We start from the raw sequence: 144,179 nt of genomic DNA, 5'->3' as shown, positions 1-144,179 counted from the left end.
ACTAAGAATAATACGAAGGAGAGGAGTAAGAACTATACTCGTGGTTCCGGATTGGGCAATAAGGGCTTGGTACCCAGAACTTCAAGAGATGCTCTCAGAGGACCCATGGCCTCTACCGCTAAGGCGGGACCTGCTGCAGCAGGGGCCCTGCCTGTTCCAAGACTTACCGCGGCTGCGTTTGACGGCATGGCGGTTGAACACCGGATCCTGAAGGATAAAGGCATTCCGGAGGAAGTCATCCCTACCCTGATCAAAGCCAGGAAGGATGTAACTGTAAAACATTATCACCGCATTTGGCGGAAATATGTTGCTTGGTGTGAGGCCAGGAAGGCCCCAACGGAGGAATTTCAACTGGGTCGATTCCTGCATTTCCTGCAAGCAGGGGTGATGATGGGCCTCAAATTGGGGTCCATTAAGGTCCAGATTTCGGCTCTGTCAATTTTCTTCCAGAAAGAACTGGCTTCACTGCCTGAAGTTCAGACATTTGTTAAGGGAGTTCTGCATATTCAGCCCCCTTTTGTGCCTCCAGTGGCACATTGGGATCTCAATGTGGTTTTGGGTTTCCTTTAATCACATTGGTTTGAGCCACTTAAAACTGTGGATTTAAAATATCTCACGTGGAAAGTGGTCATGCTGTTGGCTCTGGCTTCGGCCAGGCGTGTGTCAGAATTGGCGGCTTTGTCTTGTAAAAGCCCTTATCTGATTTTCCATATGGATAGGGCAGAGTTGAGGACTCGTCCTCAGTTTCTCCTGAAGGTGGTATCAGCTTTTTCACTTGAACCAACCTATTGTGGTGCCTGCGGCTACTAGGGACTTGGAGGATTCCAAGTTACTGGACGTAGTCAGGGCCCTGAAAAATTATGTTTCCAGGACGGCTAGAGTCAGGAAAACTGACTCGCTATTTATCCTGTACGCACCCAACAAGCTGGGTGCTCCTGCTTCTAAGCAGACTATTGCTCGTTGGATTTGTAGCACTATTCAGCTTGCGCATTCGGCGGCGGGACTGCCGCATCCTAAATCAGTGAAAGCCCATTCCACAAGGAAGGTGGGCTCATCTTGGGCGGCTGTCCGAGGGGTCTCGGCTTTACAACTTTGCAGAGCGGCTACTTGGTCAGGGTCTAACACTTTTGCAAAATTTTACAAATTTGATACCCTGGCTGAGGAGGACCTTGAGTTTGCTCATGCGGTGCTGCAGAGTCATCCGCACTCTCCCGCCCGTTTGGGAACTGTGGTATAATCCCCATGGTCCTTACGGAGTTCCCAGCATCCACTAGGACGTCAGAGAAAATAAGAATTTACTCACCGGTAATTCTATTTCTCGTAGTCCGTAGTGGATGCTGGGCGCCCATCCCAAGTGCGGATTGTCTGCAATACTTGTACATAGTTATTGTTAACAAAACGGGTTATTGTTGAGAGCCATCTGTTCAGAGGCTCCGTTGTTATCATACTGTTAACTGGGTTTAATATCACGAGTTGTACGGTGTGATTGGTGTGGCTGGTATGAGTCTTACCCGGGATTCAAAATCCTTCCTTATCGTGTCAGCTTTTCCGGGCACAGTATCTTAACTGAGGTCTGGAGGAGGGTCATAGGGGGAGGAGCCATTGCACACCAGGTAGTATTAAAGCTTTCTTTAATTGTGCCCAGTCTCCTGCGGAGCCGCTATTCCCCATGGTCCTTATGGAGTTCCCAGCATCCACTACGGACTACGAGAAATAGAATTACCGGTGAGTAAATTCTTATTTTTTTTACCGGCTGTATATACCCTGTGCGCTATAGAAGCCGGCCGTATATACCTTGTGCTCTATAGAGTCTGTCAGTATATACCCTGTGTACTATAGAGGCTGGCCGTATATACCTTGTACGCTATAGAGGCTGGTTGTGTGCTCTATAGAGGCTGTCCATATATACCCTGTGCGCTATAGAGGCTAACCGTATATACCCTGTGCGCTATAGAGGCTGGCCGTATATACCCTGTGCGCTATAGAGGCTGGCCGTATTTACCCTGTGTGCTTTAGAGGCTGGCCGTATATACCCTGTGCGCTATATTGGGAGGCCGTATATACCGTGCGCTATATTGGCTGGCCGTATATACCCTGTGCGCTATATTGGCTGGCCGTATATACCCTGTGCGCTATAGAGGCTGGCCGTATATACCCTGTGTGCTATAGAGGCTGGCCGTATATACCCTGTGTGCTACAGAGCAGGCCTGGCCAACCTGTGGCTCTCCAGCTGTTATAAAACTACAAGTCCCATCATGCCTTGCCACAGTTTTGCTATTAGGGAATGCTAAAACTGTGGCAGGGCATGCTGGGATTTTCACTACATCTGGAGAGCCACAGGTTGGCCAGGCCTGCTATAGAGGCTGGCTGTATATACCCTTTGCGCTATAGAGGCTGGATGTATATACCCTGTACACTACAGAGGCTGACTGTATATAACCTGTGCGCTACAGAGGCTGACTGTATAACCTGTGCGCTATAGAGGCTGGCTGTATATACCCTGTGCGCTATAGAGGCTGGCTGTATATACCCTGTGCGCTATAGAGGCTGGCCGTATATACTGTGTGTGCTATAGAAGCTGACTGTATATACCCTGTGCATTGTTGCGCCTATGGAGACTGTATAAGCATTACTGCTACACATCATACCTTGAGTGACTAATCCGTTCTCTAGGTGTTTTGTTCTATAGGCATCCCATACTATTCCTTTAAACCAGGACACTAGTGAACTATGCAGGTTGTGTAATTGGCGTTGGCATTTCACCTGATGTTAATCAGCCACAGAACCTGTGTAGTCCATAAGTGTTCTAGTTTGAAGAGATGGTATGGTAAGCTCAGTCATATATAACAGTGTACCATACTTTTCTGCCCTCCTGGAACAGCCGGCAGGCTCCTGAAAATTGGGTGCCACTCCCAGCCCCCTTGAAAGGAGGGAGAGTCTCCCCCACCCCGCCCCCCATCCCACTGCCTTCCTCAGCCACCTAGTTACAGAGCACAAATGGGCAATACGAGGGGACTGGATTACGCGATTTGTGCTGAATTGCGTCATTGTAGCTCCCATCCCCCGCTGTGCAATGTTTATAATAATAGGATTTTGATTCACCTACCGGTAAATCCTTTTCTTGAGTCCGTAGAGGATGCTGGGGTCCACATTAGTACCGTGGGGTATAGACGGATCCACCTGGAGCCATTGGCACGTTAAGAGTTTAAGAATGTGGGCTGGCTTCTCCCTCTATGCCCCTCCTACCAGACTCAGTCTAGAAACTGCACGAGGAGATGGACAGCTCTCACATACAAGGCACATCAAGCTAAGTTAGCTTGAAAACTCAGCAACCGCTGAAACAGTACTTACCAAGTAACAATGCAGTATGTAACTAAAACCAAAGTTGTACCGAACCAGATAACAATTGCAGGAAAATGAAGCGCTGGGCGGGCGCCCAGGATCCTCTACGTACTACAAGAAAAGGATTTACCAGTAGGTAACCAAAATGCTATTTTCTCTTACGTCCTAGAGGATGCTGGGGTCCACATTAGTACCATGGGGATGTACCAAAGCTCCCAGAACGGGACAGATAGCGCGGAGGCTCCTGCAGAACTGATTGACTGAACTTCAGGTCCTCAGAGGCCAAAGTATCGAACTTGCAGAACTTTGCAAACGTGTTCGACCCAGACCACGATGCTGCTCCGCAAAGTTGTAACGCCAAGACACCCCGGGCAGCCACCCAGGAAGACCCCACCTTACGAGTAGAGTAGGCCTTAACAGACATAGGACACGGCAAACCTGCCGTAGAATATGCATGCTGGAAAGTGAACCTGATCCAGCAAGAGATCGTCTGCTTAGAAGCACGACACCCAATTTTCTTGGGATCATACAGGACAAACAGTCCAATTTCCTGTGACGAGCAGGCCTCTTCACATAGATTTTCAGAGCCCTTACAACATCCAAGGACTTTGAAATTGAGGAGTCAGTAGCAACTAGCACCGCAATAGGTAGGTTGATATGAAATGCCGACACAACCTTCAGAAGAAACTGCTGACGTGTCCGAAGCTCAGCTCCTATCTTCATGGAAGATCAAGTATGGGCTTTTACATGACAAATCCCCCAACTCCGACACAGATCTAGCAGACTCTAAGGCCAACAAGTGACAGTCTTCCACGTGAGAAACTTGACCTCAACCTCCTGTAGAGGCTCAAACCAGTCTGACTGGAGGAACTGCAACACCACGTTAAGATCCCAGGGCGCCATAGGCAGTACAAAGGGAGGTTGGATGTGCAGAACTTCCTTCAAAAAAGTCTGAACCTCAGGGAGGGCAGCCAACTATTTCTGGAAGATAATGGATAGGGGCGAAATGTATTTATTATTTATTTATTAACAGTTTCATATATAGCGCAGCAAATTCCGTTGTGCTTTACAATTGGAAATAACAATAAACTGGATGATAACAAGCAGTCATAGATGTAGGAAGGCCCTGCTTGCAAGCTAACAATCTATAGGGAAATAGCCATGTATACACAAGGATATGTGTGGACTGTAAAGAGTGGATGCAATTTGATAGGAAGGCTTATGAAAGTTCTGTGGGCGGTTCTGGAATTTGATATGCTTGCCTAAAGAGGTGAGTTTTCAGGGAATGCTTAAAGGTTTGGAGACTAGAGGAGAGTCTCATTGTGCGTGGTAGGGCATTCCACAGAGTGGGTGCAGCCCGATGAAAGTCCTGTAATTGTGAGTGGGAGCAAGTAATGAGTGTGGATGAGACACGCAGGTCTTGCGAAGAGGTCGGGTTGGGAGATAGTTTGAGATAAGCGAAGTGATGTATGTTGGTGTAGTATGGTTAATGGCCTTGTGTGTGAGTAAAAGTATTTTATATTGAATGCGGTAGAGTACAGGTAACCAATGGAGGGACTGACAGAGTGGATCTGCAGACGGTGAACATCTAGCGAGGAAGATAAGCCTCGCCGCTCCATTCAGAATGGATTGTAGTGGTGAGAGTCTCGTTTTGGGAAGACCAGTTTGGAGACTATTGCAATAATCAATGCGGGAGATAATGAGAGCGTGAATTAGAGTTTTAGCAGTGTCTTATGTAAGGTATGGTCGTATTTTGGATTTGGAAATCTGGACCGTTATGGATCCCAACCTCAGGCCCATAACCACACCTGCTGGCAGGAAGAGGCGAAAACGTCCCAGTTGAAACTCCACCATAGGAAACTTCTTGGACTCACACCAAGATACATATGTTTTCCAAATACGATGGTAATGTTTAGACGTTACTCCTTTCCTAACCTGTATCAGGGTAGGAATAACCTTGTTCGGAATGCCTTTCCGAGCTAGTAACCAACCATCCTCCATGACGTCAAACGCAGCCGCGGTAAGTCTTGATAGGTGAACGGCCCCTGCTGCAGCAGGTCCTCCTGAAGAGGAAAAGGCCTCGGCTCTTCTAGCAGAAGATCTGCGTACCAAGACATTCTTTGCTAGTCTGGAGCAATGAGGATCACTTGAACCCTTGTTCTCCTTATGAGCTGTAGCACTCTCGGAATGAGTGGGAGTGGTGGAAACACATACACCGACTGGAAAACCCACAGAGTCACTAGGGCGTCCACCGCCACTGTTTGCGGGTCCCTCGACCTGGAACAATATCGCCAAAGCTTCTTGTTGAGACGAGAGGCCATCATGTCTATTCGAGGTACACCCCAAAGATCTGTTACCTCCTTGAACATCACCGGATGGAGACTTCACTCTCCCAGATGGAGATAATGTCTGCTGAGGAAGTCCGCTTCCCAGTTGTCCACTCCCGGAATGAAGATTGCTGATAGAGCCAATGCGTGTTTTTCTGCCTAGAGGATGATTCTTGTTATCTCTGACATTGCAGCTCTACTTTTCGTTATGCCCTGTCGGTTGATGTATGCCACCATCGTTACATTGTCCGACTGCACTTGAATGGCCCGATTTCTCAGAGGATGGCCGCTTGGAGAAGACCGTTCTCTTAGCTCTATAATGTTTAATCGGCAGGACGGCTTCCAGACTTGACCACCTTCCTTGGAAGGTCTCCCCGTGAGTGACTGCGCCCCAGCCCCAGAGACTTGCATCCGTGGTTAGAAGGATCCAGTCCTGAATCCCGAACCTGCGGCCCTCCAGAAGGTGAGGTAGTTGCAACCACCAGAGGAGTGAAATCCTGGCCTTGGAACAGACAGGGTACCTGTTGCAACAGGTCCTGCCTTAGAGGAAGAGGCCATGGATCTTCCGTGAGCATTTCCTGCAGATCTGGATACCAGGTCCGTCGTGGCCAATCTGGAACGAGGATTGTTCTCACTCTTTTTCTTCTTACTATTCTCAACAACTTGGGTATGAGAGGAAGAGGAGGAAATACATAGACGGACCGGAACACCCACGGTAGCACGAGGGCGTCTACCGCTACTGCCTGAGGGTCTCTGGACCTGGCGCAATACCTTTGTAGCTTTTTGTTGAGGCGGGACGCCATCATGTCTATCTGTGGCAATTCCCACTGACTCACAATCTGTGCGAAGACTTCTGGATGAAGTCCCCACTCTCCCGGGTGTAGGTCGTGTCTGCAGAGGAAGTCTGCTTCCCAGTTGTCCACTCCCGGAATGAACACTGCTGACAGTGCGCTTACATGATTCTCCGCCCAGCGAAGAATCCTGGTAGCTTCCGCCATTGCCGCTCTGCTCCTTGTGCCGCCTTGGCGGTTTACATGAGCCACTGCGGTGATGTTGTCTGACTGGATCAGAACTGGTTGGTCGCGAAGTAAGGCCTCCGCTTGACGTATGGCGTTGTATATGGCCCTTAGTTCCAGGATGTTGATGTGCAGACAAGTCTCTTGACTTGACGAAAGTCCCTGGAAATTTCTTCCCTGTGTGACTGCTCCCCAACCTCGGATGCTTGCGTCTGTGGTCACCAGGATCCAATCCTGAATGCCGAATCTGAATCGAGAAGGTGAGCACGCTGCAGCCACCTCAGGAGCGACACAGTTGCCTTGGGGGACAGGGTGATCAACCGATGCATCTGTAGATGTGATCCGGACCACTTGTCCAACAGATCCTATTGGAAAGTCCTCGCAAGGAACCTGCCAAAAGGGAATGGCCTCGTATGAGGCCACCATCTTTCCCAGGACTCGAGTGCAATGATGCACAGACACCTGTCTTGATTTCAAAAGGTTTCAAACCAGAGTCATAAGTTCCTGAGCTTTTTCTATCGGAAGATAAACCCTTTTCTGGGTCGTGTACAGAATCATGCCCAAGAAAGGCAGACGAGTCGTAGGAACCAACTGCGACTTTGGGATATTGAGAATCCAGCCGTGTTGTTGTAACACTTTCAGTGAAAGAGATACGCTGTTCAGCAACTGCTCTCTTGATCTCGCTTTTATGAGATGGTCCAAGTACGACATAATTGTGACACCCTGCTTGCGCAGCAGCACCATCATTTCCGCCATTACGTTGGTGAAAATCCACGGAGCCGTTGAGAGACCAAACGGCAACGTCTGAAATTGGTAATGACAGTCCTGTACCGCAAATCTTAGGTACGCCTGATGAGGTGGATAAATGGGGACATGAAGATACGCATCCTTTATGTCCAGTGACACTATGAAATCCCCCCCTTCCAGGCTGGCGATGACCGCTCTTAGCGATTCCATCTTGAACCTCTTCAAGTATAGGTTCAGAGATTTTAAATTCAATATGGGTCTGACCGAACCGTCCGGTTTCGTAACCACAAACACAAACCTGTCGAAGGAGGGGAACCTCGACCACCACCTGCTGAAGATACAATTTTTGTATTGCATTTAACACTATCTCCCTCTCTAGGGGGGGGGGGGGGGGAGACTGTAGGGCAGATTTGAAGAACCACACCTCTTCGAATTCCAGCTTGTAACCCTGAGACACAATTTCTGTGGCCCAGGGATCCACCTGGGAGTGAACCCACATGTGGCTGAAATTCCGAAGACGCGCCCCGACTCTGCCAGTGGAGCCCCAGCGTCATGCGGTGGATTTTGCAGAGGCCGGGGAGGACTTCTGTTCCTGGGAACTAGCTGTATTGTGCAGCTTTTTTCCTCTGCCCCTCACTCTGGCAAGAAAGGAAGCACCTCCGACTTTCTTGTTTCTTTGTGAACGAAAGGACTGAATTTGATAATGCGGTGCTCTCTTAGGCTGTGAGGGAACATAAGGCAAGAAAATAAGAATTTACTTACCGATAATTCTATTTCTCGTAGTCCGTAGTGGATGCTGGGGACTCCGTAAGGACCATGGGGAATAGCGGCTCCGCAGGAGACTGGGCACAAAAGTAAAGCTTTAGAACTACCTGGTGTGCACTGGCTCCTCCCCCTATGACCCTCCTCCAAGCCTCAGTTAGGATACTGTGCCCGGACGAGCGTACACAATAAGGAAGGATTTAAGAATCCCGGGTAAGACTCATACCAGCCACACCAATCACACCATATAACTTGTGATCTAAACCCAGTTAACAGCATGATAACAGAGGAGCCTCTAGAAAAGATGGCTCACTACAGCAATAACCCGATTTTTTGGTAACAATAACTATGTACCAGTATTGCAGACAATCCGCACTTGGGATGGGCGCCCAGCATCCACTACGGACTACGAGAAATAGAATTATCGGTAAGTAAATTCTTATTTTCTCTGACGTCCTAGTGGATGCTGGGGACTCCGTAAGGACCATGGGGATTATACCAAAGATCCCAAACGGGCGGGAGAGTGCGGATGACTCTGCAGCACCAAATGAGAGAACTCCAGGTCCTCCTCAGCCAGGGTATCAAATTTGTAGAATTTTACAAACGTATTTGCTCCTGACCAAGTAGCTGCTCGGCAAAGTTGTAAAGCCGAGACCCCTCGGGCAGCCGCCCAAGATGAGCCCACCTTCCTTGTGGAGTGGGCATTTACAGATTTTTGGCTGTGGCAGGCCTGCCACAGAATGTGCAAGCTGAATTGTACTACAAATCCAACGAGCAATAGTCTGCTTAGAAGCAGGAGCACCCTGCTTGTTGGGTGCATACAGAATAAACAACGAGTCAGATTTTCTGACTCCAGCAACGTCTAGCAACTTGGAGTCCTCCAAGTCCCTAGTAGCCGCAGGCACCACAATAGGTTGATTCAGGTGAAACGCTGAAAACCACCTTAGGGAGAAACTGAGGACGAGTCCTCAATTCCGCCCTGTCCGAATGGAAAATCAGATGAGGGCTTTTACAGGATAAAGCCGCCAATTCTGACACGCACCTGGCCCAGGCCAGGGCCAACAGCATGACCACTTTCCATGTGAGATATTTTAACTCCACATATTTAAGTGGTTCAAACCAATGTGACTTTTGGAACCCAAAAACTACATTGAGATCCCAAGGTGCCACTGGAGGCACAAAAGGAGGCTGTATATACAGTACCCCTTTTACAAACGTCTGAACTTCAGGGACTGAAGCTAGTTCTTTTTGGAAGAAAATTGACAGGGCCGAAATTTGAACCTTAATGGACCCCAATTTCAGGCCCATAGATACTCCTGTTTGCAGGAAATGTAGGAATCGACCTAGTTGAAAATTCCTCCGTCGGGGCCTTACTGGCCTCGCACCACGCAACATATTTTCGCCAAATGAGGTGATAATGTTTTGCGGTTATATCCTTCCTGGCTTTGATCAGGATAGGAATGATTTCATCCGGAATGCCTTTCTCCTTCAGGATCCGGCGTTAAACCGCCATGCCGTCAAACGCAGCCGCGGTAAGTCTTGGAACAGACAGGGTCCTTGCTGGAGCAGGTCCCTTCTTAGAGGTAGAGGCCACGGATCCTCCGTGAGTATCTCTTGAAGTTCCGGTTACCAAGTCCTTCTTGGCCAATCCGGAGCCACGAATATAGTGCTTACTCCTCTCCATCTTATAATTCTCAGTACCTTGGGTATGAGAGGTAGAGGAGGGAACACATACACTGACTGGTACACCCACTGTGTTACCAGAGCGTCTACAGCTATTGCCTGAGGGTCCCTTGACCTGGCGCAATACTTGTCGAGTTTTATAAACATGTGGAAGACTTCTGGGTGAAGTCCCCACTCTCCCGGGTGAAGGTCGTGTCCGCTGAGGAAGTCTGCTTCCCAGTTGTCCACTCCCGGAATGAATACTGCTGACAGTGCTATCACATGATTTTCCGCCCAGCGAAGAATCCTTGCAGCTTCTGCCATTGCCCTCCTGCTTCTTGTGCCACCCTGTCTGTTTACGTGGGTGACTGCCGTGATGTTGTCCGAATGGATCAACTCCGGGTGACCTTGAAGCAGAGGTCTTGCTGAGCTTAGAGCATTGTAAATGGCCCTTAGCTTCAGGATATTTATGTGAAGTGATGTCTCCAGGCTTGACCATAAGCCCTGGAAATTCCTTCCCTGTGTGACTGCTCCCCAGCCTCGCAGGCTGGCATCCATGGTCACCAGGACCCAGTCCTGAATGTCGAATCTGCGGCCCTCTAGAAGATGAGCACTCTGCAACCACCACAGGAGAGACACCCTTGTCCTTGGTGACAGGGTTATCCGCTGATGCATCTGAAGATGCGACCCGGCCCATTTGTCCAGCAGGTCCCACTGGAAAGTTCTTGCGTGGAATCTGCCGAATGGGATTGCTTCGTAGGAAGCCACCATTTTTCCCAGAACCCTTTCACTGATGTACTGAGACTTGGCTCGGTTATAGGAGGTTCCCGACTAGCTCGGATAACTCCCTGACTTTCTCCTCCGGGAGAAACACCTTTTTCTGGACTGTGTCCAGGATCATCCCTAGGAACAGAAGACGAGTCGTCGGAATCAGCTGCGATTTTGGAATATTGAGAATCCAATCGTGCTGCCGCAACACTACCTGAGATAGTGCTACACCGACCTCCAACTGTTCCCTGGATCTTACCCTTATCAGGGAATCGTCCAAGTAAGGGATAACTAAAATTCCCTTCCTTCGAAGGAGTATCATCATTTCGGCCATTACCTTGGTAAAGACCCGGGGTGCCGTGGACCATCCATACGGCAGCGTCTGAAACTGATAGTGACAGTTCTGTACCACAAACCTGAGGTACCCTTGGTGAGAAGGGTAAATTGGGACATGAAGGTAAGCATCCTTGATGTCCTGAGACATCATGTAGTCCCCTTCTTCCAGGTTCGCAATCACTGCTCTGAGTGACTCAATCTTGAATTTGAACCTCCGTATGTAAGTGTTCAAGATTTTAGATTTAGAATCGGTCTCACCGAGCCGTCCGGCTTCGGTACCACAACAGTGTGGAATAATACCCCGTTCCCTGTTGCAGGAGGGGTACCTTGATTATCACCTGCTGGGAATACAGCTTTGTGAATGGCTTCCAAAACTGCCTCCCTGTCAGAGGGAGACATCGGTAAAGCCGACTTTAGGAAACGGCGAGGGGGAGACGTCTCGAATTCCAATTTGTACCCCTGAGATATCACCTGAAGGATCCAGGGGTCTACTTGCGAGTGAGCCCACTGTGCGCTGAAATTTATTGAGACGGGCCCCCACCGTGCCTGATTCTGCTTGTAAAGCCCCAGCGTCATACTGAGGGCTTGGCAGAGGCGGGAGAGGGCTTCTGTTCCTGGGAACTGGCTGATTTCTGCAGCCTTTTTCCTCTCCCTCTGTCACGGGGCAGAAATGAGGAACCTTTTGCCCGCTTGCCCACGAAAGGACTGCGCCTGATAATACGGCGTCTTCTTTTGTTGAGAGGCGACCTGGGGTACAAACGTGGATTTCCCAGCTGTTGCCGTGGCCACCAGGTCTGAAAGACCGACCCCAAATAACTCCTCCCCTTAATAAGGCAATACTTCCAAATGCCGTTTGGAATCCGCATCACCTGACCACTGTCGTGTCCATAACCCTCTACTGGCAGAAATGGACAACGCACTTAGACTTGATGCCAGTCGGCAAATATTCCGCTGTGCATCACGCATATATAGAAATGCATCTTTTAAATGCTCTATAGGCAATAATATACTGTCCCTATCTAGGGTATCAATATTTTCAGTCAGGGAATCCGACCACGCCAACCCAGCACTGCACATCCAGGCTGAGGCGATTGCTGGTCGCAGTATAACACCAGTATGTGTGTAAATACATTTTAGGATACCCTCCTGCTTTCTATCAGCAGGATCCTTAAGGGCGGCCATCTCAGGAGAGGGTAGAGCCCTTGTTCTTACAAGCGTGTGAGCGCTTTATCCACCCTAGGGGGTGTTTCCCAACGCACCCTAAACCTCTGGCGGGAAAGGATATAATGCCAATAACATTTTAGAAATTATCAGTTGTTATCGGGGGAAACCCACGCATCATCACACACCTCATTTAATTTCTCAGATTCAGGAAAACTACAGGTAGTTTTTCCTCACCGAACATAATACCCCTTTTTGGTGGTACTCGTATTATCAGAAATGTGTAAAACATTTTCCATTGCCTCAATCATGTAACGTGTGGCCCTACTGGAAGTCACATTTGTCTCTTCACCGTCGACACTGGAGTCAGTATCCGTGTCGGCGTCTATATCTGCCATCTGAGGTAACGGGCGCTTTAGAGCCCCTGACGGCCTATGAGACGTCTGGACAAGCACAAGCTGAGTAGCCGGCTGTCTCATGTCAACCACTGTCTTTTATACAGAGCTGACACTGTCACGTAATTCCTTCTAACAGTTCATCCACTCAGGTGTCGACCCCCTAGGGGGTGACATCACTATTACAGGCAATCTGCTCCGTCTCCACATCATTTTTCTCCTCATACATGTCGACACAAACGTACCGACACACAGCACACACACAGGGAATGCTCTGATAGAGGACAGGACCCCACTAGCCCTTTGGGGAGACAGAGGGAGAGTTTGCCAGCACACACCAGAGCGCTATATATATACAGGGATAACCTTATATAAGTGTTTTTCCCCTTATAGCTGCTGTATTTTTAATACTGCGCGTAATTAGTGCCCCCCTCTCTTTTTTAACCCTTTCTGTAGTGTAGTGACTGCAGGGGAGAGCCAGGGAGCTTCCCTCCAACGGAGCTGTGAGGGAAAATGGCGCCAGTGTGCTGAGGAGATAGGCTCCGCCCCCTTCTCGGCGGCCTTATCTCCCGTTTTTCTGTGTATTCTGGCAGGGGTTAAATTTATCCATATAGCCCAGGAGCTATATGTGATGCATTTTTTTGCCATCCAAGGTGTTTCTATTGCGTCTCAGGGCGCCCCCCCCCCAGCGCCCTGCACCCTCAGTGACCGGAGTGTGAAGTGTGCTGAGAGCAATGGCGCACAGCTGCAGTGCTGTGCGCTACCTTGTTGAAGACAGGACGACTTCTGCCGCCGATTTTCCGGACCTCTTCTGTCTTCTGGCTCTGTAAGGGGGCCGGCGGCGCGGCTCTGGGACCGAGCTCCATGGCTGGGCCTGTGATCAGTCCCTCTGGAGCTAATGGTGTCCAGTAGCCTAAGAAGCCCAATCCACTCTGCACGCAGGTGAGTTCGCTTCTTCTCCACTTAGTCCCTCGATGCAGTGAGCCTGTTGCCAGCAGGTCTCACTGAACATAAAAAACCTAAAACTAAACTTTTCACTAAGCAGCTCAGGAGAGCCACCTAGTGTGCACCCTTCTCGTTCGGGCACAAAAATCTAACTGAGGCTTGGAGGAGGGTCATAGGGGGAGGAGCCAGTGCACACCAGGTAGTTCTAAAGCTTTACTTTTGTGCCCAGTCTCCTGCGGAGCCGCTATTCCCCATGGTCCTTACGGAGTCCCCAGCATCCACTAGGACGTCAGAGAAATAGGAATTTACTCACCGGTAAATCTATTTCTCGTAGTCCGTAGTGGATGCTGGGAACTCCGTAAGGACCATGGGGAATAGCGGCTCCGCAGGAGACAGGGCACAACTAAAGAAAGCTTTAGGACTACCTGGTGTGCACTGGCTCCTCCCACTATGACCCTCCTCCAAGCCTCAGTTAGGATACTGTGCCCGGAAGAGCTGACACAATAAGGAAGGATTTTGAATCCTGGGTAAGACTCATACCAGCCACACCAATCACACCGTACAACTCGTGATAAGAAACCCAGTTAACAGTATGATAACAATGGAGCCTCTGAACAGATGGCTCTCAACAATAACCCGATTTGTTAACAATAACTATTTACAAGTATTGCAGACAATCCGCACTTGGGATGGGCGCCCAGCATCCACTACGGACTACGAGAAATAGATTTACCGGTGAGTAAAATCTTATTTTCTCTGACGTCCTAGTGGATGCTGGGACTCCGTAAGGACCATGGGGATTATACCAAAGCTCCCAAACGGGCGGGAGAGTGCGGATGACTCTGCAGCACCGAATGAGAGAACTCAAGGTCCTCCTCAGCCAGGGTATCAAATTTGTAGTATTTTGCAAACGTGTTTGACCCTGACCAAGTAGCAGCTCGGCAAAGCTGTAGAGCCGAGACCCCTCGGGCAGCCGCCCAAGACGAGCCCACCTTCCTCGTGGAATGGGCTTTTACAGATTTAGGATGCAGCAGTCCCGCCGCAGAATGCGCAAGCTGAATTGTGCTACAAATCCAGCGAGCAATAGTCTGCTTAGAAGCAGGAGCACCCAGTTTGTTGGGTGCGTACAGGATAAATAGCGAGTCAGTTTTCCTGACTCTAGCCGTCTTGGAACATAAATTTTCAGGGCCCTGACTACGTCCAGTAACTTGGAATCCTCCAAGTCCCTAGTAGCCGCAGGCACCACAATAGGTTGGTTCAAGTGAAAAGCTGATACCACCTTCGGGAGAAACTGAGGACGAGTCCTCAACTCTGCCCTATCCATATGAAAAATCAGATAAGGGCTTTTACATGACAAAGCCGCCAACTCTGACACACGCCTGGCCGAAGCCAAGGCCAACAGCATGACCACTTTCCACGCGAAATATTTCAAATCCACGGTTTTAAGTGGCTCAAACCAATGTGACTTTAGGAAACTCAACACCACGTTGAGATCCCAAGGTGCCACTGGGGGCACAAAATGGGGCTGAATATGCAGCACTCCCTTAACAAAAGTCTGAACTTCAGGCAGCGAAGCCAGTTCTTTCTGGAAGAAAATCAACAGAGCCGAAATTTGGACCTTAATGGAACCTAATTTTAGGCCCATAGTCACCCGACTGTAGGAAGTGCAGGAAACGACCCAGCTGAAATTCCTCCGTTGGGGCCTTCCTGGCCTCACACCAAGCAACATATTTCCGCCATATGCGGTGATAGTGTTTTGCTGTAACATCCTTCCTAACTTTAATCAGCGTAGGAATGACTTCCTCCGGAATGCCCTTTTCCTCTAGGATCCGGTGTTCAACCGCCATGCCGTCAAACGCAGCCGCTGCAAGTCTTGGAACAGACAGGGCCCCTGCTGTAGCAGATCCTGTCTGAGCGGTAGAGGCCATGGGTACTCTAATACCATTTCTTGAAGTTCTGGGTACCCAGCTCTTCTTGGCCAATCCGGAACCACGAGTATCGTCCTTACTCCTCGTCTTCTTATTATTCTCAGTACCTTTGGTATGAGAGGCAGAGGAGGGAACACATAAACCGACTGGTACACCCACGGTGTCACTAGAGCGTCCACAGCTATTGCTTGAGGGTCCCTTGACCTGGCGCAATATCTCTCTAGCTTCTTGTTTAAGCGGTACGCCATCATGTCCACCTGTGGCCTTTCCCAACGGTTTACCAGCAGTTGGAAGACTTCTGGATGAAGTCCCCACTCTCCCGGGTGTAGGTCGTGTCTGCTGAGGAAGTCTGCTTCCCAGTTGTCCACTCCCGGAATGAACACTGCTGACAGTGCTAACACATGATTTTCTGCCCATCGGAGAATCCTTGTGGCTTCTGCCATCGCCATCCTGCTTCTTGTGCCGCCCTGTCTGTTTACATGGGCGACTGCCGTGATGTTGTCTGATTGGATCAGTACTGGCCGGTTTTGAAGCAGGGGCCTTGCCTGAGTTAGGGCATTGTAAATGGCCCTCAGTTACAGATTATATTTATGTGTAGAGAAGTCTCTTGACTTGACCAAAGTCCTTGGAAGTTTCTTCCCTGTGTGACTGCCCCCCAGCCTCGAAGGCTGGCATCCGTGGTCACCAGGACCCAGTCCTGAATGCCGAACCTGCGGCCCTCTTGAAGATGAGCACTCTGCAGCCACCACAGCAAAGATACCCTGGTCCTTGGAGACAGGGTTATCAGCCGATGCATCTGAAGATGCGAGCCGGACCACTTGTCCAACAGGTCCCACTGAAAAGTTCTTGCATGGAACCTGCCGAATGGGATTGCTTCGTAGGAAGCCACCATTTTTCCCAGGACTCGCGTGCAGTGATGCACCGATACCCGTTTTGGCTTCAGGAGGTCTCTGACTAGAGATGACAGCTCCTTGGCTTTCTCCTCCGGGAGAAACACTTTTTTTTTTTTTGGTCTGTGTCCAGAACCATCCCCAGGAACAGTAGATGTGTGGTAGGAACCAGCTGGGACTTTGGAATGTTTAGAATCCATCCGTGCTGTTGTAGCACTTCCTGAGATAATGCTACCCCGACCGACAACTGCTCCTTGGACCTCGCCTTTATAAGGAGATCATCCTAGTACGGGATAATTAAAACTCTCTTTTTTCGAAGGATTATCATCATTTCTGCCATTACCTTCGTAAACACCCTTGGCGCGGTGGACAGTCCAAACGGCAGTGTCTGGTATTGGTAATGGCAATCCTGTACCACAAATCTGAGGTACTCCTGGTGAGGATGGTAAATGGGAACATGCAGGTAAGCATCCTTGATGTCCAGGGATACCATGTAATCCCCCTCGTCCAGGCTTGCAATAACCGCCCTGAGCGATTCCATCTTGAACTTGAATTTCGTTATGTATGTGTTCAAGGATTTCAAATTTAAAATGGGTCTGACCGAACCATCCGGTTTCGGCACCAAAAATAGAGTGGAATAGTAACCCCGTCCTTGTTGAAGTAGGGGCACCTTGACTATCACCTGCTGGGAATACAGCTTGTGAATTGCCTCTAGCACAGCCTCCCAGCCTGTACCCCTGAGATACTATTTTAAGGATCCAGGGATCCACCTGTGAGCGAGCCCACTGATCGCTGAAATTTTTGAGGCGGCCCCCCACTGTACCTGGCTCCGCCTGTGGAGCCCCACCGTCATGCGGTGGACTTGGAAGAAGCGGGGGAGGACTTTTGTTCCTGAGAACCTGCTGCTTGTGGCAGTCTTTTGCCTCTACCTCTGCCCTTGGGCAGAAAGGACCCGCCTTACCCCCGCCTGCTTTTCTGGGGTCGAAAGGACTGTACCTGATAATACGGCGCTTTCTTAGGTTGTGAGGGAACATGGGGCAAAAAAGCTGACTTCCCAGCTGTTGCTGTGGAAACTAGGTCAGAGAGACCATCCCCGAACAACTCCTCACCCTTATAAGGCAAAACTTCCATGTGCCTTTTAGAATCTGCATCCCCTGTCCACTGCCGAGTCCATAAGCCTCTCCTAGCAGAAATGGACATTGCACTTATCTTAGATGCCAGCCGGCAGATCTCCCTCTGTGCATCTCTCATGTATAAGACAGAGTCTTTTATATGCTCTATGGTTAGCAGAATAGTGTCCCTGTCTAGGGTGTCAATATTTTCCGACAGGGAGTCTGACCACGCAGCAGCACTGCACATCCATGCTGACGCAATAGCTGGTCTCAATATAATGCCTGAGTGTGTATATACAGACTTCAGGATGGCCTCCTGCTTCCTATCAGCAGGGTCCTTGATGGCAGCCGTATCCGGGGACGGTAGTGCCACTTTTTTTGATAAGCGTGTGAGCGCTTTATCCACCCTAGGTGGTGTTTCCCAACGTGACCTATCCTCTGGCGGGAAAGGGTACGCCATTAGTAACTTTTTAGAGATTACCAATTTCTTATCGGGAAAAGCCCATGCTTCGTCACACACTTCATTTAATTCTTCAGATGGGGGAAAAACTACTGGAAGTTTTTTCTCTCCAAACATAATACCCTTTTTTGTGGTACCTGTGGTAATATCAGAAATGTGTAATACCTCTTTCATAGCCTCAATCACGTAACGAATGGCCCTACTGGACATTAAAGTAGTATCATCGTCGTCGACACTGGTATCTGAATCCGTGTCGACATCCGTGTCTGCCATCTGAGGTAGCGGGCGTTTTAGAGCCCCTGATGGCTTTTGAGGCGTCTGGGCAGGCACGAGCTGAGAAGCCGGCTGTCCCGCATTTGGCATGTCGTCAAATTTCTTATGTAAGGAGTCAACACTAGCTCGTAATTCCTTCCATAAATCCATCCATTCAGGTGTCTGCCCCGCAGGGGGTGACATCACATTTACAGGCAATTGCTCTGCCTCCACATAACTCTCCTCATCAACCATGTCGACACAGCCGTACCGACACACCGCACACACACAGGGAATGCTCTGATCAAAGACAGGACCCCACAAAAAGCCCTTTGGGGAGCCAGAGAGAGTATGCCAGCACACACCAGAGCGCTATATAATGCAGGGACTAACTGAATTATGACCCCTTATAGCTGCTTATTGTATTAAACTGCGCCTAAAATTAGTGCCCCCCCTCTCTTTTTTACCCTTTCTGTAGCGTAGACTGCAGGGGAGAGCCAGGGAGCTTCCTTCCAGCGGAGCTGTGAGGGAAAAATGGCGCCAGTGTGCTGAGGGAGATAGCTCCGCCCCTTTTTCACTGACTTTTCTCCCGCTTTTTTATGGATTCTGGCAGGGGTAATTATCACATATATAGTCTCTGGGGCTATATATTGTGATTGTTTAGCCAGCCAAGGTGTTTTTATTGCTGCTCAGGGCGCCCCCCCTAGCGCCCTGCACCCTCAGTGACCGGAGTGTGAAGTGTGTATGAGGAGCAATGGCGCACAGCTGCAGTGCTGTGCGCTACCTTGGTGAAGACAGAAGTCTTCATGCCGCCGATTTTCCGGACCTCTTCTTGCTTCTGGCTTTGTAAGGGGGACGGCGGTGCGGCTCTGGGACCGAACACCAAGGACGGGTCCTGCGGTCGATCCCTCTGGAGCTAATGGTGTCCAGTAGCCTAAGAAGCCCAAGCTAGCTGCAAGCAGGTAGGTTCGCTTCTTCTCCCCTTAGTCCCTCGGTGCAGTGAGCCTGTTGACAGCAGGTCTCACTGTAAAATAAAAAAAAACTAAAATATACTTTCTTTCTAGGAGCTCAGGAGAGCCCCTAGTGTGCCTCCAGCTCGGCCGGGCACAAAAATCTAACTGAGGCTTGGAGGAGGGTCATAGTGGGAGGAGCCAGTGCACACCAGGTAGTCCTAAAGCTTTCTTTAGTTGTGCCCAGTCTCCTGCGGAGCCGCTATTCCCCATGGTCCTTACGGAGTTCCCAGCATCCACTAGGACGTCAGAGAAATGGTGCTGGTAAGTGCTGAGGGAGAAGCCCCCCCTGCGCCCTGCACCCTAACAGTGACCGGAGTATGTGTAGGTGTGTGGAGCAATGGCGCACAGCTGCAGTGCTGTGCGTTACCTCCAGTGAAGATCACAGTCTTCTGCCGCCTGTGAAGTCTTCTTGCTTCTCATACTCACCCGGCTTCAGTCTTCCGGCTCTGCGAGGGGGACGGCGGCGCGGCTCTGGGACAGACGGCGAGGTTGAGATCCTGCGTACCGATCCCTCTGGAGCTAATGGTGTCCAGTAGCCTAAGAAGCAGGACCTAGCTTCAGAGAGTAGGGCTGCTTCTCTCCCCTCAGTCCCACGATGCAGGGAGTCTGTTGCCAGCAGAGCTCCCTGAAAATAAAAAAACTTTCTATCCGCAAACTCAGGAGAGCTCACTGAAAAGCACCCAGCTCCTCTGGGCACAGAATCAAACTGAGGTCTTGAGGAGGGGCAGAGACGGAGAAGCCAGTGCAAACCAGGAACTAAATTCTCTCTTAAAGTGCCCATGTCTCCTGCGGAGCCCGTCTCTTCCCCATGGTCCTTATGGAGTCCCCAGCATCCTCTAGGACGTTAGAGAAAATACATTTGCTGATTGCTAATAATAATAAATGATCTTCTGAGGACTTAATTATTACAGGTTGTCAGCATATGCAACCGTAAATCTCTCATACAGCCATGGCCAAACGTTTTGAGAATGACAAATATTAATTTTCACAAAGTCTGCTGCCTCAGTATTTATGATGGCAATCTGCACATACTCCAGAACGTTATGAAGAGTGATTAGATGAATTGCAATTAATTGCAAAGTCCCTCTTCGCCATGACAACTTAATCCCCAAATCAGTTCCACTGCATTTCAGCCCAGTCAGTTACAAAAGGACCAGCTGACATTAGATAAGTGATTCTCTTGTAAACAAAGGTGAGTGTGTTGACGAGGACAATGCATCACTCGGTCATGCTGATTGAGTTAGAATAATAGACTGGAAACTTTAAAAAAAGGAGGGTGGTGCTTGAAATTTCTCATCTGTTAACCATGGTTACCTGCAAGGAAACCCGTGCAGTCATCATTGCTTTGCACAAAAAGGGCTTAACAGGAAAAGGTAATGCTACTATTAAGATTGCACCTAAATCAACCATTTATCAGATCAAGAACTTAAAGGAGAGAGGTTCAATAGTTGAGAAGGCTTCAAGGCACCCAAGAACATCCAGCAAGCACCAGAACAGTCTCCTAAAGTTGATTCAGCAGCAGAATCGGGGCACCACCAGTGCAGAGCTTGCTCAGGAATGGCAGCAGGCAGGTGTGAGTGAATCTAAATGCACAGTGAAGCAAAGACTTTTGGAGTATGGCCTGGTATCAAGAAGGGCAACAAAAAAGCCACTTCGCTCCAGGAAAAACATCAGGGACAGACTTATATTCTGCAAAAGGTACAGGTATTGAACTGCCGAGTATTGGGGTAAAGTTATTTTATCTGATGAATCCCCTTTCAGATTGTTTGGGGCATCTGGAAAAATGCTTGTCCGGAGAAGGAAAGGTGAGCACTACCGTCAGTTCTGTGACATACCAACAGAGATCATTCTGAGATCATTCATTTGTGGTGTTCATGCTCAGCCAATGGAGTGGACCCATTCACCATCTTCCCTAAGACCACAGAAAACAAAACATCAAAATTTTGGGACCATGTCGAGGAAACTCACCAGACATTGGGGGCCATTCCGAGTTGATCGTAGCTGTGCTAAATTTAGCACAGCTACGATCATCTTCCCAGACATGCGGGGGGATGCCCAGCACAGGGCTAGTCCGCCCCGCATGTCAGTCCCCCATTAATACCTTTGAGAACTTGTGGTCAATCATCAAGAGGCGGGTGAACAAACAAAAGCCCACAAATTCTGACAAACTTGAAGCATTGATTAGGCAAGAATGGGCAGCCATCAGTCAGTATGTGGCCCAGAAGTTGACTGAGAGCATGCCAGGGTGAATTGTAGAGATCTTGAAAAAGAAGGGTCAACACTGCAAATATTGAATCTTTGCATAATCTTAATGTAATTGTCAATAAAAGCCTTTGATACTTGTGGAATGCTTGTCATTTTACTTCAGTATACCATAGTAACATCTGACAAAATGGTCTAACAAACACTGAAGCTGCAAACTTTGTGAAAACCAATACTTGCGTCATTCTCAAAACTTTTGGCCATGGCTGTAATTTTCTAAAATGTAGAATAATGCACCAAATTATTACTCGTTCCACATTCAAAAAGATTCGTTAGGATCAATTCTCAATCAACATCTAGAGCCGGATATAATGAAGTCCGAGTTGGCCTGAGGTGCAAGTTCCCAGCTGAACTCGGACGTTTCTTTTAAAGTGACAATCATGTACAAGGTAAAACAAAGCCTTGTAAATGTTTAGAGTTTTAAAAAATAAAATAAAAAATATGAGTTCGGATGGAAACACGCACCTCCAACCAACTCAGACTTCATTACATCTGGCCCAAAGTACTAGTAATTATTAGCAGTTTCTTATATAATGCAGCATATTCCGTTGCGCTTTACAATTAGAACAGTTACAAAACAAAACTGGGCAAAGACCCAGAGGGTAGGAAGGCCCTGCTCCCAAGCTTACAATCTATAGGGATAATATTCTCCTGTCTGGAGATGGATCACTATTAATGTGGTTAAAGGTATATAATATGCTCTGTTTGGGGCTTATTTAACAACATAATGTGAAAATCAAGGATGTGCTGTAACTCGGGGGGTCTTCAGTATGCCAGCTCTTGGGATCCTGGCGCACAGTATACTGGCGCCGGGATCCCGACAGCCGGCATACCGACCCTTATTCTCCCTCGTGGGGGTCCACAACCCCCCTGGAGGGAGAATAAAATAGCATGGCGCGCCACCGTGCCCGTAGCGTGGCGAGCGCAGCGAGCCCGCAAGGGGCTCATTTGCACTCGCCACACTGTCGGTAAGCCGGCGGTCGGACTCCCGGCGCCGGTATGCTGGTCGCCGGGAGCCCGACCGCCGGCAGATCGTAGTGAACCCCTGTAACCCATAGCAACCAGATATCGGCCATTAGCTGTCTGGTGTCAGCAAGCTAACAGATTTGATAATTTGGTTATTCTGGGATTGGGCAACCAGAATCAGTTACATCATCTTACAATATGGGCCTCATTCCGAGTTGATCGCTCGCTATTTTTTGCAGAGCAGCGATCAGATAGTCGCCACCCACGGGGGAGTGTATTTTCGCTATGCAAGTATGTGATCGCATGTGCAGCCGATCGGGACGAAAATGTTTTTTTACAGTTTCAGGATAGGTCTGAACTTACTCAGCCCTTGCGATCACTTCAGCCTGTCCGGTCCCGAAATTGATGTCAGACACCCGCCCTGCAAACGCCTGTGTTTTCCCTACCAATCCCAGAAAACGGTCAGTTGACACCCATAAAAGCCCTGTTTCTGTCAATCTCCTTGCGATTGGTTGTATGAATGGATTAGTTGCTAGACGCATTGCACAGCAAGGATGCTGTTTGTACCCGTATGACCTGCATGCGCAGTAGTAACCTGATCGCTGCGAAAAATGGCAGTGAGCGATCAACTCGCAATGAGGGCCATAGTGCACAGTACTGTGGTAAGGGCTGTAGGCATTCACCACCCTCTGCCGCTGAGGATCTCCTGGACCCAACACCAAGGTCCCCACCACCTAGTGTATTAAGTCAGTAGTAGCATCCTCTTATGCCATGATAGGAAAAGTTTATTTTACAAATAATCATGTCAGGTAATTTTGAGGGTATCTACACACACATTGTTTATTATGTGACACTAATGCAGAGGATAATTTATTTATTAACAATTTCTTATATAGTGAAGCAAATTCCATTGCACTTTACAGTTGGAAACAGTGATAAAACAAAACTGGGCGATTGATAACAGTCAAACAGGTAGGAAGGCCCTGCTCGCAAGCTTACGGTATGTACACACGGTGCAATATTCTTTATATGTTGACTATAAAGTCAGAATCGTAAGAAAATATAGTGCATATCGCACAGTGTGTATAGTCCTTGAGATGCCAATGTGTGTCCCATGGGATCAGTCTTGCAAGGAAAAATAGACTGTGCAGGCAGCCCAACATTGACTATATTGGCGGGGTCGGGCTCCGGCCACATCGAACAGTCAATGTCGTGTGTATGCGGCTTTACTATCTATAGGGGATAAACTTTAAATGCTTCTCTCCAGATTTAAACCTTAATTTACATAAAACAATTGTCACATTCAATAAAAACAAAGTCCTCACTTGTAACCATATTGAAGTGATAGAAGTTAACTTTCTTAATGCTAAATACATTTAGGGGTATATTTAAATTAGCAGGCGTTTACTCCAAGGCTAATTATCTGCGCTGACAGATTCAATCAGTAAAGCGCAGTATTCTTACTGTATTCCGAGCATTTGAATGGTTTCTCTTGGGTGCTTCTTCTGATGTGTATCAAGATAACACTTTTTTGTGTAACGCTTGCTACATACCAAGCATTTAAAAGGCTTCTCTCCTGTGTGACTCATCTTATGTCTATCAAGATGAAACTTTTTTATAAAACTCTTGCTACATTGAGAGCATTTAAATGGCTTCTCTCCTGTATGAATCATCTGATGATAGAAGATATTTGCCTTTTGGGAAAAACACTTGTAACATTCAGAGCATTTATATGGTTTCTCTCCTGTGTGGCTCCTCTGATGATTACCAAGTTGTTGCTTAGTTTTAAAACATTTACTACATTCACAACATTCAAATGGCTTCTCTCCTGTGTGATCTCTCTTATGAGTATCAAAGTGATGCTTGTTGGCAAAACACTTGCTGCATTCAGTGCATTTATATGGTTTCTCTCCTGTGTGAATCCTCTGATGTATAACAAGTGGTTTATTCCTGGCAAAACACTTGCCACATTCAGAGCATTTATAGGGCTTCTCTCCTGTATGATACATCTGATGTCTAACAAGTTGTTGCTTATCAGTAAAACACTTCTTGCATTCAGAGCAACTAAACGGTTTCTCTCCTGTGTGAATCCTCTGATGTGTTTTAAGGCGTGATTTGCATGTAAAGCGTTTGTCACACTCAGAGCACAGATGCGGTTTCTTTCTTGTAAGACTCATCATGTAATAAAATTAGAAACAAAAAATAGCTGTAGGTTTCTTCTATCGAGATAATGGAAAAAGAGTTTTTCTGAATCCTCCAGAGGTATAAGAAGAAATGATGTCTGTAGTTAGCCTGATCAGAGAACAATATCCCTTTCCGTATTGTCTTCTAATATCCATAGTATGACTCCTGCTCCTTATTTGTTCTATAAAGAAAAAGAAAAAAAAAGTTTAAATATAAACGCATAAAGGTTATCAGAGTTGATTGCCTTTTACAGTGTTATTTTATATAGAACATGATTTATATTTATAATAAGAATTTACTTACCGATAATTCTATTTCTCGTAGTCCGTAGTGGATGCTGGGCACTCCGTAAGGACCATGGGGAATAGCGGCTCCGCAGGAGACAGGGCACATCTAAAGAAAGCTTTAGGATCACCTGGTGTGCACTGGCTCCTCCCCCTATGACCCTCCTCCAAGCCTCAGTTAGGATACTGTGCCCGGACGAGCGTACACAATAAGGAAGGATTTTGAATCCCGGGTAAGACTCATACCAGCCACACCAATCACACTGTACAACCTGTGATCTGAACCCAGTTAACAGCATGATAATAGAGAAGCCTCTATAAAAGATGGCTCACTACAACAATAACCCGAATTTTTTGGTAACAATAATTATGTACCAGTATTGCAGACAATCCGCACTTGGGATGGGCGCCCAGCATCCACTACGGACTACGAGAAATAGAATTATCGGTAAGTAAATTCTTATTTTCTCTGACGTCCTAGTGGATGCTGGGAACTCCGTAAGGACCATGGGGATTATACCAAAGCTCCCAAACGGGCGGGAGAGTGCGGATGACTCTGCAGCACCGAATGAGAGAACTCCAGGTCCTCCTCAGCCAGGGTATCAAATTTGTAGAATTTTACAAACGTATTTGCTCCTGACCAAGTAACTGCTCGGCAAAGTTGTAAAGCCGAGACCCCTCGGGCAGCTGCCCAAGATGAGCCCACCTTCCTTGTGGAGTGGGCATTTTAAGATTTTTGGCTGTGGCAGGCCTGCCACAGAATGTGCAAGCTGAATTGTACTACAAATCCAACGAGCAATCGTCTGCTTAGAAGCAGGAGCACCCAGTTTGTTGGGTGCATACAGGATAAACAGCGAGTCAGATTTTCTGACTCCAGCCGTCCTGGAAACATATATTTACAGGGCCCTGACCACGTCAAGCAACTTGGAATCCTCCAAGTCCTTAGTAGCCGCAGGTACCACAATAGGTTGCTTCATGTGAAATGCAGAAACCACCTTAGGTAGAAATTGAGGACAAGTCCTCAATTCTGCCCTGTCAGAATGAAATATTAAATAAGGGCTTTTATATGATAAAGCCGCCAATTCTGACACACGCCTGGCTGAAGCCAGGGCTAACAGCATCGTCACCTTCCATGTGAGATATTTTAAGTCCACAGTGGTGAGTGGTTCAAACCAATGTGACTTTAGGAAACTCAACACAACATTGAGATCCCAAGGTGCCACTGGAGGCACAAAAGGAGGCTGTATATGCAGTACCCCTTTTACAAATGTCTGAACTTCAGGCACTGAAGCCAGTTCCTTTTGGAAGAAAATCGACAGGGCCGAAAATTGAACCTTAATGGACCCTAATTTTAGGCCCATAGACAGTCCTGTTTGCAGGAAATGGAGGAAACGACCCAGTTGAAATTCCTCTGTAGGGGCCTTCTTGGCCTCCCACCACGCAACATATTTTCGCCAAATGCGGTGATAATGTTTTGCGGTTACGTCCTTCCTGGCCTTGACCAGGGTAGGGATGACTTCATCTGGAATGCCTTTTTCCTTCAGGATCCGGCGTTCAACCACCAAGCCGTCAAACGCAGCCGCGGTAAGTCTTGGAACAAACAAGGCCCCTGCTGGAGCAGGTCCTTTCTTAGAGGTAGAGGCCACGGTTCGTCCGTGAGCATCTCTTGAAGTTCCGGATACCAAGTTCTTCTTGGCCAATCCGGAGCCACGAGTATCGTTCTTACTCCCCTTTGCCGTATAATTCTCAGTACTTTTGGTATGAGAGGCAGAGGAGGGAACACATACACTGACTGGAACACCCACGGTGTTACCAGAGCGTCCACAGCTATTGCCTGAGGGTCTCTTGACCTGGCACAATACCTGTCCAGTTTTTTGTTGAGACGGGACGCCATCATATCCACCTTTGGTTTTTCCCAACGGTTCACAATCATGTGGAAGACTTCTGGATGAAGTCCCCACTCTCCCGGGTGTAGATCATGTCTGCTGAGGAAGTCTGATTCCCAGTTGTCCACTCCCGGAATGAACACTGCTGACAGTGCTATCACATGATCTTCCGCCCAGCGAAGAATCCTTGCAGCTTCTGCCATTGCCCCCCTGCTTCCCGTGCCGCCCTGTCTGTTTACGTGGGCGACTGACGTGATGTTGTCCGATTGGATCAATACCGCCTGACCCTGAAGCAGGGGTTTCGCTTGACTTAGGGCATTGTAAATGGCCCTTAGTTCCAGAATGTTTATATGAAGAGATGTCTCCAGGCTTGACCATAAGCCCTGGAAATTCCTTCCCTGTGTGACTGCTCCCCAGCCTCGCAGGCTGGCATCCGTGGCCACCAGGACCCAGTCCCGAATGCCGAATCTGCGGCCCTCTAGAAGATGAGCACTCTGCAACCACCACAGGAGGGATACCCTTGTCCCCGGTGACAGGGTTATCCGCTGAAGCATCTGAAGATGCGACCCGGACCATTTGTCCAGTAGGTTCCACTGGAAAGTCTTGCGTGGAATCTGCCGAATGGGATTGCTTCGTAGGAAGCCCCCATTTTTACCCAGAACCCTTGAGCATTGATGCACTGAGACTTGGTTCGGTTTTAGGAGGTTCCTGACTAGCTCGGATAACTCCCTGGCTTTCTCCTCCGGGAGAAACACCTTCTTTCTGGACTGTGTCCAGGATCATCCCTAGGAACAGAAGACAAGTCGTCGGAACCAGCTGCGATTTTGGAATATTGAGAATCCAATCGTGCTGCCGCAACACTACCTGAGATAGTGCTACACCGACTTCCAAGTGTTCCCTGGATCTTACCCTTATCAGGGAATCGTCCAAGTAAGGGATAACTAAAATTTCCTTCCTTCGAAGGGATATCATTTCGGCCATTACCTTGGTAAAGACCCGGGGTGCCGTGGACCATCCCTACGGCAGCGTCCGAACTGATAGTGACAGTTCTGTACCATAACCTGAAATACCCTTGGTGAGAAGGGTAAATTTTGACATGAAGGTAAGCATCCTTGATGTCCCGAGACATCATGTAGTCCCCTTCTTCCAGGTTTGCAATCACTGCTCTGAGTGACTCAATTTTGAATTTGAACCTCTGTATGCAAGTGTTCAAAGATTTTAGATTTTAAAATCGGTCTCACCGAGCCGTCTGGCTTCGGTACCACAATAGTGTGGAAAAATACCCCGTTCCCTGTTGCAGGAGGGGTATCTTGATTATCACCTGCTGGGAATACAGCTTGTGAATGGTTTCCAAAACTGCCTCCCTGTCAGCGGGAGACGTCGGTAAAACAGACCTTTGGAAACGGCGAGGGGGATACGTCTCGAATTCCAATTTGTACCCCTGAAATATTACCTGAAGGATCCAGGGGTCTACTTGCGAGTGAGCCCACTGCGCACTGAAATTCATTGAGAACGGGACCCCACCGTGCCTGAACTTGTAAAGCCCTAGCGTCATACTGAGGGCTTGGCAGAGGCGGAAAAGAGTTTCTGTTCCTTGGAACTGGCTGATCTCTGCAGCCATTTTCCTCTCCCTCTGTCACGAGCAGAAAAGAGGAACCCTTTTGTCCGCTTGCCAACCAGGACTGCGCCTGATAATACGGCGTCTTATTTTGAGAGGCGACCTGGGGTACATCCCCTTTTTTGTTAAGGCAATACTTCCAAATGCCGTTTGGAATCCGCATCACCTGACCACTTTACTGGTATAATTGGACAACGCACTTATACTTGATGCCAGTCGGCAAATATTCCGCTGTGCATCATGCATATATAGAAATGCATCTTTTAATTGCTCTATAGGCAATAATATACTGTCCTTATCTAGGATATCAAATTTCCAGTCAGGGAATCCGACCACGCCAACCCAGCACTGCACATCCAGGCTGAGGCGATTGCTGGTCGCAGTATAACACCAGTATGTGTGTAAATACATTTTAGGATACCCTCCTGCTTTCTATCAGCAGGATCCCTAAGGGCGGCCATCTCCAGAGAGGGTAGAGCCCTTGTTCTTACAAGCGTGTGAGCGCCTTATCCCCCCTAGGGGGTGTTTCCCAACGCACCCTAACCTCTGGCGGGAAAAGTTATACTGCCAATAACTTTTTAGAAATTATCAATTGTTATCGGGGGGAAACCCACGCATCATCACACACCTCATTTTATTTCTCAGATTCAGGAAAACTACAGGAAGTTTTTCCTCACCAAACATAATACCCCTTTTTTTGGTGGTATTTATATTATCAGAAGAGTGTAAACTTTTTCCATTGCCTCAATCATGCAATGTGTGGCCCTATTGGAAATCACGGTTGTCTCTTCACCGTCGACACAGGAGTCAGTATCCGTGTCGGCGTCTGTATCTGAGGTAACGGGCGCTTTAGAGCCCCTGTATGAGACGTCTGGACATGCACAAGCTGAGTAGCCGGCTGTCTCATGTCAACCACTGTCTTTTATACAAAGCTGACACTGTCCCGCAATTTCAACAGTACATCCACTCAGGTGTCGACCCCCCAGGGGGTGACAACACTATTACAGACACTCTACTCCGTCTCCTCATCATTTTTCTCCTCATACATGTCGACACAAACGTACCGACACACAGCACACACACAGGGAATGCTCTGATAGAGGACAGGACCCCACTAGCCCTTTGGGGAGACAGAGGGAGAGTTTGCCAGCACACACCAGAGCGCTATATATATACAGGGATAACCTTATATAAGTGTTTTTCCCTTTATAGCTGCTGTATTGTTTATACTGCGCCTAATTTGTGCCCCCCTCTCTTTTTTAACCCCTTTCTGTAGTGTAGTGACTGCAGGGGAGAGCCAGGGAGCTTCCCTCCAACTGAGCTGTGAGGGAAAATGGCGCCAGTGTGCTGAGGAGATAGGCTCCGCCCCTTTCTCGGCGTCCTTATCATCCGTTTTCTTGTATGTTTTGGCAGGGGTTAAATGCATCCATATAGCCCAGGAGTTATATGTGATGCATTTATTTTAGCCATAAAAGGTTTTCTATCGATTTATTGCGTCTCAGGGCGCTGCCCCCCCAGCGCCCTGCACCCTCAGTGACCGGAGTGTGAAGTGTGCTGAGAGCAATGGCGCACAGCTGCGGTGCTGTGCGCCTACCTTTATCTGAAGACAGGAAAGTCTTCTGCCGCCGATTTTTCCGGACCTCTTCGCTCTTCTGGCTCTGTAAGGGGGCCGGCGGCGCGGCTCCGGTGACCCATCCAGGCTGAACCTGTGATCGTCCCTCTGGAGCTAATGTCCAGTAGCCTAAGAAGCCCAATCCACTCTGCACGCAGGTGAGTTCGCTTCTTCTCCCCTTAGTCCCTCGATGCAGTGAGCCTGTTGCCAGCAGGTCTCACTGAAAATAATAAACCTAAACTAAAACTTTCACAAAGAGCTCAGGAGAGCCCCTAGTGTGCACCCTTCTCGTCGGGCACAGAAAATCTAACTGAGGCTTGGAGGAGGGTCATAGGGGGAGGAGCCAGTGCACACCAGGTGATCCTAAAGCTTTCTTTAGATGTGCCCTGTCTCCTGCGGAGCCGCTATTCCCCATGGTCCTTACGGAGTTCCCAGCATCCACTAGGACGTCAGAGAAATATAATAATAAATACGACCCAGCCATTACCCATTTTATTATATTTGTGTATGGTGTTAAATTGCTATATTCCCATTTAGATGTGCAGCACAGAGACCTCTATCCTCCTGCAGCAGGAACCATATGTAAGATACTATGAAGGAGCTGCCACCTAGATACCCCTTTATAATAAGAATTTACTCACCGGTAATTCTATTTCTCGTAGTCCGTAGTGGATGCTGGGAACTCCGAAAGGACCATGGGGAATAGCGGGCTCCGAAGGAGGCTGGGCACTCTAAGAAAGATTTATGACTACCTGGTGTGCACTGGCTCCTCCCACTATGACCCTTCTCCAAGCCTCAGTTAGGACACTGTGCCCGGACGAGCGTACACAATAAGGAAGGATTTTGAATCCCGGGTAAGACTCATACCAGCCACACCGTACAACTCGTGATATTATATCCAGTTTGACAGTATGAAAAACAATTGAGCCTCTCAACAGATGGCTCAACAATAACCCTTTAGTTAGCAATAACTATGTACAAGTATTGCAGACAATCCGCACTTGGGATGGGCGCCCAGCATCCACTACGGACTACGAGAAATAGAATTACCGGTGAGTAAATTCTTATTTTCTCTGACGTCCTAGTGGATGCTGGGAACTCCGAAAGGACCATGGGGATTATACCAAAGCTCCCAAACGGGCGGGAGAGTGCGGATGACTCTGCAGCACCGAATGAGAGAACTCCAGGTCCTCCTCAGCCAGGGTATCAAATTTGTAGAATTTAGCAAACGTGTTTGCCCCTGACCAAGTAGCTGCTCGGCAAAGTTGTAAAGCCGAGACCCCTCGGGCAGCCGGCCAAGATGAGCCCACCTTCCTTGTGGAATGGGCTTTTACAGATTTTGGCTGTGGCAGGCCTGCCACAGAATGTGCAAGCTGAATTGTACTACAAATCCAACGAGCAATAGTCTGCTTAGAAGCAGGAGCACCCAGCTTGTTGGGTGCATAAAGGATAAACAGCGAGTCAGATTTTCTGACTCCCGCCATCCTGGAAACATATATTTTCAGGGCCCTGACAACGTCTAACAACTTGGAATCCTCCAAGTCCCTAGTAGCCGCAGGCACCACAATATGCTGGTTCAGGTGAAACGCTGACACCACCTTAGGGAGAAACTGGGGACGAGTCCTCAATTCTGCCCTATCCATATGGAAAATCAGATAAGGGCTTTTACATGATAAAGCCGCCAATTCTGATACACTCCTGGCCGAAGCCAAGGCCAATAACATGACCACTTTCCACGCGAGATATTTCAGATCCACGGTTTTTAGTGGCTCAAACCAATGTGATTTTAAGAAACTCAACACCACGTTGAGATCCCAGGGTGCCACAGGAGGCACAAACGGGGGCTGAATATGCAGCACTCCTTTTACAAATGTCTGAACTTCAGGTATTGAAGCTAGTTCTTTTTGAAAGAAAATCGACAGAGCCGAGATCTGTACCTTAATGGAGCCTAGTTTTAGGCCCATATTCACTCCTGCTTGCAGGAAATGCAGAAATCGACCTAGTTGAAATTCCTCTGTTGGGGCCTTTTCGGCCTCACACCATGCAACATATTTCCACCATATGCGGTGATAATGATTTGCTGTAACATCTTTCCTGGCTTTAATAAGCGTAGGAATGACTTCCTCCGGAATGCCCTTTTCCTTCAGGATCCGGCGTTCAACTGCCATGCCGTCAAACGCAGCCGTGGTAAGTCTTGGAACAGACAGGGTCCCTGCTGTAGCAGGTCTTGTCTGAGCGGCAGAGGCCACGGGTCCTCTGAGATCATCTCTTGAAGTTCCGGGTACCACGCTCGTCTTGGCCAATCCGGAACCACGAGAATTGTGTTTACTCCTCGCTTTCTTATTATTCTCAATACCTTTGGTATGAGAGGCAGAGGAGGGAACACATAAACTGACTGGTACACCCACGGTGTCACTAGAGCGTCCACCGCTATCGCCTGAGGGTCTCTTGACCTGGCGCAATAACTCTCTAGTTTTTTGTTTAGGCGGGACGCCATCATGTCCACCTGTGGCCGATCCCACTGGTTTACAATCATTTGGAAGACTTCTGGATGAAGTCCCCACTCTCCCGGGTGGAGGTCGTGCCTGCTGAGGAAGTCTGCTTCCCAGTTGTCCACTCCCGGAATGAACACTGCTGACAGTGCTAGTACATGATTTTCCGCCCATCGGAGAATTCTTGAGGCTTCTGCCATTGCCATCCTGCTTCTTGTGCCGCCCTGTCGATTTACATGGGCGTCTGCCGTGATGTTGTCTGACTGGATTAGCACCGGCTGGTGTAGGAGCAGGGACTTTGCTTGACTTAGGGCATTGTAAATGGCCCTTAGTTTCAGAATATTTATGTGAAGGGAAGTCTCCTGACTCGACCATAGTCCTTGGAAGTTTCTTCCCCGTGTGACTGCCCCCCAGCCTCGAAGGCTGGCATCCGTGGTCACCAGGACCCAGTCCTGTATGCCGAATCTGTGGCCCTCTAGAAGATGAGCACTCTGCAGCCACCACAGAAGAGACACCCTGGTCCTTGGAGACAGGGTTATTAAGCGATGCATCTGAAGATGCGATCCGGACCATTTGTCCAGCAGGTCCCACTGAAAGATTCTGGCATGGAACCTGCCGAAGGGAATTGCTTCGTAAGAAGCTACCATCTTTCCCAGGACCCGCGTGCAGTGATGCACCGATACCTGTTTTGGTTTCAGGAGGTCTCTGACTAGAGAAGACAACTCCCTGACTTTCTCCTCCGGGAGAAACACTTTTTTCTGGACTGTGTCCAGAATCATACCCAGGAACAGTAGACGTGTCGTCGGAACCAGCTGTGACTTTGGGATATTCAGAATCCAGCCGTGCTGGTGCAGCACTTCCTGAGATAGTGCTACTCCCACCAACAACTGTTCCTTGGACCTCGCCTTTATTAGGAGATCGTCCAAGTACGGGATAATTAAAACTCCCTTTTTTCGAAGGAGTATCATTTCCCCCATAACCTTGGTAAATACCCTCGGTGCCGTGGACAGTCTAAACGGCAGCGTCTGGAATTGGTAATGGCAATCCTGTACCACAAATCTAAGGTACTCCTGGTGAGGATGGTAAATGGGAACATGCAAGTAAGCATCCTTGATGTCCAGGGATACCATTTAATCCCCCTCGTCCAGGCTTGCAATAACCGCCCTGAGCGATTCCATCTTGAACTTGAATTTTTTTATGTATGTGTTCAAGGATTTCAAATTTAAAATGGGTCTCACCGAACCGTCCGGTTTCGGCACCACAAATAGTGTGGAATAGTAACCCCGGCCTTGTTGAAGTAGGGGTACCTTGATTATCACCTGCTGGGAATACAGCTTGTGAATTGCCGCTAGCACCGCCTCCCTGTCTGAGGGAGCAATCGGCAAGGCAGATTTTAGGAACCGGTGGGGCGGAGACGCCTCGAATTCCAGTTTGTACCCCTGAGATACTATTTGAAGGATCCAGGGATCCACCTGTGAGCGAGCCCACTGATCGCTGAAATTCTTGAGGCGGCCCCCCACCGTACCTGGCTCCGCCTGTGGAGCCCCACCGTCATGCGGCGGACTTGGAAGAAGAAGGGGGGAGGACTTTTGCTCCTGGGAACCTGCTGTTTGTTGCAGCCTTTTTCCCCTACCTCTGCCTCTGGACAGAAAAGACCCGCCTTTTCCACGCTTGTTTTTCTGGGTCCGAAAGGACTGAACCTGATAAAACGGCGCCTTCTTAGGCTGTGAGGGGACCTGGGGTAAAAATGCTGACTTCCCAGACGTTGCTGTGGAAACTAGGTCCGAGAGACCATCCCCAAATAATTTTTCCCCCTTTAAGGCAAAACTTCCATGTGCCTTTTGGAATCTGCATCTCCCGTCTACTGGCGAGTCCATAAGCCTCTCCTAGCAGAAATGGACAATGCACTTACTTTAGATGCCAGCCGGCAGATTTCCCTCTGTGCATCTCTCATATATAAGACTGAGTCTTTGATATGGTCTATGGTTAGCAGAATCGTGTCTCTGTCTAGTGTGTCAATATTTTCTGACAGTTTTTCTGACCACGCAGCGGCAGCACTGCACATCCATGCTGACGCAATAGCTGGTCTAAGTATAATGCCTGACTGTGTGTGTGTATAAAGACTTCAGGATCACCTCCTGCTTTCTATCAGCAGGTTCCTTAAGGGCGGCCGTATCCTGAGACGGTAGTGCCACCTTTTTAGACAAACGTGTGAGCGCTTTATCCACCCTAGGAGGTGTTTCCCAACGTGACCTATCCTCTGGCGGGAAAGGGAACGCCATTAGTACCTTCTTAGGAATTACCAATTTTTTTATCAGGGAAAGCCCACGCTTCTTCACACACTTCATTTAATTCATCTGATGGGGGAAAAACTACGGGTAGTTTTTTCTCCCCAAACATAATACCCTTTTTAGTGGTACCTGGATTTATATCAGAAATGTGTAACACCTCTTTCATTGCCTCAATCATGCAGTGAATGGCCTTAGTGGGCATTAGATTAGACTCATCGTCGTCGACACTGGTGTCAGTATCAGTGTCGACATCTGCGTCTGCGATCTAAGGTAGCGGGCGTTTTAGAGCCCCTGAAGACCTTTGAGACACCTGGACAGGCACGAGCTGAGAACTCGGCTGTCCCACATTTGGCATGTCGTCAAATTTCTTATGTAAGGAGTCTATACGTGCACTCATTTTTTTCCATAAGCTCATCCACTCAGGTGTCTGCCCCGCAGGGGGTGACATCCCTTCTAAAGGCATCTGCTCCGCCTCCACATCATTATCCTCATCAAACATGTCGACACAGCCGTACCGACACACCGCACACACACAGGGAATGCTCTAACAGAGGACAGGACCCACAAAAGCCCTTTGGGGGGACAGAGTGAGAGTATGCCAGCACACACCAGAGCACTATATAATGCAGGGACTAACTGAGTTATGTCCCCTATAGCTGCTTTTTCTATATAAATGTATACTGCGCCTAAATTTAGTGCCCCCCCTCTCTTTTTTTTACCCTTTTCTGTAGTGTAGACTGCAGGGGAGAGCCAGGGAGCTTCGTTCCAGCGGAGCTGTGAGGGAAAAATGGCGCCAGTGTGCTGAGGGAGATAGCTCCGCCCCTTTTCCGCAGACTATTCTCCCGCTTTTTTCTGGAATCTGGCAGGGGTATTTACCACATATATAGCCTCTGGGACTATATATTGTGGTATTTTTGCCAGCCAAGGTGTTTTTATTGCTGCTCAGGGCGCCCCCCCCCCCCAGCGCCCTGCACCCTCAGTGACCGGAGTGTGAAGTGTGTATGAGGAGCAATGGCGCACAGCTGCAGTGCTGTGCGCTACCTTGGTGAAGACTGATGTCTTCTGCTGCCGGTTTTCCGGACCTCTTCTTGCTTCTGGCTCTGTAAGGGGGACGGCGGCGCGGCTCCGGGACCGAACACCAAGGCTGGGCCTGCGGTCGATCCCTCTGGAGCGAATGGTGTCCAGTAGCCTAAGAAGCCCAAGCTGGCTGCAAGCAGGCAGTTCCGCTTCTTCTCCCCTTAGTCCCTCGTTGCAGTGAGCCTGTTGCCAGCAGGTCCCGCTGAAAATAAAAAACCTAATCTATACTTTCTTTCTAAAGGCTCAGGAGAGCCCCTAGTGTGCATCCATCCTCGGCCGGGCACAAAATCTAACTGAGGCTTGGAGGAGGGTCATAGTGGGAGGAGCCAGTGCACACCAGGTAGTCATAAATCTTTCTAGAGTGCCCAGCCTCCTTCGGAGCCCGCTATTCCCCATGGTCCTTTCGGAGTTCCCAGCATCCACTAGGACGTCAGAGAAATATACACTAACCTGATGCACAGAGTAATATGTAAGATATATTTTCCTTGCAGGCATTGTTTGGACATTGGGGGACCCAGAGGTTGCCGGTAGACTGCAATCACCACTACTTGCCTGCTTTACTTTGTAAAGGAGGTGGACATGGTGGCTAGTTGTTGCCGCCTTCCTCTCAGGAAGGTGATTAAACAGTGAGTAGTTAGCCTTTGGACTTCACAACATGACGTTTCCTGTAGAATTATGTTTTGGGTTTTCAATTGAAAACTGGAGCGAGGCACTGTGGGTGTTTCTGTCCCTAGGTATTGGATACTTGTTGTGGACATTGGTGGGGCCTTTATCTTTCATTCTTGCATGATTTCATCAGCGTCCATGTTTGGCCTCCATTTCCAGTTCCTATATCCGAGTTACAACTGTTTATGGACACTTCTGTGTATTTGGCTCTTTGTGTGCTGAAACCCAGCCCCGATTGTGTCGAGGCGCTTAATTACAACATCCTCTTAGTGGAACGGTTTACGATTGTGGTGGCTGTGGAGCAGTGCTCCCACATCCTTCACAACCGGAAGACCACTTTATGGTGGAACTCCTTGGTTGTGGTTCAAGCCATTACTAATCAGCACTCCACTTCCTTGCTGGCATTCTGGCCCTAAATCTTTTGTTGACTGGAGGCTAATATTTGATTCCATGCCCACCATATTCCTGGGGTAGATAATGGGGTTGCTGGTGCGCACTCATTTCCATTTGTCTTGTTTTAAGACACTTGGAGCTGCCTACACTTGGGGTTTAGTGTATCCGTCTTCTGTTTGGCAGATTGGCATGCTGTTATAGAAGGATTGGAACTCGGGGCCTAATGGGCCCTACACACTGGCAGATTTCACTGCACGATATGAGCACTCTCATTCATGAATGAACGAGAACTCGTTTATATCGTGCAGTGTGTAGGCACCAACGATTAACGATGCATGGCCCTGCACTCGTTAATCATTGGTGCCCCATCGCTTAAGCATGCAGGCCAATATGGACGAGATCGTCCATATTAGCATGCAATGCTATGGAGCAAAGTGACAGGAGAGTGAAGAAACTTCACTCCACCCATCACCTCCCCCGCTGCGTTGCCCGTCTGCGGTATCGGCGGTCGCCCAGTCCGTAGGGCCCTTAATTCAGATTGGATAACAAAAGCAAAATCTTTCTCTAACGGGTAAAACCATGTGCACTGCAGGGGGGCAGATGTAACATGTGCAGAGAGTTAGATGTGGGTGGGTTATTTTGTTTCTGTGCAGGGTAAATACTGGCTGCTTTATTTTTACATTGCAATTTAGATTTGTTTGAACACCCCTCACCCAAATCTAACTCTGCACATGTTACATCTGCCCCACCTGCACTGCACATGGTTTTGCCCATTAGAGAAAAAGTTAGCTGTTGCGATCAGGTCTGAATTAGGCCCTAAATTCAATGGCTCTGTCAATCCTATGGTCCTACTTGGCTGCATGGCATGAGAGTTTTTAGATTAGGCCTGATCTTAGTTGTCTTTTGCCTTGTAGCATTTGCTGCTACTTTTGCATCCATCGGGGAGAGCTTTATTGGTTTGTGCACTCCAGTTCCAGTTTAGTGCGATCAATAGTTAGTTTCCGCTGCTGGGACCAGGAATCTGTGTCCGATGATACAGACCCTGAGCTTGGCATACCTACAAAACGGTGGCGACAAATTCTCTTTTCAGTGATCGATTTCATAATCTGATCTACTTTGCTTTTGTATTTATCAAGAGTTTGCTGAATTTTATACAGAGACTACATATTTTCCACTCTCTCTACCAGACTATTACTATCTCTGCCTGAGAGAGTAGTATTGGCAGACTCGGTCAATACTTTATAGAATGGGCTAGATAAATTCCTAAGGGATAAGAATATACAGGGTTATGGTGAGTAGATCATGCATTATAATAAAAAAAAAAAAAAAAAAAAGAAGAAGAAGAAAAAGAGAGGGAGTAACACACACACACACACACACACACACACACACACACACACACACGATAGACGTCATCCACAGCAGATAAAATTAATCCTAAAGATAATACAGCGTAGGAGACCACAAATTAGTTTTTTTTTTTTTTTACCTCATAAAACAAGAAAATAGGATTTTAATACCTACCGGTAAATCCTTTTCTCTTAGTCCGTAGAGGATGCTGGGGTCACATCAAGAACCATGGGGTATAGACAGGATCCGCAGGAGACATGGGCACTTTAAGACTTTCAAAGGGGTGTGAACTGGCACCTCCCTCTATGCCCCTCCTCCAGACCCCAGTTATAGGAACTGTGCCCAGGGAGACGGACATTGAGAAAATAAGAATTTACTTACCGATAATTCTATTTCTCGTAGTCCGTAGTGGATGCTGGGAGCTCCGTAAGGACCATGGGGAATAGCGGCTCCGCAGGAGACAGGGCACATCTAAAGAAAGCTTTAGGATCACCTGGTGTGCACTGGCTCCTCCCCCTATGACCCTCCTCCAAGCCTCAGTTAGGATACTGTGCCCGGACGAGCGTACACAATAAGGAAGGATTTTGAATCCCGGGTAAGACTCATACCAGCCACACCAATCACACTGTACAACTTGTGATCTGAACCAAGTTAACAGCATGATAATAGAGAAGCCTCTCGAAAAGATGGCTCACTACAACAATAACCCGAATTTTTTGGTAACAATAATTATGTACCAGTATTGCAGACAATCCGCACTTGGGATGGGCGCCCAGCATCCACTACGGACTACGAGAAATAGAATTATCGGTAAGTAAATTCTTATTTTCTCTGACGTCCTAGTGGATGCTGGGAACTCCGTAAGGACCATGGGGATTATACCAAAGCTCCCAAACGGGCGGGAGAGTGCGGATGACTCTGCAGCCCCCAATGAGAGAACTCCCGGTCCTCCTCAGCCAGGGTATCAAATTTGTAGAATTTTACAAACGTATTTGCTCCTGACCAAGTAACTGCTCGGCCAAGTTGTAAAGCCGAGACCCCTCGGGCAGCTGCCCAAGATGAGCCCACCTTCCTTGTGGAGTGGGCATTTACAGATTTTTGGCTGTGGCAGGCCTGCCACAGAATGTGCAAGCTGAATTGTACTACAAATCCAACGAGCAATAGTCTGCTTAGAAGCAGGAGCACCCAGCTAGTTGGGTGCATAGAGGATAAACAGCGAGTCAGATTTCCTGACTCCAGCCGTCCTGGAAACATATATTTTCCGGGTCCTGACAACGTCTAGCAACTTGGAGTCCTCCAAGTCCCTAGTAGCCGCAGGCACCACAATAGGTGTGGTTTCAGCGTCTCACCTGAACCAACTTAGGGAGAAACTGAGGACGAGTCCTCAATTCCGCCCTGTCCGAATGGAAAATCAGATAAGGGCTTTTACAGGATAAAGCCACCAGTTCTGACACGCGCCTGGCCCAGGCCAGAGCCAACAGCATGACCACTTTTTCTGTGAGATATTTTAACTCCACAGATTTAAGTGTGTCAAACCAATGTGACTTTTGGAACCCAAAAACCACCTGGAGATCCCAAAAGTGCCACTAAAGGCACAAAAGGAGGCTGTATATGCAGTACCCCTTTAACAAATGTCTGAACTTCAGGGACTGAAGCTAGTTCTTTTTTGGAAGAAAATTGACAGAGCCGAAATTTGAACCTTAATGGACCCCAATTTCAGGCCCATAGATACTCCTGTTTGCAGGAAATGTAGGAATCGACCCAGTTGAATTTCCTCCGTCGAGCCTTACTGGCCTCGCACCACGCAACATATTTTCGCCAAATGCGGTGATAATGTTTTGCGGTTACATCCTTCCTGGCTTTGATCAGGATAGGGATGACTTCATCCGGAATGCCTTTTTCCTTCAGGATCCGGCGTTCAACCGCCATGCCGTCAACGCAGCCGCGGTAAGTCTTGGAACAGACAAGGTCCTTGCTGGAGCAGGTCCCTTCTTAGAGGTAGAGGCTACGGATCCTCCGTGAGCATCTCTTGAAGTTCCGGTTACCAATTCCTTCTTGGCCAATCCGGAGCCACTAATATAGTGCTTACTCCTCTCCATCTTATCAATCTCAGTACCTTGGGTATGAGAGGCAGAGGAGGGAACCCATACACTGATTGGTACACCCACGGTGTTACCAGAGCATCTACAGCTATTGCCTGAGGGTCCCTTGACGTGGCGCAATACCTGTCGAGTTTTTCCCAATGGTTTATAATCATGTGGAAGACTTCTGGGTGAAGTCCTTACTCTCCCGGGTGGAGGTCGTGCTGAGGAAAACTGCTTCCCAGTTGTCCACTCCCGGAATGAAAACTGCTGACAGTGCTATCACATGGTTTTTCGCCCCGCGAAGAATCCTTGCAACTTCTGCCATTGCCCTCCTGCTTCTTGTGGCACCCTGTCTGTTTACGTGGGTGACTGCCGTAATGTTGTCCGACTGGATCAACACCGGCTGACCTTGAAGCAGAGGTCTTGCTAAGCTTAGAGCATTGTAAATGGCCCTTAGCTTCAGGACATTTATGTGAAGTGATGTCTCCAGGCTTGACCATAAGCCCTGGATATTCCTTCCCTGTGTGACTGCTCCCCAGCCTCGCAGGCTGGCATCCGTGGCCACCAGGACCCAGTCCCGCATGCCGAATCTGCGGCCCTCTAGAAGATGAGCACTCTGCAACCACCACAGGAGGGATACCCTTGTCCCTGGTGACAGGGTTATCCGCTGAAGCATCTGAAGATGCGACCCGGACCATTTGTCCAGTAGGTTCCACTGGAAAGTCTTGCGTGGAATCTGCCGAATGGGATTGCTTCGTAGGAAGCCACCATTTTTACCCAGAACCCTTGTGCATTGATGCACTGAGACTTGGTTCGGTTTTAGGAGGTTCCTGACTAGCTCGGATAACTCCCTGGCTTTCTCCTCCGGGAGAAATACCTTCTTTCTGGACTGTGTCCAGGATCATCCCTAGGAACAGAAGACAAGTCGTCGGAACCAGCTGCGATTTTGGAATATTGAGAATCCAATCGTGCTGCCGCAACACTACCTGAGGTAGTGCTACACCGATCTCCAACTGTTCCCTGGATCTCACCCTTATCAGGGAATCGTCCAAGTAAAGGATAACTAAAATTCCCTTCCTTCGAAGGAATATCATCATTACGGTCATTACTTCAGTAAAGACCCGGGGTGCCGTGGACCATCCCTACGGCAGCGTCTGAACTGATAGTGACAGTTCTGTACCATAACCTGAGATACCCTTGGTGAGAAGGGTAAATTTTGACATGAAGGTAAGCATCCTTGATGTCCCGAGACATCATGTAGTCCCCTTCTTCCAGGTTTGCAATCACTGCTCTGAGTGACTCAATTTTGAATTTGAACCTCTGTATGTAAGTGTTCAAAGATTTTAGATTTTAGATTTTAAAATCGGTCTCACCGAGCCGTCTGGCTTCGGTACCACAATAGTGTGGAATAATACCCCGTTCCCTGTTGCAGGAGGGGTACCTTAATTATCACCTGCTGGGAATACAGCTTGTGAATGGCTTCCAAAACTGCCTCCCTGTCAGCGGGAGACGTCGGTAAAACAGACTTTTGGAAACGGCGAGGGGAATACGTCTCGAATTCCAATTTGTACCCCTGAAATATTACCTGAAGGATCCAGGGGTCTACTTGCGAGTGAGCCCACTGCGCACTGAAATTCATTGAGAACGGGCCCCCACCGTGCCTGAACTTGTAAAGCCCTAGCGTCATACTGAGAGCTTGGCAGAGGCGGAAAAGGGTTTCTGTTCCTGGGAACTGGCTGATCTCTGCAGCCATTTTCCTCTCCCTCTGTCACGAGCAGAAAAGAGGAACCCTTTTGTCCGCTTGCCAACCAGGACTGCGCCTGATAATACGGCGTCTTATTTTGAGAGGCTACCTTTTTTAAGGCAATACTTCCAAATGCCGTTTGGAATCCGCATCACCTGACCACTTTACTGGTATAATTGGACAACGCACTTATACTTGATGCCAGTCGGCAAATATTCCGCTGTGCATCATGCATATATAGAAATGCATCTTTTAATTGCTCTATAGGCAATAATATACTGTCCTTATCTAGGATATCAAATTTCCAGTCAGGGAATCCGACCACGCCAACCCAGCACTGCACATCCAGGCTGAGGCGATTGCTGGTCGCAGTATAACACCAGTATGTGTGTAAATACATTTTAGGATACACTCCTGCTTTCTATCAGCAGGATCCCTAAGGGCGGCCATCTCCAGAGAGGGTAGAGCCCTTGTTCTTACAAGCGTGTGAGCGCCTTATCCCCCCTAGGGGGTGTTTCCCAACGCACCCTAACCTCTGGCGGGAAAAGGTATACTGCCAATAACTTTTTAGAAATTATCAATTGTTATCGGGGGGAAACCCACGCATCATCACACACCTCATTTTATTTCTCAGATTCAGGAAAACTACAGGAAGTTTTTCCTCACCAAACATAATACCCCTTTTTTTTGGTGGTATTTATATTATCAGAAGAGTGTAAACTTTTTCCATTGCCTCAATCATGCAATGTGTGGCCCTATTGGAAATCACGGTTGTCTCTTCACCGTCGACACAGGAGTCAGTATCCGTGTCGGCGTCTGTATCTGAGGTAACGGGCGCTTTAGAGCCCCTGTATGAGACGTCTGGACATGCACAAGCTGAGTAGCCGGCTGTCTCATGTCAACCACTGTCTTTTATACAAAGCTGACACTGTCACGCAATTTCAACAGTACATCCACTCAGGTGTCGACCCCCCAGGGGGTGACAACACTATTACAGACACTCTACTCCGTCTCCTCATCATTTTTCTCCTCATACATGTCGACACAAACGTACCGACACACAGCACACACACAGGGAATGCTCTGATAGAGGACAGGACCCCACTAGCCCTTTGGGGAGACAGAGGGAGAGTTTGCCAGCACACACCAGAGCGCTATATATATACAGGGATAACCTTATATAAGTGTTTTTCCCTTTATAGCTGCTGTATTGTTTATACTGCGCCTAATTTGTGCCCCCCTCTATTTTTTAACCCCTTTCTGTAGTGTAGTGACTGCAGGGGAGAGCCAGGGAGCTTCCCTCCAACTGAGCTGTGAGGGAAAATGGCGCCAGTGTGCTGAGGAGATAGGCTCCGCCCCTTTCTCGGCGTCCTTATCATCCGTTTTCTTGTATGTTTTGGCAGGGGTTAAATGCATCCATATAGCCCAGGAGTTATATGTGATGCATTTATTTTAGCCATAAAAGGTATTCTATCGATTTATTGCGTCTCAGGGCGCTGCCCCCCCAGCGCCCTGCACCCTCAGTGACCGGAGTGTGAAGTGTGCTGAGAGCAATGGCGCACAGCTGCGGTGCTGTGCGCCTACCTTTATCTGAAGACAGGAAAGTCTTCTGCCGCCGATTTTTCCGGACCTCTTCGCTCTTCTGGCTCTGTAAGGGGGCCGGCGGCGCGGCTCCGGTGACCCATCCAGGCTGAACCTGTGATCGTCCCTCTGGAGCTAATGTCCAGTAGCCTAAGAAGCCCAATCCACTCTGCACGCAGGTGAGTTCGCTTCTTCTCCCCTTAGTCCCTCGATGCAGTGAGCCTGTTGCCAGCAGGTCTCACTGAAAATAATAAACCTAAACTAAAACTTTCACAAAGAGCTCAGGAGAGCCCCTAGTGTGCACCCTTCTCGTCGGGCACAGAAAATCTAACTGAGGCTTGGAGGAGGGTCATAGGGGGAGGAGCCAGTGCACACCAGGTGATCCTAAAGCTTTCTTTAGATGTGCCCTGTCTCCTGCGGAGCCGCTATTCCCCATGGTCCTTACGGAGTTCCCAGCATCCACTAGGACGTCAGAGAAAAAGGATTTATTGTTAAAACTAAGGTGAGATACATACCAGCTCACACCTCAAGCATGCCGTAGAACATGGCATTCAACATAACGCAAAGCGACGGCATGAACAACGTCAGCAACAGGCTGACTAAAAACGTAACACAACATGTGTTGAAACGTAACAAAAAACTGCAGATACAGTACGCACTGGGACGGGCGCCCAGCATCCTCTATGGACTAAGAGAAAAGGATTTACCGGTAGGTATTAAAATCCTATTTTCTCATACGTCCTGGAGGATGCTGGGGTCACATCAAGAACCATGGGGTTTATGCCAAAGCTCTAAAAACGGGCGGGAGAGTGCGGATGACTCTGCAGCACCGATTGACCAAACATGAGGTCCTCATCAGCCAGGGTATCAAACTTGTAGAACTTCACAAAGGTGTTTGAACCTGACCAAGTAGCCGCTCGGCAAAGTTGTAATGCCGAGACCACCAGGGCAGCTGCCCAGGATGAGCCCACTTTCTGGTAGAATGGGCCTTCACCGATTTTGGTAATGGCAATTCATCCGTAAAATGAGCATGCTGAATCGTATTACAGATCCAGTGCGCAATAGTCTGCTTGGAGGCAGGGGCCCCAATTTTGTTGTGAGCATACAGGACAAACAGAGCCTCCGTTTTCCTAAACTGAGCCGTTCTGGCGACAAATCTTTAAAGCTCTGACTACGTCGAGAAACTTCGATTCCAGCAAGGCGTCCGTAGCCACTGGCACCACAATAGGTTGGTTCAAGTGGAATGATGAAACCACTTTTGGCAGAAACTGCTGACGAGTTTCTCAACTCTGCTCTATCGTCATGGAATATCAAATAAGGGCTCTTGTGAGACAAGACCGCCAATTCAGACACCCGCCTTGCGGATGCCAAGGCCAACAGCATGACCACTTTCCAGGTGAGGAATTTCAACTCTACCTTCTGTAAAGGTTCAAACCAATGAGATTGAAGGAATTGCAACACCACGTTAAGATCCCACGGTGCCACAGGGGGCACAAAGGGAGGTTGGATGTGAAACACGCCCTTCACAAAAGTCTGAACTTCTGGAAGGGAGGCCAGTTGTCTTTCGAAGAAAAACTAATAAAGCTGAAATTTGCACTTTAATTGAGCCTAACTTTAGGCCCGCATCCACACCGGCTTGTAGAAAATGGAGAAAACGTCCTAACTGAAATTCTTCCGTAGGAGCCTTCTTGGATTCACACCAAGACACATATTTCCTCCAAATACGGTGGTAATGTGTAGACGTTACCCCTTTTCTGGCCTGAATAAGAGTGGGGATGACTTCCTTGGGAATACCCTTTCGGGCTAGGATCCGGCGTTCAACCTCCAAGCCGTCAAACAAAGTTGCAGTAAGTCTTGGAACACGCACGGCCCCTGCTGTAACAGATCCTCCCTCAGAGGAAGAGGCCAGGGATCTTCTATGAGTAATTCCTGAAGATCTGGATACAAAGCCCTCCTTGGCCAGTCTGGAACAATGAGGATTGCTTGAACCTTTGTTCTTCTTATGATCTTTATCACTTTTGGAATGAGTGGAAGTGGAGAAAAGATGTACACAGACTGAAACACCCACTGTGTCACTAGGGTGTCCACTGCTATTGCTTGAGGGTCTCTGGACCTGGAACAATATCTCTGAAGTTTCTTGTTGAGGCGAGATGCCATCATATCTATTTGAGGAATTCCCCAAAGACTTGTCACTTCTGCAAAGACCTCTTGATGAAGACTCCTGTCTCCTTGATGGAGATCGTGTCTGCTGAGGAAGTCTGCTTCCCAGTTGTCCACTCCTGGAATGAAGACCGCTGACAGAGCGCTTGTATGCCTTTCCACCCAACGGAGAACCTTTGTGACCTCTGCCATTGCCGCTCTGCTCTTTGTTCCGCCCTGGCGGTTTATGTACGCTACTGCTGTTATGTTGTCCGACTGAATCAAGACGGGACGATTGCGAAGACGTTCCGCTTGCAGAAGGCCGATGTGAATGGCCCTTAATTCCAGAACATTTATGTGTAGACACATTTCCTGGCTTGACCATCTTCCCTGGAAGCTTTACCCCTGTGTGACTGTTCCCCAACCTCGGAGACTTGCATCCGTGGTCACTAAGATCCAGTCCTGGATCCCGAACCCTCGTCCCTCTAGGCGAGAGCTGTGCAGCCACCACAGGAGTGAGATTCTGGTCTAGGAAGACAGAGTTATCATGTGGTGCATGTGTAGATGGGATCCGGACCACTTGTCCAACAGGTCCCACTGAAACACTGGCATGGAATCTGTCGCCGCCACCATCTTCCCCAGCAACCGAGTGCATTGATGGATCGATACTCTTGCTGGTTTCAGAATTTGTTTGACCAGTTTCTGAACTTCCAGAGCCTTTTCCACTGGAAGAAAAGCTCTGTAATTCTGTGTCCAAAATCTTTCCCAAAAACGACAGCCGTATCGTCAGAACCAACTGTGATTTTGGCAAGTTTAGGAGCCAACCATGTTGCTGCAGAATTGTCAGGGAGAGCGTAATGTTCTGCAGTACTTGGTCCCTGGATCTCGCCTTTATCAGATCGTCCAAGTACGGGATAATTGTGACTCCTTGTTTGCGCAGGAGAGCCATCATTTCGGCCATTACTTTGGTGAAAACCCTCGGAGCCGTGGACAGACCAAACGGCAACGTCTGAAATTGGTAATAATGACAATCCTGAACTGCAAACCTCAGTTAAGCCTGATGTGGAGGATAAATGGGGACGTGTAAGTAGGCATCCTTTATGTCTACCGACACCATAAAATCCCCCTCCTCCAGACTGGAGATCACTGCCTGGAGAGATTCCATCTTGAATTTTCTCAGGTAGAAATTAAGGGATTTGAGGTTCAGGATTGGTCTGACTGAGCCGTCTGGCTTCGAGACCACGAACAGGCTCAAATAAAAGCCTTCTCCCTGTTGCGACGGGGGTACTCTAACAATGACTTGATTGTGACACAATTTTTGTATTGCGGCGCATACCACCTCTCTGTATGGAAGAGAAGCTGGTAAGGCCGATTTGAAAAAGCGGTGAGGGGGAACGTCTTGAAACTCCAGTTTGTACCCCTGGGACACTATTTCTAAAACCCATGGGTCCAGGGCCGAACGTAGAGTTTGAGACGTGCCCCCACCGTTGCGGACTCCCGCAGAGGAGCCCCAGCATCATGCGGTGGACTTGACAGAAGCCAGGGAGGACTTCTGCTCCTGGGAAACGGCCACGGCCGGTGATCATTTACAGTTTTCCCTTTCCTCTAGTAGCAAGGAAGGAAGACCCTCGGCCCTTTCTGTATTTATTGGGTCGAAAGGACTGCATTTGATAGTGGTGTGCTTTCTTTTGTGGTGCAGGCACATAAGGTAAAAATGACGACTTACCCGCGTTAGCCGTAGATACCAAATCAGCAAGGCCGTCACCAAACAATACACCACCATTATATGGTAGAGACTCCATAGCTTTCTTAGAGTCAGCATAAGCATTCCATTGATGAATCCACAATGCTCTCCTAGCCGAGACTGCCATGGCATTGGCCCGTGACCCCAATATCCCTTGCAGCTTCCTTTAGGTAGACTGCAGCGTCCCTGATATAACCCAGTGTCAAAAGAATACTATCCCTATCCAGGGTATCTATTTCAGATGACAAGTTATCTGCCCATTTTTCGATAGCACTACTCACACACGTAGATGCAATGGCTGGTCTGAGTAGTGTACCCGTGGTGACAAATGGATTTTAATGCATTTTCCTGCCTACGATCCGCAGAATCCTTTAGGGCTGCCGTGTCAGGAGCCATCTTTTTGGACAGGCGTGATAGAGCTTTGTCCACAATGGGGGGTAACTCCCATTTTTCCCTATCCCCAGAGGGAAACGGATACGCCACTGGAATCCTCTTGGGAATCTGAAACTTTGTCAGGATTTTTCCCAAACTTTTTCACAAAGTGTGTTCAGTTCATGAGAGGGAGGAAATGTTACCTCAGGTTTCTTTCATTTATACATACAGACCCTAGTATCAGGAGCAGTAGGGTCCTCACTGATATGTAATACGTATTTTATTGACACAATCATGTACTGAATGCTCTTTGCCAGTTTGGGATCTAATCTGGCATCACTATAGTCGACACTTGAGTCAGTGTCTGTGTCGGTATCCGGGTCTGCCAGCTGGGCAAATTACCGTTTTTTGTGACCCCGAGGAGGTCTGGACTTGTAACACATCCTCTACGGATTTCTTCCATGCCTGGTTCTGAGACTCAGATTTATCCAATCTCTTATTTATCAGAGCCACATTAGCATTCAGAGCATTCAAAACATTCACCCAATCAGGTGTCGACGGTGCCGACAGGGTCACTCCCACAGCCGTTTGTGCCCCTGACAGTCTCCACCTGGGAAGAGCCCTCCACCATGTCGACACACGTGCACCCAACACGCGCAGACACACTGGCCTAAAGTGGACAGACCCACAGTAAAGCCTGTCAGAGGGGGACAGAGTGAGTTATTGCCAGCTCACACCCTAGCGCCCAATCCGGTCTGAAACACCACAGAAATGCCCCAGACCTGCAGCGCTTTTAGAATTTATCAATAATGCACCAAAATAGCTGTGCCCCCCCCATTTTTCACCCTGATACATATGCAGCAGTGTGAGGAAGGACCAGCGTCTCTGCAGCCTTGTGAAGAGAAAATGGCGCAGGGCTGTGTGCGGTGAGGCCTAAGCTCCACCCCCATAATGGCACACTTCAGACCCTCTCTTTTTAAATACATTTTTATACTGACGGGGGTCTGGACAGTGCCCTGGCACTGTGTCCACTCTTGCTAGTCTGTTATGGAGGTTAGATATGCTGCCCAGGGTGCCCGCTGTGTGTGGGAGCATGGCGCGCAGCACCGTACCTCAAAGCCGTCACTGAAGTCTTCTTTTCTTCTTCTACTCAGCTGTCTTCTGACTCTGCAAGGTAGGTGACGGCCGGCTCTGGGAATGAGCCCCTAGGCGTACCTAGTGATCAAACCCTCAGGAGCTAATGGTGTCCTGTAACCAAAGAAGCAGAGCCTTGAAACTCACAGAAGTAGGTCTGACTTCACTCCCCTAAGTCCCACGAAGCAGGGAGACTGTTGCCAACAGTACTCCCTGAAAATATAAAACCTAACAAAGTCTTTTCAGAGAAACTCAGTAGAGCTCCTCAGAGTGCATCCAGTCTGCCTGGGCACAGATTCTAAACTGGGGTCTGGAGGAGGGGCATAGAGGGAGGAGCCAGTTCACACCCCTTCGAAAGTCTTAAACTGCCCATGTCTCCTGCGGATCCCTTCTATACCCCATGGTTCTTGATGTGACCCCAGCATCCTCTAGGACGTATGAGAAAGTAACAGTTTCTATGTGGATAACTTTATATAATCATGTTTAACCAGTAAGTGAATCAGTTATGTGTAGTATAGTGTTAGTGATTTTTTCCCCCATTCTGTTTGATCCTCTGTTGCCAGCTCTACTGCTAGAAACACTTTGTCTTAAACCTCTAGGTTTGTATATTACACTGTTATATTTACTAAATATCAGAAGTTATGATCAACTCACAGCCGATAACACTATTTATCCGAAGTCCACAGTATTCACAGGATATACATTTGGTAATAAGTGGCCTCTGAGGAACGGGCACCAAATGGTTAAAGCTTTTGAGCTCCCAGTATGCAACGGTCCAGCCTATCTATAACCCCACCACCTGGCTCAGGGAATTCAGTTGGTTTCAAAGCTCAAGGCAGGAGCAGCTTTAGAGAGGGAAGACCTATTTAGGAGAGAATAACATATACAAAGTTCTATACGAGAAGGAAGAGGTAAGTAAGTGTAAAGATTTTCAAATCAGGTGCATCAGGGTGGGTTCCCTGTGGATACTGTGGACTTCGGAGAGTTGACGGTAAGTCTACCATAACTTCTGATTTCTCCTTCAGGGTCCACAGTAGTATCCATAGGATATACATTGGGATGTCCCAAAGCAGTAATTAAGGGAGGGGACACTCCTGAATGGACAGAAGGATATCCAAATGTAGCATCCTGAGAGGCAAAGGTATCAAAGGCATAATGTCTAATAAATGTGTTATTTGATGACCATGTGTCTGCTTTACAGAGTTGCTCAGCTGAGGCGCCATGGTGGGCTGCCCATGAAGGACCTACCGAACGAGTAGAGTGGGCAGAAACAATCTGGGATAGGGAAATCATCTTGAGAATATGCTTCTGAGATAGTCATCCGAAACCATCTAGCCAGTGTTTGCTTATTGGCAGGCTATCCTCTCTTGTGAAAACCATGTAGAACGAAGACCGTCTCTGTCCATCTGATGGCACTGGTACAATCTACGTAGATCCTTAGAACACGAACAATGTCCAATGATGCATTTCCCGCAAAGAGGTCCGGAACCTGAAAAGCCAGAACTACTATTTCTTCATTGAGGTAGAACTTAGAGACCACCTTAGGAAGATACCCACATTTAGTTTGGAGAACTGCTCTATCTGGATGGAATACCCAAAAGGGCAGTCAACAAGATAGTGCCCCTAAATCTGACTTTCTTCTGGCAATTGCTTTAGCTAGTAGAGTAAGAACTTTGGCTGTCAACCATTTGAGATACACCAGATTTAGTGGTTCAAATGGGGCAACTTGAAGTGCCCTAAAAACTAATTCTAGATCCCCAGCATCTGTAGGGGGAACAAAAGGAGGTTGAATGTAGATCATTCCTTGGGAAAAGTGCGAACATCCTGTAGGTTAGCAATTATATTTTGCAACCATACTGTTAATGCGGACACTTGTACCTTCAAGGAAGCCAAGCGGAGACCTTTGTCCATTCCTGCTTGAAGGAATGCTAGAATTCTTGAAACTCTTAGGGTCAGATTTGCTGGCAGGCGCCAGCTGGATGTTTAGAAGCCGGGCGTCTGGTTGCCCAAGCCTTCTTAATCTTACCAGATTTATCTGATTGAGACTGTTTGCTGTAAACCTTTCCCTTTGCTTTACCTTGGGTCCAAAAAGACCAGAAAGATGGAAATCTGGGTTTAGCTTTATAAGTCGAAGGAAAGTTTACTTTTTTGGAGTCTGCTTCAAAAAATTAGAATTCTGTACCAGAGTATCAACAATAGGCAAGGATTCCAGGTCAGTCTTCCATGCACGTAGCCAAACAGCTCTACGAGCTGCTACTGAGGAAGCTGATGCTTGAGAAGCTAATATACCCATATTCAGGGCTGCTTCTTCCATAAAAACAGCTGCCTGCTTTATATGTGCAATATGGAATAACTGTTCTTTCGATGCCATCGAGAAATTATCTCCCAACGCATTAACCCAGCCTGCCACTGCTTTAGCCACCCAAGCTGTGGCCATAGCTGGACTAATCACTGCTCCTGTCAAGGAGAAAATGGTTTTAAATATCCCATCAATCTTTCTGTCTGTTATATCATTTAATTATGTTGAAGGCAGAGGTAGTGTAGATTTGCACACTAGTCAAACTACATGTGCATCTACTTTGGGAGGAACATTCCTTTTTAAACAGTCCACAGCAGGAAGAGGATAATAAGAACCCCATTATTTAGGCATCTTAAAATTTCTTACTGGGTGTAACCCATGCCTCTTGCATTAATTCCGTCAGCTGATCTGAGTTTGGAAATTCTGCTTTAACAGTTTTTGGATATTTAAACACAGGAGCCTTAGATTTTAATGCAGGCTCTACATCCTCCCCTAAAGACAGAATGGATTTAACAGCATGAATTAACTCAGGTATATCTACTGATGTAAGATACTCATCTCTAGATGCAGATTCAGAATGGGAGAAACCAGCTTCATCATCTGAAGTGTTCTCTGATTCTGAAAAAAGTGTAGACTGCAGAGGTTGATCCATGTCTATCTGATTTTAAATCCTTGGGCCTGTCAGTCTGTTTTTGCTGAATGGCAGCAGAGGGCTGAACTAAATCCTGAACTGGATGTGGCATAATCCAGGGGGTATGTTGCATGTAAGGGGTAAATTGGTCCAGACCTAATAGAGAGGTATGGGTCCGGGTCCCCGGCTGACAGGACATCTGTCCTGAGGGTACTTGCACCGCAGTCGGATTGAGGACTAGCGCGGGGACCCGCAGCCTGCCGCCACCCCTAGCGGGGTCCCCGGTTCAATTTGCGGCACAGACTCGCACGGCTCTGCATAAAGAGAGCTACTGTGACAAGCAAAGTGCAAAACTGGCTATTCCAGGCTGTTAGAGTGAGGGAGCACTGTTTACAGCAACATATCAGCACTGCCAGTATAAATAATAAGAATTTACTTACCGATAATTCTATTTCTCGTAGTCCGTAGTGGATGCTGGGGACTCCGTAAGGACCATGGGGATAGCGGCTCCGCAGGAGACTGGGCACAAAAGTAAAGCTTTAGGACTACCTGGTGTGCACTGGCTCCTCCCCCTATGACCCTCCTCCAAGCCTCAGTTAGGATACTGTGCCCGGACGAGCGTACACAATAAGGAAGGATTTTGAATCCCGGGTAAGACTCATACCAGCCACACCAATCACACCGTATAACTTGTGATCTAAACCCAGTTAACAGCATGATAACAGAGGAGCCTCTAGAAAAGATGGCTCACTACAGCAATAACCCGATTTTTGGTAACAATAACTATGTTCCAGTATTGCAGACAATCCGCACTTGGGATGGGCGCCCAGCATCCACTACGGACTACGAGAAATAGAATTATCGGTAAGTAAATTCTTATTTTCTCTGACGTCCTAGTGGATGCTGGGGACTCCGTAAGGACCATGGGGATTATACCAAAGCTCCCAAATGGGCGGGAGAGTGCGGATGACTCTGCAGCACCAATGAGAGAACTCCAGGTCCTCCTCAGCCAGGGTATCAAATTTGTAGAATTTTACAAACGTATTTGCTCCTGACCAAGTAGCTGCTCGGCAAAGTTGTAAAGCCGAGACCCCTCGGGCAGCCGCCCAAGATGAGCCCACCTTCCTTGTGGAGTGGGCATTTACAGATTTTTGGCTGTGGCAGGCCTACCACAGAATGTGCAAGCTGAATTGTACTACAAATCCAACGAGCAATAGTCTGCTTAGAAGCAGGAGCACCCAGCTTGTTGGGTGCATACAGGATAAACAGCGAGTCAGATTTTCTGACTACAGCCGTCCTGGAATATATATTTTCAGGGCCCTGACAACGTCTAGCAACTTGGAGTCCTCCAAGTCCCTAGTAGCCGCAGGCACCACAATAGGTTGGTTCAGGTGAAACGCTGAAAACCACCTTAAGGAGAAACTGAGGACGAGTCCTCAATTCCGCCCTGTCCGAATGGAAAATCAAATAAGGCTTTTACAGGATAAAGCCGCCAATTCTGACACGCGCCTGGCCCAGTCCAGGGCCAACAGCATGACCACTTTCCATGTGAGATATTTTAACTCCACAGATTTAAGTGGTTCAAACCAATGTGACTTTTGGAACCCAAACTACATTGAGATCCCAAGGTGCCACTGGAAGCACCAAAAAGGAGGCTGTATATACAGTACCCCTTTTACAACGTCGTCTGAACTTCAGGGACTGAAGCTAGTTCTTTTTGGAAGAAAATTGACAGGACCGAAATTTGAACCTTAATGGACCCCAATTTCAGGCCCATAGACACTCCTGTTTTCAGGAAATGTAGGAATCGACCCAGTTGAAATTCCTCCGTCGGGCCTTACTGGCCTCGCACCACGCAACATATTTACGCCAAATGCGGAGATAATGTTTTGCGGTTGCATCCTTCCTGGCTTTGATCAGGATAGGGATGACTTATCCGGAATGCCTTTTTCCTTCAGGATCCGGCGTTTAACCGCCATGCCATCAAACGCAGCCGCGGTAAGTCTTGGAACAGACAGGGTCCCTGCTGGAGCAGGTCCCTTCTTAGAGGTAGAGGCCACGGATCCTCCGTGAGCATCTCTTGAAGTTCCGGTTACCAAGTCCTCCTTGACCAATCCGGAGCCACGAATATAGTGCTTACTCCTCTCCGTCTTATAATTCTCAGTACCATTGGGTATGAGAGGCAGAGGAGGGAACACATTACACTGACTGGTACACCCACGGTGTTACCAGAGCATCTACAGCTATTGCCTGAGGGTCCCTTGACCTGGCGCAATACCTGTCGAGTTTTTCCCAGCGGTTTATAATCATGTGGAAGACTTCTGGGTGAAGTCCCCACTCTCCCGGGTGGAGGTCGTGTCTGCTGAGGAAATCTGCTTCCCAGTTGTCCACTCCCGGAATGAATACTGCTGACAGTGCTATCACTGCCATTGCCCCCCTGCTTCTTGTGCCACCCTGTCTGTTTACGTGGGTGACTGCCGTGATGTTGTCCGACTGGATCAACACCGGCTGACCTTGAAGCAGAGGTCTTGCTAAGCTTAGAGCATTATAAATGGCCCTTAGCTTCAGGATATTTATGTGAAGTGATGTCTCCAGGCTTGACCATAAGCCCTGGAAATTTCTTCCCTGTGTGACTGCTCCCCATCCTCGCAGGCTGGCATCCGTGGTCACCAGGACCCAGTCCTGAATGCCAAATCTGCGGCCCTCTAGAAGATGAGCACTCTGCAACCACCACAGGAGGGACACCCTTGTCCTTGGTGACAGGGTTATCCGCTGATGCATCTGAAGATGCGACCCGGACCATTTGTCCAGCAGGTCCCACTGGAAAGTTCTTGCGTGGAAACTGCCGAATGGGATTCCTTCGTAGGAAGCCACCATTTTTCCCAGGACCCTTGTGCATTGATACACTCTTGGCTCGGTTTTAGGAGGTTCCTGACTAGCTCGGATAACTCCCTGGCTTTCTCCTCCGGGAGAAACACCTTTTTCTGGACTGTGTCCAGGATCATTCCTAGGTACAGAAGACGAGTCGTCGGAACCAGCTGCGATTTTGGAATATTGAAAATCCAACCGTGCTGTCGCAGCACTACCTGAGATAGTGCTACACCGACCTCCAACTGTTCTCTGGATCTTACCCTTATCAGGAGATCGTCCAAGTAAGGGATAACTAAAACTCCCTTCCTTCGAAGGAGTATTATCATTTCGGCCATTACCTTGGTAAAGACCCGGGGTGCCGTGGACCATCCAAACGGCAGCGTCTGAAACTGATAGTGACAGTTCTGTACCACAAACCTGAGGTACCCTTGGTGAGAAGGGTAAATTGGGACATGAAGGTAAGCATCCTTGATGTCCAGAGACCATGTAGTCCCCTTCTTCCAGTGACAATAAAAATTGAAATAGTGTAAATTCCTGGCGCAAAGTTATCAGCCCAATCTAAATCCTCAACAGATCTGTCCAAATAACAGATCAAGGGAATATTCAAAAGAAAAGGAAGGAAGGATAGATCAAAGGCGATAACACAATCTTTAAAATTGGATATACATCACAAATGCTGTGGTCCCTTCTGGTAATCGGTCTATGGAAAGTCTCTCAATGTCCAGATGTTACACATGAAAAAAAGGGAGAAAATACAGTATATGGGTAGTATTGCTTAAAACACTAAAAAACTAAAAAAACACACGGCCTCAGAGTGTCCAGAAAAAGAGGCCTAGGTGCCAGAAAACCAATTTGATAGAAGACAGGGATAGTATCTCGCCACCACTCCACAGGTGTTTTGGACGTACCAAAACTCACATAGAAATAGATGCAGACAGGTGTATAAAGGTATCTTTAAACACTGTATCAACCGTGTCATAAGGCAAGAGAGGATTTTTTTTTCCAGTAAACGTACCCCACTCACTTTTGAAAAAGACCAGGGAGGTCGAAACGTCGTTGGTGAAACCAGGTAGTGATTTTTTACATTGAGTTTTCATCGTCCTTTTGTTTTTTCTATGGAATACCATTTTTTTGAAGTATGCTTTACATGCCAGTATTGACATAAAACCGGATTATGCCAATTTCTGTCTATGACATCTGACCTGCATGTTTTCTGTACAAATCAGAAGGTGGACAATACATAGAAAAACACTCTATTTTTATGAACTTTTAATAAAAACTTTATGGAATTGTCGTGGATGTTATCCTGATTTGAAAGATACCTTTATACGTGGGAACCATCCCCCTCCAAAAGTGAGTGGGGTACGTTTACTGGAAAAAAAATCCTCTCTTGCCTTATGACACGGTTGATACAGTGTTTAAAGATACCTTTATACACCTGTCTGCATCTATTTCTATGTGAGTTTTGGTACGTCCAAAACACCTGTGGAGTGGTGGCGAGATACTATCCCTGTCTTCTATCAAATTGGTTTTCTGGCACCTAGGCCTCTTTTTCTGGACACTCTGAGGCCGTGTGTTTTTTTAGTTTTTTAGTGTTTTAAGCAATACTACCCATATACTGTATTTTCTCCCTTGTTTTCATGTGTAACATCTGGACATTGAGAGACTTTCCATAGACCGATTACCAGAAGGGACCACAGCATTTGTGATGTATATCCAATTTTAAAGATTGTGTTATCGCCTTTGATCTATCCTTCCTTCCCCTTCTTCCAGGTTCGCAGTCACTGCTCTGAGTGACTCCATCTTGAATTTGAACTTCTGTATGTAAGTGTTCAAAGATTTTAGATTTAAAATCGGTCTCACCGAGCCGTCCGGCTTCGGTACCACAACACTGTGGAATAATAATACCCCTTTCCCTGTTGCAGGAGGGGTACCTTGATTATCACCTGCTGGGAATACAGCTTGTGAATGGCTTCCAAAACTGCCTCCCTGTCGGAGGGAGACGTCGGTAAAGCCGACTTTAGGAAACGGCGAGGGGGAGACGTCTCAAATTCCAATTTGTACCCCTGAGAAACCACCTGAAGGATCCAGGGGTCTACTTGCGAGTGAGCCCACTGCGCACTGAAATTCTTGAGACGGGCCCCCACTGTGCCTGAGTCCGCTTGTAAAGCCCCAGCGTCATGCTGAGGGCTTGGCAAGGGCGGGAGAGGGCTTCTGTTCCTGGGAATTGGCTGATTTCTGCAGCCTTTTTCCTCTCCCTCTGTCACGGGGCAGAAGTGAGGAACCTTTTGCCCGCTTGCCCTTATGGGAACGAAAGGACTGCGCCTGATCTTATGTTGAGAGGCGACCTGAGGTAAAAACGTGGAATTCCCCAGCTGTTGCCGTGGCCACCAGGTCTGAAAGACCGACCCCAGTTAACTCCTTCCCTTTATAAGGCAATACTTCCATATGCCATTTGGAATCCGCATCACCTGACCACTGTCGTGTTCATAACCCTCTTCTGGCAGAAATGGACAACGCACTTACTCTTGATGCCAGTCGGCAAATATTCCGCTGTGCATCACGCATATATAGAAATGCATCTTTTAAATGCTCGTTAGGCAATAATATACTGTCCCTATCTAGGGTATCAATATTTTCAGTCAGGGAATCCGACCACGCCAACCCAGCACTGCACATCCAGGCTGAGGCGATTGCTGGTCGCAGTATAACACCAGTATGTGTGTAAATACATTTTAGGATACCCTCCTGCTTTCTATCAGCAGGATCCTTAAGGGCGGCCATCTCAGGAGAGGGTAGAGCCCTTGTTTTGACAAGCGTGTGAGCGCTTTTCCACCCTAGGGGGTGTTTCCCAACTCACCCTAACCTCTGGCGGGAAAGGATATAATGCCAATAACTTTTTAGAAATTATCAGTTTTTATCGGGGGAAACCCACGCTACATCACACACCTCATTTAATTTCTCAGATTCAGGAAAACTACAGGTAGTTTTTCCTCACCGAACATAATACCCCTTTTTGGTGGTACTCGTATTATCAGAAATGTGTAAAACATTTTTCATTGCCTCAATCATGTAACGTGTGGCCCTACTGGAAGTCACATTTGTCTCTTCACTGTCGACACTGGAATCAGTATCCGTGTCGGCGTGTGTATCTGCCATCTGAAGGTAACGGGCGCTTTAGAGCCCCTGACGGCCTATGAGACGTCTGGACAGGCACAAGCTGAGTAGCCGGCTGTCTCATGTCAACCACTGTCTATTATACAGAGCTGACACTGTCACGTAATTCCTTCCAACAGTTTATCCACTCAGGTGTCGACCCCATTTGCTCCGCCTCCACATCATTTTCCTCCTCATACATGTCGACACAAACGTACCGACACACAACACACACACAGGGAATGCTCTGATAGAGGACAGGACCCCACTAGCCCTTTGGGGAGAAGGAGGGAGAGTTTGCCAGCACACACCAGAGCGCTATATATATATATATACACACACACACACACACACACACACACACACAGGGATAACCTTATATAAGTGTTTTTCCCCTTATAGCTGCTGTATTTTTAATACTGCGCCTAATTAGTGCCCCCCTCTCTTTTTTAACCCTTTCTGTAGTGTAGTGACTGCAGGGGAGAGCCAGGGAGCTTCCCTCCAACGGAGCTGTGAGGGAAAATGGCGCCAGTGTGCTGAGGAGATAAGGCAGCCGAGAAGGGGGCGGAGCCTATCTCCCGTTTTTCTGTGTATTCTTGCAGGGGTTAAAATTCATCCATATAGCCCTGGGGGCTATATGTGATGTATTTTCGCCAGCCAAGGTGTTTCTATTGCTGCTCAGGGCGCCCCCCCTAGCGCCCTGCACCCTCAGTGACCCTCAGTGTGCTGAGGAGCAATGGCGCACAGCTGCAGTGCTGTGCGCTACCTTGGTGAAGACAGGATGTCTTCTGCCGCCGATTTTCCGGACCTCTTCTTGCTTCTGGCTCTGTAAGGGGGCCGGCGGCGCGGCTCTGGGACCGGACTCCATGGCTGGGCCTGTGTTCGATCCCTCTGGAGCTAATGGTGTCCAGTAGCCTAAGAAGCCCAATCCACTCTGCACGCAGGTGAGTTCGTTTCTTCTCCCCTTAGTCCCTCGATGCAGTGAGCCTGTTGCCAGCAGGTCTCACTGAAAATCAAAAACCTAACACTAAACTTTTCACTAAGCAGCTCAGGAGAGCCACCTAGTGTGCACCCTTCTCGTTCGGGCACAAAAATCTAACTGAGGCTTGGAGGAGGGTCATAGGGGGAGGAGCCAGTGCACACCAGGTAGTCCTAAAGCTTTACTTTTGTGCCCAGTCTCCTGCGGAGCCGCTATCCCCATGGTCCTTACGGAGTCCCCAGCATCCACTAGGACGTCAGAGAAAATAAGAATTTACTTACCGATAATTCTATTTCTCGGAGTCCGTAGTGGATGCTGGGGTTCCTGAAAGGACCATGGGGAATAGGGAATAGCGGCTCCGCAGGAGACAGGGCACAAAAAAGTAAAGCTTTACTAGGTCAGGTGGTGTGCACTGGCTCCTCCCCCTATGACCCTCCTCCAGACTCCAGTTAGGTACTGTGCCCGGACGAGCATACACAATAAGGGAGGCATTTTGAATCCCGGGTAAGACTCATACCAGCCACACCAATCACACCGTACAACTTGTGATCTAAACCCAGTTAACAGTATGACAACAGAAAGGGCCTCTTAAAGATGGCTCCTTAACAATAACCCGAATTAGTTAACAATAACTATGTACAAGTATTGCAGATAATCCGCACTTGGGATGGGCGCCCAGCATCCACTACGGACTCCGAGAAATAGAATTATCGGTAAGTAAATTCTTATTTTCTCTATCGTCCTAAGTGGATGCTGGGGTTCCTGAAAGGACCATGGGGATTATACCAAAGCTCCCAAACGGGCGGGAGAGTGCGGATGACTCTGCAGCACCGAATGAGAGAACTCCAGGTCCTCCTTTGCCAGAGTATCAAATTTGTAAAATTTTACAAACGTGTTCTCCCCCGACCACGTAGCTGCTCGGCAGAGTTGTAATGCCGAGACCCCTCGGGCAGCCGCCCAAGATGAGCCCACCTTCCTTGTGGAGTGGGCTTTTACAGTTTTAGGCTGTGGCAGGCCTGCCACAGAATGTGCAAGTTGAATTGTGTTACAAATCCAACGAGCAATCGACTGCTTAGAAGCAGGTGCGCCCAACTTGTTGGGTGCATACAATATAAACAGCGAGTCAGATTTTCTGACTCCAGCCGTCCTTGCAATGTATATTTTTAAGGCTCTGACAACGTCCAACAACTTGGAGTCCTCCAAGTCGCTAGTGGCCGCAGGCACCACAATAGGTTGGTTCAGATGAAATGCTGATACCACTTTAGGGAGAAAATGCGGACGAGTCCGCAGTTCTGCCCTATCCGAATGGAAGATTAGATAAGGACTTTTATAAGATAAAGCCGCCAATTCAGATACTCTCCTGGCAGAGGCCAGGGCTAGTAACATAGTCACTTTCAATGTGAGATATTTCAAATCCACCTTTTTCAATGGTTCAAACCAATGGGATTTGAGGAAATCTAAAACTACATTTAGATCCCACGGTGCCACCGGAGGCACCACAGGAGGCTGTATATGCAGTACTCCCTTGACAAAAGTCTGGACCTCAGGGACAGAGGCCAATTCTTTTTGGAAGAATATTGACAGGGCCGAAATTTGAACCTTAATGGATCCCAATTTGAGACCCATAGATAATCCTGATTGCAGGAAATGTAGGAAACGACCCAGTTGGAATTCCTCCGTCGGAACCCTCCGATCCTCGCACCACGCTACATATTTTCGCCAAATGCGGTGATAATGTTTCACGGTGACTTCCTTCCGTGCCTTAATCAAGGTAGGAATGACTTCTTCTGGAATGCCTTTCCCTTTTAGGATCTGGCGTTCAACCGCCATGCCGTCAAACGCAGCCGCGGTAAGTCTTGAAAAAGACAGGGACCCTGCTGTAGCAGGTCCCTTCTCAGAGGTAGAGGCCACGGTTCGTCCGTGAGCATCTCTTGAAGTTCCGGATACCAAGTCCTTCTCGGCCAATCCGGAACCACTAGTATTGTTCTTACTCTTCTTTGCCGTATGATCTTCAATACCTTTGGTATGAGCGGCAGAGGAGGAAACACATACACTGACTGGTACACCCAAGGAGTTACCAGTGCGTCCACAGCTATTGCCTGTGGATCTCTTGACCTGGCGCAATATTTGTCCAGTTTCTTGTTGAGGCGAGACGCCATCATGTCTACAATTGGTCTTTCCCAACGGTCTATTAACATGTTGAAGACTTCTGGATGTAGACCCCACTCTCCCGGATGAAGATCGTGTCTGCTGAGGAAGTCTGCTTCCCAGTTGTCCACGCCCGGGATGAACACTGCTGACAGTGCTATCACGTGATTCTCCGCCCAGCGAAGAATCTTGGCAGCTTCTGCCATTGCACTCCTGCTTCTTGTGCCGCCCTGCCTGTTTACATGGGCGACCGCCGTGATGTTGTCCGACTGAATCAACACCGGCTTTCCTTGCAGGAGAAGTTCCGCCTGGCTTAGAGCATTGTAGATTGCTCTTAGTTCCAGAATGTTTATGTGAAGAGACTTTTCCAGACTCGTCCATACTCCCTGGAAGTTTCTTCCTTGTGTGACTGCTCCCCAGCCTCTCAGGCTGGCGTCCGTGGTCACCAGGATCCAATCCTGAATGCCGAATCTGCGGCCTTCTAATAGGTGAGCCTTCTGCAACCACCACAGAAGTGACACCCTTGTCTTTGGTGACAGGGTTATTCGCAGGTGCATCTGCAGATGCGACCCTGACCATTTGTCCAACAGATCCCTTTGTACTGACACTTTTCCTGGTTTTAGGAGGTTCCTGACCAGATCGGATAACTCCTTGGCTTTTTCCTCTGGAAGGAAAACCTTTTTCTGAACCGTGTCCAGAATCATTCCTAGGAACAGCAGACGAGTTGTCGGGATTAAATGGGATTTTGGAATATTCAGAATCCACCCGTGTTGTCTTAGCACCTCTTGAGATAGTGCTAAAGCTGTCTCCAGCTGTTCTCTGGACCTTGCCCTTATTAGGAGATCGTCCAAGTATGGGATAACTAATACGCCTTTTCTTCGAAGAAGAATCATCATCTCGGCCATTACCTTGGTAAAGACCCGAGGCGCCGTGGACAATCCGAACGGCAGCGTCTGAAACTGATAGTGACAGTTTTGAACAATGAACCTGAGGTACCCCTGGTGTGCGGGGTAAATCGGAACGTGTAGATACGCATCCTTGATGTCCAAGGATACCATAAAGTCCCCTTCTTCCAGGTTCGCTATCACTGCTCTGAGTGACTCCATCTTGAACTTGAACTTTTTTATGTAGAGGTTCAAGGACTTCAGATTTAGAATAGGCCTTACCGAGCCATCCGGCTTCGGTACCACAAATAGAGTGGAATAATACCCCTTTCCTTGTTGTAATAGGGGTACTTTGACTATCACCTGCTGAGCGTACAGCTTGTGAATGGCTTCCAACACCCTCTCCCTTTCGGAAGAGACGGTTGGTAAGGCAGACTTCAGGAAACGATGAGGAGGATCCGTCTCTAATTCCAACCTGTACCCCTGAGATATTATCTGCAGGATCCAGGGGTCTACCTGCGAGTGAGCCCACTGCGCGCTGTAATTTTTGAGACGGCCCCCCACTGTCCCCGAGTCCGCTTGAGAGGCCCCAGCGTCATGCTGAGGTTTTTGCAGGAGCCGGGGAGGGCTTCTGTTCCTGGGAAGGAGCTGCCTGTTGGTGTCTCTTCCCTCTTCCTCTGCCTCGTGGCAGGTACGACAAGCCCTTTGCTCTCTTATTTTTGTAGGAGCGAAAAGGCTGCGGTTGAAAGGTCGGTGCCTTTCTCTGTTGGGGAGTGACTTGAGGTAAAAAAGTGGATTTCCCGGCAGTAGCCGTGGCCACCAAGTCTGATAGACCAACTCCAAATAACTCCTCCCCTTTATACGGCAAAACCTCCATGTGACGTTTTGAATCCGCATCGCCTGTCCACTGTCGTGTCCATAAGGCTCTTCTGGCTGAAATGGACATAGCACTCATCCGAGATGCCAGTGTGCAAATATCCCTCTGTGCATCACGCATATAGATAAATGCATCCTTTATTTGTTCTAACGACAGTAAAACATTGTCCCTATCTAGGGTATCAATATTTTCAATCAGGGATTCTGACCAAACTACTCCAGCACTGCACATCCAGGCAGTTGCTATAGCTGGTCGTAGTATAACACCTGCATGTGTGTATATATTCTTTTGAATAACTTCCATCTTTCTATCTGATGGATCCTTAAGTGCGGCCGTCTCAGGAGAGGGTAACGCCACTTGTTTGGATAAGCGTGTGAGCGCCTTGTCCACCTTAGGGGGTGTTTCCCAGCGCGCCCTAACCTCTGGCGGGAAAGGGTATAATGCCAATAACTTTTTTGAAATTATCAACTTTTTATCAGGAGCAACCCACGCTTCATCACACACGTCATTTAATTTTTCTGATTCAGGAAAAACTGTTTGTAGTTTTTTTACACCATACATAATACCCTGTTTTACGGTATCTGTAGTATCAGCTAAATGTAACGTCTCCTTCATTGCCAAAATCATATAACGTGTGGCCCTACTGGAAAATACGTTTGAATTTCTACCGTCGTCACTGGAATCAGTGCCCGTGTCTGGGTCTGTGTCGACCGACTGAGGCAAAGGGCGTTTTACAGCCCCTGACGGTGTTTGAGGCGCCTGGACAGGCATTAATTGATTGTCCGGCCGCCTCATGTCCTCAACTGACTGTTTAAGGGAAGATAAACCATCACGTAATTCCACAAATAAAGGCATCCATTCTGGTGTCGACCCCCTGGGGGGTGACATCTGCATATTTGGCAATTGCTCCGCCTCCACACCAATATCGTCCTCATACATGTCGACACCACGTACCGACACACACCGCAAACTCACAGGGAATGCTCTAATGAAGACAGGACCCACTAGCCCTTTTGGGGAGACAGAGGGAGAGTCTGCCAGCACACACCACAAAGCGCTATATATACAAGGGATATCCTTATATTAAGTGCTCCCTTATAGCTGCTTTAATATATATATATATAGCCATTAATGTGCCCCCCCTCTCTGTTTTACCCTGTTTCTGTAGTGCAGTGCAGGGGAGAGACCTGGGAGCCGTTCTGACCAGCGGAGCTGTGACAGAAAATGGCGCCGTGTGCTGAGGAGATAGGCCCCGCCCCTTTTTCGGCGGGTTCTTCTCCCGCTATTTTTCCAGTCAGGCAGGGGTTAAATATCTCCATATAGCCCCTATGGGCTATATGTGAGGTATTTTTAGCCTTGTATAAGGTTTATATTTGCCTCTCAGAGCGCCCCCCCCCAGCGCTCTGCACCCTCAGTGACTGCCCAGTGAAGTGTGCTGAGAGGAAAATGGCGCACAGCTGCAGTGCTGTGCGCTACCTTATGAAGACTGAGGAGTCTTCAGCCGCCGGTTTCCGGACCTCTTCACGCTTCAGCATCTGCAAGGGGGTCGGCGGCGCGGCTCCGGGACCGGACTCCACGGCTGGGCCTGTGTTCGATCCCTCTGGAGCTAATGGTGTCCAGTAGCCAAGCAGCAAATCCACTCTGCATGCAGGTGAGTTTACTACTTTCCCCCTAAGTCCCACGTTGCAGTGATCCTGTTGCCAGCAGGACTCACTGTAAAGAAAAAAAACCTAAACTAAACTTTCTCTAAGCAGCTCTTTAGGAGAGCCACCTAGATTGCACCCTTCTCGTTCGGGCACAAAATCTAACTGGAGTCTGGAGGAGGGTCATAGGGGGAGGAGCCAGTGCACACCACCTGACCTAGTAAAGCTTTACTTTTTTGTGCCCTGTCTCCTGCGGAGCCGCTATTCCCTATTCCCCATGGTCCTTTCAGGAACCCCAGCATCCACTTAGGACGTCAGAGAAAATAAGTGAGCAGAACCACAGCCTGAGCGCACCTCAAAAATCCAAGACTGTCATAACAGTGGGGGAAGCGGTTAACATTAAAACCGGATCATTGCTAGTGGATTCCAGAATAATTGTGACTAGCTAAGGTCTTAAATAACAAAACAGTGTGCTGGTTCTTCCTTCTCATGTTACTATCTGGGTAAACTAGTGTTTGAGACTTGTTTTATTCCAGTGTGGTTGTGTGTAATTTTGCTGTGAGAAAATGGCAGGAACATGCTGCATTAGCAGTATCACTATTTTGTGAACAGTGTATACTGTAAGTCTGCATCACAATTTAGTAACAAAAGACACCAGTTTGGCTGTCCAGACTGAGAGCATACACAGTTGATTAAGCGTGTCTGAATTATATATTCCTTGTCATCATATACTGTTATTATAAGGACTGTGTCTGCATGAAAAATAAATAAATTATATATATATATATATATATATATATATATATATATATACATATACATACACATATACATATATATATATATATATATATATATATATATAATCCCTGCAAGCACCGCAGCTCATCATTCTAGTGCCGATGCGCTGTATCTCCTCCCACCTGGCTCCACTGCGCATGCAAGATCTCACATGCAGCTCGGGGCCCAGCGACCACGACAGTGGCTGTTAATGGGAAAACAACACCCGAGGCTGTGCATAGCATCCCTATCACTGAACACACACCTCCACAGTAATAAATGGGGGAGAAGCGGTATCAGTGCACATAACGTGTGCAGATACCACTTCTCTCCGTAACGACACGATCAGGAGACCGCCTGTCGGGATCCCGGCGGTCATAATGCCGCCGCCAGAATATCGTGCCACGGGCTTTTCTCCCTCTGTGGGTGTCCATGACCCCCATAGAGGGAGAATATAACCTTTGGCGAGCGTAGTGAGCGACCGTGCCCGTAGCGTGTGCAGCGAGCCCGCAAGGGGCTTTCTAGCACTCACCCCGCTGCCGGCTTACTGGCGGACGAATGCCGCTGTTAGTATCTTAACACGTATGTATTCCAACAACACTTAATACATCTACCCCTTGATTACCAATGACAGTAAAAAATAAGATTTTACTCACCGGTAAATTTATTTCTCGTAGTCCGTAGTGGATGCTGGGAACTCCGTAAGGACCATGGGGAATAGCGGCTCCGCAGGAGACTGGGCACAAAAGTAAAGCTTTAGGACTACCTGGTGTGCACTGGCTCCTCCCCCTATGACCCTCCTCCAAGCCTCAGTTAGGATACTGTGCCCGGACGAGCGTACACAATAAGGAAGGATTCTGAATCCCGGGTAAGACTCAATACCAGCCACACCAATCACACCGTACAACTTGTGATCTGAACCCAGTTAACAGCATGATAACAGAGGAGCCTCTGAAAAGATGGCTCACAACAACAATAACCCGATTTAGTTAACAATAACTATGTACAAGTATTGCAGATAATCCGCACTTGGGATGGGCGCCCAGCATCCACTACGGACTCCGAGAAATAGAATTACCGGTAAGTAAATTCTTATTTTCTCTGACGTCCTAAGTGGATGCTGGGGACTCCGAAAGGACCATGGGGATTATACCAAAGCTCCCAAACGGGCGGGAGAGTGCGGATGACTCTGCAGCACCGAATGAGAGAACTCCAGGTCCTCCTTAGCCAGGGTATCAAATTTGTAGGATTTTACAAACGTGTTTGCCCCTGACTAAATAGCCGCTCGGCAAAGTTGTAAAGCCGAGACCCCTCGGGCAGCCGCCCAAGATGAGCCCACCTTCCTTGTGGAGTGGGCATTTACAGATTTTGTCTGTGGCAGGCCTGCCACAGAATGTGCAAGTTGAATTGTTCTACAAATCCAACGAGCAATAGACTGCTTAGAAGCAGGAGCACCCAGCTTGTTGGGTGCATACAGGATAAACAGCGAGTCAGATTTTCTGACTCCAGCCGTCCTGGAAACATATTTTTAGGGCCCTGACAACGTCTAGCAACTTGGAGTCCTCCAAGTCCCTAGTAGCCGCAGGCACCACAATAGGTTGGTTCAAGTGAAACGCTGAAACCACCTTAGGGAGAAACTGAGGACGAGTCCTCAATTCCGCCCTGTCCGAATGGAAAATCAGATAAGGGCTTTTACAGGATAAAGCCGCCAATTCTGACACGCGCCTGGCCGAGGCCAGGGCCAATAGCATGACCACTTTCCATGTGAGATATTTCAAATCCACGGATTTAAGTGGTTCAAACCAATGTGACTTTAGGAACCCCAAAACTACATTGAGATCCCAAGGTGCCACTGGAGGCACAAAAGGAGGCTGTATATGCAGTACCCCTTTTACAAACGTCTGAACTTCAGGGACTGAAGCTAGTTCTTTTTGGAAGAAAACTGACAGGGCCGAATTTTGAACCTTAATGGACCCAATTTCAGGCCCATAGACACTCCTGTTTTCAGGAAATGTAGGAATCGACCCAGTTGAAATTCCTCCGTCGGGGCCTTACTGGCCTCGCACCACGCAACATATTTTCGCCAAATGCGGTGATAATGTTTTGCGGTTACATCCTTCCTGGCTTTGATCAGGATAGGGATGACTTATCCGGAATGCCTTTTTCCTTCAGGATCCGGCGTTCAACCGCCATGCCATCAAACGCAGCCGCGGTAAGTCTTGGAACAGACAGGGTCTTTGCTGGAGCAGGTCCCTTCTTAGAGGTAGAGGCCACGGATCCTCCGTGAGCATCTCTTGAAGTTCCGGTTACCAAGTCCTCCTTGACCAATCCGGAGCCACGAATATAGTGCTTACTCCTCTCCGTCTTATAATTCTCAGTACCATTGGGTATGAGAGGCAGAGGAGGGAACACATACACTGACTGGTACACCCACGGTGTTACCAGAGCGTCTACAGCTATTGCCTGAGGGTCCCTTGACCTGGCGCAATACCTGTCGAGTTTTTCCCAACGGTTTATAATCATGTGGAAGACTTCTGGGTGAAGTCCCCACTCTCCCGGGTGGAGGTCGTGTCTGCTGAGGAAATCTGCTTCCCAGTTGTCCACTCCCGGAATGAATACTGCTGACAGTGCTATCACTGCCATTGCCCCCCTGCTTCTTGTGCCACCCTGTCTGTTTACGTGGGTGACTGCCGTGATGTTGTCCGACTGGATCAACACCGGCTGACCTTGAAGCAGAGGTCTTGCTAAGCTTAGAGCATTATAAATGGCCCTTAGCTTCAGGATATTTTTGTGAAGTGATGTCTCCAGGCTTGACCATAAGCCCTGGAAATTTCTTCCCTGTGTGACTGCTCCCCAGCCTCGCAGGCTGGCATCCGTGGTCACCAGGACCCAGTCCTGAATGCCAAATCTGCGGCCCTCTAGAAGATGAGCACTCTGCAACCACCACAGGAGAGACACCCTTGTCCTTGGTGACAGGGTTATCCGCTGATGCATCTGAAGATGCGACCCGGACCATTTGTCCAGCAGGTCCCACTGGAAAGTTCTTGCGTGGAAACTGCCGAATGGGATTGCTTCGTAGGAAGCCACCATTTTTCCCAGGACCCTTGTGCATTGATACACTCTTGGCTCGGTTTTAGGAGGTTCCTGACTAGCTCGGATAACTCCCTGGCTTTCTCCTCCGGGAGAAACACCTTTTTCTGGACTGTGTCCAGGATCATTCCTAGGAACAGAAGACGAGTCGTCGGAACCAGCTGCGATTTTGGAATATTGAGAATCCAACCGTGCTGTCGCAACACTACCTGAGATAGTGCTACACCGACCTCCAACTGTTCTCTGGATCTTACCCTTATCAGGAGATCGTCCAAGTAAGGGATAACTAAAACTCCCTTCCTTCGAAGGAGTATCATCATTTCGGCCATTACCTTGGTAAAGACCCGGGGTGCCGTGGACCATCCAAACGGCAGCGTCTGAAACTGATAGTGACAGTTCTGTACCACAAACCTGAGGTACCCTTGGTGAGAAGGGTAAATTGGGACATGAAGGTAAGCATCCTTGATGTCCAGAGACCATGTAGTCCCCTTCTTCCAGGTTCGCAGTCACTGCTCTGAGTGACTCCATCTTGAATTTGAACTTCTGTATGTAAGTGTTCAAAGATTTTAGATTTAAAATCGGTCTCACCGAGCCGTCCGGCTTCGGTACCACAACAGTGTGGAATAATAATACCCCTTTCCCTGTTGCAGGAGGGGTACCTTGATTATCACCTGCTGGGAATACAGCTTGTGAATGGCTTCCAAAACTGCCTCCCTGTCGGAGGGAGACGTCGGTAAAGCCGACTTTAGGAAACTGCGAGGGGGAGACGTCTCAAATTCCAATTTGTACCCCTGAGATACCACCTGAAGGATCCAGCGGTCTACTTGCGAGTGAGCCCACTGCGCGCTGAAATTCTTGAGACGGGCCCCCACCGTGCCCGAGTCCGCTTGTAAAGCCCCAGCGTCATGCTGAGGGCTTGGCAAGGGCGGGAGAGGGCTTCTGTTCCTGGGAATTGAGTGATTTCTGCAGCCTTTTTCCTCTCCCTCTGTCACGGGGCAGAAGTGAGGAACCTTTTGCCCGCTTGCCCTTATGGGAACGAAAGGACTGCGCCTGATCTTATGTTGAGAGGCGACCTGAGGTAAAAACGTGGAATTCCCAGCTGTTGCCGTGGCCACCAGGTCTGAAAGACCGACCCCAATTAACTCCTTCCCTTTATAAGGCAATACTTCCATATGCCATTTGGAATCCGCATCACCTGACCACTGTCGTGTCCATAACCCTCTTCTGGCAGAAATGGACAACGCACTTACTCTTGATGCCAGTCGGCAAATATTCCGCTGTGCATCACGCATATATAGAAATGCATCTTTTAAATGCTCTATAGGCAATAATATACTGTCCCTATCTAGGGTATCAATATTTTCAGTCAGGGAATCCGACCACGCCAACCCAGCACTGCACATCCAGGCTGAGGCGATTGCTGGTCGCAGTATAACACCAGTATGTGTGTAAATACATTTGAGGATACCCTCCTGCTTTCTATCAGCAGGATCCTTAAGGGCGGCCATCTCAGGAGAGGGTAGAGCCCTTGTTTTGACAAGCGTGTGAGCGCTTTTCCACCCTAGGGGGTGTTTCCCAACTCACCCTAACCTCTGGCGGGAAAGGTTATAATGCCAATAACTTTTTAGAAATTATCAGTTTTTATCGGGGGAAACCCACGCTACATCACACACCTCATTTAATTTCTCAGATTCAGGAAAACTACAGGTAGTTTTTCCTCACCGAACATAATACCCCTTTTTGGTGGTACTCGTATTATCAGAAATGCGTAAAACATTTTTCATTGCCTCAATCATGTAACGTGTGGCCCTACTGGAAGTCACATTTGTCTCTTTACTGTCGACACTGGAGTCAGTATCCGTGTCGGCGTGTGTATATGCCATCTGAAGGTAACGGGCGCTTTAGAGCCCCTGACGGCCTGAGACGTCTGGACAGGCACAAGCTGAGTAGCCGGCTGTCTCATGTCAACCACTGTCTTTTATACAGAGCTGACACTGTCACGTAATTCCTTCCAACAGTTTATCCACTCAGGTGTCGACCCCCTAGGGGGTGACAGCACTATTACAGGCAATTTGCTCCGCCTCCACATCATTTTCCTCCTCATACATGTCGACACAAACGTACCGACACACAGCACACACACAGGGAATGCTCTGATAGAGGACAGGACCCCACTAGCCCTTTGGGGAGACAGAGGGAGAGTTTGCCAGCACACACCAGAGCGCTATATATATATATATATATATATATATATATATATATATATACAGGGATAACCTTATATAAGTGTTTTTCCCCTTATAGCTGCTGTATTTTTAATACTGCGCTTAATTAGTGCCCCCCTCTCTTTTTTAACCCTTTCTGTAGTGTAGTGACTGCAGGGGAGAGCCAGGGAGCTTCCCTCCAACGGAGCTGTGAGGGAAAATGGCGCCAGTGTGCTGAGGAGATAAGGCCGCCGAGAAGGGGGCGGAGCCTATCTCCCGTTTTTCTGTGTATTCTGGCAGGGGTTAAAATTCATCCATATAGCCCTGGGGGCTATATGTGATGTATTTTCGCCAGCCAAGGTGTTTCTATTGCTGCTCAGGGCGCCCCCCCTAGCGCCCTGCACCCTCAGTGACCGAAGTGTGCTGAGGAGCAATGGCGCACAGCTGCAGTGCTGTGCGCTACCTTGGTGAAGACAGGATGTCTTCTGCCGCCGATTTTCCGGACCTCTTCTTGCTTCTGGCTCTGTAAGGGGGCCGGCGGCGCGGCTCTGGGACCGGACTCCATGGCTGGGCCTGTGTTCGATCCCTCTGGAGCTAATGGTGTCCAGTAGCCTAAGAAGCCCAATCCACTCTGCACGCAGGTGAGTTCGCTTCTTCTCCCCTTAGTCCCTCGATGCAGTGAGCCTGTTGCCAGCAGGTCTCACTGAAAATCAAAAACCTAACACTAAACTTTTCACTAAGCAGCTCAGGAGAGCCACCTAGTGTGCACCCTTCTCGTTCAGGCACAAAAATCTAACTGAGGCTTGGAGGAGGGTCATAGGGGGAGGAGCCAGTGCACACCAGGTAGTCCTAAAGCTTTACTTTTGTGCCCAGTCTCCTGCGGAGCCGCTATCCCCATGGTCCTTACGGAGTCCCCAGCATCCACTAGGACGTCAGAGAAAATAAGTGAGCAGAACCACAGCCTGAGCGCACCTCAAAATCCAAGACTGTCATAACAGTCCCCAGCATCCACTAGGACGTCAGAGAAAATAAGTGAGCAGAACCACAGCCTGAGCGCACCTCAAAAATCCAAGACTGTCATAACAGTGGGGGAAGCGGTTAACATTAAAACCGGATCATTGCTAGTGGATTCCAGAATAATTGTGACTAGCTAAGGTCTTAAATAACAAAACAGTGTGCTGGTTCTTCCTTCTCGTGTTACTATCTGGGTAAACTAGTGTTTGAGACTTGTTTTATTCCAGTGTGGTTGTGTGTAATTTTGCTGTGAGAAAATGGCAGGAACATGCTGCATTAGCAGTATCACTATTTTGTGAACAGTGTATACTGTAAGTCTGCATCACAATTTAGTAACAAAAGACACCAGTTTGGCTGTCCAGACTGACAGAGCATACACAGTTGATTAAGCGTGTCTGAATTATATATTCCTTGTCATCATATACTGTTATTATAAGGACTGTGTCTGCATGAAAAATAAACACATATATATATATATATATATATATATATATATATATATATTGTGACAAGAACACTGGGATAGTGTTTGAGGGCAGGTATATTTGTCCCAGGTTCTTGTCTTACATGTTTTAGAAAATGTTAACTTCTAGGAAAAATGCTTTTTGTTTTGTCTGAACCTTTTCAGTTTGCTGTAAAAGCTGGGTAAAGGCTCTGAGAGAGAGATAAGGCGAGTTCTAGACATTGGGCCCAGTTCGGGTCTTTGGCCTCACAGAGGGCTAATCAGGGTTTCAGCTGTGTAAGAGTGATATAGTGCTTCTAACCTGATTAGTATGGGCAGACTGCCTGGGAAGGCTGCAGGATCTGTGTGTGAGAGACACGCTTTCTGATGCAAGTAAGCTATACAGTATGTACTGAAGAACTCTGTGTTTTGTTTAGTGACAGTTAGGAACATCTTATGTTTAGTTAGTGCCGGACAGGCAAGGTATTTTTATTTTGGGGTTTGTTTTATTTTCTGTTTCAATAAAACTGGCCGGGGTCAGTTGTACCAGAAACTGGACTTGTGTTGTTCCTCAGCTGCTGCGTGCGGCCATATTCCCCAGGAAAAGGTGCCTTGCACCCCTACAGTGTTACAACTTGGTGGAGAATGCGAGCAGGCCGTTCTGCGCATAAGTGAAAGCAGCAGCTTTGTGAGGCCTGCAGAAAACGGTGGTTTATGCAGATACAGCCCAGTGTGAAGTTACTGAGACTCACCCCTGAGGGTTTGATATATGTCCTGGGTGAAAGCAGCTGCAAAGCCGCCTGAAAAATCTGTTGACATGGAGGATCTGCTTAAAGCCTTGCTGCAAGCTACAGCGGCTCAGCAGGAGGCCAATCGACAGCAGCAGGTGGCAATGGAGGAAAATTGGAGACTACAGCGTCAGGATAGAGAGGCCTTAGCAGAAGTGGTGCAGAGACTTGCAGCTCGGGTTGGAGATGTGGCCGTCAGTGCTCCAACCAGCTCTAGTTCTATACGGGCCAGTCACTTCCTGCAGAAAATGACAGAGGCTGATGATGTGGAGGCCTATCTGACCACGTTTGAAAGGACTGCCGAGCGTGAGAACTGGCCGAAAGCACAGTGGGCCAGTCTGCTGGCACCTTTCCTGTCAGGTGAGCCCCAAAAAGCTTACTTTGATTTAAGCCCTGCTGAGGCTCGGGACTATGATAAACTAAAGACTGAGATCCTGACCCGCCTGGGAGTCACGCTGTCAGTACGAGCGCAACGGGTGCACCGTTGGCTGTACGCCATGGAGAAGCCTCCGCGCTCCCAGATGCACGACCTTATTCAGCTAACAAAAAAATGGCTGCAGCCAGAGACATTAACTGGTCCCCAGATGGTGGAAAGAGTCGTCATGGACCGCTACTTGAGATCTTTGCCCATGGTCCTGCGCAAGTGGGTGAGCCATGGAAACCCGGGTACTGCTGACCAATTAGTGGACATGGTAGAGAGGTATTTGGCAGCAGAGGAACTACTGATGACCACCCAGCAACCCATAGATCCTCGACAGCGCCCTTCAGTAAAGACTGGTAAGACTGTTCCGTGGGAAAACGTTGCTGGGCGGTTAAGAGAACGCAAGGCTGGAGAGACTGTAAACACTGGCCCTGGAAACAGGCCAATGGGGCTAGAACGGTCTATGCTGCCCAAATGGGTTGGTAATCGTGTGGTTAAATGTTTTAGGTGTGGTATGCCAGGTCATGTTATTGCCAATTGCCCAGTCACGCAAGAACCCATGCAATGTGATGCTGCCTTTGAATGTCGCAGAATGTCTTTCTTTGCTAGGTTAGCCTGTACTGTGGTACCTTCACGTGAGCTGGAAAAACAAATGTGTGATGTGTTCTTAGAAGGTAACCGGGTAGAGGCCTTGCTAGATTCAGGAAGTTTAGTTACCCTCGTGAAAGCTGGGTTAGTGAACCCCTTAAAGGTCCAGCAAATACCTATTGGGGTAACTTGCATACATGGGGATACCCAATATTATGCCACTGCTGAGGTGAATATAGAAACTTGTTGTGGGTCAGCAATGGTTAAAGTGGGACTGGTCCCTACCTTGGTGCATGAGGCCATAATAGGGAGGGATTTTCCTCATTTTTGGAAACTGTGGGAATCACGGTTATCAACAGATGTGAGAAGTAAAAAGCCAGTTGATAATACCGGTGATTTTTTGGATGTACGTGGGTCTTCGGAACTTTCTGGCCCTTTGCCTTTTGCTAGTTTGGCTGGGGAAGTGACAGATGGGGAGTCCAGTGAGGACCCTCTTGCCGGGAACAGAGACATAGTAGTTAGAACTGAAAGCGTGCCTGACCTGGAGGTAAAGAAGGATCTGTTTGCGTCTGAACAGTTAAAGGATCCTACCTTAATAAAGGCTAGAGAGAATGTTAAGATTGTTAATGGGGAACCTGTGGTACCAGGTGACAGGGTTACGTATCCCCACATGGCCATCTGTAATGAGCTCTTGTACCACATTGTCAAAAGGGGTGAGGATGTGGTGGAACAGCTGGTAGTTCCCCAGCCTTATCGGAGAACGGTACTAGATTTAGCTCATAGTCACGTTACCGCAGGACATTTAGGGGCAGAAAAAACCACTGAAAGAGTTTTACAAAGGTTCTTTTGGCCAGGGGTTTATAAAGAAGTGTCTGAATATTGTTCTTCCTGTCCTGAATGCCAGTATCATGCCCCTAGACCCCATTTCAGGAGCCCACTAGTTCCCATGCCTATTATAGAGGTCCCGTTTGACAGAATAGCCATGGATCTCGTGGGGCCCTTGTTAAAGTCTGCTCGGGGCCATCAGTATATCCTGGTAATTATGGACTATGCCACTCGATATCCTGAGGCTGTCCCTTTACGCACTATCACAACCAAGGCGATAGCTAGGGAGCTGGTGCAGGTATTTAGTAGAGTGGGAATACCAAAAGAAATTTTGACTGACCAAGGTACTCCATTTATGTCAAGGATCATGAAAGAATTGTGCAAGTTATTTAAGGTCACTCACCTCAGGACGTCCATCTACCATCCCCAAACTGACGGGTTGGTGGAAAGGTTTAATAAAACATTAAAAAGTATGTTAAAAAAGGTTGTTGAGAGAGATGGGAAAAACTGGGATTGTTTGTTGCCCTACTTGTTAATGGCCATCAGAGAAGTTCCTCAGTCCTCTACGGGGTTTTCTCCATTTGATTTGTTGTATGGTAGACACCCCAGAGGGCTGTTGGATGTTGCCAAAGAGACGTGGGAAGGACAGCCCACTCCTTATAGAAGCGTTATTGAGCATGTAACACAAATGCAGGATAGGATTGCAGCCGTGGTACCTGTTGTCAGAGAGCACATGGAACAGGCCCAAAGTGCTCAACAGAGGGTCTATAACCGGAGTGCCAAGATACGGGAATTTGCTCCTGGAGATAGAGTTCTTGTTTTGGTACCCACTGTGGAAAGCAAATTCCTAGCTAAATGGCAGGGTCCATTTGAGATTAGGGAAAAAGTGAATGAGGTTAATTACAAAGTATACCAGCCGGGAAAGAGAAAACCCGAACAGATCTACCATGTTAACTTAATCAAACCCTGGAAAGATAGGTTGTCTCTGTCAGCGGAGCCTTGCCCTTCGGTGTCTTCACCCCGGTTGCTTCCTGCAGTGAAGGTGTCAGAGACATTATCAGCTGATCAGAACAATCAGGTTAAAGAATTTCTCATCCAAAATAGGGAGGTATTTTCAGAGCTGCCTGGCCGAACGACCATAATAAAACATGACATTGTCACAGAACCAGGGGTCAGGGTTCATTTAAAGCCATATAGGATTCCTGAAGCTCAGCGAGAAGCTATTTCTAAGGAAGTTAAAACCATGTTAGAACTTGGAGTCATAGAGGAGTCTAACAGTGAGTGGTCCAGTCCCATAGTGCTCATCCCGAAGCCCGACGGTAGCATACGCTTCTGTAATGACTTTCGTAAGTTAAATGAGGTGTCCAAGTTTGACGCATACCCCATGCCCCGTGTGGATGAGCTTGTAGAAAGGCTGGGAACAGCCAGGTTTCTCACCACATTGGACCTGACCAAAGGTTACTGGCAAATACCTTTATCTGATAGCGCCAAAGAAAAAACAGCCTTTTCGGTTCCGGAGGGGCTGTACCAGTATAAGATGTTACCCTTTGGGTTGCATGGGGCTCCAGCAACCTTTCAACGGGCGATGGATAAAATTTTGAGGCCCCATAGAAAATATGCAGCTGCCTATTTGGATGATGTGGTAATTCACAGTACAGACTGGGGGTCACATTTGGTTAAAGTACAAGCAGTACTGGACTCAATCAGAGAGGCAGGGTTAACTGCTAACCCAAAGAAGTGCTGCCTCGCAATGGAGGAGGTCAAATACTTGGGCTTCACCATAGGCAGAGGTCTGATTAGGCCCCAATTGAATAAAGTTGATGCTATTCAAAACTGGCCTCGTCCAGTGAATAAAAAACAGGTAAGGGCTTTTTTGGGAATTACTGGGTACTATAGACGGTTTATTCCTAATTTTGCGACCACAGCGGTGCCGTTGTCAGACCTTACCAAAGGGAAGCAGTCAAATGTGGTGAAATGGAACCCTGATGCAGAAAAGGCGTTCCAAGCGTTAAAAGTGGCTTTGTGTTCACAACCGGTGTTGATAACACCAGATTTTTCAAAAGAATTTGTGGTACAGACAGATGCCTCAGAGGTAGGGATAGGTGCTGTGCTGTCCCAAACCAGAGATGGGGACGAACACCCTATCATTTATTTGAGTAGGAAACTCAATGAGCATGAAAAAAGGTATGCCATTGTGGAAAAGGAGGCTTTGGCCATTAAGTGGGCACTAGATACCTTGAGATATTACCTCTTGGGTAGACAATTCAGACTAGTGACAGACCATGCCCCTTTAAAATGGATGTATGTAAATAGAGGCAAGAATGCTCGTGTAACTAGATGGTTTCTAGCGTTGCAGGACTTTAAGTTTACTGTCGAACATAGACCGGGAACACAATTGGCCAACGCAGATGCATTGTCTCGCATCTTCTGTTTGGGGGCTACAAGTGTTCCGGCCCCTAGGTCGAAACAGGGGAGGGGGATATGTGACAAGAACACTGGGATAGTGTTTGAGGGCAGGTATATTTGTCCCAGGTTCTTGTCTTACATGTTTTAGAAAATGTTAACTTCTAGGAAAAATGCTTTTTGTTTTGTCTGAACCTTTTCAGTTTGCTGTAAAAGCTGGGTAAAGGCTCTGAGAGAGAGATAAGGCGAGTTCTAGACATTGGGCCCAGTTCGGGTCTTTGGCCTCACAGAGGGCTAATCAGGGTTTCAGCTGTGTAAGAGTGATATAGTGCTTCTAACCTGATTAGTATGGGCAGACTGCCTGGGAAGGCTGCAGGATCTGTGTGTGAGAGACACGCTTTCTGATGCAAGTAAGCTATACAGTATGTACTGAAGAACTCTGTGTTTTGTTTAGTGACAGTTAGGAACATCTTATGTTTAGTTAGTGCCGGACAGGCAAGGTATTTTTATTTTGGGGTTTGTTTTATTTTCTGTTTCAATAAAACTGGCCGGGGTCAGTTGTACCAGAAACTGGACTTGTGTTGTTCCTCAGCTGCTGCGTGCGGCCATATTCCCCAGGAAAAGGTGCCTTGCACCCCTACAGTGTTACAACTTATATATACACACACACACACACACATATACATATATATATATATAATCCCTGCAAGCACTGCAGCTCATCGTTCTAGTGCCGATGCGCTGTATCTCCTCCCACCTGGCTCCACTGCGCATGCAAGATCTCACATGCAGCTCGGGGCCCAGCGACCACGACAGTGGCTGTTAATGGGAAAACAACACCCGAGGCTGTGCATAGCATCCCTATCACTGAACACACACCTTCACGGTAATAAATGGGGGAGAAGCGGTATCAGTGCACATAACGTGTGCAGATACCACTTCTCTCCGTAACGACACGATCAGGAGACCGCCTGTCGGGATCCCGGCGGTCATAATGCCGCCGCCAGAATATCGTGCCACGGGCTTTTCTCCCTCTGTGGGTGTCCATGACCCCCATAGAGGGAGAATATAACCTTTGGCGAGCGTAGTGAGCGACCGTGCCCGTAGCGTGTGCAGCGAGCCCGCAAGGGGCTTTCTAGCACTCACCCCGCTGCCGGCTTACTGGCGGACGAATGCCGCTGTTAGTATCTTAACACGTATGTATTCCAACAACACTTAATACATCTACCCCTTGATTACCAATGACAGTAAAAAATAAGATTTTACTCACCGGTAAATTTATTTCTCGTAGTCCGTAGTGGATGCTGGGAACTCCGTAAGGACCATGGGGAATAGCGGCTCCGCAGGAGACTGGGCACAAAAGTAAAGCTTTAGGACTACCTGGTGTGCACTGGCTCCTCCCCCTATGACCCTCCTCCAAGCCTCAGTTAGGATACTGTGCCCGGACGAGCGTACACAATAAGGAAGGATTCTGAATCCCGGGTAAGACTCAATACCAGCCACACCAATCACACCGTACAACTTGTGATATGAACCCAGTTAACAGCATGATAACAGAGGAGCCTCTGGAGAGATGGCTCACAACAACAATAACCCGAATTGTTAACAATAACTATGTACAAGTATTGCAGATAATCCGCACTTGGGATGGGCGCCCAGCATCCACTACGGACTACGAGAAATAGATTTACCGGTGAGTAAAATCTTATTTTCTCTGACGTCCTAGTGGATGCTGGGAACTCCGTAAGGACCATGGGGATTATACCAAAGCTCCCAAACGGGCGGGAGAGTGCGGATGACTCTGCAGCACCGAATGAGAGAACTCCAGGTCCTCCTCAGCCAGGGTATCAAATTTGTAGAATTTTGCAAACGTATTTGCTCCTGACCAAGTAGCTGCTCGGCAAAGTTGTAAAGCCGAGACCCCTCGGGCAGCCGCCCAAGATGAGCCCACCTTCCTTGTGGAGTGGGCATTTACAGATTTTGTCTGTGGCAGGCCTGCCACAGAATGTGCAAGTTGAATTGTTCTACAAATCCAACGAGCAATAGACTGCTTAGAAGCAGGAGCACCCAGCTTGTTGGGTGCATACAGGATAAACAGCGAGTCAGATTTTCTGACTCCAGCCGTCCTGGAAACATATATTTTTAGGGCCCTGACAACGTCTAGCAACTTGGAGTCCTCCAAGTCCCTAGTAGCCGCAGGCACCACAATAGGTTGGTCAAGTGAAACGCTGAAACCACCTTAGGGAGAAACTGAGGACGAGTCCTCAATTCCGCCCTGTCCGAATGGAAAATCAGATAAGGGCTTTTACAGGATAAAGCCGCCAATTCTGACACGCGCCTGGCCGAGGCCAGGGCCAATAGCATGACCACTTTCCATGTGAGATATTTCAAATCCACGGATTTAAGTGGTTCAAACCAATGTGACTTTAGGAACCCCAAAACTACATTGAGATCCCAAGGTGCCACTGGAGGCACAAAAGGAGGCTGTATATGCAGTACCCCTTTTACAAACGTCCGAACTTCAGGGACTGAAGCTAGTTCTTTTTGGAAGAAAATTGACAGGGCCGAATTTTGAACCTTAATGGACCCAATTTCAGGCCCATAGACACTCCTGTTTTCAGGAAATGTAGGAATCGACCCAGTTGAAATTCCTCCGTCGGGGCCTTACTGGCCTCGCACCACGCAACATATTTTCGCCAAATGCGGTGATAATGTTTTGCGGTTACATCCTTCCTGGCTTTGATCAGGATAGGGATGACTTATCCGGAATGCCTTTTTCCTTCAAGATCCGGCGTTCAACCGCCATGCCATCAAACGCAGCCGCGGTAAGTCTTGGAACAGACAGGGTCCTTGCTGGAGCAGGTCCCTTCTTAGAGGTAGAGGCCACGGATCCTCCGTGAGCATCTCTTGAAGTTCCGGGTACCAAGTCCTTTTTGGCCAATCCGGAGCCACGAGTATAGTTCTTACTCCTCTCCGTCTTATAATTCTCAGTACCATTGGGTATGAGAGGCAGAGGAGGGAACACATACACTGACTGGTACACCCACGGCGTTACCAGAGCGTCCACAGCCATTGCCTGAGGGTCCCTTGACCTGGCGCAATACCTGTCCAGTTTTTTGTTGAGGCGGGACGCCATCATGTCCACCTTTGGTTTTTCCCAACGGTGTGGAAGACTTCTGGATGAAGTCCCCACTCTCCCGGGTGGAGGTCGTGCCTGCTGAGGAAGTCTGCTTCCCAGTTGTCCACTCCCGGAATGAACACTGCTGACAGTGCTATCACATGATTTTCCGCCCAGCGAAGAATCCTTGCTGCTTCTGCCATTGCCCTCCTGCTTCTTGTGCCACCCTGTCTGTTTACGTGGGAGACTGCCGTGATGTTGTCCGACTGGATCAACACCGGCTGACCTTGAAGCAGAGGTCTTGCTAAGCTTAGAGCATTGTAAGTGGCCCTTAGCTCCAGGATATTTGTGTGAAGTGATGTCTCCAGGCTTGACCATAAGCCCTGGAAATTCCTTCCCTGTGTGACTGCTCCCCAGCCTCGCAGGCTGGCATCCGTGGTCACCAGGACCCAGTCCTGAATGCCGAATCTGCGGCCCTCTAGAAGATGAGCACTCTGCAACCACCACAGGAGAGACACCCTTGTCCTTGGTGACAGGGTTATCCGCTGATGCATCTGAAGATGCGACCCGGACCATTTGTCCAGCAGGTCCCACTGGAAAGTTCTTGCGTGGAAACTGCCGTGATGCACTGAGACCTGGCTCGGTTTTAGGAGGTTCCTGACTAGCTCGGATAACTCCCTGGCTTTCTCCTCCGGGAGAAACACCTTTTTCTGGACTGTGTCCAGGATCATCCCTAAGAACAGAAGACGAGTCGTCGGAATCAGCTGCGATTTTGGAATATTGAGAATCCAACCATGCTGCCGCAACACTACCTGAGATAGTGCTACTCCAACCTCCAACTGTTCCCTGGATCTTGCCCTTATCAGGAGATCGTCCAAGTAAGGGATAACTAAAACTCCCTTCCTTCGAAGGAGTATCATAATTTCGGCCATTACCTTGGTAAAGACCCGGGGTGCCGTGGACAATCCAAACGGCAGCGTCTGAAACTGATAGTGACAGTTCTGTACCACAAACCTGAGGTACCCTTGGTGAGAAGGGTAAATTGGGACATGAAGGTAAGCATCCTTGATGTCCAGAGACACCATATAGTCCCCTTCTTCCAGGTTCGCAATCACCGCTCTGAGTGACTCCATCTTGAATTTGAACCTCTGTATGTAGGTGTTCAAAGATTTTAGATTTAAAATCGGTCTCACCGAGCCGTCCGGCTTCGGTACCACGAATAGTGTGGAATAATACCCCTTTCCCTGTTGCAGGAGGGGTACCTTGATTATCACCTGCTGGGAATACAGCTTGTGAATGGCATCCAATACTGCCTCCCTGTCGGAGGGAGACGTCGGTAAAGCAGACTTTAGGAAACGGCGAGGGGGAGACGTCTCGAATTCCAATTTGTACCCCTGAGATATCACCTGAAGGATCCAGGGGTCTACTTGCGAGTGAGCCCACTGCGCGCTGAAATTCTTGCGACGGGCCCCCACCGTGCCTGAGTCCGCTTGTAAAGCCCCAGCGTCATGCTGAGGGCTTGGCAGCAGCGGGAGAGGGCTTCTGTTCCTGGGAACTAGCTGTTTGCTGCAGCCTTTTTCCTCTCCCTCTGCCACGGGGCAGAAAAGAGGAACCTTTTGCCCGCTTGCCCTTATGGGAATGAAAGGACTGCGCCTAATAATATGGCGTCTTCTTATTTTGAGGCGCGACCTGGGGTAAAAACGTGGATTTCCCAGCTGTTGCCGTGGCCACCAGGTCTAAAAGACCGACCCCAAATAACTCCTCCCCTTTATAAGGCAATACTTCCATATGCCGTTTGGAATCCGCATCACCTGACCACTGTCGCGTCCATAACCCTCTTCTGGCAGAAATGGACAGCGCACTTACTCTTGATGCCAGTCGGCAAATATCCCGCTGTGCATCACGCATATATAGAAATGCATCTTTTAAATGCTCTATAGTCAGTAATATACTGTCCCTATCTAGGGTATCAATATTTACAGTCAGGGAATCCGACCACGCAAACCCAGCACTGCACATCCAGGCTGAGGCAATTGCTGGTCGCAGTATAACACCAGTAAGTGTGTAAATACATTTGAGGATACCCTCCTGCTGTCTATCAGCAGGATCCTTAAGGGCGGCCGTCTCAGGAAAGGGTAGAGCCACCTGTTTTGACAAGCGTGTGAGCGCTTTATCCACCCTAGGGGGTGTTTCCCAACGCACCCTAACCTCTGGCGGGAAAGGATATAATGCCAATAATTTTTTAGAAATTATCAGTTTTTTATCGGGGAAAACCCACGCATCATCACACACTTCATTTAATTCCTCAGATGCAGGAAAAACTACAGGTAGTTTTTTCTCACCGAACATAATACCCTCTTTAGTGGTACTTGTATTATCAGAAATGTGTAAAACAGTTTTCATTGCCTCAATCGTGTAACGTGTGGCCCTACTGGAAGTCACGTTTGTCTCTTCACCGTCGACACTGGAGTCAGTATCCGTGTCGACGTCTGTATCTGCCATCCGAGGTAACGGGCGTTTTAGAGCCCCTGATGGCCTATGAGACGTCTGGACAGGCACAAGCTGAGTAGCCGGCTGTCTCATGTCATCAACTGTCTTTTGTAAAGAGCTGACACTGTCACGTAATTCTTCCAACAGTTCATCTACTCAGGTGTCGACCCCCCAGGGGGAGACATCACTATTACAGGCAATTTGCTCCACCTCCACATCATTTTCCTCCTCATACATGTCGACACAAACGTACCGACACACAGCACACACACAGGGAATGCTCTGATAGAGGACAGGACCCCACTAGCCCTTTGGGGAGACAGAGGGAGAGTTTGCCAGCACACACCAGAGCGCTATTTATATATACAGGGATAACCTTATATAAGTGTTTTTCCCCTTATAGCTGCTGTTTTATCAATACTGCGCCTAATTAGTGCCCCCTCTCTTTTTTAACCCCTTTCTGTAGTGTAGTGACTGCAGGGGAGAGCCAGGGAGCTTCCCTCCAACGGAGCTGTTAGGGAAAATGGCGCCAGTGTGCTGAGGAGATAGGCTCCGCCCCCTTCTCGGCGGCCTTTTCTCCCGCTTTTCTGTGGAATCTGGCAGGGGTTAAAATTCATCCATATAGCCCTGGGGGCTATATGTGATGTATTTTCGCCAGCCAAGGTGTTTTTATTGCTGCTCAGGGCGCCCCCCCCCCCCCCCCCTAGCGCCCTGCACCCTCAGTGACCGAAGTGTGCTGAGGAGCAATGGCGCACAGCTGCAGTGCTGTGCGCTACCTTGGTGAAGACAGGATGTCTTCTGACGCCGATTTTCCGGACCTCTTCTTGCTTATGGCTCTGTAAGGGGGCCGGCGGCGCGGCTCTGGGACCGGACTCCATGGCTGGGCCTGTGTTCGATCCCTCTGGAGCTAATGGTGTCCAGTAGCCTAAGAAGCCCAAACCACTCTGCAAGCAGGTGAGTTCGCTTCTTCTCCCCTTAGTCCCTCGATGCAGTGAGCCTGTTGCCAGCAGGTCTCACTGAAAATAAAAAACCTAAAACTAAACTTTTCACTAAGCAGCTCAGGAGAGCCCCTAGTGTGCACCCTTCTCGGCCGGGCACAAAAATCTAACTGAGGCTTGGAGGAGGGTCATAGGGGGAGGAGCCAGTGCACACCAGGTAGTCCTAAAGCTTTACTTTTGTGCCCAGTCTCCTGCGGAGCCGCTATTCCCCATGGTCCTTACGGAGTTCCCAGCATCCACTAGGACGTCAGAGAAATAAGAATTTACTTACCGATAATTCTATTTCTCGTAGTCCGTATTGGATGCTGGGAACTCCGTAAGGACCATGGGGAATAGCGGCTCCGCAGGAGACTGGGCACAAAAGCAAAGCTTTAGGACTACCTGGTGTGCACTGGCTCCTCCCCCTATGACCCTCCTCCAAGCCTCAGTTAGGATACTGTGCCCGGAGGAGCGTACACAATAAGGAAGGATTCTGAATCCCGGGTAAGACTCAATACCAGCCACACCAATCACACCGTACAACTTGTGATATGAACCCAGTTAACAGCATGATAACAGAGGAGCCTCTGGATAGATGGCTCACAACAACAATAACCCGAATTGTTAACAATAACTATGTACAAGTATTGCAGATAATCCGCACTTGGGATGGGCGCCCAGCATCCACTACGGACTACGAGAAATAGAATTATCGGTAAGTAAATTCTTATTTTCTCTGACGTCCTAGTGGATGCTGGGAACTCCGTAAGGACCATGGGGATTATACCAAAGCTCCCAAACGGGCGGGAGAGTGCGGATGACTCTGCAGCACCGAATGAGAGAACTCCAGGTCCTCAGCCAGGGTATCAAATTTGTAAAATTTTACAAAGGTATTTGACACTGACCAAGTAGCAGCTCGGCAAAGTTGTAATGCCGAGACCCCTCGGGCAGCCGCCCAGGATGAGCCCACCTTCCTTGTGGAGTGGGCATTTACAGATTTTGGCTGTGGCAGGCCTGCCACAGAATGCGCAAGCTGAATTGTATTACAGATCCAGCGAGCAATGGTTTGCTTAGAAGCAGGAGCACCCAGCTTATTGGGTGCGTACAGGATAAACAGCGAGTCAGATTTCCTGACTCCAGCTGTCCTGGACACATATTTTCAGGGCCCTGACAACGTCTAGCAACTTGGAGTCCTCAAAGTCCCTAGTAGCCGCAGGCACCACAATAGGCTGGTTCAGGTGAAACGCTGACACCACCTTAGGGAGAAACTGAGGACAAGTCCTCAATTCCGCCCTGTCCGAATGGAAAATCAGATAAGGGCTTTTACAGGATAAAGCCGCCAATTCTGACACGCGCCTGGCCGAAGCCAAGGCCAACAGCATGACCACTTTCCACGTGAGATATTTTAAATCCACAGATTTAAGTGGTTCAAACCAATGTGATTTTAGGAACCCCAAAACTACATTGAGATCCCAAGGTGCCACTGGAGGCACAAAAGGAGGCTGTATATGCAGCACCCCCTTGACAAACGTCTGAACTTCAGGAACGGAAGCCAGTTCTTTCTGGAAGAAAATCGACAGGGCCGAGATCTGAACCTTAATGGATCCCAATTTGAGGCCCATAGACACTCCTGTTTGCAGGAAATGCAGTAATCGACCCAGTTCAAATTCCTCCGTCAGGCCTTCATGGCCTCGCACCACGCAACATATTTTCGACAAATGCGGTGATAATGCTGTGCGGTTACATCCTTCCTGGCTTTTATCAAAGCAGGGATGACTTCTTCTGGAATGCCTTTTTCCTTCAGGATTCGGCGTTCAACCGCCATGCCGTCAAACGCAGCCGCGGTAAGTCTTGGAACAGACAGGGTCCCTGCTGAAGCAGGTCCCTTCTTAGAGGTAGGAGGCCACGGGTCCTCCGTGAGCATCTCTTGAAGTTCCGGGTACCAAGTCCTTCTTGGCCAATCCGGAACCACGAGTATAGTTCTTACTCCTCTCCGTCTTATAATTCTCAGTACCTTGGGTATGAGAGGCAGAGGAGGGAACACATACACTGACTGGTACACCCACGGTGTTACCAGAGCGTCCACAGCTATTGCCTGAGGGTCCCTTGACCTGGCACAATACCTGTCCAGTTTTTTGTTGAGGCGTGACGCCATCATGTCCACCTTTGGTTTTTCCCAACGGTTTACAATCATGTGGAAGACTTCTGGGTGAAGTCCCCACTCTCCCGGGTGGAGGTCGTGCCTGCTGAGGAAGTCTGCTTCCCAGTTGTCCACTCCCGGAATGAACACTGCTGACAGTGCTATCACATGATTTTCCGCCCAGCGAAGAATCCTTGCAGCTTCTGCCATTGCCCTCCTGCTTCTTGTGCCGCCCTGTCTGTTTACGTGGGCGACTGCCGTGTTGTCCGACTGGATCAGTACCGGCTGACCTTGAAGCAGAGGTCTTGCTTGGCTTAGAGCATTGTAAATGGCCCTTAACTCCAGAATATTTATGTGAAGTGATGTCTCCAGGCTTGACCACAAGCCCTGGAAATTTCTTCCCTGTGTGACTGCTCACCAGCCTCGCAGGCTGGCATCTGTGGTCACCAGGACCCAGTCCTGAATGCCGAATCTGCGGCCCTCTAGAGGATGAGCACTCTGCAACCACCACAGGAGAGACACCCTTGTCTTTGGGGACAGGGTTATTCGCTGATGCATCTGAAGATGCGATCCGGACCATTTTTCCAGCAGGTCCCACTGGAATGTTCTTGCGTGGAATCTGCCGAATGGGATTGCTTCGTAGGAAGCCACCATTTTTCCCAGGACCCTTGTGCATTGATGCCTGGTTTTAGGAGGTTTCTGACTAACTCGGATAACTCCCCGGCTTTCTCCTCCGGGAGAAACACCTTTTTCTGGACTGTGTCCAGGATCATCCCTAGGAATAGAAGACGTGTCGTCGGGATCAGCTGCGATTTTGGGATATTGAGAATCCAACCGTGCTGCCGCATGACTACTTGCGATAGCGCTAACCCGACTACCAACTGTTCCCTGGATCTCGCCCTTATCAGGAGATCGTCCAAGTAAGGGATAATTAAAACTCCTTCCCTTCGGAGGAGTATCATTATTTCGGCCATTACTTTGGTAAAGACCCGGGGTGCCGTGGACAATCCAAACGGCAGTGTCTGAAACTGATAGTGGCAGTTCTGTACCACAAACCTGAGGTACCCTTGATGAGAAGGGTAAATTGGGACATGGAGGTAAGCATCCTTGATGTCCAGAGACACCATATAATCCCCTTCTTCCAGGTTCGCGATCACTGCTCTGAGTGACTCCATCTTGAATTTGAACCTCTGTATGTAAGTGTTCAAAGATTTTAGATTTAAAATAGGTCTCACCGAGCCGTCCGGCTTCGGTACCACAAACAGCGTGGAATAATACCCCTTTCCCTGTTGCAGGAGGGGTACCTTGATTATCACCTGCTGAGAATACAGCTTGTGAATGGCTTCCAACACCGCCTCAATGTCGGAGGGAGACGTCGGTAAGGCAGACTTTAGGAAACGGCGAGGGGGAGACGTCTCAAATTCCAATTTGTACCCCTGAGATACCACCTGAAGGATCCAGGGGTCCACTTGTGAGTGAGCCCACTGCGCGCTGAAATTCTTGAGACGGGCCCCCACCGTGCTTGAGTCCGCTTGTAAAGCCCCAGCGTCATGCTGAGGACTTGGCAGAAGCGGGAGAGGGCTTCTGTTCCTGTGAACTGGCTGTCTGTTGCAGCCTTTTTCCTCTTCCTCTGCCACGGGGCAGAAATGAGGAGCCTTTTGGCCGCTTGCCCTTATGGGGCCGAAAGGACTGCGCCTAATAATACAGCGTCTTCTTATGTTGAGAGGCTACCTGGGGTAAAAATGTGGATTTCCCAGCAGTTGCCGTGGCCACCAGGTCTGATAGACCTACCCCAAATAACTCCTCCCCTTTATAAGGTAATACTTCCATATGCCTTTTGGAATCCGCATCACCTGACCACTGCCGCGTCCATAACCCTCTTCTGGCAGAAATGGACAGCGCACTTACTCTTGATGCCAGTCGGCAAATATCCATCTGTGCATCACGCATATATAAAAATGCATCTTTTAAATGCTCTATAGTCTTTCAGTCAGGGAATCCGACCAAGCCACCCCAGCACTGCACATCCAGGCTGAGGCGATTGCTGGTCGCAGTATAACCCCCGTGAGAGTGTATATACATTTTAGGATATTCTCCTGCTTTCTGTCAGCAGGTTCCTTAAGGGCGGCCGTATCAGGAGACGGTAGTGCCACCTGTTTTGACAAGCGTGTGAGCGCTTTATCCACCCTAGGGGGTGTTTCCCAACACCTATCCTCTGGCGGGAAAGCGTATGATGCCAATAACCTTTTAGGAATTATCATTTTTTTATCAGGGGAAACCCACGCTTCATCACACACTTCATTTAATTCCTCAGATGCAGGAAAAACTACGGGTAGTTTTTTCTCACCAAACATAATACCCTTTTTAGTGGTACTTGTACTATCAGAAATGTGTAAAACATTTTTTATTGCCTCAATCATGTAACGTATGGCCCTACTGGAAGTCACATTTGTCTCTTCATCGTCGACACTGGAGTCATTATCCGTGTCGGCGTCTGTATCTGCCATCTGAAGTAACGGGCGTTTTAGAGCCCCTGATGGTCTTTGAGACGCCCCGACAGGCACAAGCTGAGTAGCCGGCTGTCTCATGTCATCAACCGTCTTTTGTAAAGAGCTGACACTTTCACGTAATTCCTTCCATAAGCCCATCCACTCAGGTGTCGAATCCCTAAGGGGTGACATCTCCACTATAGGCAATTGCTCCGCCTCCACATCATTTTCCTCCTCATACATGTCGACACAATCGTACCGACACACAGCACACACACAGGGAATGCTCTGATAGAGGACAGGACCCCACTAGCCCTTTGGGGAGACAGAGGGTGAGTATGCCAGCACACACCAGAGCGCTATATAAAAACAGGGATACCACTATATAATGTGTTTTCCCCTTATAGCTGCTGATATTATCAAACTGCGCCAAATTAGTGCCCCCCCCTCTCTTTTTTACCCTTTTCTGTAGTGCAGGACTGCAGGGGAGAGTCAGGGAGACGTCCTTCCAGCGGAGCTGTGAGGGAAAATGGCGCCCGTGTGCTGAGGAGATAGGCTGCGCCCCCTTCTCGGCGGACTTTTCTCCCGCTTTTTGTAGGAATCTGGCAGGGGTTAATATACATCCATATAGCCCAGGGGGCTATATGTGATGTATTTTTGCCAGCCAAGGTGTTTTTATTGCTGCTCAGGGCGCCCCCCCCCCCCCCCAGCGCCCTGCACCCATCAGTGACCGGAGTGTGTGGTGCAATGAGGAGCAATGGCGCACAGCTGCAGTGCTGTGCGCTACCTTGTTGAAGACTGATGTCTTCTGCCGCCGATTTTCCGGACCTCTTCTTGCTTCTGGCTCTGTAAGGGGGCCGGCGGCGCGGCTCTGGGACCGGACTCCGAGGCTGGGCCTGTGTTCGGTCCCTCTGGAGCTAATGGTGTCCAGTAGCCTAAGAAGCCCAAGCTGGCTGCAAGCAGGCAGGTTCGCTTCTTCTCCCCTTAGTCCCTCGATGCAGTGAGCCTGTTGCCAGCAGGTCTTACTGAAAATAAAAAACCTAAAACTAAACTTTTACTAAGAACTCAGGAGAGCTCCTAGATTGCACCCAGCTCGGCCGGGCACAAAAATCTAACAGAGGCTTGGAGGAGGGTCATAGGGGGGAGGAGCCAGTGCACACCAGGTAGTCCTAAAGCTTTGCTTTTGTGCCCAGTCTCCTGCGGAGGCGCTATTCCCCATGGTCCTTACGGAGTTCCCAGCATCCACTAGGACGTCAGAGAAAAGTGTCCCAACCACTTACTTATAATTGTATACATCATATCTGTGGTGAACAGCTCATGCCATGGAAAGCCTGCTTTCCCACACAGCACTGACCTGAGTACACAATGCAAAACATGGATAATGTTTTATATCATTACCATGTTATACTGTTCAAATGCATAATATATAGGGTAGATTGACACGGTAATTAAAATAATATGGTTTAATTGATGTTTTAATTAAACTGCACCTCACTGGCTATAGTTCTGCACTCACAGGTGTCAGGGTAGTTGTCACTTCCAGGTCCTAAGCACAAAGGTAACATAGACATAACCCAGGTGTCAGGGGGGAACCTTGCTGACGTCAGCCATTGCTAAGAAACATTGGAGACCCCGCACCCACCTCACCCCACTGACCGCAGCGCTCCTCCCGCTGCCTTCTGTGTCCGAGGGCCGCCAGTACAGCCAGGGGAATCACCCGGATGGGGAGACTGGGCGACGAGGACACGCAGGAGGGAGCGGGGCCACGTGACGCTGCGTCTCTCGTCCCACCGGCGCACAGAACTGGGTTCCCGCCCGCAAGTCATTTGACTGTACGACAGTAATGACGGCGGTGATGCCCCATGATCCTCTGCGCACAGCCAGCGTCTCCCTGACGAACCCACTTCCCTCTTCCACCTCTTGTCCAGCCTCTTATTGAGAGTTCAGGTAATAATTGGTGTTAGAGCTCCCTCTTGTGTCAGAAATTAATAATCACTGGTTAAAAATGGTGTGGGCAAGTTCTGTGAAGCGATATCTGGCTCCAAACGACAGCACATGAAACAGAAGAGACAATCACCACACCAAGAGGACGTGACATAGCACAGGAGGAGCTGCAGAATGTCTCAAGCCAGTAATAATATATAAATTAGTATTTGTGGGATATACCCCAATTTCACAAAAGCACCTGCAGGGCCGAAACTAGGATTTTTGTCACCCGGGGCAAGGTAGTCATTTGACACCCCCCCCCCCCCCCCCCCCCCGCAAAAAAATAAATAAATCTTTTACAATAAATAAATAAAAATAATAATATAAAAAAAACAATTTAAAATAATTAAATAAATGAATAAAAATATTATATCTCTTTCAGAACTTTTTTACCTGAAAAATTGCCTTTTCTAACATAAATTTCATATCCAGGAAAAAGTGTCCCCATTTTACACAGTACGACAGGCAAGTGTCCCCATTCCCCATTTTACACATTGCGGCAGACAGGTGACCCCATTTTACACATTGCGGCAGACAGGTGTCCCCATTTTACACATTGCGGCAGGAAAAAGTGTCCCGATTTTACACATTGCGGCAGGCACGTGTCCCCATTTTACACATTGCGGCAGGCACGTGTCCCCATTTTACACAGTACGCTGGCAAGTGTCCCCATTTTACACATTGCGGCAGGAAAAAGTGTCCCCATTTTACACATTGCGGCAGGAAAAAGTGTCCCCATTTTACACATTGCGGCAGGCACGTGTCCCCATTTTACACAGTCCGCTGGCAAGTGTCCCCATTTTACACATTGCGGCAGGAAAAAGTGTCCCCATTTTACACATTGCGGCAGGAAAAAGTGTCACCATTTTACACATTGCGGCAGGAAAAAGTGTCACCATTTTACACATTGCGGCAGGCATAGGTCCCCATTTTACACAGTACGCTGGCAAGTGTCCCCATTTTACACATTGCGGCAGACAGGTGTCCCCATTTTACACATTGCGGCAGGAAAAAGTGTCCCCATTTTACACATTGCGGCAGGAAAAAGTGTCACCATTTTACACATTGCGGCAGGAAAAAGTGTCCCGATTTTACACATTGCGGCAGGAAAAAGTGTCCCGATTTTACACATTGCGGCAGGCACAGGTCCCCATTTTACACAGTACTCTGGCAAGTGTCCCCATTTTACACATTGCGGCAGGAAAAAGTGTCACCATTTTACACATTGCGGCAGGAAAAAGTGTCACCATTTTACACATTGCGGCAGGAAAAAGTGTCCCCATTTTACACATTGCGGCAGGCATAGGTCCCCATTTTACACAGTACGCTGGCAAGTGTCCCCATTTTACACATTGCGGCAGACAGGTGTCCCCATTTTACACATTGCGGCAGGAAAAAGTGTCCCCATTTTACACATTGCGGCAGGAAAAAGTGTCACCATTTTACACATTGCGGCAGGAAAAAGTGTCCCGATTTTACACATTGCGGCAGGAAAAAGTGTCCCCATTTTACACATTGCGGCAGGCACAGGTCCCCATTTTACACATTGCGGCAGGTGGTGGGGAGAGGGAGGGAGAGAGAGAGAGAGAGAGGAAGGGAGAGGGGCTGACTTACATTTGAAGCGGTTCTCGCCGCTCTTCAGCCGCCTCTCCCTCCTCGTCTGCGCGGCTCCCCCTTCTCCCTCCTCCGGCGGGGTTTCGTGGAATGACGTGTTTGCGCCGTGACGTCACGACGCAATCGCGTCATTCCGCGAAACCCCGCCCCCTGAGCTGGGCACTCGGGAGAAGGGGGTTTCAAAGTCTAAAAGTGCCGCGGCGGGTGTTAGGGGGTCTCGACGCCCCCTCCAATCCGGCGCCCAGGTCGCCTGCCCCCCTAGCCCCCCCTAGTTTCGGCCCTGGCACCTGTATTAAGTGGAAAGTCAATTTCTCTAACGTCCTAGTGGATGCTGGGACTCCGTCAGGACCATGGGGAATAGCGGGCTCCGCAGGAGACAGGGCACATCTAAAAAAGCTTTTAGGTCACATGGTGCGTACTGGCTCCTCCCCCTATGACCCTCCTCCAAGCCTCAGTTAGGTTTTTGTGCCCGTCCGAGAGGGTGCAATCTAGGTGGCTCTCCTAAAGAGCTGTTTAGAAAAGTTTTTTTTTAGGTTTCAATCTCAGTGATTCCTGCTGGCAACAGGATCACTGCATCGAGGGACTTAGGGGAGAGATTTCCAACTCACCTGCGTGCAGGATGGATTGGAGTCTTAGGCTACTGGACACTTAGCTCCAGAGGGAGTCGGAACACAGGTCAGCCTGGGGTTCGTCCCGGAGCCGCGCCGCCGATCCCCCTTACAGACGCTGAAGAGACGGCAGAACGGAGGTCCGGAAAGCAGGCGGCAGAAGACTCCTCAGTCTTCTTGAAGGTAGCGCACAGCACGGCAGCTGTGCGCCATTGTTGTCACACGGCTCACTGACTCAGTCACGGAGGGTGCAGGGCGCTGCTGGGGGCGCCCTGGGCAGCAATATAATTACCTTTAGTGGCAAAATAAATACATCACATATAGCCATTAAGGCTATATGTATGTATTTTAACCCAGGCCAGTTTCTTAAAAACCGGGGAAAAGCCCGCCGAAAAAGGGGCGGAGCTTATTCTCCTCAGCACTCAGCGCCATTTTCCTGCTCAGCTCCGCTGGTGAGGAAGGCTCCCAGGTCTCTCCCCTGCACTGCACTACAGAAACAGGGTAACAAAGAGAAGGGGGGCATAAATTGGCGATATTTATATATTAAGAGCGCATATATAGTAAACAACACCTTCTAGGGTTGTTTATATACATTTATAGCGCTTTTGGTGTGTGCTGGCAAACTCTCCCTCTGTCTCCCCAAAGGGCTAGGGGGTCCTGTCTTCGATTAGAGCATTCCCTGTGTGGCTGCTGTGTGTCGGTATGTGTGTGTCGACATGTATGAGGACGATGTTGGTGTGGAGGCAGAGCAATTGCCGATGATGGTAATGTCACCCCCTAGGGAGTCGACACCGGAATGGATGGCTTTAGTTATGGAATTACGTGATAATGTCAGCACATTACAAAAGTCAGTTGACGAAATAAGACGCCCGGCTAACCAGTTAGTACCGGTTCAGGCGTCTCAGACACCGTCAGGGGCTGTAAAACGTCCTTTACCTCAGTCAGTCGACACGGGTACCGACACAGATGAATCTAGTGTCGACGGTGAAGAAACAAACGTATTTTCCAATAGGGCCACACGTTATATGATCACGGCAATGAAGGAGGCTTTGCAGATCTCTGATACTGCTGGTACCTCAAAAAGGGGTATTATGTGGGGGGTGAAAAAAACTACCTGTATTTTTTCCAGAATCAGAGGAATTGAATGACGTGTGTGATGAAGCGTGGGTTAACCCCGATAGAAAACTGCTAATTTCCAAGAAGTTATTGGCATTATACCCTTTCCCACCAGAGGTTAGGGCGCGCTGGGAAACACCCCCTAGGGTGGATAAGGCGCTCACACGTTTATCAAAGCAAGTGGCGTTGCCGTCTCCTGATACGGCCGCCCTCAAGGATCCAGCAGATAGGAGGCTGGAAACTACACTGAAGAGTATATACACACATACTGGTGTTATACTGCGACCGGCAATAGCCTCAGCCTGGATGTGCAGTGCTGGGGTAGTGTGGTTGGATTCTCTGACTGAAAATATTGATACCCTGGATAGGGACAGTATTTTATTGACTCTAGAGCAATTAAAGGATGCTTTCCTTTATATGCGAGATGCTCAGAGGGATGTTTGTACTCTAGCATCAAGAGTAAGCGCGATGTCCATATCTGCCAGAAGAAGTTTATGGACGCGACAGTGGTCAGGTGATGCGGATTCCAAGAGGCATATGGAAGTATTGCCATATAAAGGAGAGGAATTGTTTGGGGTCGGTCTTTCGGACCTGGTGGCCACGGCAACTGCCGGCAAATCCACTTTTTTACCTCAGACCCCCTCCCAACAGAAAAAGACACCGTCTTTTCAGCCGCAGTCCTTTCGCTCCTATAAAAAGCGACCAAAAGGACAGTCTTATCTGCCGCGAGGCAGAGGAAAGGGTAAGAAAGGGCAGCAAGCAGCCCCTGCCCAGGAACAGAAGCCCGCCCCGGCTTCTACAAAGCCATCAGCATGACGCTGGGGCTTTACAAGCGGACTCAGGAACGGTGGGGGGTCGACTCAAGATTTTCAGCAATCAATGGGTTCACTCACAAGTGGACCCGTGGGTCCTGCAGATAGTATCTCAGGGTTACATGCTGGAGTTCGAAAGGTCTCCCCCTCGCCGGTTCCTAAAGTCTGCTTTACCAACGTCCCCCTCAGAAAGGACGTCGGTTTTGGAAGCCATTCACAAGCTGTATTCTCAGCAGGTGATAGTCAAGGTACCCCTCCTACAACAGGGAAAGGGGTATTATTCCACACTATTTGTGGTACCGAAACCGGACGGTTCGGTAAGGCCTATTCTAAATCTGAAATCCTTGAACCTGTACATAAAGAAATTCAAGTTCAAGATGGAGTCACTCAGAGCAGTGATAGCGAATCTGGAAGAAGGAGACTTCATGGTGTCCTTGGACATAAAAGATGCTTATCTACATGTCCCGATTTACCCCTCACACCAAGGGTATCTCAGGTTCGTGATACAAGACTGTCATTATCAGTTTCAAACGCTGCCGTTTGGGTTGTCCACGGCCCCTCGGGTCTTTACCAAGGTAATGACCGAAATGATGGTTCTTCTACGAAGAAAAGGCGTATTAATTATCCCTTACTTGGACGATCTCCTGATAAGGGCAAAGTCCAGAGAACAGCTGGAAGTCGGTGTAGCGCTAACACAAGTAGTGCTTCAGCAACACGGGTGGATTCTAAATCTTCCAAAATCTCAATTGACCCCGACAACACATCTGCTGTTCCTGGGCATGATTCTGGACACGGTTCAGAAAAAGGTATTTCTCCCGGAAGAGAAAGCAAGGGAGTTATCCGAACTTGTCAAGAACCTCCTAAAACCAGGAACTGTGTCAGTACATCAATGCACAAGAGTCCTGGGAAAGATGGTGGCTTCGTACGAAGCGATTCCATTCGGCAGATTCCATGCACGAACATTTCAGTGGGATCTGCTGGACAAATGGTCCGGATCGCATCTGCACATGCATCAGCGGATAACACTGTCACCGAGAACAAGGTTGTCTCTCCTGTGGTGGTTGCAGACTGCCCATCTGTTAGTGGGCCGCAGATTCGGCATACAGGACTGGGTCCTGGTGACTACGGATGCCAGCCTACGAGGTTGGGGAGCAGTCACAAAGGGAAGAAACTTCCAGGGCGTGTGGTCAAACCTGGAGACGTCTCTTCACATAAATATACTGGAGCTAAGAGCGATCTACAATGCTCTAAGCCTGGCAAAATCGCTGCTTCAGGGTCAGCCGGTGTTGATCCAGTCAGACAACATCACGGCAGTCGCCCACGTAAACCGACAAGGCGGCACGAGAAGCAGGAGTGCAATGGCAGAAGCTGCAAGGATTCTGCGCTGGGCGGAGAATCATGTCGTAGCACTGTCAGCAGTGTTCATCCCGGGAGTGGACAACTGGGAAGCAGATTTCCTCAGCAGACACGACCTTCACCCGGGAGAGTGGGGACTTCATCCAGAAGTTTTCCACATGATTGTGAACCGTTGGGAAAAACCAAAGGTGGACATGATGGCGTCTCGCCTCAACAAAAAATTGGACAGGTATTGCGCCAGGTCAAGAGACCCTCAGGCAATAGCTGTGGACGCTCTGGTAACACCGTGGGTGTACCAGTCAGTGTATGTGTTCCCTCCTCTGCCTCTCATACCAAAGGTACTGAGAATTATACGGAAAAGAGGAGTAAGAACAATACTGGTAGCTCCGGACTGGCCAAGAAGAACTTGGTATCCGGAACTTCAAGAGATGCTCACGGAGGATCCGTGGCCTCTACCTCTAAGAAGGGATCTGCTTCAGCAGGGACCTTGTATGTTCCAAGACTTACCGCGGCTGCGTTTGACGGCATGGCGGTTGAACGCCGGATTCTAAAAGAGAAGGGCATTCCTGAGGATGTTATTCCTACTTTAATTAAAGCCAGGAAAGAAGTGACCGCACAACATTATCACCGCATTTGGAGAAAATATGTTGCGTGGTGTGAGGCCAAGAAGGCTCCAACGGAAGAATTTCAATTGGGTCGATTCTTACATTTCCTGCAAGCAGGATTGTCTATGGGCCTCAAATTGGGGTCCATTAAAGTTCAAATTTCGGCCTTATCAATTTTCTTCCAGAAGGAATTGGCGTCAGTGCCTGAAGTACAAACTTTTGTCAAAGGTGTACTACATATACAACCCCCAATAGTGCCTCCAGTGGCACCGTGGGATTTGAACGTGGTTCTAAATTTTCTCAAATCTCATTGGTTTGAGCCTTTAAAATCGGTAGATTTAAAATACCTTACATGGAAGGTAACCATGCTGTTGGCCCTGGCTTCAGCCAGGAGAGTTTCGGAGTTGGCAGCTTTGTCATACAAAAGCCCATATCTGATATTCCATTCGGACAGGGCAGAATTGAGGACACGTCCTCAATTTCTCCCTAAGGTGGTTTCGGCATTTCACTTGAACCAGCCTATTGAGGTGCCTGCGGCTACTAGCGACTTGGAGGACTCCAAGTTACTGGACGTTGTCAGAGCATTAAAAATATATATTTCAAGGACAGCTGGAGTCAGAAAATCTGACTCGTTGTTAACATTGTATGCACCCAACAAGTTGGGTGCTCCTGCGTCTAAACAGACGATTGCACGTTGGATATGTAGTACAATCCAACTTGCACATTCTGTGGCAGGCCTGCCACAGCCTAAATCTGTAAAGGCCCATTCCACAAGGAAAGTGGGCTCATCCTGGGCGGCTGCCCGAGGAGTCTCGGCATTACAACTTTGCCGAGCAGCTACGTGGTCAGGGGAGAACACGTTTGTAAAATTTTACAAATTTGATACTCTGGCTAAAGAGGACCTGGAGTTCTCTCATTCGGTGCTGCAGAGTCATCCGCACTCTCCCGCCCGTTTGGGAGCTTTGGTATAATCCCCATGGTCCTGACGGAGTCCCAGCATCCACTAGGACGTTAGAGAAAATAAGAATTTACTTACCGATAATTCTATTTCTCATAGTCCGTAGTGGATGCTGGGCGCCCATCCCAAGTGCGGATTGTCTGCAATGCTTGTACATAGTTATTGTTACAAAAATCGGGTTATTACTGTTGTTGTGAGCCATCTGTTCAGAGGCTACTTCGTTTGTGTTATCATACTGTTAACTGGGTTCAGATCACAAGTTGTACGGTGTGATTGGTGTGGCTGGTATGAGTCTTACCCGGGATTCAAGATCCTTCCTTATTGTGTACGCTCGTCCGGGCACAGTACCTAACTGAGGCTTGGAGGAGGGTCATAGGGGGAGGAGCCAGTACGCACCATGTGACCTAAAAGCTTTTTTAGATGTGCCCTGTCTCCTGCGGAGCCCGCTATTCCCCATGGTCCTGACGGAGTCCCAGCATCCACTACGGACTATGAGAAATAGAATTATCGGTAAGTAAATTCTTATTATCTGCTGCTGTCCCCAGTTTTCACTCACAAAAGCATCCCCCATCCAAACTTACATCAGATCCTCCCTGTAACATGGTGATTAGTCGCGAGTCTTCCCTGATATAAGCATCTGGGGGTCAATTTACTAAGATGGGAGTTCTATTTAAGATGGGATGTTGCCCATAGCAACCAATCAGATTCTATGTATTATCTTCTAGAAGGTGCTAGATAAATGAGAAGTAGAATCTTATTGGTTGCTACGGGCAACATCCCATCTTAAATAGAACTCCCATCTTAGTAAATTTACCCACTGGTCTTTCTCGGCATTAGGGTGGGAAACATACAACACACATCACAATATCACACATAATATAACATAAACCATACTTTGTACCCAGCAAGACATGCAGATACTTGCAAATGGGCAGCATACATCACGCATATTCAGTGTTCGCAAATACGCGCTATAGCGCATATTTTACCCAGATCTGAGGGCCGGGGACTCACTTTTCTAAAATGTGTGGGTCCCCGGGGACACGCTCCGCTGCAGCCAATTCCTGGTTGTCAATTGACTGCACTTCCTGCCTGTAAAAAGAGGAGATGGAGCCTTACCTGTCCTCTGGCGGTGCCCCCTCCTCTTCCTGGTCACGTGCAGCGGCTTCACAGGGGCCAGGCAGAGAGTGAAGACAGCTCTGCGGTACACTGTGCTGTGGGCGGGAGGTGAGCGCCGGTGACAGCGAAAGTGCTGTGTGGAAGGGTGAGCAGCCTAGGAGCGGGTGGCTGGACTTGCGGTGGCGACTGGGGGGCTGCTCATATCACTGGAGGGAGGCCAGAAAGGGGTACATAGATACCCATGGTTCACGTGAAGGTGATATCTGATGGTGGGAAGGCGGAGATGGGGGCCGCATGGCTCCAGCAAACAGGTCGGAATACACTACAAAAGTGTTGCACGGGGTGGGGGGCGAGAGGTAGACAATGCTGCTGGGCTGTGTAGCTTACAGGACACTCAGTACAGCCACTGGGATTCGAGTCATGCTGCCTGTAATTTATGTGCTGAGTGATCAACTTCAGTGACACTCATACCCCTTTTCCACTAGCTCTTAGAAACACGGGTAAATGTGCGGGGGCGCGCATTTACCTGTGTTTTGCCCTAGTGGAAAAGGGTTCCCCGGCAAATTCCTGGATTAAGTGATCCAGGAATCCTACCTGGGTAGCTGGCTGGCACATGTTCAACCCGGCTAGCTGTCTAGTGTGAACGGGTGCCGTATCGAGGTGACACGGCTCCCGTTCACAGTGTATAGGGAGGGCGGCGCAGGGAGATCATGTGATCTCCCAGCGCCGCCCCTGCCGCGTCAGTAGTAGCGTCACCAACCCGGCAATATGCCGGGTTGGTGAGCGCTGTTCAAAAGGGGCTGTAGCACGGGTCGCAGCCGTGTCAGGCGACACGGCTGCGACCCGTACTTTAGTGGAAAAGGGGTATCACTGTGCTGGCTGTCCTAGTGGCTGTACAGAGTGTCCAAAAAGTAGGAGGTTGGGATGCCGTCACTCAGTATACCGACGACGCCATCCCAATCGCAGCAATGCCGTCAAGGGTGCAGAGAATACCCTAAACTCCCTCCCCTATCCCTAACCCTCCCACTCTGCAGCCTAACCCTAACCTCCCCCGCCCCATACCCTAACCCCCCCTGAGTGTGCCTAAACCTAACCCTCCCCTCCTGCGGCAGTGCATACATAACTTCAGGATCCTGACTGTCGGGATATCGTAGTTGGGATCCTGATCTCCTCGGGATGCCGGCATTGGTATTCCGGCGGCTGGCGGGGATTCCAGTGTCGGTATTACTGCTGCCGGAATCCCGACAGCCGGGATCCTGAATGTATAATGTGTTCTACCTGACGCAATGTGTATAATGTGCTCTACCTGGCGCAATGTGTATAATGTGTTCTACCTGGCGCAATGTGTATAATGTGCTCTGCCTGGTGAAATATGTATAAGTGCTCTACCTGGCGCAAAGTGTATAATGTGCTCTACCTGACGCAATGTGTATAAGTGCTCTACCTGGCGCAGTGTGTATAATGTGTTCTACCTGGCGCAATGTGTATAATGTGCTCTACCTGGCGCAATGTGTCTAATGTGTTCTACCTGGTTCAAAGTGTATAATGTGCTCTACCTGGCGAAATGTATACAAGTGCTCTACCTGGTGCAAAGTGTATAACGTGCTCTACCTGGTGCAATGTGTATAATGTACTCTACCTGGCGCAAAGTGTATAATGTGCTCTACCTGGCAAAATGTATACAAGTGCTCTACCTGGTGCAAAGTGTATAACATGATCTACCGGGTGCAATGTGTATCATGTGCTCTACCTGGCACAAAGTGTATAATGTGCTCTACCTGGCAAAATGTATACAAGTGCTCTACCTGGTGCAAAGTGTATAACATGATCTACCGGGTGCAATGTGTATAATGTGCTCTACCTGGCACAAAGTGTATAACGTGCTCTACCTGGTGCAGTGTGTATAACGTGCTCTACCTGGTGCATTGTGTATAATGTGCTCTGCCTGGTTAAATATGTATAAGTACTCTACCTGGCACAAAGTGTATAACGTGCTCTACCTGGCACAATGTGTAAAGTAGGTTCTACCTAGTGCAATGTGTATAACGTGCTCTACCTGGTGCAATGTGTGTAGGAGGTTCTACCTGGTGCAATGTGTATAAGTGGCACTACTGTGTGGTGTAATGTGAATTGGTACTATGATGTGGCCACACCCCTTATCCATGAAGCCACGCCCCTTCAGCACGCACTGTCCATGCTTTGGAATATGGGAGGGGGAGAACCAATTCAGTTTCTGTCAAAGGGTACCAAAATGTCTAGTTACAGTTCTGGTGCATAGTGTCCTGTATGCTACACAGCATTTATTCTGGACACAAATTAATTATACAGGTTCTGTGGCTGACTAACTTCAAGACTCCATTTTACCTGGTTTTAATCAGCAACAGAACCTGTGTAATTAATATGTGTCCAGAAATAAAGGGATGAGGTGGTAACCCTAACTGCAGCCCCACCTCTGGAGCCACCACTGGTCTCCTCTCAGAGGAGTCACACAGAGAGCCATTGGCCAGCATAATAATGATGTGGGCTGTGCTGAAGTCTGTTGGCCAGAGGCCACCTCCCCCTCCTCTGACACTGGGTGGCCTCTAACAGCATTTAGGTCCTGGCTCTTTTTATTTTTATTTATATTTTGCTGGTGGCATACGTGAGGAAGGAAAAGCTGATCAGCTATGAAGAGAAACATGCACTTTGCAGAATACAAAGGAGGGGCTGGGAAAACACCAGTGGGTTGTGCTGTATAGACAACGGAGGGCGAGCAAATACCAGCCTACACTGAGATACCACAGTCTAAAACCGCTATGGCATGATGGGTGCACACCTCGGTCACTTAGGATAAATACAAAAATCTTGTCTGCCACCACAAAAGACTTTACCGGGGTCTTTACATTTCTCTGACGTCCTAGTGGATGCTGGGAACTCCGTAAGGACCATGGGGAATAGCGGCTGGGCACAAAAGTAAAGCTTTAGGACTACCTGGTGTGCACTGGCTCCTCCCCCTATGACCCTCCTCCAAGCCTCAGTTAGATTTTTGTGCCCGGCCGAGAAGGGTGCACACTAGGGGCTCTCCTGAGCTTCTTAGTGAAAGTTTAGTTTTAGGTTTTTTATTTTCAGTGAGACCTGCTGGCAACAGGCTCACTGCATCGAGGGACTAAGGGGAGAAGAAGCGAACCTGCCTGCTTGCAGCCAGCTTGGGCTTTTTGGCTACTGGACACCATTAGCTCCAGAGGGACCGAACACAGGCCCAGCCTCGGAGTCCGGTCCCAGAGCCGCGCCGCCGGCCCCCTTACAGAGCCAGAAGAGGTCCGGAAAATCGGCGGCAGAAGACATCAGTCTTCACCAAGGTAGCGCACAGCACTGCAGCTGTGCGCCATTGCTCCTCATACACACCTCACACTGCGGTCACTGAGGGTGCAGGGCGCTGGGGGGGGGGGGGGGGGGCGCCCTGAGCAGCAATAAAAACACCTTGGCTGGCGAAAATACATCACATATAACCCCCAGGGCTATATGGATGTATTTTAACCCCTGCCAGAATCCATAAAAAAGCAGGAGAAAAGTCAGCGAAAAAGGGGCGGAGCCTATCTCCTCAGCACACTGGCGCCATTTTCTCTCACAGCTCCGTTGGAGGGAAGCTCCCTGGCTCTCCCCTGCAGTTACTACACTACAGAAAGGGGTTAAAAAAGAGAGGGGGGCACTAATTAGGTGCAGTATTAATAAAACAGCAGCTATAAGGGGAAAAACACTTCTATAAGGTTATCCCTGTATATATATAGCGCTCTGGTGTGTGCTGGCATACTCTCCCTCTGTCTCCCCAAAGGGCTAGTGGGGTCCTGTCCTCTATCAGAGCATTCCCTGTGTGTGTGCTGTGTGTCGGTACGATTGTGTCGACATGTATGAGGAGGAAAATGGTGTGGAGGTGGAGCAATTGCCTGTAATGGAGATGTCACCCCCTAGGGAGTCGACACCTGAGTGGCTGAGCTTATGGAAGGAATTACGTGACAGTGTCAGCTCTTTACAAAAGATTGACGGCATGAGACAGCCGGCTACTCAGCCTGTGCCTGCCCAGGCGTCTCAAAAGCCATCAGGGGCTCTAAAACGCCCGTTACCTCAGATGGCAGATACAGACGCCGACACGGATACTGACTCCAGTGTCGACGATGAAGAGACGAATGTGACTTCCAGTAGGGCCACACGTTACATGACTGAGGCTATGGAAAATGTTTTACATATTTCTGATAATACCAGTACCACTAAAAAGGGTATTATGTTTGGTGAGAAAAAACTGCCTGTAGTTTTTCCTACATCTGAGGAATTAAATGAAGTGTGTGATGATGCGTGGGTTTCCCCCGATAAAAAACTGTTAATTCCTAAAAAGTTATTAGCATCATACCCCTTCCCGCCAGAGGATAGGGCACGTTGGGAAACACCCCCTAGGGTGGATAAAGCGCTCACACGCTTGTCTAAACAGGTGGCACTACCGTCCCCGGATACGGCCACCCTTAAGGAACCTGCTGACAGAAAGCAGGAAAATATCCTGAAATGTATATACACTCACACGGGTGTGATACTGCGACCAGCAATCGCCTCAGCCTGGATGTGCAGTGCTGGGGTGGCTTGGTCGGATTCCCTGACTGACAATATTGATACCCTAGATAGGGACAGTATATTACTGACTATAGAGCATTTAAAAGATGCATTTCTATATATGCGTGATGCACAGAGGGATATTTGCCGACTGGCATCAAGAGTAAGTGCGCTGTCCATTTCTGCCAGAAGAGGGTTATGGACAAGACAGTGGTCAGGTGATGCTGATTCCAAAAGGCATATGGAAGTATTGCCTTATAAAAGGGAGGAGTTATTTGGGGTAGGTCTAACAGACCTGGTGGCCACGGCAACGGCTGGGAAATCCAAATTTTTAGCCCAGGTAGCCTCTCACCATAAGAAGACGCCGTATTATCAGGCGTAGTCCTTTCGGCCCCATAAGGGCAAGCGGGCAAAAGGCTCCTCATTTCTGCCCCGTTGCAGAGGGAGAGGAAAAAGGCTGCAGCAAACAGCCAGTTCCCAGGAACAGAAGCCCTCTCCCGTTTCTGCCAAGTCCTCAGCATGACGCTGGGGCTTTACAAGCGGACTCAGGCACGGTGGGGACCCGTCTCAAAAATTTCAGAGTGCAGTGGGCTCACTCACAGGTGGACCCCTGGATCCTTCAGGTGGTATCTCAGGGGTACAAATTGGAATTCGAGACGTCTCCCCCTCGCCGTTTCCTAAAGTCTGCTTTACCGACGTCCCCCTCCGACAGGGAGGCGGTATTGGAAGCCATTCACAAGCTGTATTCCCAGCAGGTGATAATCAAGGTACCCCTCCTACAACAGGGAAAGGGGTATTATTCCACGCTGTTTGTGGTACCGAAGCCGGAAGGCTCGGTGAGACCTATTTTTAATCTGAAATCTTTGAACACTTACATACAAAGGTTCAAATTCAAGATGGAGTCACTCAGAGCGGTGATTGCGAACCTGGAAGAAGGGGATTATATGGTGTCTCTGGACATCAAGGATGCTTATCTCCATGTCCCAATTTACCCTTCTCACCAAGGGTACCTCAGGTTTGTGGTACAGAACTGTCACTATCAGTTTCAGACGCTGCCGTTTGGTTTGTCCACAGCACCCCGGGTCTTTACCAAAGTAATGGCCGAAATGATGATACTCCTTCGAAGGAAGGGAGTTTTAGTTATCCCTTACTTGGACGATCTCCTGATAAGGGCAAGATCCAGGGAACAGTTGGTAGTCGGGGTAGCACTATCTCAAGTAATGTTGCGGCAGCACGGTTGGATTCTCAATATTCCAAAATCGCAGCTGATCCCGACGACACGTCTTCTATTCCTAGGGATGATCCTGGACACAGTCCAGAAAAAGGTGTTTCTCCCGGAGGAGAAAGCCAGGGAGTTATCCGAACTAGTCAGAAACCTCCTAAAACCAGACCAAGTGTCAGTGCATCAGTGCACATGGGTCCTGGGAAAAATGGTGGCTTCCTACGAAGCAATTCCATTCGGCAGATTCCACGCAAGAACTTTCCAGTGGGACCCGCTGGACAAATGGTCCGGATCGCATCTTCAGATGCATCAGCGGATAACCCTGTCACCAAAGACAAGGGTGTCTCTCCTGTGGTGGTTGCAGAGTGCTCATCTTCTAGAGGGCCGCAGATTCGGCATTCAGGACTGGGTCCTGGTGACCACGGATGCCAGCCTGCGAGGCTGGGGAGCAGTCACACAGGGAAGAAATTTCCAGGGCTTGTGGTCAAGCCTGGAGACATCACTTCACATAAATATCTTGGAGCTAAGGGCCATTTACAATGCCCTAAGCCAAGCAAGACCTCTGCTTCAAGGTCAGCCGGTGCTGATCCAGTCGGACAACATCACGGCAGTCACCCACGTAAACAGACAGGGCGGCACAAGAAGCAGGAGGGCAATGGCAGAAGCTGCAAGGATTTTTCGCTGGGCGGAAAATCATGTGATAGCATTGTCAGCAGTGTTCATTCCGGGAGTGGACAACTGGGAAGCAGACTTCCTCAGCAGGCACGACCTCCACCCGGGAGAGTGGGGACTTCACCCAGAAGTCTTCCACATGATTGTAAACCGTTGGGAAAAACCAAAGGTGGACATGATGGCGTCCCGCCTAAACAAAAAATTGGACAGGTATTGCGCCAGGTCAAGGGACCCTCAGGCAATAGCTGTGGACGCTCTGGTAACACCGTGGGTGTACCAGTCAGTGTATGTGTTCCCTCCTCTTCCTCTCATACCAAAAGTACTGAGAATTATAAGACGGAGGGGAGTAAGAACTATACTCGTGGCTTCGGATTGGCCAAGAAGGACTTGGTACCCGGAACTTCAAGAGATGCTCACGGAGGACCCGTGGCCTCTACCTCTAAGAAGGGACCTGCTCCAGCAAGGACCCTGTCTATTCCAAGACTTACCGCGGCTGCGTTTGACGGCAGGGCGGTTGAACGCCGGATCCTGAAGGGAAAAGGCATTCCGGATGAAGTTATCCCTACCCTGATCAAAGCCAGGAAGGATGTAACCGCCAAGCATTATCACCGCATTTGGCGAAAATATGTTGCGTTGTGCGAGGCCAGTAAGGCCCCGATGAAGGAATTTCAACTAGGTCGATTCCTGCATTTCCTGCAAACAGGAGTGTCTATGGGCCTAAAATTGGGGTCCATTAAGGTTCAAATTTCGGCCCTGTCAATTTTCTTCCAGAAAGAACTAGCTTCAGTTCCTGAAGTTCAGACGTTTGTAAAAGGGGTACTGCATATACAGCCTCCTTTTGTGCCTCCAGTGGCACCTTGGGATCTCAATGTAGTTTTGGGGTTCCTAAAGTCACATTGGTTTGAACCACTTGAATCTGTGTTGTTAAAATATCTCACATGGAAAGTGGTCATGCTGTTGGCCCTGGCCTCGGCCAGGCGCGTGTCAGAATTGGCGGCTTTATCCTGTAAAAGCCCTTATCTGATCTTCCATTCACACAGGGCGGAATTGAGGACTCGTCCTCATTTTCTCCCTAAGGTGGTTTCAGCGTTTCATCTGAACCAACCTACTGTGGTACCTGCGGCTACTAGTGACTTGGAGGACTCCAAGTTGTTGGACGTAGTCAGGGCCCTGAAAATATGTTTCCAGGACGGCTGGAGTCAGAAAATCTGACTCGCTGTTTATCCTGTATGCACCCAACAAGCTGGGTGCTCCTGCTTCTAAGCAGACTATTGCTCGTTGGATTTGTAATACAATTCAGCTTGCACATTCTGTGGCAGGCCTGCCACAGCCAAAATCTGTAAAAGCCCATTCCACAAGGAAGGTGGGCTCATCTTGGGCGGCTGCCCGAGGGGTCTCGGCTTTACAACTTTGCCGAGCAGCTACTTGGTCAGGGGCAAACACGTTTGCTAAATTCTACAAATTTGATACCCTGGCTGAGGAGGACCTGGAGTTCTCTCATTCGGTGCTGCAGAGTCATCCGCACTCTCCCGCCCGTTTGGGAGCTTTGGTATAATCCCCATGGTCCTTACGGAGTTCCCAGCATCCACTAGGACGTCAGAGAAAATAAGAATTTACTTACCGATATTTCTGTTTCTCGTAGTCCGTAGTGGATGCTGGGCGCCCATCCCAAGTGCGGATTGTCTGCAATACTTGTACATAGTTATTGTTAACTAAATCAGGTTATTGTTGTTGTGAGCCATCTATCCAGAGGCTCCTCTGTTATCATGCTGTTAACTGGGTTCAGATCACAAGTTGTACGGTGTGATTGGTGTGGCTGGTATGAGTCTTACCTGGGATTCATAAATCCTTCCTTTTTGTGTACGCTCGTCCGGGCACAGTATCCTAACTGAGGCTTGGAGGAGGGTCATAGGGGGAGGAGCCAGTGCACACCAGGTAGTCCTAAAGCTTTACTTTTGTGCCCAGTCTCCTGCGGAGCCGCTATTCCCCATTGTCCTTACGGAGTTCCCAGCATCCACTACGGACTACGAGAAATAGAATTATCGGTAAGTAAATTCTTATTTCTCTGACGTCCTAGTGGATGCTGGGAACTCCGTAAGGACAATGGGGAATAGCGGCTCCGCAGGAGACTGGGCACAAAAGTAAAGCTTTAGGACTACCTGGTGTGCACTGGCTCCTCCCCCTATGACCCTCCTCCAAGCCTCAGTTAGATTTTTGTGCCCGGCCGAGAAGGGTGCATTCTAGGAGGCTCTCCTGATTTTCTTAGAAAAAGTTTAGTTTTAGGTTTTTTATTTTCAGTGAGACCTGCTGGCAACAGGCTCACTGCATCGAGGGACTAAGGGGAGAAGAAGCGAACCTGCCTGCTTGCAGCCAGCTTGGGCTTCTTGGCTACTGGACACCATTAGCTCCAGAGGGACCGAACACAGGCCCAGCCTCGGAGTCCGGTCCCAGAGCCGCGCCGCCGGCCCCCTTACAGAGCCAGAAGCAAGAAGAGGTCCGGAAAATCGGCGGCAGAAGACATCAGTCTTCACCAAGGTAGCGCACAGCACTGCAGCCGTGCGCCATTGCTCCTCATGCACACCTCACACTGCGGTCACTGATGGGTGCAGGGCGCTGGGGGGGGGGGCGCCCTGAGCAGCAATAAAAACACCTTGGCTGGCGAAAATACATCACATATAACCCCCAGGCAGGGCCGGCGCTACCCGTTCAGCAAGGTCCTGCAAAGCAGGGAGGCGCTGGGTCAGAGAGGCGCTCTCCCCGCTCTGTGACCTTGCTGTGATGTGCGCTGTTGATGCCGGCTGCCAGCGCCTGTCACTCTGACAGACATCAGCAGCGGCACCAGCAGCATGAACAGCGGCTCCCCTCTCCCTGCCTCCTCACTGATGAGGCCGCCCCTCTCCCTGCCTCCTCACTTATGGAGCCGCCCAGCGCTGTGTAGGAGCCCGCAGCCGGCAGCAGTGTAGTGAGTCACACTGACTCATTACATGCTGCGGCCACTGAGCTGCATTTTCTAACAGAGAACGCCTCACTGGCGCTGGTCCCCGGCGCCAGTGAGAGGGTGATCAGTCACATCACCCTTCTTCTCTGCATCACGCTTCTTCTCTGCTCCGGAGTCCGCACTGCTGCTGCAGCAGCTCTCTGCTTCCTGTTCTCTGTGTTGGCCCTCACTGCATGCTGGGACATACAGGGGAGGGAGGAGGGGGAGTCTCGGCAGCAGTCCGTGGTGTGTGTACAGAAGAGTGAGTCACAGGCCCTGCAGTGAGGAGCCTTGATGGAGCCAGATCCAGGAGGTGCACAGTGTGAAAGTGTGGAAAAAGAAAACACATGTAAAGTAAAGAGTGTGTGTTTAGCTATGGGTGTATGTGTTTCTGCATATACTGTATATGTATTTTCCTATGTCTGTTTAGCTATGTGTGTTTTTTGTGTATACTGTATATGTATTTTGCTATGTGTTTAGCTGTATGTATGTATGTGTTTGTGTGTTTTCTGTGGTTGTGTCTGTGTATATGTGTTTTGCTGTGTGTGTTTTACTATATGTGTGTATATCAATATCTACAGATGTAGCCACACTCATCCATCCCATGATGCGTACGCATCGCGGCATGGATGACGCCACTGGTGTGCCCATGTCTATGAGTCGCGCATGTGTACTTCTATGGAGTGAACGGAGGCTGCGAATAGCCACAGCACGGCGTTCACTGCTGCTTGCCATGATGTGTATGCCGGTTCCTACACATTGCGGCAACAATGAGGCTGGCCACATCTCTATCTATCTATCTATCTATCTATCTATCTATCTATCTATCTATCTATCTATCTATCTATCTATCTATCTACCTCACATTCCCGGTAGTAAATGTTGACGTGTGCATCTCTGTACTGTGTGGTGTACCATGTATAAGCGTCTGTACTGTGTGGCGTACCGTGTATAAGCTTCTGTACTGTGCGGCGTACCGTGTATAAGCGTCTGTGCTGTGTGGCGTACCGTGTATAAGCGTCTGTACTGTGTGGCGTACCGTGTATAAGCGTCTGTACTGTGTGGCGTACCGTGTATAAGCTTCTGTACTGTGTGGCGTACGTGTATAAGCTTCTGTACTGTGCGGCGTACCGTGTATAAGCGTCTGTACTGTGCGGCGTACCGTGTATAAGCTTCTGTACTGTGCGGCGTACCGTGTATAAGCGTCTACTGTGTGGCGTACCGTGTATAAGCGTCTGTACTGTGTGGCGTACCGTGTATAAGCGTCTGTACTGTGTGGCGTATCGTGTATAAGCTTCTGTACTGTGCGGCGTACCGTGTATAAGCTTCTCTACTATAGGGGGTATTCAATTATGTGCCAAATTGGACCATGGGTATTCAATTGCGGTCGTTTTGAGACAGATTTTAAATCTCTTTTCACCCATGAATTTTCCCCCTTCTTTTGTCGAATCGGCATGGGCGAAAACACCCCCAAATTTGACAAAACTCGTACATCGGCTGAAAATTCGCAGATTCACGTGATTTTTGCCAGTGCCGGACTTTTTAACAAGTCAAAAAAATGGCACAGGCATTGAATAGGGTGAATCTAATTCGCCCTAAAAACAGATGATAATTTGCCGATTTTTTGACTGGTCGAAAAATCTGGCAATTGAATACCCCCTATGTGTTTTAACATGTATAATCTTCTCTATTGTGTGGCGTACCCTGTATAGGGCTTTAAACTGTGGAGCAACATGTATAAGGCTCTCTACTGTGTGGTGTAAGCTTCTCTGCTGGTTGGCGTACCCTGTATAAGGCTCTCTACTGTATGGCGCTACGTGTATAAGGCTCTCTACTGTGTGGCGTACCGTGTTCAAGCTTCTCTATTGTTGTGGCATACGGTGTATAAGGCTCTCTACTGTGTAGTGTAACGTGAATTGGGAGTACTATTGTGTGGCAACACCCCTTACTAGTGAGACAAACAATATTTTGGGGGATGCTATTTCCCTATTTTTAATATGGGATGGGGCCCAATGCATATTGTTGCACCTGGACCCACTATTCTCTAGTTCCGCCACTGTGCCTGTCTGCCCAGGAAGATCACCGCACGCGTCCCTGCCCTCACCCTCTCTAACTCCCCCTCAACGTCCCCGCCCTCACCCTCCCTGTAACTCCCCCTCAACGTCCCCGCCCTCACCCTCCCTGTAACTCCTTCTCAACGTCCCTGTAACTCCCTCTCAACGTCCCTGCCCTCACCCTCCCTGTAACTTCCCCTCAGCATCCCTGCCCTCACCCTCCCAGTAACTCTCCCTCAGTGTCCCTGCCCTCACCCTCCCTGTAACTCTACCTCCGCATCCTTGCCCTCACCCTCTCTGTAACTCACCCTCAGCATCCCTGCCCTCACCCTCCCTGTAACTCTCCCTCAGCGTCCCTGCCCTCACCCTCCCTGTAACTCCCTGTCACTGCCCTCACACTCCCTGTAACCACCCTTCAGCGTCCCTGCCCTCACCCTCCCTGTAACTCCCTGTCACTGCCCCTGGCTTCACTCTCCCGGTAAATCCCCCTCATTTGTGACGCACACTGACCCTTTATGAGTTAAGAGAGGGAGGGCGCAATTTTATAGTTTGCAGGAGGGCGCCGAACACCCTAGCACCGGCCCTGCTCCCAGGGCTATATGGATGTATTTTAACCCCTGCCAGAATCCATAAAAAAGCAGGAGAAAAGTCCACGAAAAAGGGGCGGAGCCTATCTCCTCAGCACACTGGCGCCATTTTCTCTCACAGCTCCGTTGGAGGGAAGCTCCCTGGCTCTCCCCTGCAGTTACTACACTACAGAAAGGGGTTAAAAAAGAGAGGGGGGCACTAATTAGGTGCAGTATTAATAAAACAGCAGCTATAAGGGGAAAAACACTTCTATAAGGTTATCCCTGTATATATATAGCGCTCTGGTGTGTGCTGGCATACTCTCCCTCTGTCTCCCCAAAGGGCTAGTGGGGTCCTGTCCTCTATCAGAGCATTCCCTGTGTGTGTGCTGTGTGTCGGTACGATTGTGTCGACATGTATGAGGAGGAAAATGGTGTGGAGGCGGAGCAATTGACTGTAATGGAGATGTCACCCCCTAGGGAGTTGACACCTGAGTGGCTGAGCTTATGGAAGGAATTACGCGACAGTGTCAGCTCTTTACAAACGACGGTTGATGACATGAGACAGCCGGCTACTCAGCTTGTGCCTGTCCAGGCGTCTCAAAAGCCATCAGGGGCTCTAAAACGCCCGTTACCTCAGATGGCAGATACAGACGCCGACACGGATACTGACGCCAGTGTCGACGATGAAGAGACGAACGTGACTTCCAGTAGGGCCACACGTTACATGATTGAGGCTATGAAAAATGTTTTACATATTTCTGATAATGTGTACAGAGGGAAAAGGTAGCAGGTGCACAATCTCACTAGCTCAACCTGTAGTAACCAGAGGCACTTAGCATATTCCTGGCCAGGGCTATGAGCTTACCCACCGCATCAAGGTAGCCTCTCATTGGGTAAGTCCCTAACACTAACTATAGGGGTTCAGGTCCGGGGGGCAGGACACCCCAGAGCCACCCAGCCAGACAACCCCAGGGCATCGCAGGAGTGATAAAATATAGGGTTAAAGAGGTAGGAGCAGCTGTTGCTGCATGTGTGAATAATGTGAGGATTAAAAGAAAATTATGTGAAGGTGTTACATATAGATAAAACAAACTATAAGGGCCATGGAGTGATGAAATAGTGTTAAATTGCGATGCCCCAGGGGTACCCAGCCACGGCAGGCACAGGGAGCCCCGCACCCCAGAGAATTTCCCCCATATTTCTGATAATACAAGTACCACTAAAAAGGGTATTATGTTTGGTGAGAAAAAACTGCCTGTAGTTTTTCCTGCATCTGAGGAATTAAATGAAGTGTGTGATGAAGCGTGGGTTTCCCCCGATAAAAAACTGATAATTCCTAAAAGGTTATTAGCATCATACCCCTTCCCGCCAGAGGATAGGGCACATTGGGAAACACCCCCTAGGGTGGATAAAGCGCTCACACGTTTGTCTAAACAGGTGGCACTACCGTCTCCTGATACGGCCGCCCTTAGGGAACCTGCTGACAGAAAGCAGGAGAATATCCTAAAATGTATATACACTCACACGGGTGTTATACTGCGACCAGCAATCGCCTCAGCCTGGATGTGCAGTGCTGGGGTGGCTTGGTCGGATTCCCTGACTGACAATATTGATACCCTAGATAGGGACAGTATATTACTGACTATAGAGCATTTGAAAGATGCATTTCTATATATGCGTGATGCACAGAGGGATATTTGCCGACTGGCATCAAGAGTAAGTGCGCTGTCCATTTCTGCCAGAAGAGGGTTATGGACGAGGCAGTGGTCAGGTGATGCTGATTCCAAAAGGCATATGGAAGTATTGCCTTATAAAGGGGAGGAGTTATTTGGGGTAGGTCTATCAGACCTGGTGGCCACGGCAACTGCTGGGAAATCCACATTTTTACCCCAGGTAGCCTCTCACCATAAGAAGACGCCGTATTATCAGGCGCAGTCCTTTCGGCCCCATAAGGGCAAGTGGGCAAAAGGCTCCTCTTTTCTGCCCCGTGGCAGAGGGAGAGGAAAAAGGCTGCAGCAAACAGCCAGTTCCCAGGAACAGAAGCCCTCTCCCGTTTCTGCCAAGTCCTCAGCATGACGCTGGGGCTTTACTAGTGGACTCAGGCAAGGTAGGGGCTCGTCTCAAGAATTTCAGCGTGCAGTGGGCTCACTCACAGGTGGACCCCTGGATCCTTCAGGTGGTATCTCAGGGGTACAAATTGGAATTCGAGACGTCTCCCCCTCGCCGTTTCCTAAAGTCTGCTTTACCGACGTCTCCCTCCGACAGGGAGGCGGTATTGGAAGCCATTCACAAGCTGTATTCTCAGCAGGTGATAATCAAGGTACCCCTCCTGCAACAGGGAAAGGGGTATTATTCCACGCTGTTTGTGGTACCGAAGCCGGACGGCTCGGTGAGACCTATTTTAAATCTGCAATCCTTGAACACTTACATACAAAGGTTCAAATTCAAGATGGAGTCACTCAGAGCAGTGATTGCGAACTTGGAAGAAGGGGATTATATGGTGTCTTTGGACATCAAGGATGCTTACCTCCATGTCCCAATTTACCCTTCTCACCAAGGGTACCTCAGGTTTGTGGTACAGAACTGCCACTATCAGTTTCAGACGCTGCCGTTTGGTTTGTCCACGGCACCCCGGGTCTTTACCAAAGTAATGGCCGAAATGATGATACTCCTTCGAAGGAAGGGAGTTTTAGTTATCCCTTACTTGGACGATCTCCTGATAAGGGCAAGATCCAGGGAACAGTTGGTAGTCGGGGTAGCACTATCTCAAGTAGTGTTGCGGCAGCACGGTTGGATTCTCAATATTCCAAAATCGCAGCTGATCCCGACGACACGTCTTCTATTCCTAGGGATGATCCTGGACACAGTCCAGAAAAAGGTGTTTTTCCCGGAGGAGAAAGCCAGGGAGTTATCCGAACTAGTCAGAAACCTCCTAAAACCAGGCCAAGTGTCAGTGCATCAATGCACAAGGGTCCTGGGAAAAATGGTGGCTTCCTACGAAGCAATCCCATTCGGCAGATGCCACGCAAGAACTTTCCAGTGGGACCTGCTGGACAAATGGTCCGGATCGCATCTTCAGATGCATCGGCGGATAACCCTGTCACCAAAGACAAGGGTGTCTCTCCTGTGGTGGTTGCAGAGTGCTCATCTTCTAGAGGGCCGCAGATTCGGCATTCAGGACTGGGTCCTGGTGACCACGGATGCCAGCCTGCGAGGCTGGGGAGCAGTCACACAGGGAAGAAATTTCCAGGGCTTGTGGTCAAGCCTGGAGACATCACTTCACATAAATATCCTGGAGCTAATGGCCATTTACAATGCCCTAAGCCAAGCAAGACCTCTGCTTCAAGGTCAGCCGGTGCTGATCCAGTCGGACAACATCACGGCAGTCGCCCACGTGAACAGACAGGGCGGCACACGAAGCAGGAGGGTAATGGCAGAAGCTGCAAGGATTCTTCGCTGGGCGGAAAGTCATGTGATAGCACTGTCAGCAGTGTTCATTCCGGGAGTGGACAACTGGGAAGCAGACTTCCTCAGCAGGCACAACCTCCACCCGGGAGAGTGGGGACTTCACCCAGAAGTCTTCCTCATGATTGTAAACCGTTGGAAAAAACCAAAGGTGGACATGATGGCGTCCCGCCTCAACAAAAAACTGGACAGGTATTGCGCCAGGTCAAGGGACCCTCAGGCAATAGCTGTCGACGTTCTGATAACACCGTGGGTGTACCAGTCAGTGTATGTGTTCCCTCCTCTGCCTCTCATACCCAAGGTACTGAGAATTATAAGACGGAGAGGAGTAAGAACTATACTCATGGCTCCGGATTGGCCAAGAAGGACTTGGTACCCGGAACTTCAAGAGATGCTCACAGAGGACCCGTGGCCTCTACCTCTAAGAAGGGATCTGCTCCAGCAAGGACCCTGTCTGTTCCAAGACTTATCGCGGCTGCGCTTGACGGCATGGCGGTTGAACGCCGGATCCTGAAGGAAAAAGGCATTCCGGAAGAAGTCATTCCTACCCTGATCAAAGCCAGGAAGGATGTGACCGCAAAGCATTATCACCGCATTTGGCGAAAATATGTTGCGTGGTGCGAGGCCAGGAAGGCCCCAACGGAGGAATTTTCAACTGGGTCGATTCCTGCATTTCCTGCAAACAGGAGTGTCTATGGGCCTAAAATTAGGATCCATTAAGGTTCAGATTTCGGCCCTGTCGATTTTCTTCCAGAAAGAACTGGCTTCAGTTCCTGAAGTTCAGACGTTTGTCAAGGGGGTGCTGCATATACAGCCTCCTTTTGTGCCTCCAGTGGCACCTTGGGATCTCAATGTAGTTTTAGGGTTCCTAAAATCACATTGGTTTGAACCGCTTAAATCTGTGGATTTGAAATATCTCACATGGAAAGTGGTCATGCTGTTGGCCCTGGCTTCGGCCAGGCGCGTGTCAGAATTGGCGGCTTTATCTTATAAAAGCCCTTACTGATTTTTCATACGGACAGGGCAGAATTGAGGACTCGTCCTCAATTTCTCCCTAAGGTGGTTTCAGCGTTTCACCTGAACCAGCCTATTGTGGTACCTGCGGCTACTAGGGACTTGGAGGACTCCAAGTTGCTGGACGTTGTCAGGGCCCTGAAAATATACGTTTCCAGGACGGCTGGAGTCAGAAAATCTGACTCGCTGTTTATCCTGTATGCACCCAACAAGCTGGGTGCACCTGCTTCTAAGCAGACCATTGCTCGTTGGATTTGTAGTACAATTCAGCTTGCACATTCGGTGGCAGGCCTGCCACAGCCAAAATCTGTAAATGCCCACTCCACAAGGAAGGTGGGCTCATCTTGGGCGGCTGTCCGAGGGGGTCTCGGCTTTACAACTTTGCCGAGCAGCTACTTGGTCAGGGGCAAACATGTTTGCAAAATTCTACAAATTTGATACCCTGGCTGAGGAGGACCTGGAGTTCTCTCATTCGGTGCTGCAGAGTCATCCGCACTCTCCCGCCCGTTTGGGAGCTTTGGTATAATCCCCATGGTCCTTACGGAGTTCCCAGCATCCACTAGGACGTCAGAGAAAATAAGAATTTACTTACCGATAATTCTATTTCTCGTAGTCCGTAGTGGATGCTGGGCGCCCATTCCAAGTGCGGATTGTCTGCAATACTTGTACATAGTTATTGTTAACTAAATCGGGTTATTGTTGTTGCGAGCCATCTATCCAGAGGCCCCTCTGTTATCATGCTGTTAACTGGGTTCAGATCACAAGTTGTACGGTGTGATTGGTGTGGCTGGTATGAGTCTTACCCGGGATTCATAAATCCTTCCTTATTGTGTACGCTCGTCCGGGCACAGTATCCTAACTGAGGCTTGGAGGAGGGTCATGGGGGGAGGAGCCAGTGCACACCAGGTAGTCCTAAAGCTTTACTTTTGTGCCCAGTCTCCTGCGGAGCCGCTATTCCCCATGGTCCTTACGGAGTTCCCAGCATCCACTACGGACTACGAGAAATAGAATTATCGGTAAGTAAATTCTTATTATCAAAGCTATAGGGAAAATCACTTTCTGTTAGTGTAAATCCCTGCTTAAATAGCGCTGTGGTGTGTGCTGGCATACTCTCTGTCTCCCCAAAGGACTTAGTGGGGTCCTGTCCTCAGTCAGAGCATTCCCTGTGTGTGTGCAGTGTGTCGGTACGGCTGTGTCGACATGTTTGATGAGGAGGCTTATGTGGAGGCTGAGCAGGTGCCGATAAATGTGATGTCACCCCCTGTGGGGTCGACACCAGAGTGGGTGGATATGTGGAAGGTATTCGCCGACAGTGTCAACTCCTTACATAAAAGGCTGGATGACGTAACAGCCGTGGGACAGCCGGCTTCTCAGTCCGCGCCTGCCCAGGCATCTCAAAGGCCATAAGGTGCTCAAAAACGCCCGCTACCTCAGATGGCAGACACAGATGTCGACAGGGAGTCTGACTCCAGTGTCGACGACGATGAGACATATACACAATCTACTAGGGGCATCCGTTGCATGATTACGGCAATGAAAAATGTGTTACACATTTCTGACATTAACCCAAGTACCACCAAAAAAGGGTATTATGTTTGGGGAGAAAAAGCAGCCAGTGTTCTTTCCCCCATCAGATGAGTTGAATGAAGTGTGTGAAGAAGCGTGGGCTTCTCCCGATAAGAAACTGGTAATTTCTAGAGATGAGCGCCTGAAATTTTTCGGGTTTTGTGTTTTGGTTTTGGGTTCGGTTCCGCGGCCGTGTTTTGGGTTCGAACGCGTTTTGGCAAAACCTCACCGAATTTTTTTTGTCGGATTCGGGTGTGTTTTGGATTCGGGTGTTTTTTTTCCAAAAACACTAAAAAACAGCTTAAATCATAGAATTTGGGGGTCATTTTGATCCCAAAGTATTATTAACCTCAAAAACCATAATTTACACTCATTTTCAGTCTATTCTGAATACCTCACAATATTATTTTTAGTCCTAAAATTTGCACCGAGGTCGCTGTGTGAGTAAGATAAGCGACCCTAGTGGCCGACACAAACACCGGGCCCATCTAGGAGTGGCACTGCAGTGTCACGCAGGATGTCCCTTCCAAAAAACCCTCCCCAAACAGCACATGACGCAAAGAAAAAAAGAGGCGCAATGAGGTAGCTGTGTGAGTAAGATTAGCGACCCTAGTGGCCGACACAAACACCGGGCCCATCTAGGAGTGGCACTGCAGTGTCACGCAGGATGGCCCTTCCAAAAAACCCTCCCCAAACAGCACATGACGCAAAGAAAAAAAGAGGCGCAATGAGGTAGCTGTGTGAGTAAGATTAGCGACCCTAGTGGCCGACACAAACACCTGGCCCATCTAGGAGTGGCACTGCAGTGTCACGCAGGATGGCCCTTCCAAAAAACCCTCCCCAAACAGCACATGACGCAAAGAAAAAAAGAGGCGCAATGAGGTAGCTGTGTGAGTAAGATTAGCGACCCTAGTGGCCGACACAAACACCGGGCCCATCTAGGAGTGTCACTGCAGTGTCACGCAGGATGTCCCTTCCAAAAAACCCTCCCCAAACAGCACATGACGCAAAGAAAAAAAGAGGCGCAATGAGGTAGCTGACTGTGTGAGTAAGATTAGCGACCCTAGTGGCCGACACAAACACCGGGCCCATCTAGGAGTGGCACTGCAGTGTCACGCAGGATGTCCCTTCCAAAAAACCCTCCCCAAACAGCACATGACGCAAAGAAAAAAAGAGGCGCAATGAGGTAGCTGTGTGAGTAAGATTAGCGACCCTAGTGGCCGACACAAACACCGGGCCCATCTAGGAGTGGCACTGCAGTGTCACGCAGGATGTCCCTTCCAAAAAACCCTCCCCAAACAGCACATGACGCAAAGAAAAAAAGAGGCGCAATGAGGTAGCTGACTGTGTGAGTAAGATTAGCGACCCTAGTGGCCGACACAAACACCGGGCCCATCTAGGAGTGGCACTGCAGTGTCACGCAGGATGTCCCTTCCAAAAAACCCTCCCCAATCAGCACATGATGCAAAGAAAAAGAAAAGAAAAAAGAGGTGCAAGATGGAATTGTCCTTGGGCCCTCCCACCCACCCTTATGTTGTATAAACAAAACAGGACATGCACACTTTAACCAACCCATCATTTCAGTGACAGGGTCTGCCACACGACTGTGACTGATATGACGGGTTGGTTTGGACCCCCCCCAAAAAAGAAGCAATTAATCTCTCCTTGCACAAACTGGCTCTACAGAGGCAAGATGTCCACCTCATCTTCACCCTCCGATATATCACCGTGTACATCCCCCTCCTCACAGATTATCAATTCGTCCCCACTGGAATCCACCATCTCAGCTCCCTGTGTACTTTGTGGAGGCAATTGCTGCTGGTCAATGTCTCCGCGGAGGAATTGATTATAATTCATTTTAATGAACATCATCTTCTCCACATTTTCTGGATGTAACCTCGTACGCCGATTGCTGACAAGGTGAGCGGCGGCACTAAACACTCTTTCGGAGTACACACTTGTGGGAGGGCAACTTAGGTAGAATAAAGCCAGTTTGTGCAAGGGCCTCCAAATTGCCTCTTTTTCCTGCCAGTATAAGTACGGACTGTGTGACGTGCCTACTTGGATGCGGTCACTCATATAATCCTCCACCATTCTATCAATGTTGAGAGAATCATATGCAGTGACAGTAGACGACATGTCCGTAATCGTTGTCAGGTCCTTCAGTCCGGACCAGATGTCAGCATCAGCAGTCGCTCCAGACTGCCCTGCATCACCGCCAGCGGGTGGGCTCGGAATTCTGAGCCTTTTCCTCGCACCCCCAGTTGCGGGAGAATGTGAAGGAGGAGATGTTGACAGGTCGCGTTCCGCTTGACTTGACAATTTTGTCACCAGCAGGTCTTTCAACCCCAGCAGACCTGTGTCTGCCGGAAAGAGAGATCCAAGGTAGGCTTTAAATCTAGGATCGAGCACGGTGGCCAAAATGTAGTGCTCTGATTTCAACAGATTGACCACCCGTGAATCCTTGTTAAGCGAATTAAGGGCTGCATCCACAAGTCCCACATGCCTAGCGGAATCGCTCCGTGTTAGCTCCTCCTTCAATGCCTCCAGCTTCTTCTGCAAAAGCCTGATGAGGGGAATGACCTGACTCAGGCTGGCAGTGTCTGAACTGACTTCACGTGTGGCAAGTTCAAAGGGCATCAGAACCTTGCACAACGTTGAAATCATTCTCCACTGCACTTGAGACAGGTGCATTCCACCTACTATATCGTGCTCAATTGTATAGGCTTGAATGGCCTTTTGCTGCTCCTCCAACCTCTGAAGCATATAGAGGGTTGAATTCCACCTCGTTACCACTTCTTGCTTCAGATGATGGCAGGGCAGGTTCAGTAGTTTTTGGTGGTGCTCCAGTTTTCTGTACGTGGTGCCTGTACGCCGAAAGTGTCCCGCAATTCTTCTGGCCACCGACAGCATCTCTTGCACGCCCCTGTCGTTTTTTAAAAAATTCTGCACCACCAAATTCAAGGTATGTGCAAAACATGGGACGTGCTGGAATTGGCCCAGATTTAATGCACACACAATATTGCTGGCGTTGTCCGATGCCACAAATCCACAGGAGAGTCCAATTGGGGTAAGCCATTCCGCGATGATCTTCCTCAGTTGCCGTAAGAGGTTTTCAGCTGTGTGCGTATTCTGGAAAGCGGTGATACAAAGCGTAGCCTGCCTAGGAAAGAGTTGGCGTTTGCGAGATGCTGCTACTGGTGCCGCCGCTGCTGTTCTTGCGGCGGGAGTCCATACATCTACCCAGTGGGCTGTCACAGTCATATAGTCCTGACCCTGCCCTGCTCCACTTGTCCACATGTCCGTGGTTAAGTGGACATTGGGTACAGCTGCATTTTTTAGGACACTGGTGACTCTTTTTCTGAGGTCTGTGTACATTTTCGGTATCGCCTGCCTAGAGAAATGGAACCTAGATGGTATTTGGTACCGGGGACACAGTACCTCCAACAAGTCTCTAGTTGGCTCTGCAGTAATGATGGATACCGGAACCACGTTTCTCACCACCCAGGATGTCAAGGCCTCAGTTATCCGCTTTGCAGTAGGATGACTGCTGTGATATTTCATCTTCCTCGCAAAGGACTGTTGAACAGTCAATTGCTTACTGGAAGTAGTACAAGTGGGCTTACGACTTCCCCTCTGGGATGACCATCGACTCCCAGCGGCAACAACAGCAGCAGTAGGCGTTACACGCAAGGATGCATCGGAGGAATCCCAGGCAGGAGAGGACTCGTCAGAATTGCCAGTGACATGGCCTGCAGGACTATTGGCATTCCTGGGGAAGGAGGAAATTGACACTGAGGGAGTTGGTGGGGTGGTTTGCGTGAGCTTGGTTACAAGAGGAAGGGATTTACTGGTCAGTGGACTGCTTCCGCTGTCACCCAAAGTTTTTGAACTTGTCACTGACTTATTATGAATGCGCTGCAGGTGACGTATAAGGGAGGATGTTCCGAGGTGGTTAACGTCCTTACCCCTACTTATTACAGCTTGACAAAGGGAACACACGGCTTGACACCTGTTGTCCGCATTTCTGGTGAAATACCTCCACACCGAAGAGCTGATTTTTTTGGTATTTTCACCTGGCATGTCAACGGCCATATTCCTCCCACGGACAACAGGTGTCTCCCCGGGTGCCTGACTTAAACAAACCACCTCACCATCAGAATCCTCCTGGTCAATTTCCTCCCCAGCGCCAGCAACACCCATATCCTCCTCATCCTGGTGTACTTCAACACTGACATCTTCAATCTGACTATCAGGAACTGGACTGCGGGTGCTCCTTCCAGCACTTGCAGGGGGCGTGCAAATGGTGGAAGGCGCATGCTCTTCACGTCCAGTGTTGGGAAGGTCAGGCATCGCAACCGACACAATTGGACTCTCCTTGTGGATTTGGGATTTCAAAGAACGCACAGTTCTTTGCGGTGCTTTGCCTTTTGCCAGCTTGAGTCTTTTCAGTTTTCTAGCGAGAGGCTGAGTGCTTCCATCCTCATGTGAAGCTGAACCACTAGCCATGAACATAGGCCAGGGCCTCAGCCGTTCCTTGCCACTCCGTGTGGTAAATGGCATATTGGCAAGTTTACGCTTCTCCTCCGACAATTTTATTTTAGGTTTTGGAGTCCTTTTTTTACTGATATTTGGTGTTTTGGTTTTGACATGCTCTGTACTATGCCATTGGGCATCGGCCTTGGCAGACGACGTTGCTGGCATTTCATCGTCTCGGCCATGACTAGTGGCAGCAGCTTCAGCACGAGGTGGAAGTGGATCTTGATCTTTCCCTAATTTTGGAACCTCAACATTTTTGTTCTCCATATTTTAATAGGCACAACTAAAAGGCACCTCAGGTAAACAATGGAGATGGATGGATTGGATACTAGTATACAATTATGGACGGGCTGCCGAGTGCCGACACAGAGGTAGCCACAGCCGTGAACTACCGCACTGTACTGTGTCTGCTGCTAATATAGACTGGTTGATAAAGAGATAGTATACTCGTAACTAGTATGTATGTATAAAGAAAGAAAAAAAAACCACGGTTAGGTGGTATATACAATTATGGACGGGCTGCCGAGTGCCGACACAGAGGTAGCCACAGCCGTGAACTACCGCACTGTACTGTGTCTGCTGCTAATATATAGACTGGTTGATAAAGAGATAGTATACTCGTAACTAGTATGTATGTATAAAGAAAGAAAAAAAAACCACGGTTAGGTGGTATATACAATTATGGACGGGCTGCCGAGTGCCGACACAGAGGTAGCCACAGCCGTGAACTACCGCACTGTACTGTGTCTGCTGCTAATATATAGACTGGTTGATAAAGAGATAGTATACTCGTAACTAGTATGTATGTATAAAGAAAGAAAAAAAAACCACGGTTAGGTGGTATATACAATTATGGACGGGCTGCCGAGTGCCGACACAGAGGTAGCCACAGCCGTGAACTACCGCACTGTACTGTGTCTGCTGCTAATATATAGACTGGTTGATAAAGAGATAGTATACTCGTAACTAGTATGTATGTATAAAGAAAGAAAAAAAAACCACGGTTAGGTGGTATATACAATTATGGACGGGCTGCCGAGTGCCGACACAGAGGTAGCCACAGCCGTGAACTACCGCACTGTACTGTGTCTGCTGCTAATATATAGACTGGTTGATAAAGAGATAGTATACTCGTAACTAGTATGTATGTATAAAGAAAGAGAAAAAAACCACGGTTAGGTGGTATATACAATTATGGACGGGCTGCCGAGTGCCGACACAGAGGTAGCCACAGCCGTGAACTACCGCACTGTACTGTGTCTGCTGCTAATATATAGACTGGTTGATAAAGAGATAGTATACTCGTAACTAGTATGTATGTATAAAGAAAGAAAAAAAAACCACGGTTAGGTGGTATATACAATTATGGACGGGCTGCCGAGTGCCGACACAGAGGTAGCCACAGCCGTGAACTACCGCACTGTACTGTGTCTGCTGCTAATATAGACTGGTTGATAAAGAGATAGTATACTCGTAACTAGTATGTATGTATAAAGAATGAAAAAAAAACCACGGTTAGGTGGTATATACAATTATGGACGGGCTGCCGAGTGCCGACACAGAGGTAGCCACAGCCGTGAACTACCGCACTGTACTGTGTCTGCTGCTAATATATAGACTGGTTGATAAAGAGATAGTATACTCGTAACTAGTATGTATGTATAAAGAAAGAAAAAAAAACCACGGTTAGGTGGTATATACAATTATGGACGGGCTGCCGAGTGCCGACACAGAGGTAGCCACAGCCGTGAACTACCGCACTGTACTGTGTCTGCTGCTAATATATAGACTGGTTGATAAAGAGATAGTATACTCGTAACTAGTATGTATGTATAAAGAAAGAAAAAAAAAACACGGTTAGGTGGTATATACAATTATGGACGGGCTGCCGAGTGCCGACACAGAGGTAGCCACAGCCGTGAACTACCGCACTGTACTGTGTCTGCTGCTAATATAGACTGGTTGATAAAGAGATAGTATACTACTAATATTATATACTGGTGGTCAGGTCACTGGTCACTAGTCACACTGGCAGTGGCACTCCTGCAGCAAAAGTGTGCACTGTTTAATTTTAATATAATATTATGTACTCCTGGCTCCTGCTATAACCTATAACTGGCACTGCAGTAGTGCTCCCCAGTCTCCCCCACAATTATAAGCTGTGTGAGCTGAGCAGTCAGACAGATATATAATATATATAGATGATGCAGCACACTGGCCTGAGCCTGAGCAGTGCACACAGATATGGTATGTGACTGACTGAGTCACTGTGTGTATCGCTTTTTTCAGGCAGAGAACGGATATATTAAATAAACTGCACTGTGTGTCTGGTGGTCACTCACTATATAATATATTATGTACTCCTGGCTCCTGCTATAACCTATAACTGGCACTGCAGTAGTGCTCCCCAGTCTCCCCCACAATTATAAGCTGTGTGAGCTGAGCAGTCAGACAGATATATATAATATTATATATAGATAATAGATGATGCAGCACACTGGCCTGAGCCTGAGCAGTGCACACAGATATGGTATGTGACTGAGTCACTGTGTGCTGTGTATCGCTTTTTTCAGGCAGAGAACGGATTATATTATGTACTCCTGGCTCCTGCTATAACCTATAACTGGCACTGCAGTAGTGCTCCCCAGTCTCCCCCACAATTATAAGCTGTGTGAGCTGAGCAGTCAGACAGATATATATAATATTATATATAGATAATAGATGATGCAGCACACTGGCCTGAGCCTGAGCAGTGCACACAGATATGGTATGTGACTGAGTCACTGTGTGCTGTGTATCGCTTTTTTCAGGCAGAGAACGGATTATAAATAAAAGTGGTGGTCACTGGTCACTATCAGCAAAACTCTGCACTGTACACTACTGAGTACTCCTAATGCTCCCCAAAATTAGTAAATCAAGTGTCTCTCTAATCTATTCTAATTCTAAACGGAGAGGACGCCAGCCACGTCCTCTCCCTATCAATCTCAATGCACGTGTGAAAATGGCGGCGACGCGCGGCTCCTTATATAGAATCCGAGTCTCGCGATAGAATCCGAGCCTCGCGAGAATCCGACAGCGTCATGATGACGTTCGGGCGCGCTCGGGTTAACCGAGCAAGGCGGGAAGATCCGAGTCGCTCGGACCCGTGAAAAAAAACATGAAGTTCTGGCGGGTTCGGATTCAGAGAAACCGAACCCGCTCATCTCTAGACTAATTTCTAAAAAGTTACTGATGGCGTACCCTTTCCCGCCAGAGGATAGGTCACGTTGGGAGATATCCCCTAGGGTGGATAAGGCGCTCACACGCTTGTCAAAAAGGGTGGCACTGCCGTCTCAGGATACGGCCGTCTTGAAGGAGCCTGCTGATAGAAAGCAGGAGGCGATCCTGAAGTCTGTATATACACACTCAGGTACTATACTGAGACCCGCAATTGCCTCAGCATGGATGTGTAGTGCTGCTGCAGCGTGGTCTGATACCCTGTCAGATAATATTGATACCCTCGACAGGGATACTATTTTGCTAACCATAGAGCATATTAAAGACGTCGTCTTATATATGAGAGATGCACAGAGGGATATTTGCCGGCTGGCATCCAGAATTAATGCAACGTCCATTTCTGCCAGGAGGGTATTATGGACCCGGCAGTGGACAGGTGATGTTGATTCTAAAAGGCACATGGAGGTTCTGCCTTATATGGGTGAGGAATTGTTTGGGGATGGTCTCTCGGACCTCGTATCCACAGCAACAGCTGGGAAGTCGACGTTTTTACCTCAGATTCCCTCACAGCCTAAAAAAGCACCGTATTATCAGGTACAGTCCTTTCGGCCTCAGAAAAGCAAGCGGGTCAAAGGCGCTTCCTTTCTGCCCAGAGGCAAGGGAAGAGGGAAAAAGCTGCACCAGACAGCCAGTTCCCAGGATCAAAAATCTTCCCCCGCTTCCTCTAAGTCCGCCGCATGACGCTGGGGCTCCACAGGCGGAGCCAGGTGCGGTGGGGGCGCGTCTCCGGAACTTCAGCGACCAGTGGGCTCGCTCACAGGTGGATCCCTGGGTTCTGCAAGTAGTATCACAGGGATACAAGCTGGAGTTCGAGGCGACTCCCCCTCGCCGTTACCTCAAATCAGCCTTGCCTGCTGCTCTCAGAGAAAGGGAGGTAGTACTGGCGGCAATTCACAAGCTGTATCTTCAGCAGGTGATAATCAAGGTACCCCTCCTTCAACAGGGGCGGGGTTACTATTCCACAATGTTTGTGGTACCGAAACCAGATGGTTCGGTGAGACCCATTCTAAATTTAAAATCCTTGAACATTTACATAAAAAAGTTCAAGTTCAAGAAGCCTGGAAGAGGGGGATTTTATGGTGTCACTGGACATCAAGGATGCTTACCTGCATGTCCCCATTTATCCACTCCACCAGGAGTACCTCAGGTTTGTGGTGCAGGAATGTCATTACCAATTCCAGACGTTGTCGTTTGGTCTGTCCACGGCACCGCGGGTATTTACCAAGGTAATGGCCGAAATGATGAAGCTCTTCCGAAAGAAGGGAGTCATGATTATTCCATACTTGGACGATATCCTTATAAAGGCGAGGTCCAAAGAGCAGTTGCTAGTACGCATAGCACTATCTCAGGAAGTGCTGCATCAGCACGGCTGGATTCTGAATATCCCAAAGTCGCAGCTGATTCCTGCGACGCGTCTGCTGTTCTTGGGCATGATTCTGGACACAGAACAGAAGAAGATATTTCTCCCGGAGGAGAAGGCCCAGGAATTATCATCTCTGGTCAGGGAACTCCTGAAACCAAAACAGGTGTCGGTGCATCACTGCACGCGAGTCTTGGGAAAGATGGTAGCTTCTTACGAAGCAATTCCCTTCGGCAGATTCCATGCAAGGATCTTCCAGTGGGATCTGTTGGACAAGTGGTCCGGATCGCATCTCCAGATACATCGGTTAATCACCCTGTCCCCAAGGGCCAGGGTGTCTCTGCTGTGGTGGCTGCAGAGTGCTCATCTGCTCGAAGGCCGTAGATTCGGCATATAGGACTGGGTCCTGGTGACCACGGATGCAAGCCTCCGAGGTTGGGGGGCAGTCACCCAGGGAAGAAACTTCCAAGGACACTGGTCGAGTCAGGAAACTTCCCTACACACTGGAACTAAGGGCCATTTACAACGCCCTGAGTCAAGCAGAACCCCTGCTTCAAAACCAATCGGTTCTGATTCAGTCAGACAACATCACAGCGGTCGCCCATGTAAACCGCCAGGGCGGCACAAGAAGCAGGGTGGCAATGGCAGAAGCCACAAGGATTCTTCGATGGGCGGAGAATCACGTGATAGCACTGTCAGCAGTGTTCATTCCGGGAGTGGACAACTGGGAAGCAGACTTCCTCAGCAGGCACGACCTCCACCCGGGAGAGTGGGGACTTCATCCAGAAGTTTTCAAGATGATTGTACACCGGTGGGAAAGACCACAGGTGGACATGATGGCGTCCCGCCTCAACAAAAAGCTAAAAAGATATTGCGCCAGATCAAGGGACCCTCAGGCGATAGCTGTGGATGCTCTAGTGACACAGTGGGTGTACCAGTCGGTTTATGTGTTCCCTCCTCTTCCTCTCATACCAAAGGTACTAAGGATAATAAGAAGGAGAGGAGTAAGAACTATAGTCATTGTTCCGGATTGGCCAAGAAGAGCTTGGTACCCAGAACTTCAAGAAATGATCTCATAGGACCCATGGCCTCTGCCGCTCAGACAGGACCTGCTGCTGCGGGGCCCCTGTCAGTTCCAAGACTTACCGCGGCTGCGTTTGACGGTATGGCGGTTGAACACCGGATCCTAAAGGAAAAGGGCATTTGGGAGGAAGTCATTCCTACGCTGATTAAAGATAGTAAAGATGTGACCGCAAAACATTTTCACTGCATATGGCGGAAATATGTTGCTTGGTGTGAGGCCAGGAAGGCCCCAACGGAGGAATTTCAACTGGGTCGATTTCTGCACTTCCTACAGTCAGGGGTAACTATGGGCCTCAAATTAGGTTCCATTAAGGTCCAGATTTCGGCTCTGTCGATTTTCTTCTAAAAAGAACTGGCTTCACTGCCTGAAGTTCAGACATTTGTTAAAGGAGTACTGCATATTCAGCCCCCTTTTGTGCCTCCAGTGGCACCTTGGGATCTCAACGTTGTGTTGGATTTCCTGAAATCTCATTGGTTTGAGCCACTTCAGACCGTGGAATTAAAATATCTCACGTGGAAAGTGGTCATGCTTTTGGCCTTGGCTTCGGCTAGGCAGGTGTCAGAAGTGGCGGCTTTGTCCTGTAAAAGCCCCTATCTGATCTTTCATATGGACAGGGCAGAATTGAGGACGCGTCCCCAATTCCTCCCTAAGGTGGTATCAGCATTTCATTTGAACCAACTTATTGTGGTGCCTGCGGCTACTCAGGACTTGGAGGCTTCCAAGTTGCTGGACGTGGTCTGGGCCCTAAAAATCTATGTTTCCAGGACAGCTGGAGTCAGAAAGACTGACTCGCTGTTTATCCTGCATGCACCCAACAAGTTGGGTGCTCCTGCTTCTAAGCAGACTATTGCTCGCTGGATCTGCTCCACGATTCAACTTGCACATTCTGCGGCTGGACTGCCGCATCCTAAATCAGTAAAAGCCCATTCCACGAGGAAGGTGGGCTCTTCTTGGGCGGCTGCTTGAGGGGTCTCGGCTTTACAACTTTGCCGAGCTGCTACCTGGTCGGGTTCAAACACGTTTGCAATATTCTACAAGTTTGATACCCTGGCTAAGAAGGACCTTGAGTTTGCTCATTCGGTGCTGCAGAGTCATCCGCACTCTCCCGCCCATTTGGGAGCTTTGGTATAATCCCCATAGTCCTTACGGAGTTCCCAGCATCCACTAGGACGTCAGAGAAAATAAGAATTTACTCACCGGTAATTCTATTTCTCGTAGTCCGTAGTGGATGCTGGGCGCCCATCCCAAGTGCGGATTGTCTGCAATACTTGTATATAGTTATTGCATAACTAAAGGGTTATTGTTATGAGCCATCTGTTCGTGAGGCTCAGTTGTTATTCATACTGTTAACTGGGTATAGTATCACAAGTTGTACGGTGTGATTGGTGTGGCTGGTATGAGTCTTACCCGGGATTCCAAATCCTTTCCTAGTAATGTCAGCTCTTCCAGGCACAGTTTCCCTAACTGAGGTCTGGAGGAGGGGCATAGAGGGAGGAGCCAGTGCACACCAGATAGTACCTAATCTTTTTTTTAGAATGCCCAGTCTCCTGCGGAGCCCGCTATTCCCCATGGTCCTTACGGAGTTCCCAGCATCCACTACGGACTACGAGAAATAGAATTACCGGTGAGTAAATTCTTATTTTCTAGTCCCGAATCCGAACGGGTCCTCGCAGCCCATTCTCAATCTGAAGTCCTTGAACAAGCATATGCAGATCTCCAAGTTCCGTAAGGAAACGCTGCGCTCTATTGTTCTTGCCATGGTTCCTGGGGACTATATGGTCTCCTTGGACATACAGGATGCCTACCAACATATTCCTATTGCAGTATCTCATCAGCAGTACCTGCAGTTTGCGGTGGGCAACCTTCATTACCAATTTCGGGCGTTACCCTTTTACTTGACAACGGCTCCATGAGTGTTCCCCAAACTAATGGCAGTTATGACGGCTATATATACAAAAGATTGGCGCTCTACAATACACACACTATATGTGGTTGGATTCAGACGGCTGCTCACCAGTTGTGGGCGGGCTGCCCCAACAATGGATCAAAGTAAGTGTGAAAAAAGAAAGAGTGGGAGCGCAGAATGAATCCAATATATTGTTTTATTTAAAATATTAATATGTCATCCACATAAAAATGCAATACATGAACTAGCCTAAGAATAAACAATTGATATTATATAAATGTAAACGAGACTGCCATATCTCCTAAACAAATATGAATAAAAAACCTTTAATAAACCCTAGTTAGGGCTGCATTAATGCTTCATGAAAATCAGGAGAATATAGCAGTCCAAATGACACCCTGTGAGCCGCATGCATCGAGTGGACCGTAGCCGCAATTAATACGGATTTTTCCACCAGCGGCCGGAGAATCTGCTGCTCCAGTCTTTTTACACTGTTGCATATCCAGACTGGTACAGCATCCTTCAGCAGAATTAAACAACCGTGTTCATCTGGATGGTTCACCGGTGACGAGACCAGCTGTACGTTCACTGCACAGAGCCGCTGCAAACCCGGCTCAGTACAGCGCCTTTGACGGAGAGGCTTCTACATCAGGTGATATACCACAAAGTGAATTTGACCATCACTATCCATTTGCCACATAATACTACAGCACGGTTGTCCGCAAGTCCAGTACTGGGACACTCTCTACCAATGAGATTCTATTGTGTATAAGGAGGACAGTGACTTATAACAGAGGCACTTTTTATCAGTCTCCTTTTTATAATCATTTCAGCTCGTGGACGCACGGCTGATTTTCATGAAGCATTAATGCAGCCCTAACTAGGGTTTATTAAAGGTTTTTTATTCATATTTGTTTAGGAGATATGGCAGTCTCGTTTACATTTATATAATATCAATTGTTTATTCTTAGGCTAGTTCATGTATTGCATTTTTATGTGGATGACATATTAATATTTTAAATAAAACAATATATTGGATTCATTCTGCGCTCCCACTCTTTCTTTTTTCACACTTAGTTATGACGGCTACACTCCGCCGTCAAGGGGTCAGGATACTACCATACCTAGATGATTTGTTGATCCTGGCGAGTTCCCCAGAAATTCTCCTGTGTCATCTCTATCTGACGGTCCAGTGCATGACAGCCCACGGGTGGCTGATCAACTGGAAGAAATCCTCCCTGGTTCCAGCTCGGAGCATGGTACACCTGGGAACGTTGTTGGACACTCACAACCAGCGGTTGTTCTTATATCAGGAGAAAGTCCTGAAACTTCAGGGCAATATCCGATGCTTCCTATCCCGTCCGCAAGTGTCGATTCATTCGGTGATGCAAGTGTTAGGTCTAATGGTGTCGGCTTTCGACATGGTGGAGTATGCTCAATTCCATTCTTGCCCTCTACAGAAGTTGATTCTGTCCAAGTGGGACGGCCTGCCTCATTGGATCAGATCTCACATGATCTCCATATCTCCGGAGGTCCGCCTGTCACTGAGCTGGTGGCTGCAGGACCAATAATTGAGCAGAGGTTGTCCCTTCTGGATATCCAACTGGGTCCTGCTGGCGACGGATGCCAGTCTGAGAGGTTGGGGCGTGGTGTTGGAGCAACACTATCTTCAGGGTCGGTGGACCAAGGAGGAGTCGCTACTCCCGATAAACATTCTGGAACTGCGGGCAGTGTTCAATGCGTTAACAATGGCCCAGCATCTAATACAGAACAGACCTGTTCAAGTACAGTCGGACAACGCCACCATGGTGGCATATATCAATCATCAGGGCAACACTCGAAACCGCATGGCAATGAAGTAAGTATCAAGGATTCTTCAGTGGGCAGAATGCCATCTGCCGGCCATATCAGCAGTGTTCTTTCCGGGCATTCTTAACTGGGAGGGCGGACTATCTCAGTCATCAGGACGTGCACACCGGAGAATGGAGCCTACATCCAGAGGTGTTTCAACTTCTTGTGGACAAATGGGGCCTCCCAGATGGGGACCTGATGGCATCTCGACACAATCACAAGGTTCCGGTCTTCGGAGCAAGGACAAGGGATCCTCAAGCAGCGTTCGTGGATGCTCTTTCAATCCCGTGGAACTTTCGGCTGCCGTATGTATTCCCTCCGGTGTCACTCCTGCCCAGAGTAATACGGAAGTTCAAGCAAGAAGGAGGAAACCTTCTAGTCGCTCCAGCGTGGCCCAGACAGCACTGGTTCTCCGATCTACAGGGCCTCTCGTTGGATCGTGCCCTTCCACTTCCACAACAGCCAGACCTCCTCATTCAGGGCCCGTGTGTTTACCAGGATTTAGCCCGGCTGGCTTTGATGGCATGGCTCTTGAAGCTTCCGTCCTGAGGGTCAAGGGTTTTTCTGCGGCGGTCATTCAAACTGTGTTGAAGGCCCGTAAGCCGGCTTCTGCTCGGATATACTATAGGGTCTGGAATGCTTACGTTACTTGGTGTGCGTCTCACAATCATGACGTTTTCAAGTTTAGCACGGACAAACTTTTGGCGTTTCTTCAACAAGGCCTGGATTTGGGCCTGTGTCTGGCCTCTCTCAAGGTGCATATCTCTGCCTTGTTGGTTTGTTTTTAGAGAAAGATCGCTACCCTGCCTGATGTCCATACGTTCACTCAGGGTGTGTTGAGGATTCAGCCTCCTTATGTGCCACCTGTGGCCCCTTGGGATTTGTCGGTGGTCTTACAAGAGTCTCCATTTGAGCCTCTTACCTCTGCAGACCTTAAGTGGCTTTCCCTTAAGGTGTTGTTTTTGCTGGCTATTGCTTCAGCTTGAAGGGTTTCGGACTTGGGTGCCTTGTCCTATAAGTCTCCCTACTTTATTTTTCACCGTGACCGGGCGGTGCTTCGAACACGCCCAGGTTTTTTACCCAAGGTGGTGTCTTCCTTCCACCTTAACAAGGAGATTGTAGTTCCGGCCTTTAATTCTCCTGAGTTGTCTTCCAAAGAGCGATCTTTGGATGTGGTACGGGCTGTCCGTATCTATGTGAAGAGGACTTCCTCCATTAGGAAATCCGATTCTCTTTTTGTGTTGTTTGGTTTTCACAAATGTGGCTGGCCTGCTTCCAAGCATACTCTGGCCAGATGGATTAGAATGGTGATTGCACATGCTTATGTACAGGCTGGTCGTACGGTTCCTGCTACCATCAAAGCACATTCTGCTAGGTCGGTTGGACCTTCTTTGGCGGCCCACCAGGGTGCGACCCTTGAACGATTGTGCAAGGCGGATACGTGGTCCTCATGGAACATGTTCATAAGGTTCTATGCCTTCGATACTGCTGCTTCCCTGGATGCTTCCTTTGGATGGCGGGTTCTTGTGCCTGCTAGTGTGCATCCCCTCCCGTGAGGAACTGCTTTAGGACATCCCCGATGTAATTCCTTGTGTAGCCCAGTGTACCCCGCAGCAGAAAATGAGATTTATGGTAAGAACTTACCATTGTTAAATTTCTCTGTGAGGTACAGTGGGCTCCACAAGGCGCCCACCCTGACGCACTTAGCTTTTTGGGTTGGTATTGGCATAGCCGCTGACACCCTATCCTGCGGTGAGTGTGTGGTATCTTTGGCTATGATCGGTTGTGTCTCTGGTACCTGCTACTACATTGGGCTGGTTTACAAAACTGAGCTCCCTGGCATGGAGGCAGGGTTATAGAGGAGGCAGCGCTGTGTATCTTTGGAACAGTCAAAAGCTTTGAGCCTGTTGGTGCCTCGGATCAAGATCTTACTCTACACCCCGATGTAATTCCTTGTGGAGCCCAGTGTACCTCGCAGAAAGAGATTTAACAACGGTAAGTTCTTACCATAAATCTTGTTGTACTGCTGTGAGTCATAATACAGACTCAGTGATATATGGGACAACTGTTAACCTACATAGGGGTATATGCAATTAGCGGCGAATCGCGGCAAATTATCGGCCGTTTTTTAATTCGACACAATTCGACCATCCAATTTCGGCAAGTGGGTGCCGAAATTGACCATATTCCAGTGATCGCAAAAACGCGCTATGGCGCGTATTTTACCCCAAAACAGCCACCTGGGACCCACATTTAGAAGTTGAGCGGGTCCCACAGGACGCGCTCATTTGAATCTGTTTGCTATCTGCCTTTGCCGTTTTTTTTTAAATGCCGGTGCGCCCTGCGTGCATCTGCACTTAACCAGAGCAAGGCAAGCCGACAAACAGAGGGAGAAGGCATAGAGAAGGGCAAGGTGCCCGGCCATAGCCCAGCCCCCAGGAGGCGGGGCCGCGCACACTATTCAGAAAATGAAAGGCACTATAAGAATAAATTAAAGGGAGGGGGCGTGGCCTGGATACAGACCCGCAGCACTCTGGGGGATCAGCCGGACATAATCCCCACCGCTGCAATCCCTCTTCTGTAGCTGGTGATGACTTCCCGCTGTTGCACCACGCGGTCCCTGCTTCACCTCCCGCCGCAGCTCAACAGAAGTTCCGCAACCCACCCCACTGTTCACAGGTCTGTACAACTTCATAGCGGAGGCTGCTCAGCACACTAACACGTTGCCCTGCTAAACTGCATTCTAACACTTCCCCTCTGGCAGCCGCAGGCTCTGAGTGACACAGTTTCTTCCATCACACAGCGCTGTGACCTGTCCCCCAGCCTGCTAACTGCAACAACCACTTGTTCAGTACGGTCCTGTACCCGAGGGTCACCCGTAAGGTCTCCCACCTCCTGCAACAGGCTGAATCATTACTTATGTTCCCAGCTCTGCTCCCACCTCAAAACTCGTGTAACACCTAGATTATCCAGGAGTGTCCCCACACAGATTACACCTAAAGCAAGCTGGCAGGAAGTAAGCAGCTGATGTAAGTGGCCCTTCCCTGCAACAGGACTCTTATTCTGTATGCTACAGGAGATTGCTATTTAGTATCCTACTGTGTGCCATGGTATGTATGTGGGAGCCATACTGTGTTTCCTGTGTTCTCTTGCATTTCTTTAGTATGTGAGGTCACACTGGGCCCACATTATGCTGTGGTTTGTATGTTTATGGCTCATTTTTAGTAATTCAATAATTATCTGTCACCTTTTCTGTTGTATGAGTGATGGAAAGGGATACATACATGTCATGAAGCCACTCCTCCTCTTAGCAAGGTCACACCCTTTTTCTGGTGCGCAAATATGCCTATAGTGCGTGCAGGTGTGCCCTCCTCAGTGATCAGCACCCTGCCCTAAAAAAATCCTAGCGTGAACGCTTTCCAGCCAGTAATAGCCTGCGGTGTCTCCCTTCATTGCCCGCCAGTCTGTGCTCTACCTGGTGCAGGGTGTATAGCGTGCTCTACCTGGTGCAGGGTGTATAGCGTGCTCTACCTGGTGCAGGGTGTATAGCGTGCTCTACCTGGTGCAGGGTGTATAGCGTGCTCTACCTGGTGCAGGGTGTATAGCGTGCTCTACCTGGTGCAGGGTGTATAGCGTGCTCTACCTGGTGCAGGGTGTATAGCGTGCTCTACCTGGTGCAGGGTGTATAATGTGCTCTACCTGGCGCAAAGTGTATAGCGTGCTCTACCTGGTGCAGTGTGTATAGCATGCTCTACCTGGTGCAGTGTGCATAGCGTGCTCTACCTGGTGCAGTGTGTATAGCGTGCTCTACCTGGTGCAGTGTGTATAGCGTGCTCTACCTGGTGCAATACGTATAATATGCTCTACCTGGTGCAGTGTGTATAGCGTGCTCTACCTGGTGCAGTGTGTATAGCGTGCTATACCTGGTTCAATACGTATAATATGCTCTGCCTGGTGCAATACGTATAATGTGCTCTACCTGGCACAAAGTGTATAACGTGCTCTACCTGGCGCAATATGTACAGTGTAACGTGCTCTATCTGGCACAGTGTGTATAGGAGGTTCTACCAGGCGCAGTGTGTATAGGAGGTTCTACCAGGCGCAGTGTGTATAGGAGGTTCTACCAGGCGCAGTGTGTATAGGAGGTTCTACCAGGCGCAGTGTGTATAGGAGGTTCTACCAGGCGCAATGTGTATAGGAGGTTCTACCTGGTGCAATGTGTATAGGAGGTTCTACCTGGTGCAATGTGTATAGGAGGTTCTACCTGGTGCAATGTGTATAAGCGGTACTACTGTGAGGTGTAAAGTGAATAGGCACTATACTGGGGCCATGCCCCTACATTTTTGCAGCGCGCCTATGGCACGCACCATCTATGCTTTGGCGTCTTGGTGAGGGAGCACCAATTCCTTTTCTGACGAAGGGCACCAATATGTATAGTTACTGTACAGCTCTGGTGCAGTGTCCTGTATGCTACACAGCCCAGCAGCATTGTCTCCCCCCTCCCCTTGCAACACTTTTGTAATGTCCAAATTAAGTCTGTATTTTTATATTTGAATCAATAATAAGATTAATAAGAACCTTCATCGATGGGACCCAGAAAGGGACAGGTAGGACCCCAATTTTTAAAAGTTAGGGGTCCCTTGGACCCACTTTTTTTGGGGCTCATCGCGATCACTGTATTCAATAAAAAACGGATTCGACAGTCCCGCGGACGAAAAACAGCCGATTTGACGGATTTTGATCCAGTTTTTTAAAAACGGGAAAAAACGGGAAAACCCCGAAAAAAAATGGCGTGGGGTCCCCCCTCCAAAGCATAACCAGCCTCGGGCTCTTCGAGCTGGTCCTGGTTCTAAAAATGCAGGGGAAAAATGGACAGGGGATCTCCCGTATTTTTAAAACTAGCACCGGGCTCTGCGCCTGGTGCTGGTGCAAAAAATACGGGGGACAAAAAGAGTAGGGGTCCGCTGTATTTTATACACCAGCATCGGGCTCCACTAGCTGGACAGATAATGCCACAGCCGGGGGTCACTTTGATACAGTGCCCTGCAGCCGTGGCATTAAATATCCAACTAGTCACCCCTGGCTGGGGTACCCTGGGGGAGTGGGGACCCCTTCAATCAAGGGGTCCACCCCCCAGCCACCCAAGGGCCAGGGGTGAAGCCCGAGGCTGTCCCCCCCATCCAAGGGCTGCGGATGGAGGGCTGATAGCCTTGAGAAATGTGAAAGAATATTGTTTTTCCCAGTAGTACTACAAGTCCCAGCAAGCCTCCCCCGCAAGCTGGTACTTGGAGAACCACAAGTACCAGCATGCGGGAGAAAAACGGGCCCACTGGTACCTGTAGTACTACTGGGAAAAAAAATATCCAAATAAAAACAGGAGACACACACCTTGATAGTAAAACTTTATTTCACACCTGCCGACACACACATACTTACCTATGTAGACCCGCCGACTGCTACGTCTCATCTCCGACGATCCGGGGTACCTGTGAAAAAAATTAGACTCACCTGATCCAGTGTCCAGAGATAAATCCACGTACTTGGCAAAAAAGTAAAACGACAAACCCGGACCAGCGGACTGAAATGGGTCCCATGTTTACACATGGGACCCTTTTCCCCGAATGCAGAGAGACCCCTTCGTGACTGCTGTCACTGAAAGGTCTCTTAAGCCAATCAGCGAGCGCATACTTTCAATGGTGGGAACTTTGCCGTCAGCGGTGGGGTTACCCGTGGTCAGCCGCTGACCGCGGGTGACCTCACCACTAACCGCAAAGTTCCCACCATTGAATATAATGGAGAGGCTTTGCGATGCGCTGTCTGACAGCTCAGAAGCGCAGCCAATCAGCAGAGTGCAAGGTTTTAAAAATACGGGGTACCCCCTGTCATTTCCCCCCCCGGATTTTTAGAACCAGGACCGGCTCGAAGAGCCCGAGGCTGGTTATGCTTTGGAGGGGGGACCCCACGCCATTTTTTTCAGGGTTTTTACCATTCCATCTAAAAAAAAAAATAATAATAATGAAAAAAATATATAAATAATGCAAAAAAAAACACACCAAATAAAACGTTTTAATTTTTTTTTATTAGTTTCACCCACCAAAGTGTGGCGGATTGAAAATGACGAATTTACTGTTTAAAAGCACTGTTGTCGAATTTCCAAACTTCAATTGAATATACTTTGGTCGAATTGCAGCATTTGCATCATTGCAGAAAAGTCGAATTTGACAACAGTCGAATTTCAAAAAGTCGAATTTTGAAAGTCCGTTTTTTTGACGGAAAGTACTGAATTGCATTGACGATTTTTTTTGTTTTTGTTGAAAAAGTCCAGTTTTTTGCCAATTTCGGGAATTCGACCGCAATTGCATATACCCCATAAAGTGTGAAACATCTATGTGTATATAATAAAACTAAGGGTAGCAGACACTGGCCCTCATTCCGAGTTGATCACTCGCTAGCTAGTTTTAGCAGCCATGGAAACACATAGTCGCCGTCCACAGGGGAGTCTAGTTTAGTATAGCAGGAGTGCGAACGCCTGTGCAGCAGAGCACCTGCAAACACATTTTGTGCAGAAGACCAGCTCTGTAGTTACTTATTCTGTGCGATGATTGCTGCGATGAGTGACGCAGTAATGACGTCAGACACCCGCCCTGCAAACGCCCAGCCACGCCTGCGTTTTTCCAAACACTCACAGAAAACGGTCAGTTGACACCCAGAAACTCCCACTTCCTGTCAATCTCCTTGCGTCCGCCAGTGCGACTGAAAGCGTCGCTAGAACTTTTGCAAAACCACGTTGCTCGTTGTACCTGTATGATGCGTGTGCGCATTGCGGTGTATACGCAGATTAGCCACATTCTGCCGTGATCGCTGCGCTGCGAAAATCCATAGCGAGCGATGATCTCGGAATAAGGGCCACTGCGTACTGCTGTGAGTCACAATTAAGATATAATAGAGTAATATACAGTGTCAAATTTAATCCCGGATAACTTATATGACATATGACACACTAGTGCACATATAGAAGAACACACAATGGGGGTCATTCTGAGTTGTTCGCTCGTTGCCGATTTTCGCTATATTGCGATTAGATGCTTACTGCGCATGCGCAAGGTTCGCAGAGCACATGCGCTTAGTTATTTTACACAAAAGTTAGGTATTTTACTCACGGCATAACGAATATTTTTCATCGTTCTGGTGATCGGAGTGTGATTGACAGGAAGTGGGTGTTTCTTGGCGGAAACTGGACGTTTTCTGGGAGTGTGCGAAAAAACGCTGCCGTTTCTGGGAAAAACGCGGGAGTGTCTGAAGAAACGGGGGAGTGTCTGGCCGAACGCTGGGTGTGTTTGTGACGTCAAACCAGGAACGAAACTGACTGAACTGATCACTATTTGTGAGTAAGTCTGGAGCTACTCAGAAACTGCTAAGAAATTTATTTTCGCTATTCTGCGAATCTTTCGTTCGCAATTCTGCTATGCTAAGATACACTTCCAGAGGGCGGCGGCTTAGCATGCGCAATGCTGCTAAAAGCAGCTAGCGAGCGAACAACTCGGAATGAGGGCCAATATCCATGTACATTCATTGCTACATGCTACTTTATTTGTGAAGATCACAGCATGGGATCCTTTTTTCAACAGCAGTATATATGAGTGTTTCATATATCTCCTGTATATCCTAAGAAAGTCATATCATCCTTATATAGTTGGTATCCTCCATACTGCATTATATATTAATAGCTTCACCAAGGGAACTGTAATGCGTAGGGAATAATAGGATTACCTATAGGAGATATCCTTTCAATTTCATAGTGATATACCAGGGTGTATTATCATGTACTTTGTCAGAAGACACATACATGCATGTAAAAAAAAAGACTAACACTTTTGAAGTACATTGTTACCCAAACCAGTCCTTTCTACATGGTGTGTTCAATAAAAACATGAGAACATATAAGTGTTTGTGTGGTATTAGTTCCAGCAGACTGTTTGTCTATTGTTGTGACTTAGATGAAGATCAGAACACATTTTATGCCCAATTTATGCACAAATCCAGGAAATTCCAAAGGGTTCACATACTTTTTCTTGCAACTGTATCCTCCTGCGGAGTTTCACCTGGGACTTTTCTTGTATTTTCTGCAGGCTGGAGTGGATATTGGTTTATGTTTCGGCTCCCTTAAGGTCAAGATTTCAGCCTTCTCTATTTTCTTCCAGAAGAAGTTGGCAATGTTGCCAGAAGTTCAGACCTTCTTGCAAGGAGTGCTTCACATAGAGCCTCCCTTTGTGCCACCAATGGCGCCCTGGGATTTCAATGTGGTATTGGACTTTCTACTGTCGCGTTGATGACGGTAGAAGACAAATACCTTACATAGAAGACGGTAATGTTACTTGCCATGGCTTCTGCTAGACGTGTCTCAGAATTGGGGGCCTTATCATGTAAAAGTCCCTACTTGTTTTTTTACGAAGACAGAGCAGAGCTCAGGACTAGACAGCACTTGAACCAACCTATTGTAGTTCTGCCTAGTTCTGGCACTTCTGCCTCTCCGGAGGATTTGGATGTTGTGTGAGCCTTGAAGATCTATGTCAAGAGGACAGCTCGGATCAGAAAGACGGATTCCCTGTCTGTGCTCTATGATGATCTGCAGAAAAAGGGTTGCCCTGCTTCTAAGCAGTCCATTGCTTGTTGGCTTAGGCTTACTATCCAACAGGCCAATGTGTCGGCAGCCTTAGCTGTTCCTCAGTCTCTGAAGGCCCACTCTACTAGATCAGTGGGGTCTTCCTGGGAGACTGCCCGTGGAATCTTGGCCTTGCAACTATGCCAAGCCGCTACCTGGTCGGGGAAGAACACATTTGTGAAGTTCTACAAGTTTGATACCCATGCCAAAGAGGATACCCAGTTTGGGCAGGTGGTGCTGCAGATGTCTCTGCACACTCCCACCCATTCTGGAAGCTTTGGGACATCCCTATCATACTAAGTCCCCAGTATCCCTCATGGATGCTAGAGAAAATTGGATTTTAATTACCTACTTTTCTGCAGGTTTTTCTTTCCTGATGTTTACCTGTTCAGCTGATGCTGTTTTGTTACTAGCCGTTGCTGGTCAGTTTATGTTGTGGTGTGCTGGTGTGTGAATCTCACCACTCGTTGTTGTTATGTTCCTTCTCTCAAGTATGTCCATTCTCCTTTGGGCACAATTTTACCTATAACTGCCTGTGGGAGGGGGCATAGAGGGAAGGAGCCAGCACATCCAGTTGAAGAAATTGAAAGTGCACCGGCTCCTTTGGACCCCGTCTATACCCCATTGTACTAAATCCCCAGTATCCCTTATGGACTACGAGAAAAGTATTTACCGGTAGGTAATTAAAATCCTATTTTTTTGGTAGTGCCCCGCAATTACTGGCCTGTGGAACTCTGTATTTATTATTATCACAAGAATCTTAGGATTTTCTGGTGTCCCCTCATCCAAAGTTAGCCCTTCTCCATGTATACTTTGACGACTGATATGTAATGGGTCATATACTCATCGCAACTAAACTTTTGTTAGCCCGTCACTGGCGTACACCAACTGTCCCCGCTATCGAAAATATGATCCAATCCCACTGTGTGTTTGAAACAACAGGGGCTACCTATTACTCCTCAGCCACTTGTCCCTGGCTGTGCTGGTTTCTGTGGAGCAATTATTGGCAAGTGAGAGCCCATGAGCCAACCGATAGGACTTCCTCACCGACTATGAACCCATAATTGTATATTTTTCTGCATATGCATGCATGGGATCAAGCCTGTAACTTGACATTTTCTTTTTATTCCGAAATACGGAATATTCCGAAATTCAGACTTTTTTGAGTGAGGCTGAGATATTGAAACCTTTGTTTTTTGATGGCTCAATGTACACAAACTTTGTTTAATACACAGAGTTATTAAAAATATTGTATTAAATGGCCTTCAGGCTGTGTGTATAAAGTGTATATGAAACATAAATTAATTGTGTGACTGTAGACACAGTTTGCTTAATGCAAACAATTATTAAAAATATTGGCTAAAATGACCTTCCGGCTGTGTGTATAAAGTGTATATGAAACATAAATGCATTCTGGCCCTCATTCCGAGTTGATCGCTCGCAAGGCGAATTTAGCAGAGTTGCTCACGCTAAGCCGCCGCCTACTGGGAGTGTATCTTAGCTTCTTAAAATTGCGAACGATGTATTCGCAATATTGCGATTACAAACTACTTAGCAGTTTCAGAGTAGCTTCAGACTTACTCGGCATCTGCGATCAGTTCAGTGCTTGTCGTTCCTGGTTTGACGTCATAAACACACCCAGCGTTCGCCCAGACACTCCCCCGTTTCTCCGGCCACTCCTGCGTTTTTTCCGGAAACGGTAGCGTTTTTATCCGCACGCCCCTAAAACGCCGTGTTTCCGCCCAGTAACACCCATTTCCTGTCAATCACACTACGATCGCCGGAGCGAAGAAAAAGCCGTGAGTAAAAATACTATCTTCATTGTAAAATTACTTGGCGCAGTCGCAGTGCGAATATTGCGCATGCATACTAAGCGGAATTTCACTGCGATGCGAAGAAAATTACCGAGCGAATGACTCGGAATGAGGGCCCCTGTGCTTAGACTTGGGTTCCATCGCCATGATATCTCATTATGGTATGCAATTATTCCAAAATACAGAAAAATCCGATATCCAAAATACTTCTGGTCACAAGCATTTTGGATAAGGGATACTCAACCTGTATTATGTTATTATAATCATATGTTACTATGTAAAATGATCCGTATGAATTTCCTTGTGATATTAGTTTTGGACCTGGATGTATTGTGTATGCTCTTTGCTCATATTGTGTATGCTTCTTCCCCCAATATCTCTCTTCTTCTTTTCTGTATCACCTCTCCCTTATCTATTACTGTTAAAACTCAATAAAAATATAATATGAGAAAAAAAAATGGGCAGACTTGCACAAAATTCCCGCAACTCAGAGGCTATTATATTTAGCTGATTGCGTTTTTTTAAAATCACGATTTCATACCTATCTGTCACTTTCCTTACTATATTTTGTTTTAATATTTCAATGATATTTTTAATATGGATAATCGTTTTATGAACATACAATAAAGTTATGTTTTAAACCAGTTCACTACACCAAGAAAACTTTTATTATTTCTCATGTTTGTTGTTATACTATTGTATTTGTTGTCAGTAGTAGCACCCTTTATGCCATGACAGTGCAAAATGATAATTTAAAATAAACAATTTCAGACAGTTTTAGGTGGTTTCATCCATCAAATTATTTATTATACTACACTGGTGCAGAGGATCAACTATTGATGTTTCTCATCTTCACTTTTTAACAAGATTGATTTATATAAAACATATTACATTCAAGGAATGAAAATGTCCTCACTTAACCATATTAAAGTGATACATGTTAAATTACTTATGAAACACATGATACAATCAGGCCCTCAGTGTGACTCCTCATGTGATTAATAAGTGTTATATTTCTAGTAAAACATTTGCTGCATTCACAGCAATTATATGGTTTCTCTCCTATGTGACTCCTGTGATGTTTAACAAGATGCTGCTTTTCTGCAAAACACTTGCTACACTCAGAATATTTAAATGGTTTCTCTCACGTGTGAATCCACTGATGTGTAGCCAGATGTGACTTTTGGATAAAACACTTCCTACATTCAGAACATTTAAATTGTTTCTCTCCTGTGTGACTCTTCTGGTGTATAACAATTTGTGACTTATGGGTAAAACACTTGCTGCATTCAGAACATGAAAATGGTTAATCTCCTGTGTGAATCTTCTGATGTAAAACAAGACAGGATTGATCAGTAAAACATTTGCTGCATTCAGAACACATAAATGGTTTCTCTTCCATATGCATCCTTTGATGTATAACAAGGTATGACTTATGGGTAAAGCGCTTGCTGCATTCAGAACATATAAGTGGTTTCTCTCCTGTGTGACTCCTCTGATGTATAACAAGATCTGATTTTAAGAGAATATAATTTGCTACATTCAGGACAAATAAATGGTTTCTCTCCTGTGTGACTTCTCTGATGTATAACAAGATATGACTTATGGGTAAAACATTTGCTGCTCTCAGAACATGTAAATGGTCTCTCTCCTGTGTGAATTATCTGATGTCTGAGAAGCTGGGATTTATATGTAAAGCTTTTGTCACACTCAGAGCACAGATGGGGTTTCTCTCCTGTGAGAATCATCATGTATTAGATGAGAAACAAATTAGCTGTAGAAGGTTTCTCCTATGCAAAAAATTAAAATAGTTTGTGTGAATCCTCCAGATGTATGTAGAAATGACGTCCTTAGTTGGCTTGATCAGAGAACAATTGGGGTCATTCCGAGTTGATCGTAGCTGTGCTAAATTTAGCATAGCTACGATCATCTTCCCTGACATGCGGGGGGACGCCCAGGGCAGGGCTAGTCCGCCCCGCATGTCAGTCCGGCCCCCTCGCCCCCACACACAAATACAAAAGCATCGCACAGCGGCGATGCTCTTGTATTTGTGGAGTAACTCCCAGCCAGCCAGCCAGCCGCCACGACCCCCACCCCCAATGGTTCGGCTACGCCTGCATTGGTCGGACCACGCCTACTAAATGGCGGCTTAACGCCACCGTTCAGCCCCTCCCACCCAGCGACCGCCTCTGTCTCAGAGGCAATCAATATGCAGCGTCGACTGCCATGCGCAGTTTCGACCTGATCGCTGCGCTACGACAAACTGCAGCAAGCGATCGGGTCGGAATGATCCCCAATGTCCCTTTCCACAATGTCTTCTAATATTCTTACTGGGAATTCTGCTCTTTATTTTTAATGTAAGAAAAAGGTAATATTTAAAAGCAAACAGGTTACTGGTGTAAATCTGCTTTTACTACAGTGTTATTTTGTATAAGAAGCATTAGATATTTGTGTACACTCACAAATATGACCCAGTAATTTACTATTGTTTTTATATATGTTATGAAAATTGTGTAATCCTCATACTCTGACCTCAGCATGTGCAGATTACACATCACTCCCCCCTACACTGACAATCAGTGCCGTAACTAGGCATTTTAGCGCTGTGTGCAAGAAATGATAGTGGCGCGCCCCCCCCCCCCCATGTAAGATAGGGGCAGTGCTTAATGGGGAAGGGGCGTGGCCACAAAATAATAGCAATTCATACTACCGTGCACAGTAGTCTACATTATTCAAATTACGCTGCACAGTAGCGCCACTACACAAGGTAGAGCCCCTTTTATACATTACAGCAGACAGTGTCCCCCTTTTTACACATTACAGCAGCCAGTCCCCCTTTTTTCACATTGCGGCAGCTAGTCCCCCTTTTTACACATTGCGGCAGCCAGGCCCCCTTTTTACACATTGCGGCATCCAGGCCCCCTTTTTACACATTACGGCAGCCAGTCCACCTTTTTACACTTTGCGGCATCCAGGCCCCCTTTTTACACATTGCGGCAGCCAGTCCCCCTTTTTACACATTGCGGCAGCCAGTCCCCCTTTTTACACATTGCGGCATCCAGGCCCCCTTTTTACACATTGCGGCAGCTAGTCCCCCTTTTTACACATTACGGCAGCCAGTCCACCTTTTTACACATTGCGGCA

At 48.5% G+C, this 144,179-nt stretch overlaps 1 protein-coding gene and 1 long non-coding RNA gene across 2 annotated transcripts; both read right to left on the bottom strand.

Annotated features, from left to right (window-relative positions):
• Positions 1-23,157: 23,157 nt before the first annotated feature.
• On the bottom strand, positions 23,158-90,203 carry LOC134934819 (uncharacterized). Its single transcript, XR_010179820.1, has 2 exons — positions 89,895-90,203; positions 23,158-24,709 (listed from the first exon to the last, which is right to left on the bottom strand). It is a non-coding gene; the product is annotated as an uncharacterized LOC134934819 (long non-coding RNA).
• A 52,138-nt stretch (positions 90,204-142,341) lies between these two features.
• On the bottom strand, positions 142,342-142,783 carry LOC134934294 (gastrula zinc finger protein XlCGF71.1-like). Its single transcript, XM_063929758.1, has 2 exons — positions 142,612-142,783; positions 142,342-142,547 (listed from the first exon to the last, which is right to left on the bottom strand). Exons 1-2 carry the CDS (start codon positions 142,781-142,783, stop codon positions 142,342-142,344), a joined length of 378 nt encoding a protein of 125 aa, XP_063785828.1.
• Positions 142,784-144,179: the final 1,396 nt, after the last annotated feature.

The sequence above is a fragment of the Pseudophryne corroboree genome, chromosome 6 (assembly GCF_028390025.1).
Source record: "Pseudophryne corroboree isolate aPseCor3 chromosome 6, aPseCor3.hap2, whole genome shotgun sequence".
Classification (NCBI taxonomy): domain Eukaryota; kingdom Metazoa; phylum Chordata; class Amphibia; order Anura; family Myobatrachidae; genus Pseudophryne; species Pseudophryne corroboree.
This window is presented reverse-complemented; position numbering and strand designations above follow the sequence as displayed.

Bases quoted from the DNA above. Each gene is read 5' to 3' on its own strand.
- LOC134934294 (XM_063929758.1), bottom strand. From the start codon at position 142,783: ATGATTCTCACAGGAGAGAAACCCCATCTGTGCTCTGAGTGTGACAAA. The intron at 142,548-142,611 runs GTCACACAGGAG...TCTTAAAATCAG, and splicing joins TCTTGTTATACATCAGAGAA to ATCTTGTTATACATCAGAGG.